The 135,327-nt window shown below is 33.2% G+C and overlaps 32 protein-coding genes across 32 annotated transcripts; 10 read left to right on the forward strand and 22 right to left on the reverse strand.

Annotated features, from left to right (window-relative positions):
* Nucleotides 1–303: 303 nt before the first annotated feature.
* Tsp_11887 (conserved hypothetical protein) lies at nucleotides 304–1,427 on the reverse strand (the record flags this gene model as incomplete). The annotated part of the gene is given in 5 exon segments (XM_003372172.1): nucleotides 304–484; nucleotides 561–684; nucleotides 697–844; nucleotides 1,246–1,289; nucleotides 1,342–1,427. Coding segments are annotated over 5 exon segments (583 nt in total), but the record flags the coding sequence as incomplete, so codon positions are not given.
* A 332-nt stretch (nucleotides 1,428–1,759) lies between these two features.
* Tsp_11888 (conserved hypothetical protein) lies at nucleotides 1,760–4,035 on the reverse strand. Its single transcript, XM_003372173.1, has 6 exons — nucleotides 3,861–4,035; nucleotides 3,469–3,668; nucleotides 2,827–2,913; nucleotides 2,684–2,739; nucleotides 2,356–2,416; nucleotides 1,760–1,840 (listed from the first exon to the last, which is right to left on the reverse strand). The coding sequence occupies exons 1-6, from the start codon at nucleotides 4,033–4,035 to the stop codon at nucleotides 1,760–1,762; spliced, it is 660 nt and encodes a 219-aa protein (XP_003372221.1).
* Nucleotides 4,036–6,925: 2,890 nt separating this feature from the next.
* Tsp_11889 (serine/threonine-protein kinase RIO3) lies at nucleotides 6,926–8,040 on the reverse strand. The gene is made up of 2 exons (XM_003372174.1): nucleotides 7,910–8,040; nucleotides 6,926–7,175 (listed from the first exon to the last, which is right to left on the reverse strand). The coding sequence occupies exons 1-2, from the start codon at nucleotides 8,038–8,040 to the stop codon at nucleotides 6,926–6,928; spliced, it is 381 nt and encodes a 126-aa protein (XP_003372222.1).
* Nucleotides 8,041–11,104: 3,064 nt separating this feature from the next.
* Nucleotides 11,105–14,960, forward strand: Tsp_11890 (anaphase-promoting complex subunit 10). The gene is made up of 4 exons (XM_003372175.1): nucleotides 11,105–11,422; nucleotides 12,764–12,889; nucleotides 13,160–13,451; nucleotides 14,551–14,960. Exons 1-4 carry the CDS (start codon nucleotides 11,105–11,107, stop codon nucleotides 14,958–14,960), a joined length of 1,146 nt encoding a protein of 381 aa, XP_003372223.1.
* Nucleotides 14,961–16,454: 1,494 nt separating this feature from the next.
* Nucleotides 16,455–21,210, forward strand: Tsp_11891 (conserved hypothetical protein). Its single transcript, XM_003372176.1, has 7 exons — nucleotides 16,455–16,939; nucleotides 17,203–17,363; nucleotides 17,449–17,510; nucleotides 17,841–19,166; nucleotides 19,501–19,688; nucleotides 20,129–20,199; nucleotides 20,951–21,210. Exons 1-7 carry the CDS (start codon nucleotides 16,455–16,457, stop codon nucleotides 21,208–21,210), a joined length of 2,553 nt encoding a protein of 850 aa, XP_003372224.1.
* A 5,405-nt stretch (nucleotides 21,211–26,615) lies between these two features.
* Nucleotides 26,616–27,235, reverse strand: Tsp_11892 (optic atrophy 3 protein (OPA3)). Its single transcript, XM_003372177.1, has 3 exons — nucleotides 27,097–27,235; nucleotides 26,880–27,048; nucleotides 26,616–26,790 (listed from the first exon to the last, which is right to left on the reverse strand). The coding sequence occupies exons 1-3, from the start codon at nucleotides 27,233–27,235 to the stop codon at nucleotides 26,616–26,618; spliced, it is 483 nt and encodes a 160-aa protein (XP_003372225.1).
* Nucleotides 27,236–27,742: 507 nt separating this feature from the next.
* Tsp_11893 (putative ribosomal protein S21) lies at nucleotides 27,743–30,252 on the forward strand. Its single transcript, XM_003372178.1, has 10 exons — nucleotides 27,743–27,782; nucleotides 27,849–27,898; nucleotides 28,193–28,199; nucleotides 28,349–28,425; nucleotides 28,476–28,544; nucleotides 28,759–28,900; nucleotides 28,951–29,099; nucleotides 29,171–29,413; nucleotides 29,788–29,936; nucleotides 30,105–30,252. The coding sequence occupies exons 1-10, from the start codon at nucleotides 27,743–27,745 to the stop codon at nucleotides 30,250–30,252; spliced, it is 1,074 nt and encodes a 357-aa protein (XP_003372226.1).
* Nucleotides 30,253–30,335: 83 nt separating this feature from the next.
* Tsp_11894 (conserved hypothetical protein) lies at nucleotides 30,336–31,473 on the reverse strand. Its single transcript, XM_003372179.1, has 2 exons — nucleotides 31,319–31,473; nucleotides 30,336–30,747 (listed from the first exon to the last, which is right to left on the reverse strand). The coding sequence occupies exons 1-2, from the start codon at nucleotides 31,471–31,473 to the stop codon at nucleotides 30,336–30,338; spliced, it is 567 nt and encodes a 188-aa protein (XP_003372227.1).
* Nucleotides 31,474–32,371: 898 nt separating this feature from the next.
* Nucleotides 32,372–34,444, forward strand: Tsp_11895 (serine/threonine-protein kinase RIO3). The gene is made up of 6 exons (XM_003372180.1): nucleotides 32,372–32,642; nucleotides 32,728–33,013; nucleotides 33,371–33,514; nucleotides 33,622–33,789; nucleotides 33,853–34,012; nucleotides 34,079–34,444. The coding sequence occupies exons 1-6, from the start codon at nucleotides 32,372–32,374 to the stop codon at nucleotides 34,442–34,444; spliced, it is 1,395 nt and encodes a 464-aa protein (XP_003372228.1).
* A 1,805-nt stretch (nucleotides 34,445–36,249) lies between these two features.
* Nucleotides 36,250–37,059, reverse strand: Tsp_11896 (conserved hypothetical protein). Its single transcript, XM_003372181.1, has 3 exons — nucleotides 37,045–37,059; nucleotides 36,656–36,883; nucleotides 36,250–36,591 (listed from the first exon to the last, which is right to left on the reverse strand). Exons 1-3 carry the CDS (start codon nucleotides 37,057–37,059, stop codon nucleotides 36,250–36,252), a joined length of 585 nt encoding a protein of 194 aa, XP_003372229.1.
* Nucleotides 37,060–38,731: 1,672 nt separating this feature from the next.
* Nucleotides 38,732–39,706, reverse strand: Tsp_11897 (conserved hypothetical protein). Its single transcript, XM_003372182.1, has 4 exons — nucleotides 39,635–39,706; nucleotides 39,131–39,235; nucleotides 38,967–39,049; nucleotides 38,732–38,837 (listed from the first exon to the last, which is right to left on the reverse strand). Exons 1-4 carry the CDS (start codon nucleotides 39,704–39,706, stop codon nucleotides 38,732–38,734), a joined length of 366 nt encoding a protein of 121 aa, XP_003372230.1.
* Nucleotides 39,707–43,426: 3,720 nt separating this feature from the next.
* On the reverse strand, nucleotides 43,427–54,633 carry Tsp_11898 (serine/threonine-protein kinase RIO3). The gene is made up of 22 exons (XM_003372183.1): nucleotides 54,558–54,633; nucleotides 54,378–54,490; nucleotides 54,052–54,312; nucleotides 52,758–53,076; nucleotides 52,320–52,495; nucleotides 51,296–51,914; nucleotides 51,087–51,234; nucleotides 50,970–51,030; nucleotides 50,617–50,904; nucleotides 49,371–49,566; nucleotides 47,300–47,365; nucleotides 47,132–47,214; nucleotides 46,948–47,073; nucleotides 46,400–46,455; nucleotides 44,936–44,969; nucleotides 44,773–44,856; nucleotides 44,650–44,717; nucleotides 44,354–44,422; nucleotides 44,115–44,217; nucleotides 43,742–43,888; nucleotides 43,611–43,693; nucleotides 43,427–43,538 (listed from the first exon to the last, which is right to left on the reverse strand). Exons 1-22 carry the CDS (start codon nucleotides 54,631–54,633, stop codon nucleotides 43,427–43,429), a joined length of 3,288 nt encoding a protein of 1,095 aa, XP_003372231.1.
* A 1,357-nt stretch (nucleotides 54,634–55,990) lies between these two features.
* Nucleotides 55,991–56,302, forward strand: Tsp_11899 (conserved hypothetical protein). Its single transcript, XM_003372184.1, has one exon. The coding sequence runs from the start codon at nucleotides 55,991–55,993 to the stop codon at nucleotides 56,300–56,302; it is 312 nt and encodes a 103-aa protein (XP_003372232.1).
* Nucleotides 56,303–56,417: 115 nt separating this feature from the next.
* On the forward strand, nucleotides 56,418–56,756 carry Tsp_11900 (hypothetical protein). The gene has a single exon (XM_003372185.1). The coding sequence runs from the start codon at nucleotides 56,418–56,420 to the stop codon at nucleotides 56,754–56,756; it is 339 nt and encodes a 112-aa protein (XP_003372233.1).
* A 641-nt stretch (nucleotides 56,757–57,397) lies between these two features.
* On the reverse strand, nucleotides 57,398–58,124 carry Tsp_11901 (conserved hypothetical protein). The gene is given in 4 exon segments (XM_003372186.1): nucleotides 57,398–57,497; nucleotides 57,557–57,625; nucleotides 57,949–57,999; nucleotides 58,012–58,124. 4 exon segments carry the CDS (start codon nucleotides 58,122–58,124, stop codon nucleotides 57,398–57,400), a joined length of 333 nt encoding a protein of 110 aa, XP_003372234.1.
* A 733-nt stretch (nucleotides 58,125–58,857) lies between these two features.
* Tsp_11902 (serine/threonine-protein kinase RIO3) lies at nucleotides 58,858–61,106 on the reverse strand. The gene is made up of 8 exons (XM_003372187.1): nucleotides 61,075–61,106; nucleotides 60,279–60,403; nucleotides 60,138–60,198; nucleotides 59,928–60,077; nucleotides 59,559–59,691; nucleotides 59,449–59,494; nucleotides 59,194–59,384; nucleotides 58,858–59,109 (listed from the first exon to the last, which is right to left on the reverse strand). Exons 1-8 carry the CDS (start codon nucleotides 61,104–61,106, stop codon nucleotides 58,858–58,860), a joined length of 990 nt encoding a protein of 329 aa, XP_003372235.1.
* Nucleotides 61,107–61,915: 809 nt separating this feature from the next.
* Nucleotides 61,916–63,308, reverse strand: Tsp_11903 (putative LIM domain protein). The gene is made up of 5 exons (XM_003372188.1): nucleotides 63,203–63,308; nucleotides 63,039–63,133; nucleotides 62,787–62,849; nucleotides 62,532–62,714; nucleotides 61,916–62,047 (listed from the first exon to the last, which is right to left on the reverse strand). Exons 1-5 carry the CDS (start codon nucleotides 63,306–63,308, stop codon nucleotides 61,916–61,918), a joined length of 579 nt encoding a protein of 192 aa, XP_003372236.1.
* Nucleotides 63,309–65,893: 2,585 nt separating this feature from the next.
* On the reverse strand, nucleotides 65,894–66,311 carry Tsp_11904 (conserved hypothetical protein). The gene is made up of 2 exons (XM_003372189.1): nucleotides 66,087–66,311; nucleotides 65,894–65,998 (listed from the first exon to the last, which is right to left on the reverse strand). The coding sequence occupies exons 1-2, from the start codon at nucleotides 66,309–66,311 to the stop codon at nucleotides 65,894–65,896; spliced, it is 330 nt and encodes a 109-aa protein (XP_003372237.1).
* Nucleotides 66,312–67,660: 1,349 nt separating this feature from the next.
* Nucleotides 67,661–68,321, reverse strand: Tsp_11905 (conserved hypothetical protein). The gene is made up of 2 exons (XM_003372190.1): nucleotides 68,193–68,321; nucleotides 67,661–67,837 (listed from the first exon to the last, which is right to left on the reverse strand). Exons 1-2 carry the CDS (start codon nucleotides 68,319–68,321, stop codon nucleotides 67,661–67,663), a joined length of 306 nt encoding a protein of 101 aa, XP_003372238.1.
* Nucleotides 68,322–71,742: 3,421 nt separating this feature from the next.
* Tsp_11906 (dual specificity protein phosphatase 8) lies at nucleotides 71,743–73,999 on the forward strand. Its single transcript, XM_003372191.1, has 5 exons — nucleotides 71,743–71,928; nucleotides 72,005–72,138; nucleotides 72,429–72,552; nucleotides 72,725–73,076; nucleotides 73,137–73,999. The coding sequence occupies exons 1-5, from the start codon at nucleotides 71,743–71,745 to the stop codon at nucleotides 73,997–73,999; spliced, it is 1,659 nt and encodes a 552-aa protein (XP_003372239.1).
* Nucleotides 74,000–75,009: 1,010 nt separating this feature from the next.
* Tsp_11907 (serine/threonine-protein kinase RIO3) lies at nucleotides 75,010–82,086 on the reverse strand. The gene is made up of 17 exons (XM_003372192.1): nucleotides 81,857–82,086; nucleotides 81,590–81,758; nucleotides 80,958–81,061; nucleotides 80,674–80,911; nucleotides 80,328–80,430; nucleotides 80,178–80,278; nucleotides 79,822–80,122; nucleotides 78,352–78,525; nucleotides 78,194–78,290; nucleotides 78,015–78,113; nucleotides 77,855–77,958; nucleotides 76,301–76,453; nucleotides 76,070–76,234; nucleotides 75,725–75,984; nucleotides 75,500–75,665; nucleotides 75,293–75,424; nucleotides 75,010–75,215 (listed from the first exon to the last, which is right to left on the reverse strand). The coding sequence occupies exons 1-17, from the start codon at nucleotides 82,084–82,086 to the stop codon at nucleotides 75,010–75,012; spliced, it is 2,802 nt and encodes a 933-aa protein (XP_003372240.1).
* Nucleotides 82,087–86,547: 4,461 nt separating this feature from the next.
* On the reverse strand, nucleotides 86,548–87,144 carry Tsp_11908 (GTP-binding protein Di-Ras2). The gene has a single exon (XM_003372193.1). The coding sequence runs from the start codon at nucleotides 87,142–87,144 to the stop codon at nucleotides 86,548–86,550; it is 597 nt and encodes a 198-aa protein (XP_003372241.1).
* Nucleotides 87,145–96,621: 9,477 nt separating this feature from the next.
* Tsp_11909 (hypothetical protein) lies at nucleotides 96,622–97,521 on the reverse strand. Its single transcript, XM_003372194.1, has 4 exons — nucleotides 97,423–97,521; nucleotides 97,013–97,180; nucleotides 96,762–96,935; nucleotides 96,622–96,681 (listed from the first exon to the last, which is right to left on the reverse strand). Exons 1-4 carry the CDS (start codon nucleotides 97,519–97,521, stop codon nucleotides 96,622–96,624), a joined length of 501 nt encoding a protein of 166 aa, XP_003372242.1.
* A 585-nt stretch (nucleotides 97,522–98,106) lies between these two features.
* Tsp_11910 (putative ferric-chelate reductase 1) lies at nucleotides 98,107–100,495 on the reverse strand. The gene is made up of 6 exons (XM_003372195.1): nucleotides 100,442–100,495; nucleotides 99,829–100,041; nucleotides 98,732–98,824; nucleotides 98,520–98,682; nucleotides 98,248–98,447; nucleotides 98,107–98,190 (listed from the first exon to the last, which is right to left on the reverse strand). The coding sequence occupies exons 1-6, from the start codon at nucleotides 100,493–100,495 to the stop codon at nucleotides 98,107–98,109; spliced, it is 807 nt and encodes a 268-aa protein (XP_003372243.1).
* Nucleotides 100,496–103,202: 2,707 nt separating this feature from the next.
* On the reverse strand, nucleotides 103,203–104,080 carry Tsp_11911 (conserved hypothetical protein). The gene is made up of 3 exons (XM_003372196.1): nucleotides 103,943–104,080; nucleotides 103,664–103,711; nucleotides 103,203–103,328 (listed from the first exon to the last, which is right to left on the reverse strand). The coding sequence occupies exons 1-3, from the start codon at nucleotides 104,078–104,080 to the stop codon at nucleotides 103,203–103,205; spliced, it is 312 nt and encodes a 103-aa protein (XP_003372244.1).
* A 205-nt stretch (nucleotides 104,081–104,285) lies between these two features.
* Tsp_11912 (hypothetical protein) lies at nucleotides 104,286–105,466 on the reverse strand. The gene is made up of 4 exons (XM_003372197.1): nucleotides 105,391–105,466; nucleotides 104,863–104,939; nucleotides 104,522–104,656; nucleotides 104,286–104,378 (listed from the first exon to the last, which is right to left on the reverse strand). The coding sequence occupies exons 1-4, from the start codon at nucleotides 105,464–105,466 to the stop codon at nucleotides 104,286–104,288; spliced, it is 381 nt and encodes a 126-aa protein (XP_003372245.1).
* Nucleotides 105,467–108,571: 3,105 nt separating this feature from the next.
* Tsp_11913 (conserved hypothetical protein) lies at nucleotides 108,572–109,608 on the forward strand. Its single transcript, XM_003372198.1, has 4 exons — nucleotides 108,572–108,672; nucleotides 108,833–108,955; nucleotides 108,988–109,138; nucleotides 109,243–109,608. The coding sequence occupies exons 1-4, from the start codon at nucleotides 108,572–108,574 to the stop codon at nucleotides 109,606–109,608; spliced, it is 741 nt and encodes a 246-aa protein (XP_003372246.1).
* Nucleotides 109,609–110,273: 665 nt separating this feature from the next.
* On the forward strand, nucleotides 110,274–111,121 carry Tsp_11914 (conserved hypothetical protein). The gene is made up of 4 exons (XM_003372199.1): nucleotides 110,274–110,314; nucleotides 110,356–110,434; nucleotides 110,608–110,766; nucleotides 110,789–111,121. Exons 1-4 carry the CDS (start codon nucleotides 110,274–110,276, stop codon nucleotides 111,119–111,121), a joined length of 612 nt encoding a protein of 203 aa, XP_003372247.1.
* A 964-nt stretch (nucleotides 111,122–112,085) lies between these two features.
* Tsp_11915 (serine/threonine-protein kinase RIO3) lies at nucleotides 112,086–119,666 on the forward strand. Its single transcript, XM_003372200.1, has 14 exons — nucleotides 112,086–112,285; nucleotides 115,270–115,403; nucleotides 115,980–116,092; nucleotides 116,156–116,344; nucleotides 116,402–116,588; nucleotides 116,645–116,767; nucleotides 116,831–117,015; nucleotides 117,073–117,356; nucleotides 117,860–118,250; nucleotides 118,311–118,423; nucleotides 118,490–118,658; nucleotides 118,762–118,971; nucleotides 119,040–119,130; nucleotides 119,200–119,666. Exons 1-14 carry the CDS (start codon nucleotides 112,086–112,088, stop codon nucleotides 119,664–119,666), a joined length of 2,856 nt encoding a protein of 951 aa, XP_003372248.1.
* Nucleotides 119,667–121,301: 1,635 nt separating this feature from the next.
* Nucleotides 121,302–124,132, reverse strand: Tsp_11916 (putative neurogenic locus protein delta). The gene is made up of 8 exons (XM_003372201.1): nucleotides 123,881–124,132; nucleotides 123,520–123,589; nucleotides 122,898–123,152; nucleotides 122,657–122,839; nucleotides 122,328–122,431; nucleotides 121,978–122,218; nucleotides 121,636–121,920; nucleotides 121,302–121,339 (listed from the first exon to the last, which is right to left on the reverse strand). Exons 1-8 carry the CDS (start codon nucleotides 124,130–124,132, stop codon nucleotides 121,302–121,304), a joined length of 1,428 nt encoding a protein of 475 aa, XP_003372249.1.
* A 4,421-nt stretch (nucleotides 124,133–128,553) lies between these two features.
* On the reverse strand, nucleotides 128,554–130,415 carry Tsp_11917 (putative protein jagged-1b). The gene is made up of 8 exons (XM_003372202.1): nucleotides 130,398–130,415; nucleotides 130,066–130,312; nucleotides 129,826–130,011; nucleotides 129,660–129,776; nucleotides 129,424–129,596; nucleotides 129,070–129,115; nucleotides 128,927–129,019; nucleotides 128,554–128,873 (listed from the first exon to the last, which is right to left on the reverse strand). The coding sequence occupies exons 1-8, from the start codon at nucleotides 130,413–130,415 to the stop codon at nucleotides 128,554–128,556; spliced, it is 1,200 nt and encodes a 399-aa protein (XP_003372250.1).
* Nucleotides 130,416–131,156: 741 nt separating this feature from the next.
* Tsp_11918 (hypothetical protein) lies at nucleotides 131,157–132,613 on the reverse strand. Its single transcript, XM_003372203.1, has 4 exons — nucleotides 132,378–132,613; nucleotides 132,197–132,221; nucleotides 131,704–132,042; nucleotides 131,157–131,267 (listed from the first exon to the last, which is right to left on the reverse strand). The coding sequence occupies exons 1-4, from the start codon at nucleotides 132,611–132,613 to the stop codon at nucleotides 131,157–131,159; spliced, it is 711 nt and encodes a 236-aa protein (XP_003372251.1).
* Between the last annotated feature and the right edge of the window lie 2,714 nt (nucleotides 132,614–135,327).

Here is a 135,327-nt window from a genome sequence, read left to right on the forward strand (position 1 = left end):
TATTATTATCACTATAAAATTAATGAATAATTAAAACCTTTTATAAAATGAAATGTAAATGAAAAACTGGTAATCTTTTCTACTTTAAAACAGTGTAATGTAAACAAAAACTGAATTTGCCCAATTATTAGATGAATGAACATTATATTTTCTATATCATTTAAGTTCCTAAATGAATAAATTAATGTATAAAATGTTAACAAATTTAAACTATTTAGCATGATTATAAGGGGAAACTCTCGATGGAGATTAATTTCAAATGTTTGATGCCTAAACTGATGAAAGGTGCAACGCCAAATGAACTAGTTAAAGGTGTGACGGCAAATCTGATGTCAATCATTGGCCAAGTGTCAGAGCCAGCGAGACAATAGCACAAACGCATAGCAACGCTTACCGTTCCTCTTGGGGGAGTAACGATCACCACTAGATTGGCACCGAAACAGAGTCTCGGCACTACGTCAATTGCGAATTTGCATAACTGCCTCTAGGACAGATACGTCTTACGAATTCACATAGGTGTTGAAATCCCATTGCACAAGATTTCAAACAACGTCCATTACCACACAAATGGACAGGGTCATCTCTTTAAAACCGGTCTCTGGACAGCACGGGACTAGGAGGCTCCGCAGTGGGAAGTCCCCGTTAACGGGCAGGAGGGCGGGGGGCGGCGCGGGGGCGGTCGGGCTGAAAAAAAACCTTGCTTGAGATCCCATTGCTGGGATCCGAGCAAGGCGGCAGGCCTCTGGTACCGCAACCGGGAGAGGAAGAGGTGAGCTTTGAAAATATGGACTTTGATCATTTGATACGGTTAGGGTCGCGTCGTGCAGTGTAACCCGTCGAACTCCTGCACACCACCCTATCTCACATTCCTCCTATCCTTGCACTGCTATTCTCAAACAATTACTTATTCTAATACTCAAACTATAGCAGTGCTACAAACTCACTATGCTCAAAATTTGTCCTTTGAAATGATCGACAAATTATTCAACCATTTCACTTTCCGCAAATGAACCCTAAACTCAACTCGACAAGGCATGGGACATGAAAACGTTCAAATGCGGAAAAGCCACTCAAATTCATTAAAATAATACTCATGATCTATGTCGAATTACACTAATTAACAAATATCTGAATTAAATGCTCGATAACTTACAGCTCGAGTTTATATAAATTACAGACTCAAGAACTCCTCAGTGAACTTTAACTAATTAGCCTAACTCATCAAATTATACTTACCAAACTTACCCTCGTCTTCTGGATGTCCACTTTCATCTTCTATTCTTCTGTATCTAAATATAGAAGAATTAATTTAATGAAATAATGTTATAATAAATAAAAAACAAAGCCGTTTTTATTGTTCTTTTTCGCCCATCATCGCATTGAAAACGCCATTGTTCATTCGCCGCACACCGTTCGCCTACAATCATTTGAAATGAATTTCTAGAGCAACTAATAGTAGCCTCAGGAAAATTTACATAAAGTTCATTTCTATTGATTAACAAGTATGAAACGTATTTCTCATTTTGTTGAACAAATATTATGCAGGTCACGCATAAGCTCAAAAGCAAACAAATTAAAATGCAAATTCAAATTGAAACTGCACCACGCCTTTGTTTGAAAAGATAAGATTCTTCTATATCTAATAATGCACCTTACTCAGTAGTTAAAGCAGAAATAGATCGAGCAAACATCACTTTCGATGCTTCTGTTAGTCAACAAAGTCAATTTAACTGGTGCACTGCTAATATGAAGTTAATTTTCAAACCGCCCAATTTGCATAAAAGACAGACACCGCGCACGTAGCGTTAAACACCGGCTTACGTAAGTTGGATATGCTACTCTAATATGAATTAGAACATAATGTCAACAAAAAATAAACAATGATTGAACACACTAGTTGCGCTGTATGCCAAGCATAATTAACTATATAAAAATTTTGATTTATCTAAGTCTTCATGGTGAAAAATTTAGAAAAAAATACAAAGTGATAATAAAATTAAACTGAAAACGATTTCTGTATGAAAACGGTATTTTTCTGTCCTGAATAATAGACAAAACTATACGCTTAGTGATATTTGACCTGCTCAATTCAGAATGAAATTGAATGCAATAAGCAAGTGTAAATTGAAAATTTTATCGTCTTCTCCAATTAAATCTAGACGATTACCTAAAATAGCAAATTGAAATATGGATTTGTCCAAAGCCTTCAATGTTCAACTTTATGCAATTGAGAATTCTGCTTTAAAAGTATTTCAAGTTTTACGCATCTTCAAATTGAAAATTGCTTAAATACTTAAATATGCATGCATTCATAGCAAATTATCAGGAAAATAAGTCTGAGTATTAAATTTTCACCTGAATGTAGCATCTTGCTATTGCACCTTGGTTACGCACCGCCACCGTTTGCCGAACAGCACTGTAATAAAATAATAACTATGGATGTGCAACATTTGCTTATTACTTAGTAACCTTCTTATCATTAATTTGGTAATTTAAATAATGTATATTACTGTATTTTCAATTATTAATTATCTTTCCGTGATTTTATTTTTGAAATACACTTTAACTTAGTATTATAATAATTTTTTTACTTTTCCTCATTTTATCTGTTTTATTATTGCTTTATATATTCCTACAATGGAATTACGACATTTATGTTAAATGAGACTTGTATTTATTTCACTGAGAACATTGCAGCTGTGGTGCAGCCAATCCGGCTATCATCAGTTTGATTAATACCTGCAGATATTCATATACTTTTTATTTATTGCTTTGTGATTCATGCCTGAATTCCAGATGTATTTTAATGATGTTTGTGATTTTTACCTTTCGTACTTGTTTGCGCTCAACGAGACGTCCGATGATTTTCTGCCAAGCTTCAGATTCTCGCGTCAGCCCTTCAAAAAGGTCAATCTGATTAACAGATACAATTTTCCAATAGCCTCCACAAATGCACTTCCTTTCCACGAGTTCTCTATTTTTCACCTATTTGTCCAGAACTCTGCCTATTGTGTCATAAGCAAATTTCAAAAAAATTGAAATGCTTGAAATTCCACAATCAGTAGTATTAACTGAAGTTGAGTTAGCCGGAAGAGAGAATGTCCTATCTTGTGAAATCTTGTGCGGTCCAACCACTCTTCACCAGTAGAAAATTAATTATGGAGTGGAATTGAAACTGAAAGTGAATATTTATAGTTTTGTAAAAAGAAATTTAATTCCTTTATTTAATGTAAAATGTACAGGGGCGATTTAATTTATAAAAAGAAGCGAATGTATAATACAAAAGATTTATCATGTACATGTATTATTGTAAATGACAATCTGACGATAAACAAAATAGTGCTGATTTTTTTAAACAAAATTGGAATCTCAATCACGTGATAGAATATCTTTCAAATTAATAATTTTATTTGTATTTCAAATCAACGACACGTTTCAATTCCGTTTGAAACTGAACTTTTCTATTACCAGATCAATATCAGTGGAAAAGTCAGAATGAATGTTCACATTACTGCAAGTCCGTTTAGTCGTTCTTCTATCATGGTAGTCCGGAAATAGCTTTGAAGATATTTCACTGCAGTAAAGCTTCATTCTGAGCTGATTGAGGTGATTGGTTAAATGGTGAAAATCCGTAGGAGTAAGAACACGACCGGTAATAATCGTTGTTGCTGAATTTCAATGCATACCCAAATGAAATGCCAAAAGTGCTGCGTTCGCTAAAAATCACGTATACTAGTTGCGTTTCTAGGAAGTTACAGACTGGCAACTTTCCAACATATTAAGATAGGCGCCAGAAAAACTCTCGGAAGCACTATCTTTTATTAATATATAACTATAACAATGATTTTCGCAAAACCAACCATGTCCATAACCCATTAAATTTTGCAATTTATCAGAAGAAACTCTTCCTCCAAAAATGGACTCTATGGGCATCAATTGATCCGAAACGATAATAAGAGTACAATAAACATGTCCCGGCGGTTCCCGGTTGCGTCTTTCTCGAAATATCCCGGAAAAAGTGGGAAGCATACCCATGTATTAAGAGAGAAAATATTCCATTTTCAGACGCCATTTATTCCACAACGACTGGGTAGTTTGGATTGAAACTCTAAAAAACACTTTATTTTATCAATATAAAACTACAGCAATCAAAAAAAATCCAAAATTTGAAAACAAATTTTTCACTGATTTTTGCAAAAACAACTAAGTCTTATAATCCATGAAATTTTGCAACTTTCGAGAAAAACTTTTTTGTCCAAAAATTAACTCAAGTTATATATATCGTTAGAGAATTTTCTTCTAACAGTGATAAAATTATCTGGACAGCTAATCATTCCGTATTTGTTGAGATATGTGAAAAAAATGAAACCAAAATAGAATTTTAACGGAGTTGAAATAAAATGGAATGAAAAATAAAAGTTCAATCAATGTTCACACGGAATGGTTTTATTAATTTTTCCAACGGGACTATCAATGTTTCCACCTGAAGAAAGGAATTTATTTTAATAAGAATTATTCCTGATTTTCATTTAAGCAGCACTGAATTTTTTAATTGATTACAATTCACAGATAAGAATTAACCAAAAATATCAAATTTGAAAACTATTTTCGTTCAATATGCGAGTTTTTCTCTTCTATAAATGTCAAATGCTTAAACTGGCAACTCTATCAAATTACTCAAAAAATCATCGATTGCGGTTTATTAAAAATTTACATACCTTTAATTGGCACACAATTGCTTTCACTTATCATCAAATAATTTTATAACTCGCCGTACTTTCTGAGAAGAATGGAATAATTTTCGCTCCACTTACTGATGGATTCATCTAAATATTCGAACAAATACCATGAATGAGCCCAATAATTTGACATCAATTGTGAATTTATTTGTTTTCCTAACATTTGTAATGAAGTTTCACCCTGGGCGACTACATATTATACTAATTATGCAAATCGCCATTGCATAATTGTTACTTAGCGAACGTACTATCAAATAGTCACACATGTGGTATCAATCAGATGCGTAATCAATGAGAAGCATAATAATTTGGATCGTATTCCATTAAATGTTTGCTTTTCAACAAACAAAACAGATACAGCACATACGTTTTGATTCGCAGCAATTAATGATTATTGAACAGCAATAATTTCAGAAATTGAATTCAATTCAATTGACCGTAAGAAACGATACATTGCTAGAAATCTCATAGACTCGATATCAGATATATCTAACAGGCTCATGTGCATAAATAGGCAGTCATTGGCTGCCGTTGAAAGAGATTTACTGATGGGCAAATTCCCTGTGTATTACGATAGGCAGTAGAGAACTTTATAGCGCATTTATTCTACAACTATTGGGTAGTTTCTAATGGAACATTGCATGACATTACCGGTAATCATTGTGAATATCTAGAAACTTCGAAAAATGGACTTTTGCCGATTTTTGCACAAAACAATCAAGTCTATATGTAACCCATGAAATTTGCAATTGTCGAGAGGAACATTGGAATCCAAAAATAGACTTTATGGGCAGAAATCGATCGGAAATTATTAGGGTTATACAACAGAGACATCCACGTCGTTATCGTTTGCGCAGTTTTCGAGATGTACGTTTAAAAGTATAAAGCTTCTCTATGTATTAAGATATGAATATTGCAAAAATTTTTAAACAGAGGAGCGGGGCAAAACCATTCAAATCACTTTGATGGTCACAGCAATTGGTATCGTATAACCAGCCTTTAACATGGATCATTTCCAGGCGAGAACGTCATTCACCTTAATACAACGTTTTTCGTCTTTGTATGATACACCCGGCAATGCTTCATTAGATTAGGCTGAATTTTCATATCTGTATCAGCAACAGATTGATATGATTTCTTCTAGATGATAATATGAAGATTGCCTTGAATGTCCCTTACACATTTTCAAACGACAGGGACGTATCGCCAGCATTTTGATTGAAGGCAACGTACACTTCAGAGTAAAGCATGACAACAGAAGCTTGGGTAACATACAAACTGTGTACAATGTAATCCTGAAATTAGGACCATCATGTTTGCAGGATTTTCTACAAATGTAGATGAAGTAACTAAAAAGAAAACATACAACAAAATCATCATTCATCTCATCCCATTCAAAATCAATCATTGCAACTCTAAACGAATAACTAAACGCTGAACAAGCAAATGAAAATTTGCATGAGGCTTCTCTCAAGAAAGCAATAGACAAGTGTTTTGGCGATTAGGCAATGATACAAATTTAGAGTCCCATTATTCCAAAACTAGTATACAGTTCCGCATGGTCCTTTGCATACAATTATCGATAATCAATGCAAATATGTAAGAAGCAAAAAAAAGTGGAAATTTCGAAAATAAAAATTTTTACTGTGTTGTGCTAAAGAAGCAAGTCTATAGCCCATGAAATTTTACAATTTTCAAAACAAACTTTAGACTCCCAAAATGGACTTTATGAGAATCAGTCTATCAGGCACGATCAAGCAAGTACAATAGACTTATACTCGTCGTTCCTTGTTTCATAATGCTTGAGATATTGCTTTCAGGAAAAAATTCTTCCTGATGTATTGAACAAAGCAAACCACCAAATTCAGAGGCCATTTATTGCACAACTATTTTGCAGTTTCCGATGAAGCTAAGCATGACACTTTGTACTCCCAGCATTCTCAACGGAATCCATTAGATAATTGTTTTCCTAGTGCACCTGCCCTGTATCATGTTCTCTGATGACGGCCATGAACACAGCCTGTCTCCGCCGCTTAACAAGATAAGTGATGCAGATTATGGCGACAGTTAATACAGTTCAAGCATTCAAGAGGGTGGTTTGCAACTAAGTGCCCTCAGCTAATCACGTAATGCACCGCCAGAACATCAAGCACTGATTTTTTCAGGTGCCCAATGAATCCATCTTCTCAGTATGCCATTTCCAGATCCCCATCTGTTACGGCGTTTATTAAATTTCTGAGCGGAATCCCTTTTTCTTTGAAGCCTTCTGCCACAACGAGAAATATCGACTGTCCTGTAGTGTCTTTTTCCATATATCTGGCAAATTGTAACTGTTCGCTTAATTTCTCTTCTTTTACATCTCGAAGGTAAGCTAATAATGAAGATTCATTTTCTGACAGAGTTGTTTCATATAGCTTTAATGAAAAATGTGCAGTCCTGAAAAACCATTGGCCAATTTATCAATCGTGCGTTGTCTCGTATGACTGCTTTAAAGGATTTTCTTGATTATAACAGTTAATATCTTGTGCAACACTGTATACAGAACCTCACTAACAGGTGAAAATTAATTCTCTGCCAACAATGTGTAGCTTCACGGATTTGGTAAGCAGCAGAAAGATGTTATGAGAGGCTCTTGTTCCATCGCTTTTTTGCTGAGTCGCAGACGAAAACATGATTGATAAAGTTGACCGTACATAAAATTTCGCTCCACGTGATTGAAAATATGACAAATCGTTTTTTGCTTTGCCATGGTAAACTTTTCTCAAGTGCTATAATAATCTTGAAAGCTTCTCATTACTTGATTGGAAAGCAATTTTACACAAATTAGGCACATTGGTAACAGCGATTTTCTAGGTGAAAGAATAGAGCTGTACTTTATATATTCCAGTTATCATCCTGAAGCGTCCACTCCACGCGATCCATTGTTTTTCAGCGGCCAGTTGTCGCTTTTCACCACTCCGAATCCACTTCGGGAATCCCTTCTCTGAATATTCATATAAATATGTTGTAAAGTTTAATGTATGTCATTCTTTTTTGACTTTTCTGTACCATATGATATTAAACAGATTTGAAATAGTTATTGTCTTCATAACATAGAAAATTCTTTTCGAAATCTTGATGTTTGTTTGCTTTTCAGTTAATTGTGGCATCAATTATGTTTAGCTATCTACCTGTTAGCGGCAGCTGAAGCCTGCTCACATTGCTTAAGTTGTGCAAACAATGCCCAGTAAGAAATCAATTGCTTGAGCCTGCTGTTGCAGCCCACGCTGTTCTGCCAAGATAGAATTTTCAGAAATTGCATTCTGCAAATCGACCTAAATGACAAATAAAAACAAATGAAAATATTAAAATGCTATCACCAATGAAAACAAATGCATGCGTAAATTTCACTGCGTGAAGAGCATAAATATTGTATTAATTTTAATTCAAGTTTCATGGGATGTAAGTTTATGCTTATGCTAACTAATAAATATCTGCAAAATGCTACAATTTCTGATGACCAATTGCACAGAATGCAAGGCTCCGTCTGACCACACATTTTTTGGTAACATTTCTGGTTCGTGCTTACCGTGCCTTCATCATTTATGTCTGTAAAGATGCTGAACGTGAAATGAAATGTTCAAGAAAGCACCTGGCAAAGGTATAAATAATTTGTTAAAGTTAAACTACATTTCTATAAATATGCAGCCACAAATTTTCAGTTAAACAGAAAAAGTTACCAAATGCGTGATGAAATTGTTAAAATTAAATAACGCATCAAATGAATACTGATTAAATTGCAACAAGCGACAACCGACTTCAATGGAGTTTGTCAACAGCTTGTTAACACAAATATAAACAAAAAAATGTTGTAAGACATAACGTTAGTCAAGTGAATAAGCGCATTGCTATGATAAAATGATATTCAGAAAACGCTGATTAGCATATTATTCAAATAACTCTCACCTCAGGAGAATTTCTGAAAATCAGAACACAATAAACCAACATGCGCATTTTGAAGACAAACTTGAATGATATAATGGTTTCATTTACTGCCAAAAATTTCATACTGAAAGCTCCACTGTGTTATAGCATAAACAATATGCGAACAAAACATACAAGATAATGTTTCCTGAAATTCTTTAGAGCATTCCAGTATGGCCTATCTTAACATTTACCGCATTAAAATTTGAAATTATTTTAAATTGTGATAGGCATACTTTCAATAAACACCACCTACAACAGCCCATGGAATTTAAAAGATTTTTAAAATAAATATTTGTTTCCAAAAATGACTCGGATAAATCAGTAACTGTTGGAATAGATGTAGAAAGTTGACCGCATCGTTCATGGTGGCGTCTTTGATGTGATCTTTTCAATAAAAACGCTGTCGAAAAGAATTTTAAAGAGAATAATTGAGAATGCACTAATTAATAGCAGTTTAATAAATATGCATAAAATACAGTTTTATTAATGTTTATAAAGTAATTTTCTATCAATCGACGGTAACGAATATTAGTATCAATTTTGTTAAAAATTCGGCTCAGTTTATTACAACGGAGTGTGAAATAATGCTGAAAATAGTAAATTAATAATTACACTAACAGGAATATTATATTTGATAATACAATGCTGAAAATATTCACTCAACAATATTTAGAAACAATAAAAATGGTTTTCCATAAGCCTGAAAATATTGTGCGAGTCAGTTATTCTTCAGAGCATACGGTTGAAATGAATTATTCAGTGGATGATAATTTTACTTTGAAATACTTATCTTGCATTTCAAATTACATTTGAACTTGGAACAATGTTCAAATCACGATTAACATTACTGTTAATCACAGTTATTTGCTATATTGGCAACAATTAAGAAGTTACTTACTGATAAAAACATTCAATGCCAGTATGTATTGGTATGTCAACCATTATTCTCCATTTTCATAGAGTAATATATTGAAAGTTGCCCAAGCGAATATTGAACTAATATTACATGTGTAATATGTCTTGCCGAATTTTCCAAAGAACGTGAAAGCCACAAACATTTTCAAGAATAAAAACTTGCTTAGAATCACATAATAGGACAGATGTTTATTGCATTTTAAATGTCTCGTCCCAGAGACTGTTGTGGCTGAGCTGTTTGATAGGGAATGCATTTTGCATTTCTTCGCAAGAAACACTTAATTAAGCTAGCGGCTTTTCTAGAAATCAAATCTATAGGTCAACAGAATTGAGATTTTGTTTACTTTTCTTGAAGTTATATTCAATCAGATTGAACGTTATTTACCTGATAAGAAGTTCGTACGGAAAGCATAACATTAAGCATCTAAGGAATATATCTATGAACTACTCTCTGGAAGCTATAAGGAGAAAATATGAAGCAATGGCAAAGATAAGAAAGAGAAAATCACAAATTATAAGGCCCAGCAAGGCAAACAATGGTATGTACCTAAATCAAAACTGGCTCATGCGTCTCCCAGTACTCCCTGAATGCAAATTCTGACAGAACACTTGTCAAAAACTTAATGGCACATTTTTCGAGTAAAAGTGGATGTTATCTTATGCTTTTTTTTATCCTTCAACCAGGGTTATGACGGCACAGCCTCAATGAGTGGCAAATTCGGTGTAGTTCCAGCCTATATACAGCAACACATACCACACGCTCCCTACGTGCATTGCCTGGAGCATACTCTCTATCTGTTCTTTGCCACTTGCGTCAGATTTCACAGCCTAGAAACAGCTTTAGTCTGATTGAAAAAGTATTTCATTTTGCTTGGAAACATCAATTTATTTCTACTTAAAGCCATTAATTTTCGAACTGGAAGCTCTGGAAAAAAAGCAGCTCTGCACGTCACATCGAAAATTGTAGCCAAAACAAGGAATCTGGAAAAAAATAATTTAAAGCCTTCCGTGACATACCAATATTCTGCATATAATATGCACTTACAACTGTTTGACTAACGCAGTCGAGGTGTTCTGTGAGCGCTTTGTTGTCTGAGTTAACTGCGGCAGCAGCTTCTCATTTATTTGCTTTGCTTAGGCGGGCTGATTTTCTAATAGTAATATTAAAGTATCGACGTTCTCATTGGCGTGGACCATTACTATGAATTCATAAATCAGAAAATGAAACCCGGAAAAAGGAGGGAACACATCGCCATCTATTCGACCTTTGGATGAATCATGTGCGGCTTGATGGTGAACGAGAAAAGGGAATCCGCAACACCTGTGAAGACCCTCTACGTCAAAGTGGATGAAGCGTTAGATGAGACGATAAAAAGATTTTGGGTGATGAAACATTTGGAACATCAGACGACATTAGTATCGTGGTAGGTGACCCTTCCTGAGCAGCTCAAAGCTTTGAAGATTCTGTACACTTTGATGGAAACATGTACACCGTCCTTCTCCCGCCGTTGACAGACAGAGCTCAACCGCTGAACAGTTGGCATCAAGCAATGATGAGACTGCGACAGGCTGAGAGAAGCTTGATGAGAAATCCTCACAATCCTCCCAGTAGGAAAGGGTATGAAAGAATATCAAGAAGGAGAATTTTGCAAGAAATGTTTAGCATGGCCAGAAAGGAAAAACCTGGAATCTACCACACCATATGGCTGTCTGTGAAGACAGAATCATCACATAATGCCGAATCATATTTGATGGTTCAGCAAGATACAAGGGAACCTTCCTCAATCAACATCTGGACCCAGGTCGACCCCAACAGAACGACCTTGTCAAAATTCTGATACTCTTCTGGAGATACCGTATAGGTCTCCAGTCTGACATTTCGAAAATGTTCACGTGAATCAGGTTGCATAAACAGGATCAGGACGTTTGTTGATTTATGTGGAGAAACCTTGAATTCCAAGAAACACCTCCTATTTCGTTTTAAATCCAGTATGCTTCAGACTAGCATGCTCCCCATTTCTAACGATGTGCGTGATAAAGCATCATGCCAAGAAACATGGAAATTAATTCTTTGAAGTGGTGAGCGAGATCCACGAGAACATGTATGTCGATGATTTTGTGATGTCGATTGATAAAAAAGAACGAGCTTCAGAAACAGGGATCCAATTGAGAACATTGATGAAACTCGGCAGGATTAATTTGAAAAAAATGGGCGAGTAATCACGATGAAATAGTAGCGAGCTTGCCACGCGATGACGTCATGAAGGAGAATAACAACTCGTTGTTGAAGACATTAGGGATAACGTAGAACATCACAGATGACGAGTTGACTTACCCAATACCGCCGAACCTCAACCTGGAGTCTGCTGATATCACGCGCCAGCTGATAAGCACAACGGCGAAGATATTTCACCCTCTTGGCTATCTGTCTGACATTTCATGTCTGACACATCGAAGATATTTGCCCCCTCCTCCTTAATGAAAATTGTGCAGTTCATTCTCCCTTCTATAAAAGTATAGCGGTATATATTCTGTGCACGCAAAGCAAATTTTTGCTCCATGGTTGCATGAAGCCAACCTTGTTTCCACAGTAAAACATTCCTGAATGATTCACAATAAACTTTTAATGAGAGTACTGACAATGCTATTTGTGACGATGTTGTGTATTCTTGGGGCAGTGGGTGATACGGTACATTGTAAGTCGCTTTCAACGTTTAACCTGCTGCGATGCTGCTTATGAAGTGCCATAAGTGCTGAAACTCCCGTTTCAGAAAGGTACGTTGATGCAAATGGAACTAATATGCGAACTAAGATAACCAGAAAGAAAAGTTGGCAAAACTTTAGCCTGAAGTAGACCAAACTGAATTTCTAACACCTATGCATGACTAAAAATTCTGAGTTTTCACGCCCCCCCTCTCCCCCTGGAACATTCCTCCGTTCCCCTGGTTGAGAACCACTGCTATAAGCAATTGAATCAGGAAGTATGACAATCGTTTGACAGAAAAGCGATCGATCAGACAGAGAAAGAGCTTTCCTCCCAACGAATCCAATGGAAGTTCATTACAGAAAGAGCTCCATGGATGGGTAGATATTGGGAGAGATGAATAAAATCCATCAAAATTTCTCTGATGAAAACTTTGCAGAAAGCCCTGGCTGACGAAGAAGATCTCAGAACAATTTTATGTGAAATTGAAGCAAGATTAAACTTACGCCCGTTGACGCATCTGAGCAGTGAACGAAAGGATCTTGAGATGCTGACACTGTACCATGTTTTGACCAGCACCAAGTTCCTTGATTTACTGGAAGTCAACTAATTAGATTGATTGATTACTGGAGGATGTAGATTGGTTATGAAACCCTCCAATTACCTTTCAACTCTGAAAGTGTGGGAGCTACCATCAACAATTCATTGCACAATGGTGGAAAAGATGGCGGTCAGAGTACATCGTGACTTTGAACACATATCAGACAGGGCACCATAATCGACAACTACTGAGGGCCAGAAACACTGTTTTGAATGCTGAAAACAATGTCTCCAGAAACAAATGGAAAATGGGGGAAAATTGTGCAGTCGTAAATTTGGCCAGGATGGAATCACTAGAAGAGTGAAATTGAAAACCGCTGCGGGCATGATGAAACAGCCCACAATGAATTTGCATCTAATAGAACCATTACGTATCAAAGGATGGGAGTACACCACTCCTATGGGCGGGGAGGATTCAAACAACAAAAGGAAGGATTCTGTAGTTGACGCGTGGAACCTGATGATCAGTACAGTAGAACTGAAAAAGAACGAGAAAAAAAAGAATATTGGTCGATTGATTGGCAGAAGTTGGAAGCATTAACGCATTGAAACGCGTGTGACGGTAGCTTAACTTGTGCATTTGTGACTCTTAGCGGATATCATCTAGTTATTAGTTGCCTTTGTTCGCATTTGTCTGACCCAGAAAAAATTTGTGCCATTACTCAGTTGTGCTGTTATTTGCCGAACTTAACGTGAAACTAGTGTTGACGTGACAGAAGTCACGTAGTCGAAACTGAACTTGACTTTCTGACTAGACAAAGATAGTCAACAAAGAACCTGACCATCAAATCAAGTATAGCAAAAATTATTCGACGCAACTGCTGCAATAGTATATAAAAATGTAACGAGTAATCATAGTTCAAAATAAGATTTGAAATAATACATATGAATTATAATAATTTAAGTAATTTTCAGACTTTCTATGTATATGCGGAAAAATACATGTCACTTAATCCTGATTTTCATCTGCAAGTATACTGTCATTACACGCAACATTTTTATGCTGCAGCCTTCTTTGGTTGTCAACTGATTCAGTTTTTTAGAATTCCATCTGAAACTGACCTTGTTGTCTATTAACTTTGACGCCAACAGATATTCTCAAATATCAGGTAATGTACCAACCAATTTTTATACACTTTGTTATCATTCATAGTATGATTTTTTGAAAACTATCGATTGTAGCATGAATTTTTACTCGATTTTTTATCTATCATTTATTGTAAAAGTATTGCATTTTTCTAAATTTTAGCTGCCATCAAATTAGAATTTGGATATAAAGATGCCTGGAGGACTTTTTCGAGAATTGAATGAACATGTGCCAACTGGGCGGTATAATTATGAATGATTTTATTTGAATGCTATTTTATGTTGTTTTCTAAAACATAGGCGGTCTGGAGTACGGAGAGAAATAACGGTTCCTTGTACTGAAAGCATCCCGGAGCAGCTGCTTCACGGTAGAGAATATTTTGATATCAGTGATGAAGCAGCGTGGGTTGTTTCTTCATATAAGCGTGGTAAATTATTATATATTATTATCTTTTGCATGAACTTGTAAAATATCAATTTTTCTTTTGATTGAAAGAAAAACACAGACTATCCTCATTAATAAAAGTAAAATATTCTTAGGACATAGCGTCCCCGCCCTCCGTGACCCTAGCCTCCACACCTACTGGCAAACAAATGGGCCACTTCCCCATTTGCTGACTCTTTACTTTAATAGACTAACGTTTGTTTCCCACTTGTGCATTTATGTGGATACAGATGTGGACGGCAGTTACACACCGAAGACACTTTCTATAAGACGCGGAACGCAGCTGTGTGATATGGTTGAAAATGTACTCGCCCATTTAGCGAATTTCAAGGGCTGGGCAGTGATTCCGCTATGCGCTCGTGGTAGAAATTTCGTCTCTGCTTTTATACTTCAAATAGCAATTTTGGCAAACCACTTAAATGGACGTGACAGCTGCATTCGGCAAATAAAAATATTTGGACCGAAATTCGAATGGAAATCTGAAGTTGTGAGCATCATGAAATAAATAATTAAGACTAGTGAAAAATTATGATTATATCGAAAACTTGAAACTCAATAAATCTATGAACGTGAATGTGAAACAATAATGTGTTGATATTTCTGAAATGGAATTACTGATCAAAACTGAATAGCTAATAATATAGCATAAGTTAATCACCAATTATTGATCAAACACTGTACAAACTATGAGTGAGCAACCAATCACACAAAGGTAGCAGAGTGGGGAAATTGGGAGCGAGTAAAATGAAAGTGTCCCTTTTGAATTAATAGCTCACAAACAGTCCCAAACCGAAAAAAATTTTCTTTTAATTATGACGCAATATTACTTAGTTTTGTTATCAAATAAGTGACAACAATTTTTATTGTCATCCATGTTTTCAAGCTCTTACGTAGTAACTCAAAAAATACCATTTTCCAGAATAAGCTGTTTCTCATTATTGAGTTCCATTTACCTTCTTTTTGTGCTTATTGAAAAATGAAAAAATATTTTAAAATAAATTCAATAAACAACCGCTATGTGCTCTAACGTATCCGTCTTTCCAGTAGAAAGGATAAATCGTCAGCTGTAGCAAAACATTAATAACAGCAGTTTCAATTACATTTAAAGTTGAAAACTGTGTCTAAAACTTGCAGTTTTTATGAATCAGGTGATTTCCTCTATACAAAAACAATGCAACGCAATATTATGAATATAATCCCAAGCATGTTGAATCTCATCAGTTCATGAATTTTATTTTGAAAATAATTTTGGTTTAATTTGTAATGTTTGAATTTCACTTTATTATAAATAGAGGATTTATAGGTGGAAGAAATAAAGGATATTTCAATAGTAATTCTAAAAAAGTCACAATAGTTTCTAAACAGAAAACATGCATTATAATAATCACATTTCTTTATAGTATTATTTAATTGGATGAGAGCAATTCTACTGTTACAGATTCCAACACAACAAAGAAAACCTGAATATCAAGAATCTACAGTAGAAAGAATGTAGAGTAACGTCGTGTGTATGCGAAGTAATAGTAATAGCGATTTTTGGACGTGTGTGTTTGGTCTGTGTATCCTTTTCGTGTGTGTCGCTCTCTGTATAATTTGTTTCTAGTCAAATAAAGCGTTGGTATTCTCTTTCGAGATAGATTTGTGGGTCTTTGCAATCGAAAGACCTGGTGGAATACCATTCACGTTAGACGTGACTGGAAGCATTAGAGATTATAGGTTGTAAGTCGTTGGGTAAGCGACACGGATTCAAAGCGGGAACCGTACAACCGAACATAGAAAACTATATAGATAGAACTAGATAGAACTCAGCGGTTCAAATTAATCGACCGCGGTTTAATTATGCAGTCAACTTGAACTTGATTATACCTATCGAGTAGGAAGGAATACACCGGCCAAAACATTGGTCCTCTGAGCCGGATAGGAAGGACTGAGACTTCCGGATTCTTATCACGACTTGTGGATCATATTAATTCGTAGTTAACATCGTCATCGTCGAAGAATGTCATCGTCAAGGACAACGACCAAATTAGAAGACTATCAGAATAAGCTTTCTACCATGCGAACTCGTCTTTCTAGCTATATGAAAGAATTAGAGAGAGCACGTGAAGAATTGTCCTCACCTACGTTGGTACGCAACCTCCTAGACCTTCTGATTCCGTATTGGGACAGAGCGTGCCAACTAGTGGAGAAGTACGAGAATACCCTGCCGATCGGAAAACCGGCAGATGATATCATCGAGTGGCACAATTTTGTAATTGAGGTAACCAAGGCACGTAGTATCGCGCAGGATTACCTGAAGAAGGATAAGGTGGACGACGATCGCCGTGATATGAAGCAAAACAGTGGAGCACGTTATCACCTCAATCTACCTAAGTGGGAATTCCCGAAATTTGATGGAGACGTATTACAATTCGAGACATTTTGGGAGCAGTTCGAAGATCAAATACATCGACAGTCAGAACTTCGAGATACAACCAAGTTCACGTATCTTTGATCCTGCTTGACCGGAAATGCGCTAAACGCTATTGATGGTTTAGCAGTCACAGTAGACAATTATTCGGCAGTTATCGAGATTTTAAAGAGTCGCTTCGGCCGTAGAGATTTGATAATTCAAACCCATATCCGGAAATTACTAGATGTGACGCCTTGTAATGATGCGTCGTTGAAAACGTCAAGGAAGTTCTATGATGAAGTCGTCTCACACATTAGAGCCTTAGAAGCGTTGGGAAAGAACCCTTCATCACCAGAGTTGACTGCATCCGAAGTCCTATTAGAGATATTCAAATTGAAGGTACACGTGAGCACAAGGGAGAAATGAGAAACCCTTATCCTTTCCGAAGCTTCGAAAGCATCAAACGTGGAAGCTTTCTTGCGATTTTTACAAGATATAATAAGGGTGGAGGAGTCGGTCAGTATGGATGACCATAAACCATCCTCAAACGTTACCTTCATAAGAAGGAAGAGTCCTCCTCGAAACAGATTACCTTCTGTAGCCGCTCTTCATGCAGAGACTAGATCATTCGAAGGTTTCACGGTGTGTGGAGAACGTCATAGAGTAAGTCAATTCCCTAAGTTTTTAGCAGAGAGTACGCAGGATCGTTGGAAGATAGCGACAAGGGAAAACTTATGTTTCCGTTGCCTCCAAAGGGGACACAAGGGAAATAGATGCCCGGAAACCAAACGATGTGATCACCCTTCCTGTCGGAAGACGCATCACAAACTGCTACACAGTAATAAAGAAACGCACAAAGTCAGAACAGATGAAACACTACCCTTGAAGTCATCAACTGAGAATGAAGAAAGTGTTTCGAGCAACCGAGCACTTTTGGGAAGAACATCGACAGAGAAGGAAAATCTGTTGCAAACAGCACGCGCGATCTTATAGTCCGATGATGGAAATCAATTGTTCGTGACTTGCCTTTTCGATTCCGGCTGCCAAAGATCACTTATTAGGAAAGATTTAGCAGAGTCGTTGCGGTTGAAAGGTACAACGGAACGATTGATGTTGTTAAGGCTGGAAGAATCACACAGTAAGTATGAGAAGTTGCGTTGCGTGAACTTTCGCTTAAAGGGTATCTACGGAGGAGAAGATAGTTATCCCATCGAAGCACTCTGCCTCCCAAGGATAACAACGGTGGACGCGAACCCATCGGCGGCTAACTGGCATCACTTACACGGACTGAACTTAGCTGACATCTTTCCGAGAGAGAGAACGGAAACTGATGTACTAATTGGAATCGATTTTTACAACCGTTTGCTGTTCAGAGAGAGGACAGTAGGTGGAATCGCCTTGCCAGAAGCCGTAAACTCACCGTTCGGGTGGATTGTGTCAGGTAACATCCCATCAAATGACGGAGGTAGAGAATGCATCACTCTTCTGGTGAAGACTGAAAATGAGTATGGAGAAGATGACCTTAGAAGATTTTGGGATTTAGAGATCATCGGTGTGACAGATGACAAAGGAGCCAAAGACCCCTTTGTCTCTCGTCTCATGAAAACTTTTGAAGAGACCCTAGAATATGGCGATGGACGTTATACAGTCAAACTCCCATGGAAACCAGGATTCCTGAATCTATCGAATAACTATACACACGCGTTGCAACGTTTGTTTAAGACAGAAGCCAGTCTTCTAAAGGATACCACCAAGTCAGAAATGTATTCCAAGACGTTAAAGGAATACATGACTGAAGGTATAATAGAAAGAGTTGAGAATAAGCGTGGAATTGAAGGGAAAACCTGGTATTTACCACACCATATGGTGTTGAAAAATGACCAGACTTCGACGAAAGGTCGGAGAGTATTTGACGTTTCAGCCCATTTCGGACGAACATCTTTGAATAGACAGTTAGATACAGGACCATCCTTACAGAGAGACCTGGTTAGAATTTTGTTACGATTTCGAAGACATCGTATTGGAGTGCAGTCGGACGTCTCCCGAATGTTTCTTCAGATAGGATTACACAAAGAAGATCTAGATGTAACTAGATTTTTGTGGAAGGAACCTGGTGATCCGTCGCATCCGCAGACATTTCGTTTCAGGAGACTCTGTTTCAGATTAACGTGTTCTCCTATTTTGGCCTTAGCCGTGATGCAACATCACGCCAGAATGAACAAGAGCAAGTGGCCCAAGGCGGCCGAAGAAGTGCTAAAAAATGTATATATAGATGACCTGTTGTTTTCACTCGACGGTCGAACGGAAACGATGGAATGTGTGAGAGAACTGAAACAGTGCAGGATTTCACTTAACAAAATGGTCAAGTAACGAACCCTCAGTGTTGCGATCGCTCCTAGAAGAAGACGTTGTGTCAGAGAGTAAAGCAAAAATGGCACTAGGGATCGTATGGGACAGCAAGGAAGACATAATCACCTCCCAAGCCATCTGTGTCGCAAGATCCGATCAGGAGATGACAAAGAGGGGAACGTTGAGTGTGGTTATGATGATTTTTGATCGGCTATGATATCTGTCTCCGTTTTTGGTCAAAACCAAACGTATGTTACAAGTACTGTGGCGAAAAGGAATCGATTGGGATACCCCTCTCCCACAGAATATGCTGAAAGACTGGCAAGATTGGATGACTGAAATTCCATCGATATCAGAAATAAGGCTACCAAAGTATTTGTTACCAGTTGGAACTGGTTGGTTGCATCAAAGAGGTAGAGTTGCATGGGGACGGAGATGCATCAGAGAAGGCGTACGGGAGTACGGTCTGTCTGAGAATAACTACCGTATTGGGTGAGATCATTACGAACTTGGTAATGAGTAAGACCTGAATCGCGCCAGTCAAAAGAGTAACCCTACCACGATTAGAGTTGATGGCGGCCTTGATCACAGCCAGACTTCTTTCTTTCGTGAAGACCAGTCCAGAAGTGAAATTTAGTAGGATTGTCTGTTGGACAGACAGCCAAATAGCACTTCGATGGATTGAAGGGGACAAAGGTTCTGTGCTGTTTGTGTTCATTTATCATGTTGTGGTTATCCTTGCTCGTTTGCATCTGTTCCTAGACTTGCACCTTCGTTCAATAACGTTTGTTTGTATCAGTTTGTCCTGCTCTCTGGCACGTTCATAAGCGAACACGGGTCAGATTGCGGTTAGGTGATCATTGTTCATATGACCTACCGATGAATAAAAATTACAGTCCACTAGCTGACAGGCGACAACGGTTTTGTTGCAGGCATTTTGGTCCTCTGAGCCGGATAGTAGGTTCTATCAACCTTAAGGAAGTAGAACAAGACACTGCTGAAAGTGAGCTCATAGTCTCCTCTGAATAAGCTAGATGTCGGTAAGGACCGCTTTGCCAGGTTGCTGGGAGTGCTAAACCCGTTCCTAAAGGAGCGAGCAGCAGTGCTGGTGATCAAGTAGCAACTTCAGTCGACAGAAGAGCACTATCGTTAGATCGAAGCGCTTCGAGAAGAATTTGAAGCAGGTCTGGACGAAGAAGAGCGTAACATCGCAATGGACGTGTGGTCGAAATATTAGCGACGTTTCATAGAAAGCAAAGCAAAGGCACGAGCCTTGATCACTAAAAAGCAACCAGGGGATGAAGTACCTAGTAGCACAAGATCAGTAGAACGGAAAAACCGCCTGTTGATTCGAACTACTGAAGTTTCCTGGTGACGTAATGAAATTCCGGGAGTTCTGGGATCAATTTGAAGTCAGCGTCCAAGATGTTGACGTACCTTCGTGGGTGTTTTACCGGTGCAGCGTTAGATGTGATATACGAGGTTTGTTAGTAGCAAACCAAGGGAATGCGCTTGCACGGCAACGGTCCAAGGAGCGTTTTGATCGTCCTCAGGTGGCAGTATGAGAACATATCCTGAATTTCTTCTACAAGATGGACAGGAGCACTGAACTCTCCGCTATTTGTGATGAATGCCATAGAGGGGTGTACTACTTGTCAGCGCAGGGAAAGGATTCGCGCAACAGCGACCTTTTGGCGGCAGAGATCATGATCACAATCGTCCGTGAGCGACTACTGAATTTAGTTCGCATCCAGTGGGACAAGCTGGCTGTGGAGGATGGCAGCCTGGTAGCGGATCTACCTCTGATGTCACGAGAAAACTGAATGATCTGAGATTGGAGGAGAAGCGGTCGATGAGTGCAGTGGAGAAGCTGAGAAGCCCTAGTCAGGAGAGAGAAACCCAGAAGACTGTAGCTTTTTTCCATTCCGTGGTTGAAGTCGTCTGCGGATTTTGTCAGGAGCACCACACGCTTTCAGAGTGCACGAATTTAAGACAGGCGAGTCGCCAGAAATAGCGGGAGAAAGCTACCCGCTATCTACTTTGCTCTCCTGCCTCAAGCCGGGGCGTTTCTCCTCAGCCTGCAAGCGTAATCGACGAAAGAATAGGTAGGCGTTCATACAGAAAATTTTGTCTTAGTGAGCAATATGCAAATTTAAAGTTTGCTTTCTGCAGTTTATAACATTTGGACGGTAATTTGAATATGAAAGAGGAAGTGGTAAGCATAATGGATGAATACTGGGAAATGTTCACCGTTACTTGTTACGTCCACAATTTGGAAGCCAATAATACAAGGAACAAGAATGTGATGTAATAAGAGGCTAATATATACGTCCCATGAATTGCGCAGAAGTATTGATTATGCGTACTATTCAACAATAAAAGTGTACTTCCAAGGTGTAAGGAGATGAGTGTGATAAAAATAATTGCAATAAACAATACTCAATACAGCAAATATTAAAATCATATAATCGGCTTGACGTTATTATTACTGAAGGTTGAGTAAGTTGTATACATCTGAATATACACTAAAACTAATTATAGGTTGAACGATGTAAGGAACGTACATAAAGTTTTTGCTGTAACACAAAACTAATATTTTGTTTTCAAGTCAGTAAATCAAGAAATATTGAAAATACTTATGCAATAGCATGACCATTACACTTGAACTCAGTGACCCAACTCATGGGAGTAAATGGTCATGAAAATCTCCGTTACACACAATGTAATATAAGTAATAAATACGCAATTCACGGTGCTAGATCTCCTGGAAGTAAAATCAATGCAAATTTGCGTTGGCGTGTATTTTCATGCTACATTATTTTCTGGTCAAATGTTTTGCAAATTATGGCTAATTAATGATACAACACTACATTTTTGAGGTAAATGATCTCAAGCTTAAGAAATAAGAATGATTCAACAAAATATATTCGGACACATTGAAAAGTTATGAAACTCAGCAAAATGTCTGAACTGTGAGAACAACTGAAAACCACCTTTAATAAAAGGTTGAGTGTCATTTGTTTGAGGAAATCTCAACTAACATTGATAGAGAAAATTTGTCTAAACCATAAATCAATCAACAGCCACAACCACCATACATGAAACATTTATCACTTACACTTACCCTTAAAAACATTAAATCATGCATAATGTTCTCATATGCAGTATCCCTCGTACTATCTGTTGAAACAAATGACACGAAAATTGAACATATTTTAGGCTTTGTGCACGTGTTTTTCTAATGTAGTATGGACCACACCCCAAGCATCCAACAACATACTTTTCAACTTTACGATGTTCTGTAGGCCGAACGAATTGCAACAACACTGCATTTTTTCACAATACGTCTTATTGTTTCAAAAGAGATGTCACAAATCTTCAGACCATAAAAATGAAAATTGACAGAGTGCATTCAAAGCAAAACCCCCTGGGGTGTCATCCACCTCAGCAATCCATCAAAGGGTTCATATACTATTCCAATGCAAATTGAAAATATAAATTTACTTCAAACAGTAACGTGAAGAAGTTCTTTATGTAGTTGTCAGTGTAAAATTGTTATCAACACCATAAAGTACTTCTGACGCTCTGCTTTAGATATCTTTTTAATTTTGAGGAAACATTTGATTGATTGCAACATTTCTACTACTAATTCTGAAGCTTTATAATTACAAACTTTAATAATAAACAAGAAATTCACTGAAAAGATAAAAACTAAATGAAATACAATTAAAACTCATTGAATGCTAAACCAAACAGAACTGAATATATATATCAATTGTCATCAGATGACTTTAGCGCCCTTCGTCATTTCAATTTCGATTTCTGTATAAATATGAAACATTAAATTTATAAATATGTCTGCTTTATAATATAGTGGACGTAAAAATATGAAAAATTAAAAAATTGAAATTTATGGTGAAATATAAAACTGCTTCCCAAGAAATTACTTATTAAGGAAAACTTGATATTACGAAGAATTATTGGCTTTCCCAGTAATCCTATATTTAGATACGTTTCTATATTACGGAACTGATATCTATTTTCAACATTCTCAGTAGTTCAAAAAAAATACTACTTACCAACGTATGAGGTTCTCTCAACTTTGCCAACTGTTTCTCATTTGTGCCGTTTCCAAACGTGATAAATGAATTTAAGAAGATGAAAATCAAATGAAACAAAAAATAATTTTTTGTCAAATCATCATTCATTCTTATGAAATCGCAGTATTATTTATTCCTAGCACAATGCTTCCCTGCTATTATTTCAGATGAAACATATAAAGAAAGCAATAAGACGCGAAACCTTAGATTAAAATTTGCATAATGTTTCTTTCAACTGATAATTTTGATTAATGGTAATTCCCAGTATGCATTTCACTAATGTTTGCAAATGCTTGAAGAGCAGCTACCATTAAATTATGTAAATGGTAATTCATTCTATGCTCTATGTTAATATTTACTCAAAATAATTAGATTCCCGTTAATCTGTTTTCAAACTGATACGCCACTCCTGAGAAGGCTGACTTTCGCTAAAAGAAAAAACACTCAAACAATACTTTTTACTTAGCTGACTGCACCACAACTTTCTCAGTATGAAAATACTTTGTCCAATAAAAAGAATTGCATAAATAAATTTATTTATTGATGCAAATATTAATCATACAGACTTGTTATTAACGTCATTGACTATGGTATAACAACTTAATTTTTTATTGAGATATGGAAATAAATTTAAAATCATTTTAAAAAAGAAACTAATCTGAAATATTACTACGCTTTGCCATATAATGTAAAATTAATTAATTAATTAATTTTGTGTTTGAAAACATACACCTAAGGACTGAGAAAATGTAAGGAAGTTAAACATGGGGCTTAACTGCACTTGCTTTGAAACTGCATAATTAATTTCCATCAATGAAAAAGTTACGCTGAAGATTTTCTAAAATTAAAAAAAATTTTCACTTTAGCTCATCACGTCTTAAAAAAAACCTTTGTTTTAAAAAATGCAAAATGTGATCATTTATATCCGTGTAAGGTAATTTAGTGATAATGCACCCATATTCAGAAAAACATTGATAAAAAAACAATCATCCAATCACTGAGCAAACATGTGAAGCTAATAAAATGCCAGAAACCATTCGCCAATTAGCGTTAAAATGCTGTAAAGCCTATCAGTGAACAGCCAGTCAATAAAGGGGGCCAAAATCGAGCTACAAACGGTTAGTGAACCGTTATGCTGGGCAGTTTCCACCAACTGTTTCAGATTTTGTAGCTTCTAGGGCCTTCTTTGTAATTGGAGTATGTTTCTGTGTTGTCATTGTAATCGCGGCTCATAAAGTGCCAAAAACGCAAATTCAAAAGTGTCTGTTGTTCATCAAGCACACTAACATTTGATAGCCGGTTTTAAAGGTTGCTTAAAAGCCGGTTATTGTTTCTGAAACAGGTAAAAGATTTTCAAAAAGCTTTTAAAGTCAGTGCTTTGAAACTTGGCACAGTATTCTTCTACTATGCGCAGGTGTTCTCGTCATGATTTCGCCATATTTCTCGTCAAGAATTATTACAATAACAAGTATGACATTTTTCAACATAGAAATTCAAAAAATTCTTTATTTATCATCTGAAATATTTTATTCACTAACACGTCATCTACTTATTAATGTAAAGCAACTGCTCAATTTACTGGAACTTTGCAAACTTCTCGTTTTAAACTGTAATTTTCAATTCAAATGCTTTATGCATTATTTACAGATGTCGTCCAAAATTTACGTATTCAGACAATTTTCTAATTCTCAAAGTTCATTTTTCAAAGATTTATGGACTCATTTTACTTTTTTCTAAATTATCATTTCTAAACTTAAAATGATATAAAAACAAATAATCTGTTTATTTCTGATTTCTTCATTATTTCTTTACAAAGAACAAATTAGACGAATTAAAAAAAATTCTTATTTAAATATATTAATACTTGATTTTTGTTTATTCATACAGTCAACAGTAAATTTCTTAAAAAACAATTTTATGAAATATGACAATCTTCAATGAATGAAAACAATTTCAAGTTGTTCCTTCAACGAGTGTTCTCCATTAATTCCTTAAAAACGTTTACTTCACATATTCCCATTTTTTCCAAAATTCGAAGCTACATTATAAGTAATGCTTCAGTGCATATTCCTTTTCACAAAAGTTGCATCGCCTACAGCACTTTAGCTTCGTAGATCCAGTCAACGAGCCAGTTAACGTCAAATGCAATTAATAATCAGAAAATGCTAAATTAAAATTTTTCTCAATAATAGCATAACAATTGAAAAGCAAATAAATTATTGCTGATTATTTAAGAAAATGTGCACAACCATTTTTATTAAAATTTTTTTATCAACATTTTACATATACTGCTATCAACAAATTTCACCATAGAAACATTCTAGGTTAACGGCTTTAACATTAAGTGAAATTGTTTGAGAATATTCATAAGCAACTGCTAATAGCATATTAAGAATCACTGCTAATTTGCTATTCGCAATAAAATCTATTAAAATTCGAAATATTTTGGATTGAGATTTAAATGATTAACTATATATTGTAATGCAATGTGAAATAAACAGTGTCCATGTAATACATAAGAAGCACCTCTTGAAATTCACGACTCAATAAAGCATTTTTGTCATACTTCTTGTAACGTTACAGAATTCATGTAAAAACAGCGAATGCATTATCTTAATGAAGGCTTGTTGATGACGGAGACAGAAGCCACTGAAAGCTACAATACTTTCTATTGTCATTAAAATCTGTTTGGATTAAAGCTAAACAAGAAAAACAGACTTAACGTCCGTAAATGAAAAGAAACAAAGTAGATTTCGTTCATTAGAAAAATAAAAAACGCTTTCAGTCACAAATGCATTACATTTGAATAATAATTTTTCAATTAACATAATTAAGCAGAATATAGAATTGAGCAATGTGTATCATTAAAACTTCCAACAGAAGAACTTCCTGTCTTCTAAAACGTTTATGCGTATTTTTATATGATTATTAAATCGCATTAAAAAATAAAAATATAGAGAAGTCATACAATAAGACATTTTTATCATTTCAAATACGCTACATTCCAGTATGAAATTTATCTGGCACGGTGAAACCAAAACTAGACCGTGAACACAGGCAGTTGAAAAACTCCACCCGAAATGTTCATGCTGTTACTCTAAATGTAAAAATATGCATATCAAAAAATAATAATAAAAGAATAATAATCAGAGATCTCAAAGAATAATAATCAAATTCTCAATAAATTACATAACAATGCAACAAAAATTTAGATAATAACCACTTAATTTGAAAATTTTAAATCTTTACATGTAGAACATATTTCTGTACATTATTTTATGCTTACTGAGAATGTGTCACTGCTAAAATTTGTAATTTCTCATGAACCATCACGTTTTTTTGATTTCCAAAGCAAAGATTGTGTAAGGCTTTGCAAAGCTTGCAACTCGACATACTGCTTTTGCGAGTCAGCTCGAAATTCTTTTAAACTAGATTCAATATTCTCCAAACGCTGCTGAAGCTCTTCTTCTTTTATCCGAGCTTTTTCAGTGGATCTAAATGTAACTCACATTTTTCATCAAAATATTTTTAAAAGTGCTACATTCTACTTAAATTCTCAAAAACAATTTTCAAAATTAAAAACCTCATATATTCAAAAGCAACCACAAACACGGCTATTCCATAAACAACCATTTCCCCAAGTATATCAGCACCCAGTTCGACTGCAGCTTCTTCATTTAATTCAGGAATTGTAACGGGCTTACCGAAACCAATCATTATCATTTTCCTAGTGATTTCCACTCTGTGGTATACTTAAAAAATATTAATTTCATAAACTTCATTCGAGCATACAGACTTACGCTGAGCTATGGGAAGGCAAATAAAGCGGCGAAAAGTGTAATTCCGTTTCGCGCCATTCTTTAGTTGATTCGCAATCGGCCTACTCACTTGACGGGCCAGAAGACTCACTAATTTTATGACCGGAAAAGCGTGAACCATGAAGAATTTCCAACGAAAACGACAATTTCTTCTGTGATAAAAACATAAAACGATAAATATTTTTCACTTTTATATTTATAATTAAATTTCACATTTACAATACACTCCTTATTTAACGTCACTACACAAATTTTATGTTATACGGAACTTTACAGTACATTATTAAAATGCAAGTGCCACAATAATAATGTACTTTATTAAAAATTGATATAAAACTGCCATTTATCGTATTAACTTCAAATTTTGCATTAATAATAAAATAAAATTAATTAATTAAACAATAATAAAATAATAATAGATAACTGCATTTTTTAAATTGAAATAGCACGGTCAGTTATTTAATAGTCTTCTCGGCAGAAGATGCAAAATAATTATGAATTATGAAATTTTCTTATTAACATTATTTCAAGGCGTTTGATATTAGCATAGCCTATCTGTAACATTAAAATAAAGCACTGATCATTAGAAATTACTTACCAATTTTCAGTAGCGAAGATTTATGTTATAATGCACATCAATAGTAGTGTTAACGCCAGAAAGCGCAGTCGTATGTTTTACTGATAAATTAACAAAAAAACTGTTTTATAGAAGGATTTTTTCAGAAGATTTTTAGTTGGGTATTGTAGTTTAATGTTGAAGAATTTAAATGTCGAAGTTCAAAGAGTATGAAAAATTCATGTTTGACTAACTGCAAAATTCAAATACTTTACGTGCATGCCGAATTTAAACACGGCACATGGAAACGAGGTCTCACTTTTAATTTATTGTTTTTGAGCATAATAGGAAAATTGCATTTTCTTGTCGCATGTTACTCTTAATATTAATGACTTATATGTAATAAAAATGACACCGGTGCTGTTAACTCAGTTTCTGTTAATAAACCTTTTCAGTAGATTTATTGAGACTAAAAAATCAAATCAGATTGTTTCTAAATAGTATTTTATTTTTTTTTTGAAGAATCAAGGTTAATATAAGACAAACAAACAATATTATCAAAATAAAACCTGTTATTTTGTTTAAAATTACAGTATTCCATTCATCTGCATTTACACGGTTAAGATTTATAATAAAAAATTAATTATAGTATTTAATTTTTTAAATTAATGTCTACAGTCTGCGATGATAATACATCAGTAACTGTCAAGAATGGGACATTTTTACTTGACAAACATGGCCCTGCTGTTGTTCGAGTATTTCTTTTTGTTTAATTACTACTTCTTGTTATTTAATTGTATTTTAGACTATCGTTGCATCCATTGGATTAAGTGGACTGTATTTTTTTTGTCGAAGCATTCGCTTGGTGAGACGTGTATTTTTAGAATATTTTTCACTAATAGTTGGTGCTTTTCCAAAAAAATGAATTGAATTCAAATTTTTAAATAATACGTTTTAAGTAAGTAAATATGCATATTTAAACGAACTTAAATCTGATGAAATGAACAATATGATTTGTTCACTACTTTGTCTTATGTTAATGTTTACTTTTTACTACATTCACAGTAACTCGAAATATGTTATTTCAGTTTTCATTTTTCAAAACAGTGAATGATATTCCAGATGAATTTTTTAAAAAACACATACGATTAAGGGGCATTGTGAGCAATGTGGATTGGAAAGGTCGTCTAGTAGTTAATCATATTCCTATCGTGAAGCTACCGTTCACCGGTATGATACTGACACTCTTTGCGTTTTGTTTATTATAATTTTTTTTCAAGGTAATCAAGATTCAGAACTGTTAATTCATTTGGCTGCTGTGAACTTAGAAGAATCTGGTATTAATTGGCTACGGCATAATTTATCGAATAATTACATTAAATTTGAACTGCTTTGCAAGAATGAAATTGACAATTCTGCAGTTTGTGACGTTAGTGTTAAATATGTAAGTATGTATGACTGATTATTTTTTTACAAAATGAAATTTTACTTTGTTTAAAGAAAACTTTGCCTATGATGATGAAAAATGTAAACAGAGAAATTGTACGAAGAGGACTGGGGCAAGTGATCGATTACACAGATAATGAGCATATAAAAGCTCTTCACATGATTCCACGTTATAATCGATTAGTGCAAAATCTGCTGCTCAGCGAATCTTATGCCGATAAGAGAGGTGTTGGGAAATGGAAGCGTCCGAAATTAGTTGAAGCAGTTTCGGGCTATCCAAGCCAAATTGTGGATTTGGTCAAAAATTCAAACATTTTCATATTTCTTCAAATTTGCTACAATGCTGGCAAAGAAGGAGCCATTCTGTTAAAGAATCTTTCTCGTCATATTAACACACTCGCTCTCCACATATACACAATCACAGGAAAGACTTTAAATTTGATATCTCGCTTTTATCGACTATTTTTCAAGCAATAATCTGTTGCTTAATTAAACAGATGTTTTTTCCTCTTTCCAATTTTATATTTGGGTATATTTTTCATTGTACTAACGAAGGAAAATCGAGAAAATGAACAAACAATTTCTGCTGTATCACATTAATATGTCGAGTCTTCGAATTACTTTGAACAGTGCAAATTTGTTATTTACATAATTCACGCTTTTAGAAGTAGAAGCGGAATTTAGAGCTCATGTATAAATTCCGACAGCCCTTTGGCCATCCATTATTTCGTGGAATTACCAGGGCACATCAACGTTTTATAAACAAAACTGTATTGGTGAAAGATAACAATGTTGAAGAAGCGCTGAAAATTCTTAACAAGTACGTTTCACAAAAAAAAAAAACGTAAAATCCACATTTACAACTGATTCTTCAGTATTCTATTAACTGTATTTATTTTATAAAAATTTGTCAATGTGACATTGAGCTTGATGGGAAAAGTAAATTTTTTAGGAAACTGAGCCAAGAAAAATTACTTGAAATTTACAGAAGAACACGTTATTATGAAAAGCCTTACCAACAGAGAAATCAGTATTCGTATGAAATTTGTAAAGCCATTTATAATGAAGATATGAACCGCAAAATAGCGTTGATTTCAAGAAAAAACCGTCCTGATCGTTGGCCTGGACAATACTGAACTGTAGTCCATGAATTTGAGGTTTATTCTATATAACAAACTAATGATGTTAAAACTACAGTCTTCGAAATTGAACAAATAAACTATAGTCGTTTTAAATCGTGTTCAGCGTACTTTGCCATATCTTGTACAAGTTGTGCCTGATTTGAAGCAATATTACAAACCAATTTTATTGCTGCAATACTGTGCTTCTGAGCAGTAACCAGATGAATTGGAGTAAACAGTCCAAACTTTTTGAACATCTGCTTTCTGCTGAAATCATCGTCACACTGTCGTAAAATAAAATTAACACCCTTTTCTACATCTACAGTACTCGTGGAGTCAAGGTTTACAACACTAATATTAAGTAAAGAACCCATTGATTCTCTTGCCTTTGCCATTGCCATCCAACACTCTTTCATTTTGCGCTCGAGGATGAGCTTCAGGTGGATTTGTTCATTCATACAATCCAAAAGTTTGAAAATTTCTTCGTCAACATCGTTCTCCATAACGCATCTAAGTACATTTGTCATTATGTAATTAGAAAAATATTGAAAAATATATAAAAATTAAGTGTATAAAAATCAGTACGTCCACGTGCATATCTTGTCAATCAGATAAAATGCAACAGCTATCGACTGTACTTTTACTTTGATTGCATACATTAAATTTTACAGAAAATCAAGAAATACATGCTATTTATAAAAGATGCATACAATAACAAGAAACGTTTTATACTTTAAATTATAAACAATAATTTATTAAACGCTTGGAATACATTACAGTACGGATGCAATTTAAAGAATATCAAGAACAATAATTTTTTATTTGTAAAATATTTATATCTGAAAAGAATTTTAAATTAGAAAACAAAGCTGCTATTTATAACATGATATAAACAACCCATTGACCAGGAACATTAACATAAACATGCAGCTTCTTGATAATGAAAACTTTATTTGCAAAAATGCAGTTAACTTACAGTTTCAGCTGAAATATTGTGCAGAGCTGATGAAGATATATGTGCATATATCTGCTATCCACTATCGTTTGTTGCTATAATCAGTATCATTTGTCATTCTGTAACGTATTTCCCGTAGAAACTGGCGGGTACACCTCTGCTTCAGGACTGTCCCCGGTCACTACCAACCGTGTTGACCTTGCGACCTCCTTCGCGCTTCGACGAAAACATTCAGGGTAATAAAGAGAAATAAACACAACATAATCGCTCAAAGTGCTCATTTGAACGTGCTACCGACAATCACCGTGATACATTACACTGCGGTCGACCACCAACCGAACACCACGTACGAACCTTTTCTCCCCACAACCTACCGTAGCTTTTCCGATTGTTACAATTCATTTATCGCATTTACCGTTGTAACGAGCCGCTCCCTCGGGAAGGTTCGTTCAATTCCTCCACCGCGCTATTGGCGCATTCGTCGCTAAACGGCGACGGGCCGGTATTGACCGGCGGGTTTCCCTTTCTTTCCGATTCGCGTTTTCTTGATGACATTATAACAATCAAACAACAGTCAGTAAGTATAGTTTTTATTGGCAACTGCGAGCAAGGACCGCCGACGATGTGTTACCGCAAGCTTCTTCGACCCACACACCGACGACCACGCACACGTACACCTACGCCCTACTATACTTTACCTCTGATTTTCAAGTCCAAATCTGCTTACGGTAGCTTCACCTTTTTTCCGCTTCGTTGTTTGGAGAAATAGAGTTGTTAGCTCGGTCCACGTCCGCTACACCGCTATTTATTATAAAAAAATATCCAACTTTACAATATCATGTCTAAAGTGCTTAGATGAAATAAAGTTTGACATATATAAACAAATAATAAATATTTCGTTTAAAAATTAACCAAAATACTCTCGATTGTTTAGCAGCATCCAAATATAGAACTTGATTTGTACTATTCTACAGTACTTTGAATAGTTGTCAATATTTATTTTGAAAAAGTGAAATTTTCTTGCGCTTCACGTTTTTCTATATTTCTGAGGAAGTATGTGAACGTTTGTTATTTTTAATTTTTAATTATGCACTGCCATAGTGACTAGTATGCAGATTCTGTTGTTTTCTGGTGCTTTTTGATTTGGTTTTTTCGCAGGCGTATCATAACATATCAGTAATGCAGAGAAATCCGTGGGGCATCAGCGAACGCAAAGAGCCGTCATGTTCGTTTGCCGAAATTATGGACGAAGAAGTAGCAAGAAAGCTTCAACTAGAGGAACAGTCATCTTCGGATGTGAAAGCAGCTGACGCCGTTGAAGCCGAGCTTTGCGAAGGAGACGACTGCATTGACGACTATACTATTGCGAAGCTGTTGCAGAAAGATTATGATTTGGAAGTTGAGCATACACTTCGCTTGAAAGAGAAGCAGTACAACAAAGATGATAAAGGTTGGTTTGTGAAAATAGAATTATATTTTCTCATTGTTTTTTTTGTAATTCCAACCAATTGTTTGCTGTTATTTTTAAATATTAGTGGGAATTTCACTTGATTTATTGAAACCATCTCGAGAAAAGTATGATTCGGACGAATCTGTTGAAGAAAGAGATGACGAAGAACTTGAATACGTGAATAATAAATTAGATTGTAAAAACAAACATGATTTTATTAATGATAACAAATTGTTTTTGGATTATTTCATTTTGAAGGTTACACAATTCCTGAATTCGGTTCCAAAGGTGTTGTATTTCAAAATGGACGATGTGTTACTAAACATGACAAAGAGATTTGTGGCCGTAAAAATGTTTCAAAATTCATGCAAGTAAGTTTAATAAGTAATAATTTTTTGGAATGATTATAAATATTGTTGTTGTGGTTCCAGTTTCCAGCGGAATTCAACACTGGCGATGCGGCGAAAATCGACTTGAAATTGTCGAATCGTGTGTTCAATCAGCTGAAAGTGCATAGTATAAATATGGCTAAACGACGACACCGTGTGCACGAAAATAAAGAAAAAGCAACGGCGGTGAATGTTCAATGTTTTAACATTTTTAGCTTGTATCTGTCAGCTGGTTAGAAGCGATTTTGTATAGTGTGTATTGTTTCACGTATAGGCAAATATATACACAGAAATACTGCTGATAATGATAGTATTGTTTCTTATTATTGTCTGTTGCAGTGGGGTTTTGTTTCAGGAATTGGCGGTTGATACTACCACTCGAATGATATTATTTAAGATGATTAATGGAAATTTGCTCGAATCAGTGGATGGTCAAGTTGCTACAGGCAAAGAGTCGGTTGTTTTTCATGCAGTAGGCGGAAGGTATGTGTATAGGTTTTTCGAGATGTTGCACTGATGAATGTTTATATATGTATTATTCAGTTCGTTGTTAAATGTTGTAATAAGTAAATTGCCGTGCAATATTTCAGCGATCTGATACAAGAAAAGCAGTGTTCGAATTTTGCTGTTAAAATTTTTAAGACAGCGTTAAACGAATTTCAAAATCGAATTGATTACGTTCAAGAGGATTTTCGTTTCAAAAACACACGAAAAATACTTAAACTATGGGCAGAGAAGGAATATCGCAATTTGAAGAGGTAAATGTATATATATAATAAGTATGTGAAATTGTTGTTTGATTTTTATCATTCTGAATATAGATTGAAAACCAATGGATTACCTTGTCCAGATCCAGTCACTGTGCAAAGTCACGTTCTTGTGATGTCATTTATTGGAGATGAGAAAGTTTCGGCTCCAAAACTGAAAGATGTTCAATTAGATCTAGCTACCTGGGAAGTATTGTATGACGAACTGAAATCGGTAGTTCCCATCTATCAAGGCAAACCATTCGCGCGCGCATGTGCTTCTCCGCTAATATACTTTTAGATCATGAAATCGATGTTTCGAAATTGTCGTCTGGTCCATGCGGATTTGAGTGAATTCAACATATTATATTGGAATGAAAAGCTGTGGATAATTGACGTTGCCCAGGCGACGGATTTGTCGAATCCGCAGTGTTTTTCATATTTGGCACGTGACTGTCGTAATGTGAACAACGTAGGGCGAACGACGTTGCTTTGTTTGGGATTGTACTTTGTCAGTAGATATTTTATTTGTGTAGTTTTTCGCCGAACGTGGGGTTCAGGTATGCAGTGTGCGAGAGCTGTTCAACGAAGTTACCGATTTGAAGTTCACCAACGACTGCACCTTCAACGCCGAAGTGGAAGATCTTGTCAACAGCAGTCGTCCTAAAGTTTACGGAAAGCGCTGTCCGGCTGATTGTTTGCTCGATAGCCAAAATGACCAGGGCGCGTCGGTCAGTGAACGGGATTTCGCTCCGTGATGATTTTATTCATGTGCGGGCTCAAGCTGTTTGCTGGTCTGCTGGTATTGCGGAAGAAACGTGCAACATATTATTATACAGTATGCACAGTGAAAAATTTTGATTGGAAATCAAGTTTGAAAAATAAAACTGACATTACTGTCGTCCAATTGTTGTTGTTTTTGTTGTTGTTTTTCAAAAATTTTTTAATGAATAAAATGAACTTGATTATTTTTCTGCTTTAATATTTTACCCGCACATTGATTGAAACGCAACCGTAGTAAGTAAGTACTTTGCATAAGACGGTGAAATAGAATGCATTCATTATAATCGAAATGTTAAGTTTTGTGTTCAATTTTTTATGATGATGAAAAGTTGGCTAATGCATTCTAGATTAATATATTAATTGAAAAATTGAAATTTATGCGATGCAATATTTTATTTTATTGTGAGAAGTATTAAAAAAAATTAACAGATGAAAAAGAATGTTGTTCGTTATTCATGAAGTTAGTTATTTTAATTTATGAAGTGCTATTGTTATTGTGCGTGTTGAAGATCGATGACTGGGAGAAGGAGAGAATTTTTTGCTGAATGATGACGATAATTAGTACTGTAATTGAAAGAAAAAACTTGAAGTTCAAAATGAATATTTAAAAAGTCAATTTAGCCATTTGTCATTTGTATTGAAAGAAGAGCTGTGGAAAAAGTCTCATTATTAAGGATTAAAAAGAAAATAAAAAATTAATCAAAAATTGAAAGTTCAACAACGCTTGTCTATCTAGTAGCAATAAAACACATGCGTGCATGCATCATGCATTTGCTAACTTGTTATATCTGTTGCACTTGTTGTTTGCTTACGTTTGTTTTCCTTTTTCCATTTGAAAATTTACATATCTGTGCGACTGTAGCAAATAGAATATGATAACATTTGAATTCGGATGGGGAAATTTGCATTTTGAAAATGGAAATGATTTGCACGCACGTTTGTTTTACATAATGAAAAGCAGTATAAGATTTTTTTTTACAAAGATAACGAGTAAATTAATTGAAAAAATTTATTATTATTATTCATTTTCAAATTAAATTTTTCATTTAATATATTGATTTTATTGGAAAAAAAAACAAAAAGTCGATTTGCAAATAGTCAAGTGAGTATAGTGAATGATTGTTGCCAAGAAGAAACCTTTCAAGCATATTAAAGAAGCTAGTTTAAAGAAACCAGTTTACAAAATTACATCATTATGAAGTTTGAAATCCACTACAACCGCCATTATTATTATAAGCAAAGCAAATAGAATTTGCTGCTGCAATATCATCAGTGGAAAAAATGGTTTTTCAAAAGTGCACCGTTTTTTTACAAATATTGTATTTATTATACGAAAAATATGAAAAAAAAGAAAAACATAGAACATAAACATCACAATTGAAATGGCAATGTAAACTAGCAAAAAATAATAAAAGCAAACAAACAGAAAAACAGATATATAAATAGATAGATGGATATTGGACGTGGTGGTTTTTCTTGTAGCAACAGATGCGGTCGGTATACATGTGTGTACAAACAGCGTAGACGTACGCAGTCGTTTGTAGAGTTAGCAGAAGATATAATAAATATATAATAGATGTGAAAAGTTTCAAATTGAACAATTTTGATTGAACAAGTGGAACTTAAATTGAAATCTTAAATGGGAAAAAAAGGGGGGGGGGCGTGGGATTTATTATCCCTTTTCCCCATTCAACATGGACACAGAATTGAACTAAGCGCAAGACCTGATGCGATGAGAGTGTCGAATAAAAGCACAGCAACTCCAGCTACGCAAAGCCATATGGACAGTCCGAGTTCTTTGTCACTGGTGAGATCTTCAATTTGGCCAATTTCTCGATCGTGTGCGATGCATATAATGCCGGTAAGATCCAACACGAAAGCCAACGCCGTCACGTAGGGCAAAGGTTGGGTCATGCATCGTCGACAACATATCCCGTAGTAGGCAATGCAAGACCAAGCGAACGCCACTGCACAAGTTGCGCACGAAAGAAACATCGCCCCTGCACCGAGTTGTTCAGCAAGAGTCAAATCCTTGAAACAATAATAATGAGAATAAGAACAATTAAACCAAATCCCCATATTACGCATCACTTACATCCCAAATTTTTCTGCAGTGATTGAAATCGACCTCATCGCCCAATTTGGTACAATTTAAAAATAGTCCAACCGCATAACCGATACCGTCATCACTGCTTTCCACCCACATCGGTAGCAGCATTCCGCCCATGGTGAAGCCAACTGCCACCAAAAGGCCGAGCATGTAAACAGTCTGCAACACTGTCACGCACATCTCGCTCTTTCCTCTTCTGGTCACTTCAACAGTCTAGAATAGGAACAAAAACAACAATTCATTCATCAGTCGGTCAGTTTTGGAGGGAAAGGGGGTAAATTGGAAAAGTTGTTGTAGAAATTTGCATAGCTGTACCGCGCCGTCGGCTATGTTTGATTGAATTTGAACAAAAACGAAAAACTGTTGCAGCAAACTGAAATCACGACCATTGCAAAGAAAAAAAAAGCAGAGCAATCTGAAAACAATCGTTTGTTGTGTGCTTGTAGAAAGAGCAGAAAAAAGAAGAAGAAGAAGAAGAAACAAAGAAGAAAAAATCAATCCAGAAATAAAAATTAATCGACGAACGAGTCGACACCAGAAGAGAAAAGCTGCCACCAGCTGATGGAAGCTTTTCATGTTGGCTGTATGTCACATGTGATACGTGAAATGAACGAATCGTGACGACCAACTGGTCCATCGATGCCAGTACACCGGTTTTTATTAATGGCAATTCCATCATTCGAAACTGCAAATCAAGCTCATCGACCGTATCAATCGGTATCTACAGTAAACCGACACGGTAATGTCAATGATTTTGGAATAAAATTCGAACAACCAAAAAAGCTCAATACACTGGACTGGCAGGCAAATCGTCTCCAAGAGCATCGACACTGACGCTGAATAAACGATAATGAAATTGAATTTGAACGAAATAATAATAATGGAATAGTATAAAATAATAATAATAATAATTTGAAAAAAGCAATTTTCCATTAGCTACTGCTGCCGAATTATACGCAATGATCCAAGAAAATGGAAAACATTCAAAATAGGAATACTTGCACAATTCGGAAAAGTGAACTTTGAAAATTATCATCTTCCGCTTGCAACATCCCACGAATACCAACGTGGCGGAAGTGTCAAATGTTTACCGATAAGTTAGAAAAGAAAAGAAAAAAAATAAACGAAAATTCAGGTTAAATTCAGGGTTGATTCATCAAACAACAATGGCCTCGTTTGAGAAATTGGGAAATCAATTTTTCAAACTCAACATCATACTGTGGGAAAAGATGTGAATGAAAATTTTTTACAACTGCACAAAACTTCAACAGTATACAATTTTGACCAGGTTGTTTGAACAAATGAAAAAATACCGTTGAACCGTTTGACCAATCAAAAAAACTATTTATTCCCCGTTTGAGATGAATAAGTTAACGTTACAGTTGACCAAAATGAAAAATTATCTGATGGTGTTCTCCTTAAATCTGTCATTATTCACATTAACTTATTTGTATTAAATCGATGAAATACCAAATAAGATTCCAATTCTGTTAATTCATCAAAATCTACTTACTACTAATCACACAATGGGTCATCATCATTTGACAAAATTGAAACTAAACAAAATGCCGCTAACATTACTGTAGTGGTCCAACAACAACAACAACAACAACAATAATAATAATAATAATCAATACAACAGTTATTGGATCTGTAGTTACGAAGATGAAATTGGACATCGCTTTTATCTCTTTAAAAGGTGCATTTCATTCACTAAAAGAGAGATGCATTGGAGCTATTATATATCTGTTCTAGTTATATGGAAATCTTACAATAAGAAAATTTCACTTTGTTTGACAATCAATAGCACACTTATAGAATTATAAAATGTTGATAGATAATTAGTTTCCATTGCAATTATTAATACCGCAAAGCATTTCGTGCCAAATGTTTAACAGGTTTATTCGGTTCAATTTTACACCAACTGAATGAATGAACCGTATTCATTTTTTGAAAACAACTCTTAAAATTTGTTCATAATGTCGTTGTAAAAGTGAAAAGAACAAATTTCCAAAAATTGCTTCAAATCAAATGAATCAAATAGATAAACAATGACAATAGTTATTGTTGAAAAAGGCTTTTCAAATGGTCAAGTAATGCACAGATGTTTGTCGTAGCAGTCGTTTGTGGAAAGAAGTATTGTCGGTAATCGAAAAGTTTCGAAAGGCTAATAAATTGATTATTTTCTATTTTCAAGAAAAGACTAATGCTAATCAAACTGTTAATCCTCAGAGTATATTCGAAGAAAAAAATTCCAAAGCTTTTCAATGCTTACTTCTTCTAAGCTTCAAATAACTGCCCAATCAGCGGCGTAATGTCGATCGATTTGTTGTAGAAATAGTAATCGTTTTTTTTGCCTCTCCATTCGTGCACAGTATACTGATTTTACAAATTTTTAAGCTGTGCAGCAAAGCTACTTATCGTGATAAGTTAAAACGATTACAGTACGATTATAAATACCTTTTTCTTCACTTTGTTATAGAACATAAAATCACAACTACTATTAATCAATGCGGCAACATTTTCTTTCAATAACACTGATTTTTGCAATGGACAAAATTCATTCTTAAAAAAAATTCTTAAACTGCATAATTAGGCTTTAATTTATAGAAATTTCAATTTATTAAGGCTTTGTTGCAAACTTGTTTATCAAATGGAAATTTGCAAATGCTGTTGTTGAATGCACTATTAATTGTTACAAACTTTATTGCAATTCAAAGTGCAATTAGCAAGTAAAGCAAATGGACAACAGATCACTTCATTTCTGCTTAATTAATTGTAACCTTTCAACAGACTAAATGGAACAATTTGAAATAATTAGCTTTGAATTATTATTATTATTATTATAGAAAATTACATTGTAAATAAACAGAAAGGAAAAATAATTTTTTAACATACCGCTGTAGAAAAGCAATCAATATGATAAGTTGAAATAATGACAGCAATATGTGCAGCATGTCATACGTCAAACGATAAATAATCATGCTTTGAAATTCGGTTTTCGATGATATGACAAGTTGCTTTTGGCACAAACATAAAAAGCATCTGATTATCCGATATGCGTGAATAAGCTAACTTTAACTAACTAACTAACTGGCAAAATGCTCCACTATAAACAAATTACGGCTATTGACAAAAAATTCCCTTCACATTCAACACTTGAGCAATTTGCTCAACATCTTCACATTCTTTTTATCAATTTCTTGCATTTTTCTTTGTTATCAAAGAAGCATAGTTCAATTTTTGAAATTTTAACAAAAAAAAAAGATATTTTCACCTACTTACCTACCTACTGCGTGTGGAGGAGCATGACGATTGGAAAATTTTCAATAAGTTCACCTTTTTCAAATTCGAATGGGTCAACGTTTGAAAAAAAAATTCACCCAGAGATATATTATCCAAAGACTAAACTTAATTCAACAAAATGCAAATATATTCTCGTAGTGAAAAGCCCAGAACAGAATACTACACAGTACAATGGTTTTGCTCATTTTTCAACACAACACTTCCTCTGGAAAGATGCTCAAGATGAGAATCACGAAAAAAAGTAAAAAACACAAACAAATTGTTTTTTGAAAAATTACCTTTTTTGCACACGATATGAAGATGAATTTTAATATATATATGTTTTTTTCTTAAATTAATGAATCACAGTTGAATGAAGAATAAGCGCGTCAAACAAGATAATAAACATAAAGCATCACAACCAAGTCGGAGAGTAAACGACATAAAATTTTAAAGTTTCTTTACAATGATATTTTACAAATACTGGGGGGGGGGGGGCAAACAGAAAATTTACACATCCCACAGAGCACATTTTGCAGCAGCAAGCAAGCTGCAAAGTGAGAGCAAACAAACAAAAGCAAACCTGTCGAATAAATCGATCATGTTGTAAATCGATTTGAGCTTGGAAAGTTGGTCATTTTAATGGATTTCAGAAATTATGAAAGGAAATGCTTTTTTACAAATCATACATTCCATCGCACATTCATGATTGTAACCGGAAAAAAGGACAAGCGTTCAATAAATAATACAGCCCAGCAGTACAACATAAATATTAATGTAATGTTAATAAATAATAATAATAATAATAAATTTATTTTCCTCTCCACAATATGCGCTCTTTTATTGTCATTGAAAAGAAAATTGCCTCAATTATATGCACACGAGTGATGGCAGGCATATCGTGGGCATTTTCAAGTGCACACCAAAACTTGACATCACGTCAAAAGTCGCATATCAAAACTGATTGCATATCAGAAAAAAAACATGATCAACTATCAACTAATACAAACTGAAAATAGTGAAAACTTAATGCTCATACCAAACTTGTCCTTCTAGGTCTAAGCTAATTGTTTATCACATTTTCATTAGATAAAAGTTTTAGCTAGAAAAAAAACATACTTTTCTTAATTCCACGTCATATGCTGCTTTCAAATAACCCAAATCACATTATTTGCAACAAGAATATAATTGAATTGTAATTTGAAAAAAAAGTTGTCAACGGATATAATTTACATGCAGAATAAATAATAAGTGGAAAATTTTCCTAGTTAAAAATCAAAGTGATCGATGTTAAAAGTTTCAAAATTACAATTTCAATTTTTGCATTCATTTTTATTATGAAATGTTGAAATTAATTGAATTGATTTATTGAAACAGTGCTAGTAGTAGCTCTGATGACAATCCATAAAAAATTTCAAGTAAGCACAAAACTTGTTCATGTTCAAAAAAACAAACCAGCAGCTTCAGACGCAAACTGCAGAACTACTTACTGATATGATTGATACCTACTTTTCATTTTTATACTATCAAAAAAAAGTAATTTAATAAATAAAAATATTTATTATTTTATTAACTGCTGTTGCAAAGCAAGCATATGCGTTCATATTTACGCGTTTAAGAGAAATTAATTCTTCATTGATTTGAATCGAAAAACAACTTAAAAACATTCAACTTCATTGCAAACTTGCACAATTTATAGAAAATCAGATGAAAACCACTCACCATTCAAATGAAACATTGATTTCATTCATTAGTAATTTTTATTTTTTTTGCTTGAATTATTACTTATGGATTATTATTAATGCCTTTCTCTCAGATAACTGTTCACTTATTTTTGTCTCAATTCAAGCAAAAAAACTGCTAATGAGCTAAAAAGCGCTTTAGCCACAGAACAGAATAAATAATGCAAAATACAAACACACATGAAAACAGACAATAAATTTTCTTTGTCCATTAAAATTGAAAAACTAAATTTGTTTTTAGGCATTAATTTCATAATTCATCAAAGTTGAAATTTTATAAATTAACTACTAATAATAATTCACTTCTGCCGTCTGCTTTAATCACCTATGCAAAATAAAATAACAGAACAAAAGCAAATGATAGGCCTATTTCTTATCAATTCCCCTTTACTCCCTCGTCGATAAATCAACACGCTTCAAAGACCCCACATTTATGAATAAATCAATTTTCCACCAAATTTCTAAACAAAAAGAAATACAGTCTTCAGCTAATCAATCAGTCAATCTCAATCAATGCCTTTTTTTTCTCATTTATCACCATACGGACAAAGGTTTCAGAGAAGAATATTTTCAAGTAAAATCTCGCAAATTACCACCTTCTTGTACAAAGATTATACATTTCATATCTGCATATTGGAAAAGTCTCAATGCGCAAATTGTTGTGCAAAAGTGACATTCAAAATGATACTTTTCTCAAATCATTTTAAACCAGTAATAATGAAAATTAAAAAAAAGAAGAAAAAGGAATTAGAATCCCTTCGACAACTTTTGCTAACGTCAAATAATATATGTACAGCAAACAAAGATTTGCATAACTTACGAATGGAGTTCAAAGGTGTGACTATATGCGATGTGTGCTACTACTGCAACTGCGGTCTGTTCGAACTATTACGAATAATTTGCCCGCAACCTGACCAAATAAATACTTTGAAACGAAAAGCATCTAAATTTGAAAAAAAAATCCATTAACTATATACACATGTGTATGAGAATTTTCAAAAAATATTTCTACAGCTTGAAAAATACAAAAACTTGAAAAAAGAACATAATATATAGATTAAGACATAAAACAACTTAACTAACAAATGAAAAAAGTAAAAACGGACTGCTCTGAATGAGAATGTATGTGTGCAAAGTGTGGCCTGCCTTTTCGTTTATTACGTGTCGTATGCTTTATCAAGGCGTTTTTACTTTTCATCTAAACAAGAAAATCACATCATTCAGTGCAAAAAAGAGATGTACAGAATGTCGCTTGAAAAACACTGAAAAAATTTGCCTTTTCTTGACGAATCACAGCTGAAAAGTACGAAAAAACACCATTTGCCTCACCAATTGGCATTTTCCATTTCCTTTCATTCGACGTCAACAACAACAACTGACAAAATTTTCATTCTGCATTCACAACATTAGCAGCTTATATATATATATATATATATATATATATATATACATATATTTTCAGTGCAACAGAAAATAAATGTGCGCATTCATTCATCATTTTGCACACACAGACTTGCTGTCACACGTTCGTGAATCGGCTAACAATGGCCAAATTAAGTAGACATAAATTAATTAATTAATTAATTAATTGTGAACTGATAAAAAACTAATAAAAAACCAATAGCTGCTATTTGATCAGAGGCAGATGAGCAGAGAGGTTCAACGTCCTTTCAAAACCAACACCAACTGCATGCAGTCAACAGATTCGCCGTTCCCATGCAGCTCGAACTCAACACGTTCTTACAGCAGGATAAACATGGGTAGAATCGCTTAACCAGGTCATCTTGGATCGGCAAGATGGCAAAATTGCCTGAATGGTATATACCAAACTTCCACAAAGGCTGTAAAATAGTAGAATGAATGTGCGGTCTGTTGTTATCAAAATCATCAACCAGCTAACCAACCAAAACTACCTGATGTGAATTCCTACAAAACTTGGCCATGAAAACGCATAATCGCTGGTGCAAACCATTCCAATGTAAGTTATGAAAATGTTCTAAAACAAACATATTATGCAGGTGAAAAATTACAACAATCCACAAACCTTGATTGTACCGATGCAAGATGTGGCCAATGGTGAATTGAAGTGAGTGCACAAAATTGTCGACATGTTCAGCAAATATCCTCCAACACACGAACAGCAAAACAACAACAAAAATACCCAATCTTTCCAAAATTCAAAGTAAATTATCTAAAAAATATGTTCAAAATGATGCTCATTTAAAATTTTACATTCACTTCTACAAACTTCATTCAAATCATCCACCAGCAAACAATAACAAAGCAGAATCGGCAAGGAACATACGGCGTTGTAGAAGAGCATGTCGTTTTTCGGTAAATTCTAAATGAGAACCGTTTCTGCACAAAACTGATCAACATAAACCCAAATCGTACATCATCATCATCATCATACATACAACATTGTTCATCTTCTCTTTGGCACATATGGTGTTGGCTGCAGTCATGAGATCATTGAACAGAACGTATCCACAGCCGATGATATCAATATAAATATCATTTCTGAAATTGAAAATAAAAAATTCACAATTTCTTCACAGCACTACTTACTAAACAATAGCATACTATTGATGCAAAACGACAATTCAAAAAGCACGTATTATTGATTGCAATAGAAAAAAATGAACATAAATCTTACACAGCAGCAACAATTGCACCAAGAATCATCAAAAAAATGGCCAGCTTAACCGATCTGTTGAAGCGATAGCTGAAAAAGAGGAGAAAAAAATAACCCAATCAGCAACAATTAACAACAGTAAAATAGTAGAGCATTTTAATATTGGAAAATAAGAAATGGATTTGAACCCTAGAAAAATGAATTCGCCAATCATGGTAAATAGCAGAGCAAAACGACGCATCACGACAAACATCGGAAGACTTAAATGGAAAATTAGCATATTAAAAGTGTGAATGAAAAATTAACATCTGATTTACTTCAACGTTTTCGTGCTTCCCAGACCAGACAGCAAATTGAGCAAGTATATCAATGGAAGAGGAAAAAGCTGAATAAATTATCCAAATTAATTAACTAAATAATTAATTAGTACAAAAAATCACCTTCTTCAGTGAACCAAAAGACAAGTGTCCATTTTTACGACGAAATGCATTCCACAGACAAACAATCGACACCGTGCCGGCGAGCTAAAATTCCAACAGCATTAATTATTGCATAGTTCATTGGTTTTTTTTCTTTGTTGAAGCATAAAATTGTTAAACCCACCTGACCAAGCCCGACAAATGTCAACGAAGGAAAGCTAAATTGAAAGCATGTAGAAAAAATGCAGTAAATAATTTTTGAAAAAAAAAATCATTTTCTTTTCCATACCGATAATTTGTCAAGATGAATTTATTTACGAAAACAATCAAGCTAGAAGTGGTACCAAAAAATAATGCAGTCAATAACTGATAAAAACGTTGATCCGGCTGAGATGTCAGGCTGCCAGGCAAAGAAGTCATGTAGCTAATAGAATTCATTAATTTAAAAAAAAATTTAACAAGCAAAAAAATATATAAGTAAAAAATAAATTTGTATGCACACACACACAGACGACACACATCAGTATAGAAGTTTGTGTGGTGTGCGTAAACAATATTGCATATATAAAGCATCGTACAGAAGGACATGAAGATGATGAATGAAAAATATTTTACTGGATAATTTTTTTTGAAACAATTAATCAATTTCTGATATTTTTAAAGAACAATTTTCCTTAATAATCAATCAATCAATCAATAATTCATTCAAGATTTGCGTAGATTTCAAAACAGCAATATGAAATAATAATAACAGAAAAATCAAAATTCTAAATATTCACAAAAATACTACGTCTTAATACACAACACCTTGTAAAAAAAGAAATAAAAAAACTCTATGGTAGCATAATAAAAATGCTATGCTAAAAACAAAAAAGAAAATATTAAAATGATAATCAAGTTCTTCATTACCGTTAAAAGAACTACTGTAAATAATACGAGTGCTCTCTTGGCTTCAATTTGCAAGCTGTTTAAAAGAAGCTCGAGGGTAAATGTTTTTTTTTTCATTCAAGCAGCACTATTATAATCGGTTTTCGTTTAATATTGTGTTGGTGCATACTGAAAAATGTAATATTAAAAAGAAAATCAACAATTAATTTTTTCAAAATCAATTCAAAGCAGCATTGCACAGTCAGAAAAAAAAATCACCAGCTAATATTTCATTTTAAAAAGCATCATTTAAAAAAAATTAAAAATTATTCATACCAATCAATGGAGCATCCTTTCTCTAAAGCCAATCAACAAAATATGCAATGCTGTTTCTTTTCACAGAGCAGCGGGGTAGATAGGAATTAAGGAAAATGCAAAAATAAAGCTGATGAAACAAATCGTGTGTTAATGTGCGATTAAAAAAACTTTCAACATTTTCAAAGTGGATAAACTGCTAAAAATAATGATAATCATTGAAAAAGCAAATAATAAGTTCTGTTTAAAAAACTAATAAATAAATTTAAAAAAAAACAACAAATATATATATATATGTATGTATATATGTGAGGGGAAAATTTGCACAGGTTAAAAAGTTAACAATTTATACCCCAAATCAACGACTGATCTAATTCAAACTGAAATTCATTAAGCGACATCAATAAATGGGTTAAAAACATTCTGTGCTGAGGAATTCTGAAGAAGCTCGTCTCGTCGTACATACTGGTAGTGATCGAAGACCGTGCCATCAACGATATAACAGATGGCAACAGATGATCCCTGAAAAATTACAAATAAACATCGACTGATTAATACGAAATAAACAATCGAAATTTCCCCCTCTTATTTTTTTTTGTTTGCTTGCTTGCTTGTTTTTTTTTAAATTTAAATAAATATTTGATTCTTCAATTCAAAAAACCTCAGTGCAACGAGGATGAAAATCTTGAATTTTCCCTCCTTTCCAACGCCAGTGTTGCCGTTGATCTTTTCTACCAATTTTCTCAAATAAATTAGCAAAAATCCATCATCACCGGCAACCGTGGCTTGATTCTTCGATACACTCAAAAACCAAGCGTCGTATTTGTCTTCAAAATACAAAAAAGTAAAATATAATAAAATAAAATTATGAAATTGAAAATTTACCCTGACGAAACGATTTCTTCTTGCTAAATTCTGCACAACAGCTGGCAAATTTTTCTACAAAAAATTTGCATTTTATGTAAAAAAAATATTATTACAATAATAAAAGTGAATCATTTATTATTTACCAACAAAATCCCAAGCAAAATAAGATTGACGAAATAAACGAGGTGCTCCTCTGTAGCCAAGCAAAAATGCTTCATTCAAACAACTGACAAGACCTTTCTCTCCGCACAGCAGATGCGTTAAAACATTACGCTAGAAATAAAAATACAATTTGAATAAAATCTTAATAAAAAAAAGAAATTCAGTATACTTCAGCGTCTGGTCGATAAAAATATTTTACAATATTATTGACCGCATCACCGAGCTGATGTTGGATCTGCTGAAGACGGCGTTCTGGAAAATTGTTAAAAAAACATTTTCATCAACAACAATAACGACGACGATGAAAGCAACACGTGGCAAATGCAATATTTCTTACTTGGATGATCGTGAGATGGAGTACGTCTTGAACTGGACGATCGACTTCTAGTCGGTGATCTATTACCTTCAAAATGGACCATATAACATAACAAATAGCTTCTCTTAATGATAATTTTTCAACTGAATTCATATTCATTCATCAACTATATGTACAAGCCTATTTAACATTTAGCAGCCCCCGTCATCACAATTATTAGATCCGTAGAGTTATTGGGATAGAATTTGGAGAAGAACAGAAATATATGGATGCTAGACGGATTCTAGAAAAGAAAAAACAGTTATCCGCTGAGAGAACCACTGGAAATCTTCTACCTGGTAGTGAAACCTCAAAAAATGTTCATGTTGAGAAAAAAATGAGCCAGAAGTAATTGGGAAATCGATCCAATCTGGTGGATCACAACCACTTCGGACAAAAACTAACAACGGAAAAGTACCCAAACCGCACAACGTACTTGCCAAAAGTCAAAGTGGACAAAGAATATCGTAAAATAAACGGCATTTGAACCAACAGATATTTTTACCCGAATTAACAGCAGTAAGTGGAAGTGGTTCAGCGCTGAAAAATCGTTCCAAACTATCGTCACCGACACCACGCCCAAACCAACGTCCGCAGGAAAATCTGAAAAACAGAACAAAAAAAATATATATATATATATACAGACGGAATATTTGTTCGAAAATAAAAAGACAATTTACTTATACGAACGACCAGTAATTTGATCTGTAACAATCGCATATTCGAGATACCATTTCACGGTCGACTGGGCCGAAGCAGACACATCATTGCCAATATGCAACGTCGAAAGGACACCGAGATTTTTGTGCTAAATGAATCAATTACACATCATTGCAATTTTGCTGCACATCCGGTACACTTTTTCACCTCAAAAGTAAAGCTGGATGCATTTTTTGGAACAGCTATAACACCAGTTTGGTGCAAACTGCCGGCCAATCGGATCCATATTGACGGTTGTCCGCCTGCAGTGAACGAAAATCGACCAGATACGTAGGCCAAATTTACCTGATACGTAATTTCTGCAAAACAGAAAAAAAATGTCTCTCTCGAAAATTGAAAACAATTCAATTTTTGATTATTTTACAAAAGAGCAAAAAAAAGTTAATTTATTAAAAGCATACAACTATTATTATTATTATTAAAATTCCAAATAGAAAATAGAATTGTGGAAATTTTTTGGTGGTTCATGTTGTTGTTGTTGTTAACTCACTGGTTTGTCGAAATGTATTTGTAAAGCAGTGAAAATCAGCGGCATTCAAGGATAAAATGTGATACAAAAATTGTTCCCGTTCGTCGTCGTGCATCAAAAACGCGTACTGCTTGTACCAAGATCTGAAAAGCATATCGACAATGAAAAAAAATAAATAAATAAATAAACAAGTGGTGGTGGTTGAATAGAAAAAGCATCATCCGATGTTGGAATAATACTTGAGCAGTTCTTTGCTTTCGAGCAAAGTTTTCAAATGTTTGCAAAGCAATTTCCGTTCCAAAGCTAACCGGATGAACGCTCTGGCGTAGCCGATTTCAGTTTTGATGTCGGTCATTTTGAGAACATTGCTCAAATCGTATTCCAAATGGTTCGGCAATGCCCGCATCAATTGTACAGATTCGGGACTCCTGGGTCTGCTGCTGCTGCTGCTACTGCTGCTTCTCTGTGGTTCCACGGACGATGATCGCACATGGTCCGCCGAACCGCCAACGCCGGTAGTCGACGGTCCACTCGACGACCAAGTAGCCAAATCTGGACAAATCAAAGCATTTCACAAGACAACAAATTGAACAACAATGAAAATCCATCAAAAGCATTGCCGTGCTTTTTGCATGCAAAATTACGAAAAGCAACAATTATTTATCGTCCAACATTTTCCACCACTAACACTACAGCGAACAACAACGAAAAAATTTATGCATTTACCAAATTCCCATCAACCACTGATTATTTATTATTTTATTACAAAATAATTTCCATCGTATTTGGTAAAAAGTAAAAAAAGCAAAATAAATATTGCAACTGAAGAAATTGCACAGATTTTGATAAAATCGACCACCTTACCGCCAGCGTTCACGTCCACATCACACTGACAGACAACATTTGGAATATTGTCAACACTGCTTTGTAATTTGAAATAAAAAAAATTAGCCGCACGCAACAAATTGTTCGACCAATGTTTCTGATCGGCGTCCAATTTATTGTGCACGCTTTGCAAATAACCGATTATTGACTGCGGACTAGAAGATCCTGCAAGCAACTGACAACAATATCCAACAACAACAACAACAAACAAACAAACAGTACAATTCACATATGATAATATTATTAAATTTAATTTAATTTAACCTAATTTAATTTATTCATTTCAAGCAAATCAAGCAAACAGGCAAGCAAAGTAGTAGTATAAAAGAGCAGAACAACTGCGCATACTTTCCAATCTTCGTCGCAAAAGGATCAGCGCTACAGCTGCAATGAAACACAAGCTATATATAATGCTGTGAGAAGAAACAAAAAGAAAACAACTTTTTTTTCTTTCTAATTAGCAAGAAATTAAAATCAAAAAAAATAAAAGAATCTACCACACCAGTCGTGTTAAAAAAATCTACCACTCAGCACTAAAAAGTATCATCTCATTTGGTGATTAATGAAATCTGGATGAATCGATTTCCATTTATTCAATCACTAGAAAATTATTTGTTCAAATATAATTTCATTTAAATATGAACAACAAATAATTAATGATCATTATAAAATTGTATTTGTAAAATTTTCAACTCGATTTTTTCCACTACTGATTGTTGAAAAATAATTGATTTTTTGATTTTTCACAACTGTTAATTCAATATTCCATTAAACTATAACTTTTGTGTTTTAAAATTTATCACACGATAATATGATTTGTTTCTTTTTTTTCTTTTGCAAAAATAAAACTTTTCATCTTATTATTATTATTAAAATATACATATTGATTGGATAAAATAAAAAATTGAAAAATATACAACTAACTACCAGTTCAACCAATCAATCAATCAAAGCCGCCTACACTAACTAAAATTGTCGTTTTGCGCATTCAATTTATGCACAAAGTGTTGGTTAAGTACAAAGAAAAAAGAAAATATATAAATAATTAATTGCATAAATTTTCTTACCCGGTGTCAATCGATTACGCATTCCAGAACTATCTTTATCGTTGAATTTGTCCAAATTTTGAAATGCCAACAAATAGGACCACAAAGCTGATTTACCCTGAACAAATAAATATAAATTTTAAAATAATTTTTAAAAAATGTCAAATTTTTTAAGTTACTTTTTTACGTTTACAACCGTGGTGCCATATTCGTTCGATCATATCGCAAAGACTGGTCACTAGTGTGTTCTCTTCGACACCACCGATGCCGGAATTGTCGTGACCAAGTTGTACAGCCTCTTTGCCGAGCTTTTCGAGCAGAAGACGTTTGGTTTTCGTCTTGGCCAACAGGAGCAATTTTTCGACAACTTTTGAATTTTTCTGAGTAAAATCGTCAACTTTCAATTCAACACCAGGATGAATAATAATTTGATAAGCTGGATCTGAAGAATCGGTACGTTGAGAAATCTACAAACAACAGTAAAAATCAATTTCAAAAAATGCCATTATTCTCATTATTAGAGGTCACTTACACCAATATCGTTAGCAATAAAATGCCTGTATCGTTGTTTCCAAGGATTTTTATTCTGTTGTCTGAAATTCAAATAAATTCAAATTCAAATTCGAATTCGAATAAAATTCACCAATACCTAGGTTGAGGTTCGAGCAAATCAGCATTAAGTAGTGGAAATGTACCAGGTTCGGCAAGGGAAAAGCACTGATTTTTCGAATTGGTCAACAAATGCGGTGCCGGTATAACGTAATCGACATTCCGTTCACGATTTTCAATTTCCATATCTGTAAAAACAACGATTATAAAAGCAAATTTGAAAAAAAAAACCAAAAAAGAAAAAACAACCAGCTAGCAGAAGATGGGGATCGAATTCACAGTTCGGAGTTCGAACGATAGTATCGTCATTTTTTCGCCTATAATCGGCCAAACAGTTGTCGAAAAGTTTGACAAATGGATCCGGTTGATCCCATTCGGCCAAGATTTTAGCGTCGATAAAGCTGGTGAACATTTGAGTTTCTAAAAATGCCGCCAAAAATGGCATCCTCGACTGGGGTTGGTCGGATAAAAAGGTCGATTTGTCGAAATTTTGCATCGAATCTCGACTACTGACAAAACTATCCCGGTCGGGACAACAGTTGACGATGAAATGATCATAAGAATACATAGTTGACATGAAACGATTCAAAAATACCGCCCGAATTAAACTGTTCAATTTCATATGGTCGAAATAATACCGACAACTGGGTGACAATTGATACAGACTAGTGGATACGAGTTCTTTTTTCACCAAATCCAACGAAATATCCACGTGCACTTTTCTGGCTATGGCGGTCAATTTGGCCAACGATTCACTTTCGTTCAACACGTTCAACGGTAGAGCAATGTGCTGTTCGGACGCAGGATCGCCCCTACTATCACGCACGTACAAACTGTCGTCGTCGAAACTGCGTGATATACGTTTCAACTGAAACTTACTTTACTTGTATGTAAAGAATACAATTTAAACCAACAATTAATTAATTAATTAATTATTCAATTACCGCCGATGTTGAAGATGATGATAATGTCGATGATGTTGTCGTTGGTATTGTTGCGGTCGATGTTGTGAATGACGACGAAGATTCGGACCGATGATCAGTAGTGTGCTCTGAAATGGACAAATTACGACCAGTGTGTCCATTCCAAATTTCCACACTGAGATGCAATTGTTGAATCAATTCAGCTCGATCCGGCAACATTGGCACACCTTCTGGCAAGACGACATGCTTATTGTCGATATCGACAACGCAAACGTTCAACTAAAATAATAATAATAATAATAAATATTATTATTTGTACAACTTTAAACAAAAAAAGAATTTTTGTCTACTTCGAAAATATTTTCCGGTATTGTCTCTTCGTACCACAAGCCCATGATGAATGGAAGAGGAGCTTCCAAAAAAACAAACTGAGAACAAGGCAAAATTGGTACGTAGACATGCTGCCATCGAAATGGAAAAAGTAATATTTGAAATGTTTCGGCAAAAAGCATCAATAAGTATAATTCTGAAACAAAATTTAAAAAAAATCCATCATCACAAATTCAAAATTATTATATACGAAGTGAAAAATACCTTTAGAGCAAAACAAAACCTGACGTTCCAAAAGTACGCACGTATAAATTTTCACAAACAATTCAACTGTTATTATTGAAAGTGCGTTGCCAATGGGATAGTCGAAAAAAGGCAACTCTTTCGTGCCTTAAAATAGAAAAAAATATATATATACATATTAAATTTTCAAAATTCCAAATATTATCATTTTTTACTTGGGCACTGGAAAACAATATCTCGATCCAAGAGCGTCAACTTCAAACTCAGACCGGGAGGAGGTAGTGGCAATTCATACAAAAGCCAGTACACGTACGACTCGAGTGGTAGTTGGAGTTCAGATTCCTTGGTCAGACTGTAGATGGCAGTTAGCAACGATTCGCAGGCACTTACAACAGGCAATTTTGTTATCAAAGCGATACATTTGCAAACGTAAAGTTTGTCGTGGTTGGAATCGTAAAACGAATAACGCTTTTTCGAGCTCGATTTACCTCGACGAGGAAGTGTATGTGCGCTGTTACCGCCGGCATTTTCTTCCTAAACAACCACAACAAATTCGAAATAAAATAAAAATTAAACACCTTTGCCACATTTGTTTTGCAAATGTTTCACGCAACAACTAATTTTTCATACAATCGTCGAAATAACAAAGTTAACTGTACCACTTAAAAAAATGTACAACTTACAAAACACATCTTTTTTCCATCTCCACTAAATGTAAACTATTCTATACTGTATTCAAGAAAAATCAAATCAAATCAATATGCACTTCACTACCATCACGTTACATGATACAAAAATGCAAAGCAAAAAACTCATAATAAAATATTTTAAATTAAATTCATTAAAAAACCAACCCGTATTCTTCAACAAAAAAAACGGCCATTTTTTCACACTATCAGCATAAAACAAACTACAGCCAATACAGTAACACTGAAGAAAACTAAGATTAAAATTGTCAAAAACAACACTCGACGAATACTTTGAAATTACCTATTCAAAAACTTTATTTTTCACGCAAATACGTAAAATGTGAAAATATTTTATTTTTTTTAAATATATTATAGAAAAATCAGCAAAAACAAATAAATCTACTAAAAGTTCGTCTACGATGCTAGAAGAGATGATTGATTAGTTTCCGAGAAACAAATTCAACACAATACCGATGCGAAAATTAGCGCCAACCAACCCAGCTGTCTCTATTTAAATGAGCATTTGCAAAGCTTAAACGTCTGAAACTCTGTTGCATGGAACAATTTTAAAAGCTTCACATCAAGTATCGACTGAACACCCCTGTGCACTGATCAATAATAAACAGAAGTGATCATCATTGAATTGCATAAAAACATCAATTAATCGAATAAGAAACACACAGATAAATAAATGAACTGCTTATTACAACTGAAAACAGAGAATCCAAAGAATGTTACATGATAAAAGAAAAAAAAAGAATCATCCGCCATTTGTAAAACCCTGACGTAAAACTGATTGCACAATTAGAAAAAAAATTACCATCAATTTGGCACGAGACGGAGTGTCCTCCACGTTGGCTGTTGAATCGGACGCTTTTCCTGCCGTCAGTTCTCTAAGGTAGGTGTTGTGCAATGCTTGCATCTTTTGCATCACTTTCTCGTCCTTCACTTTCTCGTAAAATGTTAACGCACATCCGTCCAACCGTGACCCGTCCATGCGAATGCAAACAAACGTGTGAAAGCTCGGCTTGTTCGTCAAATTTTTCTGCGTGCAAAACCGAAGACCCCGAGGTAAACATAACTTAAAAACATTAATGACAACAACAGCGACAAGCAAATCCAAAAAATACATGTTCATTTATTTACCGACAGTATTTCTTGGGCAAATGGCCGATCCGGGCGATGCTTCGGATAGTGTGCAAGTACAGCTGGAAGGTAAGACCGATCTAAAGGAGGTTTGCTCGAAATGGAACAATCATCTGAAAATGCAAAATAAACAAAATGATCATCACCAAGCAAAAATTTAAAAAAGACAGTGAAACCCACTCAGTCGTTCTTCTACAAGCTCTTGGTCGACATTCAGGCCACAGATTGAAAAATAGTCGACAAAATTGGCGTCCATTTTCCACTGGTTACATGCCGCGGCAAAATTCCCACGTACGTTAGATTGGAAAGCAACGCGAACAAATTCATCAGCCCAGAAACGGGCCGACACACCACCGCAACGTGCTAGGCAAGAAAAGCAAACTCACAGGAAAATTTCAACAAGCTAAATTCCAAAACATGACGTCAACGTTTCCGGAAGGCGACGATGCATCGTTGAAATAGCAATGCCTGATCAACGATTAAAACAGGATTCAATCGACTAAATTGCGCAGTTTCAAACATGAATCATATCTAAATGAAATATCGTCAAACGCACACTCAATAATCACTAACCATGTTTACGAGAATTACATTCCGACAAATACCAATAATTATCTACTGTAGACAATTAAGTACAAAATCAAAACTTGTAATATGAATTCGATAAACTGTAAATGTATATCCCATACAGCATACGAAAAATATTACAAGACAAGGTAAACGTAATGTGCATGCAAAGTCAAACATACAGCAGAAGTTGATCATTTGAAAAAATTTAAACAAAAAACAATCAATATGAAATTATTTATTCAATAAATTTAATAGTTTCAGGTAGAAACATTAATTTGGCATTTTTATTTCATTTCATGAAATAAATGAAAAAAATAAAACAACTACGCTATAGCTTATATTAGTAAAAACGCCAAACGTGATTCGAATACAGTATTTTATTTTTAAAATTGAACTTGCAAATCAACCATTACAGTATAGTAGTTGTTTATTGTCGTAGTAGCTTTAGTATCCCGTGCGTGGACGTTCGGATGGGATCCTATGTTATGTAGACGTGTGTTGCCGATTGTCTCTGCACTGTAGGTCATTCGTTTATTGGTGTTATCGAATGAAATAATTTATCGATACCAATTGATCGATGTGCAGAACCCAGTTCCATTCGCTGATCTACAGAGAATGTGATTTCTGTTCTTCGTGAAACGAGAGAACCGATATGAGTCAAAGAACTTGGTCAACGACGATCAACTGATCATTCATTACAGCAGCGAAATAGAAGATTTTGAAAGAAATTTCGTGCCACGGGCCGGCAACCACGACTGACTTATAGAACGAAGGTGGAAAATTCGAAGACGAAACCCATCACTGCAACGATTCAATAAGAAAGTTGGATATTCTCTGGTTCTCTAGAGATATTTCTAAATAGGAATGGGGCGCTTCCTAACAACTGAAGAATGCAAATGCCAAATACAGCCGTCGCATAGAACAGAAAAAGCCATTCAAAGTCGTGATGCGCACCTGAACCGCAGACTCGTCGAGGTCGTACCAATTCAGCATGTATCTGAATTTCTGAGACGATCTGATACGAGCTGGAAAACATCCTAACGATGTTTATCTGGGTGTTGTGCTACATCGGCAGAGAACTTTATGCGGAACGACATATCTGTTATTCTACTGGCTCACCGCTGGTTATGCGCTATACAGAGATCTATCAAACAGATTGCCAAAATTACCAATCCCATACTAGAAGTCTCCGTACATCCAATATACATTACATTTGCGCCTGTCAGCAAGGCCCTACGGAACTAGGAGTAGGAGAATGGCACGTCAAATCAAGCAGCGTCAGAATGGAAGAGTTTTCAGGCGCTAACGTCCATTTGAAGAAAATCGTTAAAATGTTGAAATACAAAGAACCGTAGCGATTCACTCACTACGTTGAGGGCATGGTGAAGAAGTAAGGATCTATGGAGGAAAATATGGTTTCAAAACCATTGCAGAAAACTCTTGTGCATCGAATGAACATGACACGATTGAATGAAGAGTTACCGATTAGTGGAAACAAATTTCACTGCCACACAGAACACATATTTGTTCTCTAAGCAGATCTGTTGTGGACAGCTTACTAGTTTGGAGGACAGTTCACCACGCAACGACGCGATAGAGACGTGTGTTGGCGATTGGATGTATCTCTTCATACGTGAATACGCTGAAGTGAAGATTTCTCTTCCTAGTTCAATGAAAGAGAAAACCTATCAATCTCAGAACCAAAGGGTCAGTCAACTTGCTGCCAAACAACGACGTGTTTGCGATTTACCTGAGCATCGAATTGGAAGGATCTCTGGCAATATATTTGCTGTGTTGCAAATGCTTTAATGATGTGTTGTTTCTGTGATTATCTGTGTTGATTGTCTGTTGTTTCTTCTAAGATTTGTTAAAATCAGTTGTCGATTAATAAACTGTTTACTACTGGATTATAAATTGTTTTGAATTTATTGGATAATGTAAAAAGACGCTTACCAATCCGTTCTCATAATTTGAAAATTTCCCTTGCAAAACGATGAAACTACTGTGAGCGATAGAAGTTCTTGCTGAGACCCAGTACTGTGAATAACTAATCAAAAGTGAAGGTGACTTCAATCGCTGGAAAGTTTTGATTTAGACAATTAGCAACTGCTAATGTGTTTTCATTTTTCACTTTTATATTTATTTTTGAAGCAAAGCAATAGCATAAGTTTGTTGTTGATAATTTTCATTACTTTACATCTTGACTTAGGCGTCGTGGTAGCTTCCAGTTTTGCTGCTAGTTCGATTTCTCGTAGTGAGTCTATTGCATGGCCTGTATTCTGTGCCTTACGAGATATAACAACAGTCACAACTCCACTATGACAGTTTTACTCAATCTAGACCACTTTATTCAAGCAGACGGTGGCTAGAACGCAATTCCTTTGTTTCGCAACAAGTGGAATACAGCTCATACAGAAGAAACAAAATTCTTTTCAAATGGTTCAGTGTACTCAATATACAGCAGACGGGTTGCCATTCCAATGAGCAGCAGAGTCTGTCAGTTGTTCGTGTTTCTCCACCAAACTAATGGTCGACTGGATGTCTGATCTTCTCTGTTTATTTTACAAATTTAATCAATAAAATAACTATCTCTGTAATTTACAATATACCTGGTTGCATGTCCCATACTGTTGTTGTTACGGATGAACGAAATGATTTTGTTTATAGCGTTCGATAATCTGCAAATGTGCTAAACGTATATCAAATTAAGCAAAGCCATTCAGCGAGTGTAGTTTAAAAATTTAGTATATAACTTTGTTGCATTTTATAATCTGTTTCTGTTTTTCTTGCATCTACGCTTATAAATTAATATAAGCATTATGTTTAAAAATTAAACTTAATTTTAATTGTTACTGTACTTTTCTACAGTATGAAATGTTTGAGGACGAAGCGAACTTTGTTGTTTTAGTATATTTACTTGTTTTTTCGCTTTGTAATTAACAATTTGTTAATTTTAATGTTATATTTTTGAAATTATTCGCATTTCAGCTTTTTATGGAACCTGTAACTTTTGTTGAAGAAGAATTGTTCGATCGGAATGATGAAGACGGACCTGTAGAATTACCGATAATTCGAAAAAGTCGCCGTTCTCAGAAAGTTGATATCAACAACGTACCATTGATTAAGAGAAGGGATCCTCGGTTTGATCCGAACTGTGGCGTTTACAACCGTGCCCATTTTAAGCAACAGTACGGTTTCGTGGATGAATTAAGAGAACGTGATTTGAAAATGCTTGGAAAATTGTTGAAAAGATGCCAAAGTTCAGAAGAAAAGTTGCGCCTCAGTCGTGAATACAATCGATTGAAAAGTCAGATATGTTCGGAGAAAGATTTGGAAGAAAGACGAAAATTAATCTCTCTAGAGCGAAAGAAAGTACTGGATGCCTTGAATAAAGGAAAAAGGCCTTATTTTTTGAAGAAGTCAGTACTTAAATTGAAAATTGCAAATGAAAAGCAGAAAAAGCTTGCCGCAGAGGGAAAACTGGCAGCTTATGAACAGCGCAAAGAACGAAAATTAGCAAAGAAGCCACGTCCTTTCATTGTATGAAAACAGCAAATTCGTTGGTAATTTTCTTGAATTGTTGAACTGAAAAACACTACTTTCGTGCATTGTTTCGTGTCAGATTACAATTTTTCAAAATTAAATCACTCGTGGCAATATAAAGAAGTTGAATATTTTAACTACAGAATATATATATATATATATATACGTGGGTGTGTGAGTGTATCTATATACATGTGTCTGGGGTGCATGCTTGTGTTTGTAAGGGGGTAAATGGAGAATACTGAAAATAACTTAAAATAGTCGTAAATGATAAGCATATAAATAATAAATGTCAGATTTATCATTTCCGTGATGTCAGGTCATCATAGTTTCCGTGAGCTCGGGAAGGCAATGAAAAAATGAACTTTTATGCATTCTTTTCTTGGGAAGCTTTGTTTTTCACCGCATTTTCAATGTGATTCAACGTTGTAAGTGTGGCATTCAAAGCTGCATTCAACGGCTTCAGCCCTGGGTAGCCGAGAATGGATAGGCCAGCCAAGCTTAAATATGTGTGCATTAAATCGGCATGCGCTTCTCCTGTTTTTCCAAATCCTCCATCATCGTCCTGCGTTGAAAGTGTAAAATCACATGCACGTTTACAATCGATAAAATTTTTCGCCTGAAGAATCTAAATTAAAAAATAAATACATAAATAATTTAACGTTGAAAAATTCAGAATGAAAAAAAAATCATTGAAATGTACCTCAACCACTGCACCAACCCAAAATGAATAGCATGAATCATCATCTTTGTGTGGACGACCATGAAAGCCCACATTTTGTCGATGAATAATCCAATGCGTCAGCTTTTGAAGACTTTTGTTTTCAATAGTATTTTCATCGAAGAGTTTATCAAGCAAGTAAAGACTAGCAACGGCACAAAATGTTGAACCGCCTGAAAATTACTTTTGTGAAGCAATAAATTACCAGTTTTCAAATTCTTATTTTTTCCAACATACCATGAGATTCACACCCAACAACACTTCCAAATGCCCCATCGTAATTCTGAAAAATAAATAATGGATAGAAAAAAAATATTTCAATAAGCATTCAGCTTTAATAATTTTACCCGACATTGTTTTATATAGGAAGTCGCTTTCGAAACATCTATATAACTGAAATCATTCAGCAACTTGCATATAGCGACGCCACAAAATAAGAATCGCATATCTTGTTCATCCCCTATTTTATCGGAACGAAAACTGAAATATAAAAATCGAGTCATATTTTGTAAAACATAATAAATTTAATTTAAATACGGCATAATCTTAATCGATTATTTGAATTTTTAACTATGTTATCTATTCTCTTTCTTGTAATATTCGTCCTCTGTTGTCACAATAATATATAATAATTTTAAATGTATTGCTTTCAGTTTCACTTCCAATTTGACAACAATTGAAAAGATCGAATAATTAATGCAAATTTTCCATCTCACCATCCACTTTCCATTTGACATCCTTTCACAAATTTTTTGATCAAGTTGAAATCCAAACGTTCAAAATTGTCGCCCAAAATGCCCAAACACAAAATCGCAAAATATGTCATCACCAAATGGCCTGTATTGAGTTCAGGGAGATCTTCGTTGCTATAAATTCAAAAAGTGAATAGAAAAGCGACAGAAAAAAATCGGATAACATATTCTTACCCTGACGGATCTCTCATATTGACATGCGCAGGCAAAAATCCGCAATCGTCACTACTGGCAGCTAAAATTTATTTCATTTATGGAGAAAGACAATTTTATAATTTAAAATGAACAAATGAACTAAAATGAATGAAATCTTACCTTGTTTAACTGGAACTTGAAGTGAATATATCCAATCAATAATTTTCCTCTTTTCATCTGCAGAAATGCTATCCATAGCATCCAATATGTCCAGACCAGATAGAACAAAGTACAATAACGTCAAACTACAATAAAAAGAAATGTAATTTTTTTTCATATGCAAAAAATAGACTTGCCGATTAGAATACTGATCCAAGTAGATGTCCGGTAATTCGTGCAGATGAGACAATAAATACTGAACATGATCGGCCCTGTTCATCCTAGAAAAGTGACTACACTCGCTTGTTATGCCACATGTTGGTTATGTTAAGTAAAATAGAAAATAAAACTATTTTATAAAACAATCTGATCGGTGACTTTTCAATTAAATCATAAATGGCACATTTAAATTTCACTCATTTAGAAAACTGAAAATTAATCAAATCATCAAGATTGCACTACGTATATATGCAAAAAACAAAAGCACACGCAATTCACAATAACAGATAAACAAAACATGTTTTACAGTAAAAAAATGAAATAATATTAAAAGAACAGAATAGTTTAGCAAAAATTAACGAATCAATAAGAAAATCAAAATCAAACCAATTTTAAGTCAATGTTGAACAAAGTTGAAAAAAAGATGAATCATCATATAAAACATGCATTAATTCGTTATTCAGTGACGGATGAGAAATATCGTATAAAAGAAATGTAATTTACTGATTTAAAAAATTCTTATTAATTTAAACAACCGACTAACATTTTAAAATAATTTCACGTTCGATAATTTATGATTCAAGCGTAACCGTATTACTGTAATATAAAACAATCAAGTTTTAAAAACATATCTGGAAAGTAATGGAATTTTATATAGAATAAGAAATTCTTACTAAAAGAATCGAAATTTCTATACAGATATTTTAAATAAATGTTTATTCTTTCAAATTTATACGTAAATAAGTTAAATAATTTTGGTATCATTTAAAAAAATATGTAAACTTATTTATAGATATATTGCGATTTGAATAATAACTTTTAATTTAACGGAAAAGAATACATGCATGCAGTTCATTGCTATTGTAAATATCGAAGAAGTTCACAGTAAGAATAATGTTGAACAGAAATCAACCAGTACAAGAATGCCAGTCTAGATTGTACTTTTAAATATGACAATTTTGTATATATTCTTTACTAATGCATCAATGAATTCGATCGTTCACGTTTCCTAATGCGCACATTAGACGCGAACGTTGCAGAGCAATTAAGTGAAGCAGTATTGGAGGGGGAAAAAAAAGGAAAATTGGAACGTAAAATTGTGACAGTGACAAAATTGGGAATCAAAAATCGCACAATGATGCTTGTGTCAACAACAGATGTGGCCTTCATGAAAACAGAACAAACGAAACAGTGAAGCAACATGTTTGTTCGAGCAGTGAGTTGTTGAAAGTGAACAGTTTCAAGTGAAAGCTTATTATTGAAATGCACTTTAAAAAAATTGTTTTTTTTTGGCACAAAAAATAAATTTACATTATAACGACAACACTGGCAATGATAAACAAAATATCATTAATTAACCATGTAGACGTGAAGGAAGAAAAAAAACTATTAAATTCAGTGAAAAGTAGAATGGTATGTGTCGGTTCAATTCCTATTAATTACAAATCAGTAATAGGATTTGCCGTTCCACCAGTTTGAGTCCAATAAAAGTGACATCTGCGACAAAGTAGATGACCGTCCAATGGATAGCAACGCCGGTCTGGTTCGTCGGTCAACTGTTCACCACAGCCCTAAAAATCACCAACACATTCATCTCTGTTCAAATTTATCCAATAAACTGCAGTTTGAAACATGTTAGAAAAAACATCAATAAAAAAACATTACTAACTTCAAAATCAGCATTACAGTATGCCGTGTTTGAACATGTTTCACAGGCATGTAGTAATAATTTAAAAAAAAAGTGTCAAAAATAATTGAAAAAAAAACATTGCCCTCCAAACAGCGTTTTACGTATTTGCACACAGTGTGAAATGTCGCTGATTGACTGGGCATCAGTTAAAAGTACGATAATTGAACTTGATTATTGCGATAATATAAAAGTTGGTACAAGGATGTGTAAATCCTGCCTCACCTCGCAAACATAACAATCAACATGGTAATCTTGCTCTAAAGCAACCACGCGTACAGTCTCCTTGGCATTCTAAAATAAATAAAATAATAAATAAATTTGACAAAATGAAATGAAATGAAATGAAATGACAGAAAAAAACATACACCATCAGGGATGATAGGATGACCACATTTGGCGCATTTCGGTGCAAAGAGCATGTGATAATCTTCAACACAATAAAACCGGCCTTCGTTATCTATCGTGAAAGGTACACCATCCAAGCATGTTTGACAATGCTCGCATCGGAAACAGAGTGGATGAAATGATTTTCCGGCTGCTTGTAAAATCTGCAAATTTACGAGTATGCTCGTCGTTTGATTTTTTAAAAGAGCACTGTTTATTTATTTCGAAAAATTTACCATTTCCAAAATAAGCTGTCCGCAGGAGTGACATTTTTCAGCCATCTGTTGAAAGCCGGAGTGCTGTAATAGAATTAATTAATTATTCATTTGCCAAAGTGGCATTCACCATTTACAAAATAGTCTTCTTCGCAATAGATACGTCCACGGGTTTGGTAGAATTTTTTTTCCTTCAACAGGCGACCTAACAATGTGCAACAATTTTAATAATGAATAAATAAGTGGAACAATAATCATGCAATTACCGCAAACACAACAACAGAAACATTCCGAATGATAAAGGAAACCCAACGCGTGCGTTAAATCCATCGATCGAGCTACTGGCTCGTTGCATTGTTTGCAAGTGCCTGAAAAAAGGTAGGTATATTTTAAAAATATGCAACATTTCAAAAGACGCTGGTTGTCGGTGTTTATACCGTAAACGATGTCGTTTTGTTTCAATTCTTTTTCAACTTCTTGTTCCAGTTGAAGATACTTCAACCGTTGATTGTTCAATGCATCCAAGCCGCATAGCGGAGACATCTTCCCAATACCAAGTTCGTTGGAAATTTCTACAGTAAAATTAAAAAAACAAAATTTTATTTTTTTTCTGTTTAAATTAATGTGAATGAATAAAATTTACTGCCGGTAGAAGTTTTGTTCCATGTCGGCGTTTCTTGTCGAGAAGCAGTAAGTGGACCGTATGCTAGAAAAAGAAATTGAAAAGCGAATGAAAAACCAACTCCACTATTCCCGCAGGTTAAGCAAGAGTAGAGAGAAAAAAAATGATCGACGACGTACAGGTCGACTGAACGTGATCTCGAACGCCTTCGGTTGAATATTTGCAAAGTGTTGGAGAAACGGCAACGGACTTTTTGAAACGGCCATTTTCAGACGGCGAACGGCTCTGGTCGACGGAACTGAAAATGCGGCTCACTTCCTTGTCGGCCATCAGCGTCTGGTGTCCATCGTAGGTGGTATTGTGGCTGGATTTCACCGGAAGTGAACCGTGGTGGTTCGATACGGAAACTGGCGACGCACTGGACGCTGTCGGCGAGCCACTGCTACTCAAGCTGGGCGATTTCGAAGATACAGTACGCGATGATGAACTGCTGTACGGATTCACCGGTCGAGAAAGTTTGCAGACCATTTCGCGCAAATTCGCCGACTCCTCTTTGGTTATAATACGCTGTCTGCGGTTCACATCGGCGGCCAAGCTGAGCATGCCGGTTGGACCGCCGCCGGTGGCCAGCTTTTTCGAAGCTTCAATCCGACCGTGACCAGCGTACGGATGCGAGTCGGACAGTTGAAATTTTCGCAACGTGGCCACGAAATCCGAACCGCCGGCCGCGTCTTTGGACAAGTCTGTACTGATGTCGCCGGTGTCGGTGAGCTTTTTCACGGGCGGCGGTCGTCGGAAGCTTTCGATGTCGTCGAGAAATTTTCTCGCCTCCAAATCCGTGCCCAACAGTTCGTCCATTGTGGTCAGTGTCCTTTTTCACAGCTTGCTCACAGTTGGTGACAACTGGAAACAATGACAAAAGTTTACAACGAAAACCCAAGCAGGAAAAGAAGGAGAATTTTGAAAAAAAACAGTTTGAGAGAGAGAGAGACAGAAAAAGCGACGTGTCGTTCCAGTTGACGCACGTCCTGTATGATGAAATCGACAAGAGCGCGATACTGGGCGAAGCAAACAACAAAAGCTGAGTCACGCTAACGATAGAAACGTGTCATTTTTCTTATATTTATTATTTTTCTCCAAGCTCAACAGTGCCAGCGAGCAAAGTGCTGACAACACTGACCAATGAAGCAGGTCACCAGTCGGGACAAATATTTGCCAACACATTCTTCGAATTCCATCTTACCATAAAAGATAATCAAGTTCCCTTAAACAGTTGTATTATAGAAACTGAACTGTATTATAGCTGCAGTCGCGTTGAATAAACCCGAGTAAAATTGAATTTACCCGTAGATGATAAATTTCATTTTTCACGATAATTCGTTTCAGAGACAGTTGATAACGCTTTTTCAACTGTTCAAAATATACTTTTTGGCTATTATTTGGAAATATTGGATAGTTTTAGATTTGTTGCAATGCTGATTCGCGTATTTTTGTCATTCTTTCATATCACCTATCTTAACGTAATTTCTAAAGTATTCATTCTGATAAATTTCTCTTTAATAAAATGAAATGTTTCGAAAAAATTCATACTAACAACGAAACGAAACAAAAATACAGAAATTAGAAGGAAATGCACTTCAAACCGGTTGAATTCTTTTCTACGCGTATTGCTTGTACTTTGAAAAAAAAAGGATTTTTCATTTTAAATAAAATTTTTGCGTAAAACAAACGTTTTTTTAAAGATAGAACAGTTTTTTGCTTATTATAGAAACTTGATAACAAATATTCAGTAATGTTGAAAAATAAAGTATATATATATGTATATAGAACGTTTTAAAAATGATAAATTTTCACTATTTATTGTTTTCCAAAAGACAAAAACAATTGTTTCGACAAAATAAAAACATTTTTGAGTATCTAATCTCCATTTCTTATTTTTCCATCCTGCATTCTTTCATACGGTAAATAAATTTTTGTTAACAATTCGATTCAGTTAACATTTATTACAACGCTCGGATGTTGTAGATTGTACGAACTGTGAATGTGGAACAAATTAGGATACTTGAAAATTGTTCAAATTGAAATTTAACGGTACAAGTTGAAAATTGAACTATCCACCAAACAAAGGATGAAATTATTTGACAAAACGTTACAATTAAGCAATAATAGTGGGAAAACAGCGTAATTTACAAACTAGTAAAAGGCAGGCCATAAAATGAGCGATAAAAATTGAAAAAGTGTGTAAAATATTAGTTGTTTTTCAGTGTTTCGAATAAAATTTTGCTCACCAATGCATTCAATTGTCAACAATAACGTTCGAAGAACAGACAATTTTGTATATTAATAGTCCCAATAGGAGACGAATTTTTCAACTGTCTAATAATCTAGAAAAACTATAAAAGAGGAAATGAAAAATCTAGATTCAATAACTAATTGAAATGTCCAATTTAAACTGCGCTGCGTAAATGATCGTAATACAACACTGATTCACCGCGGTGAGTGCTTTTTACAGGCATATCAGCAACGAGCCCGCCGGCTGCTTATTGGCAATGCGCGTCATTTTCCCACTTCCTGTTGGATATTCTTCAATTTTACGAACACAATCAACACTCTAAATGGTGAATAAAATATGAGATGATGAAAATTTGAGAAAAGAAAAAGAATATTGTGCTGCTATGTTGTATAAATGAATGAAAAACTGCAAGCTGCTGCAATCGAACTTTGCCCGGATATTCTGGCAAATACTGGCCAACGTTCTCTAAAGCTGAATCATCATCGTCGTCTTGATCATTAATCCAACTGGCGGGAAGTGTTTTTATTGTTAAATTAATTAAAATATTTCTATCGTTTATGAGTGAATCATTAGCATTGGAAAAACCTGTTGACAGTGTGACTATTATATTGAACGGTTTTTGATTTGTCATCGACGAATTTTTCGACCTCGAGATGACGCAAGGCTAGCCGAAAAATAATACGACATTTTCAGCCCATATCAGTTGAACGTGCGAAAAAAATTGATATGATAATTCAAGAAAGTACTATTTTAAAAACGTTCGATTCCGGTATGTAAATTATTTTATGTATATTTTTTTCTGAAAAAACAGAAATTACAATTTTTACGTGAATTTAATCGAAGTTGAATTGTCGGGAATGAATCATTGTTTGTATGTGTGTTTCAAAATGACACTAAAACAAATAAATAAACAAGGAAAGATTTATTGAATAAAACTTCCGTTAGAGATTTGATCAATTTTAACGAAAAAGAAAAAAGAATTTACCTTCGATGCGGATAAGGATCTTTTTTTTTTGATTGCATCAGGAAATTTTGACGTATAAAATATTGCATTTTGTAAAAATTTTCCTTTTCGCTCTGTTGATCACTTGGTGCAAATTGATGAAGAAATTATTCAAATTTACCCAAGTTGATTTTTGATACATCAGAATTGTAGTTAAATTTGTATTTTTAATTTTGAAAAAAAAATAAGCAAAACAAATGAAAAATGTAATAAAATATTGTATGCAACAGTTGTGAATTTTCAAATACATCATGCATGGAAGTTTCCAGTTGAATAATAATTTGACACATTGATGGAGATGAAATGTTGCAATTGAATTGAATTGAATCGATTCAATTTTTATCACATTCCACGAGTTTATTCATGTTTCTTCACATCAGCATGGAAATGAATGACGTCGTCAACGTGACGAATCGTCGATTATTAATAATTTTATGCAAATTATAAAATATTATTTTTTATTGATTCGATTTAGCACAAATTTGCACTTTTGAATGAATATTTTTGTTTTTACCGGTGTACATTTGATTTTTGAATTGTTCGACTCGTTTGATCAGTTAAACGATGAGTGAAGGAAATGTTTCGATAAATTGTGAACAAAAATCAATTTGCCTTATTTTCTTCACCTTGAAAATTTCGCCATCACAATCGACATTTTCAAAGCAAATAAATAAATAAATTGCACAGACGAATTTATTTATTCGATTTTAATGTGGAAAATTATTTTCAAATTTCTATTGCATAATTAATATTTTTCAATTTCAATGAAGTTTATAAAAATTGTTCAGTTTGGTCGTGAGAAAGAGAGAGAGAATGTGTGTGAATGTTTATTATTACATTTTCAATTCCTTGATTATAAACAAGATTAAATAGAATAAATTTGCATATTTATCGAATCATGATCGTTTTTGAATGGTCGAATTGGAGAAGGAAAAAAAAATGACAATAGCGAATGAATGGTAGAAAGTGAAAAATTATCATAATCTATCGCCGCCGTTAGCTGATGCTTCTTCAGCTTTCCGATTGGACGACGGACGTTGAGCTGGTTGCTTAACAAGCGGTGGCAGGTCGATCGATTTGGTGAATCGCTTTTCATCAACAGCAGTCGGCCATGTTACCATAGAATCGACCGACCATTGTCGAATAAACAACCACTAAGGTGTTGTTGTTTGTGGTCGAAGGGGAAATTTTTGTTCTCTTGGAACAAATATCCATCCCACTATTTATTCCACATTTTCATTCAGATTTTCCCCTAACTCTCCCGTTCTACTCCATTACAAGCAGTTAGCATTAATTTCGTCATTCGGTGACTCACCGGCAATCTTGGCCGGCTTCTGGAAAATTTTCAACTGACCAATTGGCATTTTATTTTCCCATTGAACATTTGCTGCGGTCGAACGTCGGTCAAGGGTGCAGTGTTTAAAATTTGTCCACCAAATCAAGCAAATAAGCGGCTTTTACGTCCGCTTCTTCTATTATTCTTCATTATCAATTTGGTTGAATAAAAACGATGCTTCCAATCCAACGAACAACAACAGCAACACCTGACCGTATGACGTTGGATTTAGATTTCGAAGAACCACCGAAAAAACGTTTAGATCGACCCTGTAAGTGACATTTTTCTCTTTTCCTCCTCATACTTTGTATATTTATTGAAATTTATCAAATTGTTTTTGTGAATGAATTGATTTCGAATGTGAAAAATTGATTTCTCTCTCTCCCTCGTCTTGGTGGTGCTTTAACAAAGTGTTCCGTTTTGAGAAAGCTTCCACAAAGCGCATTGTTATATATCGTTTTGGAATGAAATCCAATCATTGACAAAATGCACCACTTGAAAAGCATCCGGCTTTTTCCGTTTCGGGGTTTTTCTGTCCATGCAAATTGATCGAAATCCTATTCTCGTTCGAAATTGGGATGATTGTATTTTTTTTTCCGCACCATTCCTACTGTAGAAAATGTTGTACACGTGTCAAGTGGGATTTTTTTTCCTCGTTCAAAGAGAAAAAACAAAACACAACTAGTTTTCAAACCGAGGCAGAAATAAAAAAAAACGCTCGAACCAAGAAGCGCCGCGTTCGATTTCGAATCCGATTATTAATTTGAAGTTGGTGAAAAAAAAATTTTTTTTTTAAATCTCGACCAAAAATGAATCAAATAGGCGACCGTTTGGTTGTTATTTATTTATTTTTGTTCAATTTGCTGTGCAAATCTCGAACGGGCGGTGGAAGAATGCAAATTTTTCAATCTGACACGCGGCGTATTTATCGGATCAAACGCGAACTGAGAGAGAGTGGAGCGATTCGATTTGGCCGGTCGTTTGTGAAATCTATTTTATCATTGTTCTTCGTTCAATGGAAACTTTTCAAAATTTACCCATTCAACAACCACCGCTTATAGACTACTTGTTTATTTATTTATTTATTTATTTGTGCATTTTTTTAGTATATTAAATTTCACTCAACTTTTGTAAATAAAAAAGAAAATCACGTAAAATAATTCTGCTATATTCAAAATAAAACTTTTCACGTATACTGTAAATAACTGGTTTTTTAAACAATACACATTTGGTGTATAGTGGAATTTGTTAAGATTAAAGAATTGTTGTTGTTGTTGATGATGTTTTGTTGAAGTTGATTGTTTCAAATGGTTAAAAAAATTTGCATGCAATCTTTGATCTTTTCGCTCGCAGACAAACAACATCTATTTTTGACGATTGCAAATTCGGTCGATTAATATACTATATCATTTAATCCAGTTGGTTACGTGTTCGTTAGAATTAGTGCAGGCAGTTTGTTTGTTTGTTTGTTTTTATTCGACTTCATCAGTTGGATTTGTGTCAAATTCGATTCTTGATCTTATAATATTTGTGTTTAATAATAATGCGACCATTTGAAATAATTAAATAATGGTGCTAATTGTGGTAAATTTTCAATTTGTCCATACAAATTTTCACAGCATCACTTAATTGGTAAAATGTTTGATTAATGGATGAGTGGGGTTTGATTTTTGTCAACTCATCACGTTCGATTATTATTTACTCAAATCTCCTCCATTTGGTCCACTATGCAAGCGGGCGATCGCATAAAATTTGATAACGGTCGGTATTGTGATCCAGATGCGTTGAACGATATGATCGTTGATAGTCGGCCATTGGAAATGAAAATTCTATATTGACATCTGGTTGGGATCAAAATAGCAATACTTGCGAGGATATAGCACGTGAAATATATAAATAGATGGCTATCCATCTTAAACGAAGATGACGATCTTGGCTTGATAATCATCAACAAAAACAATCAACTGAACAATTGAATGCACAACAATAAGAATCGTATAAGATAAAGTGAAAAAAAAAATTTTCTTTTCTTCACTCCTATATTATTCATAGCACGAATATGATGAGGAAATTAAAATTTAAAATGACGTGTAATTTATGTATAAACAAGAAAAAAAAAACAAATGGTAATAATTTAATGATGCTTATTCATGGACAGAAAGTGGCAAATAATCATTTCAGACGACGAGTGTTCTTTGAAAACGAATGCAAATATTTTATTGGATTATTTGGTCGACGCTGTGCGTTTGTATTGTTTCAAAATTGATTTCGATTTCACAATGGATGAACAACAATAATTTCGTTCGTTCGAGGTTGAATTGTTTTAACAATTTTACAATAATACAATTGATTTATTTTTTTTTCAAATAAATATAATTTATGAAAAATAATAAGAAATATTTATGAATTTTTATTTAATAAAAAAAAAATATGATTGCAGTTGGTGGTCGTTTAATGAAATGCCAGTGTATGTTGTTTGTTCGACGGATGGTCGTCGTTTTTACAAATTGTTTTTCTTTTCACGTTTCCTTTTTCATGTTCGGTCACAGTCGGTGAGGTGAAAATTCGAATCTACAGTATCCAAATGACAATTGCCACGTCGAAAATTTATCGACCATTTTCTTTTTTTCGACTGTTCAAAATTTTTCGACAACTTTCCCTCCTAACGCATGGGTAGTTTTTCAATATTCGCAGGATTAATTTTTTTGTTTTATTTAAATTTGTTCTCATCGAATTAATTGTACAAATGATTGATGCGGTTGGAAAGTAAAAGTTAAAGGTGGTCGACGATTTGTATTAATTTTAAATTGAATTAATTTTTTCTTTTTTTCTTTTTTTTGATATAAAATGTAGATATTTGTGAAATGGGACGACATTTGGTCGTCTATTTCGGCGAGCCTCATTCGGCTTATTCAATGTTTGGCTTGATTTTCCAATCAGACAGTTGTGTCAACAATGCACTGGATGATGGATGATGAGTCATCGTATTTTTCTTTCTTTCTTTTTTTTTTGCTTGAAAACCCATCTTCCTCTCTCTCTCTCTTTTCTCGCTCACTCAATTTGCAATCGATTTCCATTTGTACAATATTTTTCTCTGTTTGTTTTGGTTTTTTTTCCGATCACAGAAATTGTCCTTGAATTTGTAATGCAAAGCTGAAAAATGAGTCATTCGTCATTTTTATTTTATTTTTTTCATCAGATGAGATTTTTTGTTCAAATAAGCATTTTAGCTTTTTTTTTTAATTTGTAGAAAATTTTAATAATATATTTTACAAGCATGTGTAGAGAAAAAGAGATACGCTCTCACAAATGGGACGACGCGACGACTGGGTCGTGCTGTAAGTGAAAACCAGTTGCTTGTTAGGCGAAGCGAAATTTTTGTCCACCGTTTCGTCTGAATCACGCTGCACAGCACAGTCGCACAGCACACACGAGCACACAGGGGCGTTGTTTTTTGTTTTTAGAATTATTATTCATGCATTTTTATTTCTATTGTAAATTATGAAAAATTATTATTATTATTATTATTCATATTCGTCGGTTGTCGTCTAGCCAAAAAAAAAAGAAATGTAAGAATCTATTGATTTCCAATTGTGTATGACGAATGACTAATGACGATCGATTAGTAGTATTTTTGCATAATGATTTTTCGTTGAAGGCGGTCTGATAAAATCCGTTGGTCCAGACCATATTATCCGAACATTCGAACACAACGATGACAGCATGACCGGTGGACAAGAGCAAAATTGCAAATCCAACGCCCAAGACGTCGTCGGACCATCGTGGACAACTCTTTCGAGCTTTTCACAGCCCTGCTTGTCGCAAGCTTCGAACAGCGGACCGACCAAAATATTGCCCTTTTTGTATTTGGGTAGTCAGAAGGACGCGATGGATGAACAACTGCTCAAAGTGAGTAAAATTTAAATTTGCCACTTTTTTTTAAAAAAAACAACAACAAACTTATCCCATTTCATCTTTGGTGCAGAAATACGGTATTAATTACGTTTTGAATATCAGCGTTGCAAGTCCCAAACCTGAATTTCTCCAAGAAGAGAACTTTCTCCGCATTCCGGTCAACGATTCTTACAACGACAAACTGCTTCCATACTTTGACCAGACGTTTCGTTTTGTCGGTAAGTGCAACAACAACAACAACGACAACTTGTGCTTTTCGTCGTTTTGCAAATGCAAATTTTCTTTCCAAAACAAACAGACCTCTTTCTTCAACAATTATTCTCTCTTTTTTTTCCCTCTTCTGGATCATTTTCGATTACATCTATTTCTGTCTGTTTGTCTGGATTAGTGCCAAATTTACCACCGACTATTTGCATCCCATTTGCCCACTTTACTCATATTAAAATTCATTATTTCGTGTATTGTGTTTTTTTTATTTATTTTCGTTATTCCAGACAAAGTTCGAGAAACGAACGCGAACGTCTTGGTCCACTGTTTGGCCGGCATATCGCGCAGTCCGACTTTGGCTATCGCGTGCGTGATGCGCTATTTGCACATGACATCCGAAGAAGCTTACAAGTAAGTATGAATTGGTTTTTGATTTCAAATTTATTGGGACCTAGTTATTCGATTATTCTGCAATTCGATTCGAAAATTGTTTCTACAAACCAGCAGCAACAACAACAACCACGTCGAATCGACGATGATTTGATGCCGTTTTGATTTCTATTTATTCAATTTTATTTATCAGCGTGTTCGATTTTCGCCGATCAATCAACCGTTCACAATCATCTGTTGCAGATATGTGAAGGATAAGCGTCCGTCCATATCGCCCAATTTCAATTTTCTCGGCCAGTTGTTGGAATTCGAACGTCGGCTGAAAAATATTCATCCCAACCCAACAGACTTGCCGTGCAACAAAGATCACTCGCTCCAGGCCCAGATCGACGAGAAAATTGCCGACTTGCCCAACCGTACGGACAGTCGGTCCAAAACGCCACCGAAGCAGACAACTGGCATTCCACTGTGCTCGGACACCGCGTTCCGCACTGTCAAGCGACCGGTGTCGTTTTTGACCGGCAAACTGACCGCCGGCGGCAGTGGTAAGTACTACTGGCTTGCACAGTTGGTACAGGCTTGGTTCAATTTTGCAATTTTTCAAGATTCACCCACAACGCCAGCCAACAGCCCGACGACGGTCGCCGCTCCACAACTCAGTCGGGCCAATTTGGCACTGGGAAGCCTGGGCGCGCGCAGAAAGCCTCAACCAACCGAACTGCCTTCACCGAGCACGGAATTGTCCAAGTTGAGCTTCGGCTCGCCGGCGAAAGGGGTCCGTCATCAGTCGCAGAACAGCGTCGCCAACCCGTCCTTTTTCTCCAAAGCACGTCTCCACTTCGGTCGTGGTGAATTGCCGTCGTTCGCCTCGACGAGGCAGTCGTGCGACACGCCCGTGCGCAGATGCTTCCGGTCGAAACAGTCGTCGCAGGCGAACAAGGCGGATCTTTTGTGCGCCGAAAATCCCATGTTCCCCGACGACGACGACCGCTGTTCGCCTCACTCGCAGCAGTACGGTAGCAGTGGAGTACCTGCTTTTCAAAACACGGATACTGTAGTGGTGGAGAAACGGACTTCGGCGTCGAACGCGGCCGCCGAGACGTGGCTTTTCGGCACTTTTAGCACCCGAATGCGACAGTTGATGCGCAAACGGGCCTCTTGGCCGCGCACGGTCTCGTCGACCGTTCGTTCACCGCAGACGCAGAGCAAATCGACCGCTGTGCTGTTCGGTAAAGCGTCGAACATTTCCACTGGCGGTGGAGTATCCGTTCAGTTGGCATGCTGTTCGGCGGACCTGCAACAGCCCGACCACGTGCTTCTCAGACATTCTTGTCACAGCGATACGTCGCTGTCGCTTGCACTGGACCACCGTTCGACCACATCTTCGGACTGTAGTAGTAGACTGTTTGCGGATTCGAAACGAGACAGCCGTGGCTCGTCGTCGAGCTTAGAAATTGCTGTTATCTAGAGAACTAGATGCAACTCCAACCAATTAATTAATCGAGCAATCAGTGATCGATTCCGGACGGCACTGTTTTATTTTCACTTTCTCTTTTCTTTTCTGTTCTTTCACATACATATATATATATATATATATATATACTCTCTCGAAATGCACACACAACATGCACACACACACATAGTTGAATTTCACGAATGCAGAAAACAACCCAGACTTTATTTAAGAAGAAGCCTTTCTCAGGGTTTTTGTTTGCATTATAACGAATCAATCTATCTCGTTTGCTGCTTTTTCATTTCAATTTCCAAACTGTATGATGGACTAAAAATCACTGCTGAACTGAGAGCTTTATGAATAAAATAAAAAACAAAATTACTACAACAAAAGCATAATATGACAATTAATTTAAGAAAAAGAAAAAAAAATTAGGAGCAGCATCTGTTTTTATTTAGATCGTCCGATCGACTAACTAACTGATTGTTCGTTTGTTAGTTAGTTGAACAAAGAATAAAAATTTCAAAATTTATTTCAATCAATCGATAAATTCCATCAAGAAATGATCAAGTGGCAGCTGTTTGCCTGAAAGCATCATAATTAAAATAGCAACGTCGATTTGCTTCAAGAAAAGTTTTTTTCAAAAGAAAAAAAGTATCAAACAATTTTAACAAACAAAATCTACTCCAACAGCAGCAGATGAAGCATAAAAATTTTTGACGGAATCGTGATTTAAATTTAAAAAAATAATAAAACAACAATCTCCTAGATGGGCAGATAAAAAATGGATTAAAATAATGGAACAGAACAAGGAGATAGATAGATAGATAGATAGCAACAGTAACAATATTTAACCTATTTATAGGCAAAAGTGACAATAAAAATAATGAGTCTTAATAATAAATAAATACAAATATATACATATATTGTTAAAAAGATGAATAAAAAATATTATTCGCTAAGGCATTGGCATAGATGTTCGACTGAGTAGAGTAAGTAAAACAATAAAAAAAAACAAAGTGAGTTCAACTTTCGCTAGGTGCGTATGAAGGTTGTACAGATACAAAATAGTCGTCAAAAAAATGATACAAATATTCAAATGTTGGACGGTTTTCTGGCGTAGCATCCCACGTTTGCAGCATCACTTCGTACATTGCTTCGGCGCAATCACGCGGTCGTGGCATTCGATAGCCTCGTTCGACTTGTTCAATAACTTCGCGATTTTGCATCCCTGCGAGATGTAAAAAAAAATTGGAAATCCAACAAACAAACAAACAAACAAACAAATATATAATATGCACAATTTACCAGGATAAGGTGTTTGACCTTTGGTGATCAATTCGTACAAAAGTATCCCGTAAGACCAAACGTCCGATTTGATGGTAAATGTGCCATACAAAGCAGCCTCAGGTGCTGTCCACTTGATGGGAAATTTTGCACCTTGAAAAATAGAACAATGACAACAAATCGCAGATTTGAAAATATAATTAATAAATAAATAAATAAATCCAATACCAGTTCGAGCATTGTACTCGTCATCTTGAATTACCCGAGCTAAACCGAAATCGGCAACTTTTACAGTAGGAACATCGGCAATTTTGTCGCCAACGAGTATATTACGAGCAGCCAGATCTCGATGCACCATTCTGTGCTCTTCCAAATAAGCCATTCCATTGGCAATCTGAAACAAACAAATAATATGCAAATAAAATACAATTCAACAATCTTAAATCTTCTTACTTGAGCACACATATCGACAATGGCGTTCAAATGCAAATGCTTGCCATCGCCAGCGCGTAAGTAATCCAACAAACTTCCGTTGATCATGTATTCTGTTATAATGCACACAGGCTCTTCTTTGGTGCAAACAGCATAAAGCTTCACCAAATTCGGGTGATCGCACTGTTTCATAATGGAAGCTTCTTCGAGAAATGCTTGACAAGACATGGAACCTTGCTTGAGCGTCTTAATCGCTACATCCACCACTCCTCGCCATTTACCTGCAGAATAGAAATTGAATTCATTTTCATACAATAAATCTCGTGAAATTTTATTCCAAAAAATAAAAATAAAAAAAATACATACCATACCAAACCTCGCCAAAATTTCCCTGACCCAATTTATGGCCAAACTGTAATTGACTTCTTGGAATTTCCCAGTTTTTCTGAGTTTCATGACTCAAATCTGGTCTTGTCGGTTTTCTTTTCGGACAAGGCTGTGTCAAATTGCAACACAAACCGTCCGCAGTTTCTGAAATAAAGAATACAATACAATTACAGAATATACCAAATAAAATTGCCTAATATGACTAATTACCGGTATAAAATTTGACAAGATCTTTCAATGTATTAAATTTTTGGCGTGTCGTAATGTAAAAACCGCCATTTTCCAAACGTTTGATTTTGTAATGTTTAACCGTATCGGTTCCAGACGCAACATTGACATCGCGTACTGTAAGTGCAAATTCGCCTGCATGAAAAAAAAATTGTTGAAATAAATTTCAGCATTCGAATAAAAAAAAATACAACAATAGAAACTTATTTAATTTGCAAATCAATTCTGAACATCACAAATCCATAATAGAATTCAACAATACAAGTTGTAATAAATTTTAACAAACCAGTAAAAATGAAAAACTATTTCAAACGTGTACAAATATAATAAACTGAATTGCAAATGGAAAAATTCCAATCTGATATGTTCAACAGTTGATCAGTTTTATTGGAGGAGACAAAATATTTAAATAATGTCACCTAACATAATAATTTTCCGCTTCGGTAAACAAAAAATGCAAATAACGTTTGCAAATTATAAAACATTCAACATCGTTTTGTTGAAAATTGCTTTTAAAAATGAAAAATCCTCCGATACAAATATAATAAATATAACACGTGTGATAAAAACGTAGGCAGGCTAAAACGCGATCTTCACGCAGCTTCAGTTTGTGAATCAAATGTTTTAAATATTTTCCCATTTATACTGCCAGTAAAAAAAAAATATCGCCCACAGAACAACTGCTTTCGCATATTAAAGCATTCTGAATTTAATTATTTTTTTTCTTTTTGATAAAAAGCTGACTCTTCAAAAATCTGGTAAACGCTTGTTCACAGGCACATGTTCACATTCTACAGTAAGCAATTTCTTTGTTTCAACGAACAGCCGTATATTGTCCCATTTTTCGGGTGAACTGAAGCGCAAAAAACCGGCATTCGGCTGACCTAAGTAACCCACCTATTTCTGATCATAAAATAAAATAAAATATACGACAAAATTAAAAACTTATCAAAAAAAATCTCCAAACTGTTTATTTAATTTCAAGGTGCAATTGATGAATAGAGATGGAATTTTCCACTTCTTCTTCAAGTCGGATGGTTTGTTTCTTTTCATGCGCATATCAAATCGAACAAATTTTTCCAAAATATATAAACATATGAATTTTGCATGAAAATATTTATTTATTTACGACATCGACCGAAACACATCAACCACCCTCATGAGTTATAATCAAATCAAAAAAGCGGCCACATTTGGGTCGATCGATGTCTAAACTGAATAAGCTGAGCAACATGTCAATCGATTTCCTCCTACTCCAAGGAAAAACTACTCGAACTAAGCATTGTTTCCTATTTTACGAAATCACAAACTGATTCTGCTATTCCATTGCAAATGGTACTTAGTTTTTTTTTTTGACTAGAAAACTATTTGAAAGCTATTCACATCTTCCTCGAGATATAGCTGAAACATTCGAGAAAAGAAAAAAATATCTCAACTTTCTAAAAACCAATTCTTTAACTTCAAATATTAAAAAATAATGCTTCCTTTAACTGATGACTTGTTAAATAGACCAACAAAAAAAAGAATCCGACAAACCTTTGTCAGCATGTCTTTCACGAATTAGGAATGTACCGCGTGGAAGCCCTGCATTCATAACTAGCTTCTCTGCAATTTGTCTGGGTATAGAACCAGCAAACCATCTACAAGTATGAAAAGAATACGATGAATTAATTTTTCTTCTGAGCAAAATATTTACTCTTCGCTTTCAGGGCCGCCTTGTAATGCAACAAATGTTCTTGGCACATAGCCAGCTTTTTCCGTCGACAAATGTTTCACATACCACCAATCATAATTGCTGCAACATTTCGAGCATTGAAAATATACTTATTCAAAAAAAATCGAACTCAAACATTATTAATCATTTTCTACAAATACCTGTTGTCTAAAAGCATCATTATTTCGCCTTTTTTAAAGCTCAAATCGCCGTCTGCCATGGACTCGTAATTATGCAAGGCGACCAAAAAAACAGGACCTGAAAAGAATAATGTGGGTGTGGCATGGGAAAGTCGACGCTGCATAATTTCACCATTTACCATTTGCAACGGATCGCTTGTTCCGTTTGGACTGCTGCTGAACGGCCGTATTTACAGCTTGCTGGTTAGCCCGAACGGAAACCGGCGTACCATGACCAACCGAAAAAGAACCATTGCTGCACGGATAACGACCAGATGACTCTGCTTGAGCCAAAGGAACCGCGGCACCGGTCGCTGTCGAAGGTTTATTTGGAAAATATTGCTGATTATTAATCCGCTGATGTCTGGACGACATCGACGCTGATGATTCGCAGCAATTTCCCATCCTCGATGAGAAAAATGAAGCAGAACAGTTCCAAAGAATTAGGACAACCAAAAAACAGTTAAAAAATTACAAATATATTCCATAACCGTTAAGGCTGCATATTGGATTATTTTGCTGGAAAATATACTAATATGTCCAATACAGGAAACTAATTCGATAAGCAATGCTTGCAATTCAGCATTTATGTTCTTAAAATATGCTAGACCATTATACAGTAATTCATATTTGGATGATCAAGTTTATATTACTCAAAATTGTTATCTGTAATTCATAAGAAGCAGCATTTAATTTATTTGAAATAAATTATTTCATTTTAATTTTAATTACAATTAATAAAACTTTCGAATTATTTTTAAATTTTTAAAAATATCTCAGCTCCTAATGAATTTATTCTTGAATGAATTTAGAGATGGAGTTTAGTAGTTAGATAACGAGCTTTCCAAAACAGTTCTTTTGCGGCTTACTTAATATTATCTTGACAAATTAAAATTTTGCGCAGTTTTATTTTCTATTTATGATTTTCGAATTATGTACTTGCAAAAATTTTAATATTGCCTTTGAATTCTCAAGATTAAGCAAAGTTTTACGACTGAGCTTGATAATTTATTTGACGCAAACAACACAGATTCTACATGTAGCAAATGGTAAGAAAAGACAATATAATTGAGGGAGAAATATCGTAATAGTTAACGACCATTAAGGATTAATATTACCTACAGTACAATTTTACACAGAGCATTTTGCATTGCTTTGACAAGTTTTCGTTAAACTTTGTTTAGTTTGTTTAGATTGTCATTGTCAAGTTTCTGAAATCAACAGTTGTGCTATGCCGCGTTCCGAAATTTCAAAATATTGTTGCTGAATGAATGCATGTCACAGTCATGTTATCTATCATTTGGCATATTTATGATGCTTCTTTAAATTCTTATAATTATTTGGTGTTGCTTTTTAGCATATTTATTGTTTTCAATTTAATACACTTTAAGTACCCAAATTCTCAAAATATCATTCGTTTAAACTTAACCGGAGGTAGATTTAAATGCGGGACTCAATGTGAAATCGTAGGAAAGGAAAAAATACGTCTCATAATAGCTTATTCACTATTACAGTTAAATTTTTATTTTATTCATTATTCAATTTCACAGATATGAAAAGTCAAATGATAGATAATAAATCTTACGTTGGAAAATCAGTAACAAAATTACTTTTGCAGAAGTTCTTCTTTTCATTGATCTTTAAATTACAATTGTTCGCTGTGACGAGAAATACCGTGAAGAAATTTCTAAAATTACTCGTAAATTGCTTCATGAAGCTCTTAAACCAATTATATACCTGTTTTATAGAATTTCCCGGTGCTTTAAAAATATAATATATGATGTATGATGGTATGAAAATCATGGATGATAATGACATCAGTAAGCCAAGCGTCGATGCCCAATCAGGATAAAGTCTACCATCAGGATAAGTTACAGGACTGTAGAAAATCACGACGTTGATGAACAAAGCCTGAAAATGTTGTTTTTAAATGTCAACGTCTGTTAATCATTAAAACAAAATTCACCAATATCCACATTGGTGTCACATATTGCCAAGTTACTATCCAGAACTTTGAAATTTCAAAACCGAGCATTTCTTTGAAAATAGCTTTAAGTTTCTTTTTGCCTTTAAACAAAAACATTATCAGTTTTAGAATTTTCAAAAGTATTTTTACCAAATCCCCAAGATATAGAAGTCATTTCGAAAAACGCGACAAAAAGCAAAGGAATTCCGCTCACTGCGCAGCTGTCGATTAAAGTTAGCCAATATTGTCCACTCTAAAATGAAATATGTTAACTTTGTGGTATTGAACAAAAAGAACTGTAACCTGTGAAACTAGAGGTATTCCGAGTATAAATTTTGTCAGACATAAAAAGAGGAGAATGATTTTCCTTTTTTTAAAAAATAATAGAGGAAATTGGTCGCTCAACCCTTCCATCACACCATTAACGACGCAAATCTTCAAGGAGAAAAAGTTTCATATATGGCAACAGTTTTATCTTTTATACCTCTAAAATTACCTGTGAATCTATGCCTAAAATGGCAATCATTAAAAAGAACAAAACACTCCAGAGTTGTGGTATGGGAAGGCGACTGACTGCTTCAGGATAAACTTGGAATATGAGCCCAACACCAGATTGAACAACATCATTTAGTGGTACTTGAAGAGTCATTGACAGGTGTCCCAAAATTGAAAATACCGCAATCCCGGCAGTCATGCTGGTTCCAGCATTTATTAAGCACATGATGATAGAATCTCTAAAAGTATTAATGTTGTATTGCAATACAGGGGATGAATAACAACCTGTAAACATTGTGATTAAAGTTATTGTGACTTCCAATAGCAACAAGACTTCCAAAGCCAATACCAGACGAGTAGAATACTTGAGTTCCGGCGTCACGCCACACCTAACCATAAATTGTTATTGTATTAATAAATTACACTAAAAAATAGAAAATTAAACATTACTGTAATATCTGTTAATTTTGTTATATTTGGTGTTAGAAAAGCTTTCAAGCCCATTGATGCACCAGATAATGTGACTCCACGAATAAGTAATACAATCAGCAAGATATAAGGAGCGATGGCACAGAAATAAATCACCTAAATTATAAATAATGAAATATTTGATTAAAAAAAGAAAAGAGACCCTGAATTATTTTTAAAAAGATGGTGTTAAGAAGTGATATAAATAATAGAAAAGCAAACTTATTTAACTATGTTAAATCATATTACAGAACAGTTGTTACAGTTTTTAATTATAATTTATTTATTTTTACAATAATATTTTATTCACAATGCATTTATTACATTATTATATATTTTAAGTACTAGTCTTAATAATTCATTGCAATTATAAATAATCTGCTTCAAAGTATCAATTATACATATTCTAAATTGTTGCAAATTTTTATTCTAAATTTTTTTTAGCTAACATATGCTTGAAATATTTCTGACATGCTGAACTTTACTTTCCGTGCTTCAGTAATTCCTTTCCAAAGAACAAAATAAGTCATTATCCATATTCCTGTTAGTATCAAAAGCAATTCCCACTGAATTATGCCAAAACTATCAATGCCATCACTGGTTTGAAGAACTCGATTGCTAAAACACAACTGCTTACAAAAAAGTAAAGAACAATATAATTATTTATAATTAAAATGAACATAAATGTAAAGATTCTATCACTTAGCTCGACTTACAACCAAAACTGTACAACAGGCGTTTCACGATATCCAGCATTTGTAGCATTGTTAATGATAGATGATTCATTACTAAATTCAGCCATGTGACAGTGCTCATTGTTCCAATAATGATCACATCCTAACCAAGGCAGTGAAAAATTCATTGATGAGAACATGTAAAAAATTGCCCAGCCGGCAATGACACAATAGTAAATATTGCAAATGCACGACAGATAAATGCTTGCCATTCCAACCCCTTTAAAGAATTGTTAAGTAGTATTCTTATGATGTTATAAAAAATTTTTTTTAATATTATACCTTTAAAAATTGGACATAGCTTCCAAATGCCAATTGATCCCTGTTGCAAATACTGCCCTAAACTTACTTCTGCCATAAATATAGGCAGTGCCAGACAAATCCAGGACGCAAAATATGGAATTAAAAATGCTCCTAAACATTATTTCATTGTAAAAATGATAGTTTTATAATTTATAAAGATTATAAAGATATATATAATTTTATAAAGTTAAAAGAGAATGATTTTCAACTTGCCACCGCCGTGCTTAAAACACAAATAAGGAAAGCGCCACACATTTCCAAGACCAATTGCATATGCTATAAGTGTCATAAGGAAGTCGATGTTTTCTTTCCATTGTCTATCTTTAGCAGAGTTGGATGGAACTTCCGCTTTCATCTCAACTGGCGTATTTAATTCGGCAAGCTGCAAATTTTCCATGGGATCCGGTTCTAGGGTAGTTTCATTTTCTTTCGCAATCTTCATTCTTCAAACAATCAAATAATTTAAAAGTAAAAGTAACACTAATATAAATAATTTAATAATAAATATCTTGAAAATTCATTTGTGTTTTTTAAAGCAATTTACAGACTTCAAACAGTAAAGAAGGTTGGCAAAATAACGACTGATTGCCATTTCCTCTACAATGTGTCATATTTGAATGTCATGAAGATGAGTGTAGTATATGATTCATTCTAAACTGACGTTCACCTAATTAATTCTATTGTTACAGTAATTGTTACAACTTATAACTAATAAGGTTGAATATTTTGCATGATTTTTAAATATATGCTAAATATTACAAACATTTAGTAAAAATTATATATACAAGTGTATATATAACATACACATATTTATGTGATTGTATATTTATTTATTTATATCTGCATATCTGTAGGGTTATTTAACTGGTAGAAGATGGAAATTTTTTCCGCATTTTTCTTCAAAATGTTATCATGAGAAAATGATTTTAATTTTATATACAGGAAATTTGCTTTGAAATAAAGCAACATGAAATATTCCGTATATTCACTGTACAGATTATGTGTTTTATTTATAAAACATAGCACAACACTGATGTAAAATTTTTTTATCAAAGTATATTTTAAAACACAATTTACTGGGATTTCATGAGTGCAAGTTTCGGATTCAGAACAGTAATAATATAAAGCAAGCATCATCTTTCACTGGTTGATTTTGAAAATTTACGACACATTGAAGACAATGTAGTGGAAATTCGGTCGTTATATTTCAAAATCAAAACCAATCGCAGATATTTCTTGCTTTTTGATATTTCCGTTCTGAATGTAGCATATTTTTATAAACTGTCAGTAATATGTATATTATTTGCAACAATTTCATAAGAATTTAATATTTTATAAAGGGTTTAGAATTTATTTTTAAAAGAAAATTGCATTTTTGCAAACTAAATGGAAATACTTACCTTGTAACAAATTGTGGCAAAATCTACTGCTTGAACTTGCGAAAATAAACAATGCATTAACAGAGAGTGTCTTAATCAAATCATGTGATCACTGTTGTTGCAAATAAAACATGCAATAGATTAGTTTTTATAAGATTACAGATAAAGCATGCGTAAAATTAAAGAATTTTAATATTTTTTTCAAATAAAATAAAACAAAATTACTGTAAGATTTTTTATAGATCAAAAAATTTAGGTATGAAATGAAAGTCTGTTGAACGATTCAGCGAACAATATTTTAATGTAGCATTTCATTGATAATTAAAATTAAAAATAGCTTAACTAGTTTTCAAATTCAAAAAAGAGAAAAAGCATGTGAATTTGATTATGTAATCCTTGTGATGCTGTGTCTGGTGCAACTTGGAAAAAGGCAAAATGGAATGCACTAGCCGTGTAACCAGATTTTATCTATTTTAATTACAGTTAGAGCAGAGAATTATATATTAATCAAATTATATTTCTGACAACTTAAATAACATAAATAGCACAGCAATCAAAAATAATTATTAAAAATATGCTGATGAACAGTTTATGAATAACTCAAAGGGTTTAAAAGTAAATTATAGTAAATTTATTCTGCACATAAAATGATGCAAACGAAGAAGCATTTGCGCATCAAGTGCATACTTTGTCCTTGTCAAATGCAAAGTTCAAAGTTCTGAATAGAGAAAATAAGTAAATTATTCTGCTTGTCAATACAATAAGCTGTTTACCATATGATTCATATGATAGCTATGATATTAAATGCTGCTTTAACTGTTAAAACATGCAAGTTGAGTTTTTTATGCAATTTACATTGCAAACTGATTCAGATCCCAGTCTTGAAATGTGAAAATACCAGATTTAAAAAGCAATTTCTTTATTAAAAATTTTTATTACTGTAGTTGTAAACAGTGTTCATATTTTGAATATAATACACGTTTACATCAAAGCAAGAATACATGGAGTCTGAACAAACATGGAATTCAATTTCGGGTATTCACATATGCAGTAAACGAAATGGAAAAACAAGAGGCTGCTCGTACGTTGTTTGTCTTTGAAATACAGATCCAATAGGCAGTGGAAATACTGGCAATCGTATTCTTTGTTGTGAATTTTTAAAAATTGGATAAGCATTTCGCTTAAAAATGCTGTCTATTCTTGCTTTGATGTTAGCTGAAATGCAATTAAACAAACAATCGGCATAATTGTTCGAAAAAGTGGAATAAAATTTGAAATCTGCATCAAACCTTCTCCATTTTTTACAATTTGAAAAGAAACAACATGCGTGAAAAGTAAAAAAATCAGAAATAAATGAATAGTTGAAATGTGCATGACCGCTGACAATGCTTGCAAAGTCTATGAATGGTGACTGTATTTTTCTCCTTATCAACATTTATTTCATTTGGCCAATTATAACTTTAGTCAATGGAGACGACGGATATCATCTCGACCTAGAAGTGGGCACTTCTGAATTTGACAACAATGCTAGCATTTCGATTATTGCATCTTTTCAATATTAATATCATTTTGGCCGCTTCAGCAAAAAGTAGCATACAAAATTATGTTAGCTTTTTCATTTTGATAAACAAAAAAGTTCAAAGTAAAAAATATTTTTCATTTACAAACAGACTACTTTTACTGCACGCGATGCTTCTGCAATTTGCAAATAATTTTCATTCATTAATTTACAAAAGCTGTCAATTATTATTTAGCATTGCATATAAAATAAGTTGCAATGTTTGTGTCTGATTTTAGCTGGAAAAGCAGACAGCAAAAAAATGCATGTACTAATAATTAGATGTTTCCGTTTTGCACAATTCAATTGACTCTCTTTTGACAATACTCATTTATCCTTCGTTGATTTTCTGTATTGCTTATAAAGTAGCAACGTATCGATCAAAAAATCATTATTACTTCAACAAATTGTAAATATGCAAATGAAATAATGCTTTGTATACGCAAGTTGATGTATTTTGAAGCTGAAAATAAACGTAAAATAACCAAAAGCATAATATCGCAGTGCAAATATTATATTACGCAGCTTACTCTATTCTGCAAAAGTCGAGTGCCTGGGGGCAACATTGTTAAACTAGATATTAAGCAATCCAGTTCTTGTTTGTCTGCTTGCTCAACGTATCTTTTCAATTAATGTGAATTATAAAAATTTTCGTTTAGAAAATGGCAAATTTTTAGGAATAAATATGACAGTTCTAGCATTGCCTGTGGAAACAATCAGCTCCATTTTTCAAGATAACATAAAAAGAAAGTGTAGTAAATTAATAGCAGCACCACTTTTCACTAAAATACCTTAATCGCATTCATTTAAAACAAGATACAGTAAGATTTTATGGTAGTGAAAGAAAAAGAAAAAAAAATCAAGAAACCTATACTTGTAAAAATACATACGCACGCATTTATTTATTTATTTGTTTCAAAAAGCTGCATCAGTTTTTTTTTTTGAAAAAATGTAACATTTATTTAAACACTGTAAATTTAATTTGTTATTTTATTTTAATTTCAAAGTAAAATTCATTTGCATTGCAAATATGGAAATTCACTGTTGGCAGCATCATCTGCACTTTAATAGAAAGATGAATTTTAATCAAACGTTGTAAAATGAAAAAATATTTATTTATACAAATGATCTGTTCAAATATTTCTATTTTACATTTTTAATACTGAACAAACCACGTCGGATCGAAGGACAGATAATATTAATATAAGAATAGAATAAAAAAAGAAAACAAAACAAAAGCACATTATTTGTGCTGTGCATGAAGAAGGTTGTTGTACGTATGCAAGCTGTATAAGCAATAGAGATATTGTTTTGTTTCTCTTTTGATCATGCAAATGGCAGAATGAACCTGTATGGATAGTCTAAAATAAGATTCACATTTTTAATATTTGAATATAGAGTAGAGAAGTTTTATCAATAATTACTTTCAATTATTAACTAAGTCGACAACAGCAACGTTTTGCTGTTGGTTGTGATACTGCGTTGACATCCATAGTTAGTGAAAGACGACGTTGTTTTTCCATTGTAAGCAACTCTTGAAACAGTTCTTTGATATTATAATTGTTTTTTGCAGACGTTTCAATGTAACCACATTTCCAAGTTGCGGCAAGACGTACACCTGATTCTGTAGGTACTTCTCGATGATGACTTTCATCCACTTTATTACCAACAACCATCACTGGAAGTTCAGCAATATCTTCTGGTCGTACATCTTTGATCATGTCATAAATTTGAGTCAGCTCTTGAAATGACTGTTGGCTTGTAATTGCATAAACCAAAATGAAAGCATTGCCTTTGGAAATGGACAGCCGCTGCATTGCTGGAAATTGGTGACTTCCTGTGCTATCAGTGATATGCAATGTGCAGACATTGTTCTTATTGCAACTAATAACTTGTCTGTAAGTATCTTCTATTGTGGGAATGTAGCTGTCACAAAAGGTGCCATTTACGAAGCGTAAAATGATCGAACTTTTGCCGACACCACCGGCACCAAACACAGCTACTCTATAGTCATTGCTTTGTTCTGGCATATCATTCACCAAAATACTGAGTCAGCTATTGAATGATTAAGCGAATATTTTCAAATATATTATGCTTGTCTATAAAATAAAAAATAAAAAATTTTAATTCATACGTGTTAAAATGCTATGATTGGCTTTTTTTGTTGCGCAGAATTTAGTTCAGTTCAGTTCAGTAGACAGACAAGTAATGAATATTATGAACGTCAGCTTTGAGCAAATTGATCGAAAATGCATGAACATTGGTTAATCTAAACGGAAACTATTTTCAAGAACTTTCAGGCAATTTCTGTCAAGTGGCTAAGGTTGAAGTAGGACTCGAAAAAGGCAGCAATATAGAAAAAACTGTAATGAATGTGGATAAATGTAGAGTTTCAGCAGTCGCTTTTTGAATTCGAACACAATCAAATTCAAGAGCAGCGCGATTTAAGATGACTGAAGTGAAATGCTAATCAACCGAGGAGAGACTTAAGCAGTCGACACGGATCAATCCCGCCCGGGCAATGCAGTGGTGAAAAGTGAAAAGCTTGCAATTGCAAAATCATTCACTTTCTCTGCTGGAACAAATTTTGGTAACGCTCAAAGCCCATCACAAACCGACCTAACACTACTTGCCATTAATTCGCATAAATTACTTCTTCCTCATAATACAGATGCTGTTTTTCAAATCTAGCTAAAATAAAAATATCTGAAAGTAATTTTGAAAGCTTTTACAATAACAAACAGTAATTTTATATATTTGTTGAGAGTTTGATATGAACTTTGTAGAAAAATCATTTTACAATGCCTAAATACATTATTATAACAAGATTTTAAAATAAAATGTGTCATAGTGATTTGATAAAGCTTCTTCTAACATATGGATGTATTAAAGCATGGAATGCTTAACTGTTGAAATGAAAAATCTTTGGTCTGTTGCTATCCTGGCATTTCAGATATTTTGTAATAGATGATTTTTATGTTTGAAAAAGTCTAAAAGTAAAAATAAAATATATATTAACCCTAAACTTTGAATCAACTTGTTCACTTTTCCTACTATGAAACATAAGAAAATTAACATACTGAGATTCATTGAAAATCTTAAAAATATGCATCATATAATGCACGTTCACTTTATATCTATATCAGAAATTTGAGAACATTTTAAAAAGAATAAAGTTGAAAAATAATTTTTTTTTCTTACTTTTTACAGATTATACATTAAAATTTTACGGGAATAAAATATTCACTTGACTTACCGCAAACAGCTATATTTGCAAAACAATGAAGTTGGAAGAATATTGTCAAAAGTATCTAATATATGTATATATAATGCGAAAACTATCCATTTTATTTATATACTGATGTTTGGACTTCTCTATCAATGATACGCGATTAAAGCATTTTGAAGTCAATTGCATCACCGACGTTTAATTTGAAAGCTTTTAACGTTTTTCAATAATAAAAAAACAAGAATAATAGCAGCAGTAAAGCGCACGTTCGTGAGTTTAATTTTTTAGATGACATCCAACTATTGAGTCATTTGTCACTGTAATTACTTTATTAGTAAATAACTTTTTAATTTTTTCCTTTTACTTCAATCGTGAAAGTCAAGAAAAAAGAATAAAATTGCAGCTAATAATATGAATGATTGAAATATCTATTTCTGCTTTTAAATATATTAGAATTGTAATAATTTTGAAAAATAAGAAACAAATTTAAAAATAATTTTTTCAATTTCACTTCATAAAAATTTTCAGACATTTCAGACTCCCAAATAAAATTTTTTAACATTTAATGTTACAATCGAAAATGTTTATAGTAAGCAGGAAAATGAGCAACAACAATCAAAAAGAGTCGAAACAGTTGCTTGGAATATAGAGTGAAGCATTTCAGTAAATTTATTTAAATTTTACAAAGAATTAACTATTAATATTAATTATGCTAATATTATGTGGGATTGGCAATTTGCCTATCGGGCAATCTATATTAAATGAGAACAACAACAGTTGTCGTGTCTGAATTTGACACCTGCTAGCGAAGTGCAAGCAGAGGGGATAAATTCAATGTAAAAATAAAATTTGATTTTCGATGCAAAGTTAAATTCATTTTCAGAAGCTTAATTATTTCAGGCACCAACTCATCGAAGGCTAAATTTAAGTAAATTAAAAGCTCATGAACATTTTGTACATGTAAATTAATGCCAAATTAATACACTCATCATTCGACCTAGCTGCGTAAAAACTAACGCAATATATATATATGTACATTTTTGTTGACACTGTCTATTTGAACTTACAACAAAATTATTGTTGAAAATAATTAGCATTTTCAATGATTACTAAATGAACTTTAAAATTTTCAAAAGTCGAACAGTGGAAAACCAAAAGTATAATATTATAAAGTGCCATTGAGTATAATATAAAATATGAAAAAATGCATCTTTGCGTTTTACGTATTTTCAATATTATTCATAAGTATGACAATGCAAAATTCTGTTGGGCTTCATTTCTGGCTGCAAATTTTATCACTCTGACATGCTGTCACACAATGATTGACTAAATAGCTTATTTTTTTTCCTATCGTGACGCAAGTTTTATAATTACAATGTCATTTTGCATTGTTAATTTTTAATGAAAAGCGTTAATGAAGAAAGAGTATTCTTTTCGAATAAATTCACTAATATGCAAATAATAATAGATAACAGTGAAAGGGTCACATAGAAATTTGCCCATTTCGAGAATAAGTGCGGAACCTGAGCATCGGACCATGCAGATGAGGGTATGATTCATTGCATTTGGTAAGTGTTTTTCTCATTTCTTTTTATTTGTGCATGTAGCATTGGAATGCCGCAAAAAAATAAATTAACATAATTTCAATTATTGACCATAATTATGATATTGCAATATTGAAAGTAAAATGAGGATAATAAGAATAATAGTAATAAGTAGTAAGTAGATGAGAAACCAAAATTCTTATTTCAACATGCAATGATATATTAAATTAATTTAAATATCTATTTGAAATATTTATGATTCGAAAAGTTTTAAATTGAATATTTATTCCCACTTCTATTGAATTAGAGGTCACGAGATGATCAAAGTTCAGTAATAAATCAATTTTAGCAAAGAAAGTCGACATTTCCATACAATAGGACTGTTTCAAATGAATATAAATTTTCAAAAAATTCAAAGCAGACCAACGCGATCCAGAAATGCATTCATAAAATTTGAATTATATATTACTATAGCAATTTTGCCAGTAGTTGATTATGAATGGCTTTTTAATTTCGCTCGAAAGTCATTTGAAAAACAATATGTCAAGTTCATTTTAATAATTTTGAAGATTGCAAAAAGCTTTTTTTTTGCTTTCAGTTAATTCAATTTTTATTTTCACAATACACACAGACGCGGAGAAGCAGAATTGAAATTCAATATTTGTGGACTTTCAAAGAAAATTGAAATCAGATCGCTTCATCTTATCAAATTAAATTGCAAAAAAATATCTATTATGGCTTCGAAATGATTCATATGATGGCTTAATTTTCTTTTTTTCAAAATATCATTGAGAAAACATAGAAAATTAAAGAAATAATTTAAAATAAAATTACTTCTCTAAATCTACTTTTGATATGGTTATTCATGTGTTCAAAAAATAAGACCATGACACAAGTGCTTCATCAATTAATAATAATTGTCTGCTTAATTTACAATTTGATTTTGTTATGAATGTTGACATCATTCTATTATCACTTTACAACTGAGTAGTGGGTGATTAACAAAAGCTACTTGACAAATTTTAAACAACAGCACAGAGTATTTTACTTTAATGATTTTTTATTAAACAAAAAAGCAAACATTTTTTAACATTACTAACTTAACAAAAAATATATATTTGTTGCTAAGTATTAAAATTTTATGATATTTGAACTGTGAAAAACACTGATATGGTGATTTTTATTTTTCTTGTTCATTTGCGCAGAAAAATATTCCAGTACAGTCGGACGTTTTAATAGCCAGTGAGTAAGACATTAAGAATCCATGTGATAATGCAACTTTTAATAATCTGCTTTTTCTTCGATAGCAATGATGCATATGGAAAATGTTGTAATTTATTGTTTGTAAAAGTTCAATATTTATCCCTACTCTCTAATTCACTTTTGTGGCTTTACTTATGCTTTATTATATTTGAGACAATTTGTAATAATAAGTAATTAACAGTTAATTATGAATTGAATTTGTAACTTACAATAACATTCCAAATAAATATTTGTTGATGAGAATTATTTGAAAAATAAATATAATAATTGTTCAATGGTAGTAAAATAAGTAATGAATACTGAACTTGAAAATCAAAATTCATTTCACCAATATGAATAATACATTAAAAACATAAAATTATAATGAATTATTAAGTAAAAATAAAGTAAAGAAATTTTTTTATTTATGCTGCAGTATTTCTTTTTTGATATTGAATTAAAATATTGACTTTTGAATTCAATCAATAAAATAAAAGCGAATATGCATACAGAAAGAATTGAACGGTCATAACAAATATTGTTTATTATGCAATTTTATATTTAAATTCATAAGCATGTAATATTTTATATTCATTTTTTATAGTACATTAATAATTGCAAATTAAACGGTAAGCTAAATTATATGATAAACATTACAATATACCTTACTTCTAATCTGCATTAAAATGAATATTTACATTTGTATAAGCTTTTAGTTTTAATGTGCCATTTTAACATAATCAATATGTTCAATGGGAAAGTTTGCAAAATTTGAAACAGCATGAACATTACATTACGTTAGTATTGATGTAACCACTAGAACACATGGACATGTTTTGAAATAGAATTGTAACGTGAAAAATGAATCATACAATTTCAATTGAATTTTCATTGATATAGATAAAAAATGTCTTTTGCAATATAGTAAATACAATTAAGCAATTAGTTTTCAGTGCGTTACCATGTAAATTGATAAATCTTAAGATTTCACCTATCAACATGTGATTTCAAATTGAATTGAATATCAACAATTGAAATAACATATTGTATCATATCATATCACATGCAGACATTTATGCAGACAAATTATTATTACTATTGGCATGTTTATTCCATGTTTCATTTTTCTATCTATCATGCTAATTGAATATTTCGATTTTTATCAATACATACTGCATCAATATATTTTATAAATTTTTATAATTGATATTTTGAACAATCATGTCACGCTAGGAAAAAAGTTAAATACTGAAATGTTTAATATTAAAAATCAATGTGTTTAATCATATTAAAAAAAGTTACTTCCTTATTATTTATTTCTATTTAGAAAAATTATTTTATCAATTAAAACAGCTTTATGCTTTCTAAACAACAATGCAATGACTTTATTTAATTTAAACTGATATGAAAATCGATTATAAAGCATTTTAAAATGTCCTACTAACTGGACTTCTAACGCTGATTATCATAAAATTTCAAAAGGTGAGAAATAAATATATATTAAACGACTTTTAATCATTTTTTGGGACTTTACAAAATAAAAAATGTTTCATCAATCGGCACTTTTATGTAAAATAAAAAGTCAATTTCGATTTGAGAGAAATGTCAACAACGTTAATGGAAAGTATGTAAACGGGAAGAAGAAAGTTAGCTTCTAACTCAGCTAATCATTTATTTACAAGCCAATCAGTTTTAATGGAATAATGTAATTTTAAGTAAAAAATTATTTACAATTCATTTTTATAATGTGCTGCTACTTTACACTCAATAATTTTTGACAACTTAAAGTAAAATTCTCAGGCTTAATGTAATAAAATGAAATATAATATATAATATATAATATATAATATAATATATATAATATAATATAATATAATATATCTATAATATAATATAATATAATATAATATAATATAATATAATATAATATAATATAATATAATATAATATAATATAATGAAATCAAGTAGTAAACAAGAGGATTACTTATGTAATTAAATATTACATTAGAGTATCTAGAATAGCTTTACCATTTCAATAATGAATGCTCATGTCATATTTAATTAGATATAATTCAAAAATTGACAAAACGAAGTAAACAAATTTAAATGTATGGATTTACTATAAATATTTTGCCATGTTAAAAAGGTCACTTTTTTAATTTAAAAATTTTGGTTAAAGCATCGTTGTTTTAAAACTATGGCCATATCAAAATATTTGAGTCACATTTTCATCAGTAATGTAAAATGAAATAAGAAAGTAAAAATTTAATCTAGCTTGATAAATTCAAATTCAACATTTTAACTTCCTTTTAATTAATAATTTATGCCTTTTGTAATTAAAATTTGAATTTAATTCATCAAAGTTTAATTGAATAGAATAATATGAATTGACGTGCATCATTTATATTAGCAAATTCAGTAAAACCATGCTGTGCTACTTAACTTTAAAACCATTGAGGAATAACAAATGTTGTGCACGTAATTGTACCTCAAATTAATTGTTGCATTTTACGAAACTTTTTGTTTTAAACTGCTTCATCATTCATTCATTCAATTATAAACTTATAAAATAATGTAAAAACTTTCATGATTGCTCGTTCATAAAAATTTTTAACAAAAATGTATGTATATATACATCTATATGAATTGTAATGCACCTACTTTGTGGAATTTTTTAATTTAGTAGAGAATTTCAAAAATTGACTTTTACTAAGAAGCTTTGTCTATAGATACATAGAAGCTTGTGTAGAAAAAAAGCACTTCTATTTGTGCTGATAAAGCTACGCATGTGCAGCACCGCAAGCAATTAACTAACATTAATTGGCATAACAAGGACAATAAATCCATAATTTACTTGTGTAATGATAAATTAAAACGTAAACAAATCTACATTAAAGCTGTGAATAATTTTTGACATTCATTTTTCGAGAAAAGTTTATCAAATTGTTCAGCACTTTTATTATATTAAAACATTTCTTTTCATGCAAGCATGGAATTTTTATTCTTTTCTATTGCTTGCTTTTTAATTTGCAAAATCACAAATCTGATTAATCATAATCAAATTCGATTTACATGAACATTTATTTAATTTTTCTACAAGTATGTTACAGAAAGGTTAATAAGAGAAAAAAATGTGCTTTTTAAACGTATCTGTGAAACAAAGAAATGTCAAAGGGTAAAATTAGGAGTATTTATCAAAATTTATAAAATATACCATGACAAAATATTTAGAATGATTCATGTTCAACTAAAGAGACCTATCTTTGATTTCCCATTTGAACGACACTATTACAATCAATCTTACCTTGGTATGATAAGTGAAAACAACTGGCATAATGTCTGTCTGTCATGAGATTAACGACACTTGGCAATGTATAAAATACTAAGTGGTACTTAAAGATAAAACTTTTTGTGAAGTGTGAGAACTCGTTGGCGTAGGCAGAAGCAGCATTTCCGCTATCGAATAAGCTAAACTTGAGAAACGACCTTCGAAAGCTGAACAACCGACGTTTTTAATCGATAACTTTCTCGAAAATGAAACGTGAATGTTGCTGAACTCCCAATTGTTTCGTCAAATCAATTCAAGCTGCTTTATTGGGGAGGGTCAATATTTGTTATATAACGCACCTTACTTTATATCTTAATTGAATGAATAGTCGACAAAAAATGCTTCTTAAAAAAATTAAACTATCACAAAAAAAGCATATTGACATTTTATGTAAATTTTGCAAAATTAAATTAGTAGTATATTTGCTTGTTAACACTATTTTGCTTTGTAAAATGTATTCTCTGTTAAAACATTATAAGACACAAGAAAAGCTTATGATGCAAAACAGTTTTCAAATGTATTAACGATAAAATTGAAAAGCTCTACTCATTACAAAAGCTTGAAATTTGCAACACTTTTGTGATTTAATTTTAGAAATAAGGTGTGCACTTGAAATGTAAATTGCATTGAATCCAAAGATCTTACTTAAATTTATATGAGCTAAGGAAACTTTTCAAACGTTGTCATTAAAATTAAACCATGTAGCAATATGAACAACAAATTACTGTTCGTTTCTTTTTCTCCTTTGCTTTTTAATAATTTAACTGAAATGCTTTATTCCATCAATTTTGTACAGTTGCCTTTTTGATTTGCTTTTAATTTTGAATGTTCTTTAACTTTAAATCACTTCTCCATTCCTAAAGTTCCAGCTAGCATGTAGCACTTTGAACACTTTATGCTTGAAAATAAGCCTAAAATTGCAAAAGCGCCAGTGTAGTCAGAGCAGTTACATAGATTAGGCTGTGATTAAATTTCTATAAAATAAAATATGCACAACAATATTTTATGAAAAATATGCTTCGTAAAATATTCTCGCTGATTTATTTACAAATTTTAAAATGATAGCAATTGTTAAATGGTTTTAAGTTTTATTATAATGTTAAATGACGCAGAAAGAAAAGTATTTCGTTTGCTTCTGAAATGAATTTAAATAAAATTTTGCAGTTGAAAACTGTATATTTTAAGGAGAATTATGAATTGTTGAGTACGTAAGCATGAAGATGGTATACATATGTCCATGTTCAAAATGCATTCGTGCATACTTAAAAATAAAAAGAAGCACCTTTATATACAAATTAAAATAAAAGTTTAAAAAATATTAGACGTTATATGTAGTAATTAAGTTTTTTCATTTAATTTAAATTAATAAGTTTAAAACTTTTTATGAGTTTGCAATTTATAAGTGCTGCAATTCTTTTAGATAAGAAAGTGAAATAGCTTCAAAAATTAAAGTGCATTGATTAAGTAGAAGCCATTCTCTTATTTATTAAAAGGTAAGAGTGATTTATAATAAAGCGAAGAAAAGCTTGTATATTGTGCGTCCAAAAATTTAAGATTATTACAGTAATTTAGAAATAAAAATGTTACGTTTGTTAGCAATGAATAGACACAGTTGGCAAGTATTTATTAATTTTTTATTCACTTATGGCATTTAATTGCATGAACATGCGCATTTGACTACGAAAAATACATTTGCAATTAGCAACTAAAGATAACTTTATTATTCATTATTAAATTTGTTGCATTTTATAAATAAATTATGTTTGCTTTATATTTCTAAAATTTGCATGATACAAAATGTAAAAAATGTTCTTTTCTGTGTTTTAAAATAAATTTGCGCAATTCAAATTCACACTAATTATTTAGCACATTGATAGATGAGAAATGTATAAGAAATCAAATAAAAAAATTTACAAAAACCAACTGCTTTACATATGTGCCAAAAAAATTTTAAGCATTATTTTTATTTTATTAGATTGCACATTAACTGGTTAAAAATATTTCAATCAATTAAGAATTTTCAATTACATCAATCAGAAAGAATTATAAAACATTAAGCGATACTGCTAAAAGGCAACAATAATGTAATATAGTTTATTGCACAATAAATAAAATGACAATTGCAATGCACATTCACATAGTTTTTTTAACATGAGTTCATTTCAATGCAAAATAGCTTTATCATCTAATGTGGCTTCATTACTATATTCTGCTTTGATTGTCTTTTAAAAATTCAAATTTATGAAAGACTGCGCGGGCATTTTGTACTTATTATACTTTTAATAATATGATTTTTGCATACGCTTGCCTTATTTGCAAATTCACTGTTTGCTGAACGATCATTCAAAACTGCTATGAATTTTAATTTCCACTTCATTGTTTTTGCAAACTGTGAATGCCGAACAGAATGAATGCCCAAAATATGCCTCTGGCGCTTCTTCAACGACGAGCATTGAAGAAATGGTGCGTTCACTTCCTGCAAACTGAACTACAAATGCTGCGAGCTCATTCAAAACGGTAAGTTATAGAATTACATTTTATTTATCTATTTACCGAGGATATACAAATTACGCTGACTATAGTTACGATATTATGATGCTTTTTTAAATGACTACATGCATCACTTATTGCGTTGGGCCAAAGAATACAAGGCCTTTTAGGCGTTGTGCGACAGTGGTAACTGTTACACACAAGAATCAGTAATTGAACAAGGCATTCTTGCTTTAATGTATCTTCTTAATTCTTAATTCTGTATTCTTCTTTAATGTATAATCTGTGAAAAGTGAAAAGTAATCATACTGTATGATGAAACTCAGGTAGAATTATATCCTCTCACAACTAGTACTGATAGCGGCTATTTAAATATATTGGAGCGTCTCAGCATAACTGAAGGCGACAATTAATATGGCTCGAGCTCACGTTAAATGTTTCATTAGTTTTGTTGAAGAAATGTTGGAAATGACAAGTTTTGATGATATGAAGGGCATAGAATGAATAGAAAATGCAATCATATTTAGAATTTTACAAGTAGTTTCAGGATATGTCATGGTTCTGTTACGCATTTGAAAAAATTATCATAAAATTTCAATATTTGTTTCGTAATGAGCTCAAAGCTGATTTTGCTAAAGCCTTATGTAAAGATTAGCCAAAACATTTATATGAATGACATTATAACTGCTGAGTTATAATTTCTGCTCATCTAACGCAATACTAGCAGTTGTGTATTGTTAGAGAAGTTTCCGGGGAAAAGGTGTATTGGGTTTTGTAATCAATGCACTTAACTGCCCTGTACATATTTACACTCTTAATCATTTTTACTATCTTCAAATTTATTTGCTAGATGTTTTATATGCCTCATAAATCGGATTTGAAAAGTGACAACAGGTCTGATTTGCTCTGCGGGAAGAGTGAGCCTCAGCGCAAATATAAGAACGCTTGAAAGTTATGACTCAGATAAAATATGTCTTCTAAAATTTGCCTAATTAAATTTACATAAGCTAAAAGATAAAGTAAGAAAAAAGTAAGCTTAAATAGAAGTACTCAAAATAATATAATGAATTTTTATTAGATAAATTACGTGATGATTATTTTTTTAATATATTTCTGTCACTGACGCTTTTATACAGTTTGTTTTACAAGTTAGAATCTTATGCTGCTATAATATAGACCAAACCAGAAACAAAAATCAGGGCAATGAGAATGAATCCAATGACTGTTGCGAGTTGAACTCTCTAAATATATTAAGTATAGACAGTACTGTTTATAAGAAATGCAGTGATTTTACGTACTTGCAGATAGTTATATTTTGCATTTGTATTGTATAGTTTTAATTGATTCTTGAGGATGGATAATGTTTCCAATGTGATTGCAGTTATAACTATGATCACCCAAAAGATGATTATGAGTGATCTCGGGACAATTCCATAGTCTTCATTCACACCTAGCTTGTAGCTGAAAGGGGGATAGGTAACGCACCAAATTGATGCTGCTGAAAACATTACTTTTGCAGAATTTAGACTGAGAAAATAAAATATGCTATTCAAAACATGTCAGACGTTACCTGCACAGATAAAAGAACCATATCCTAAAATAGCATGGGCGCAGTTGAACAAGATTCTTAATTTATGCTTTGGAGTGCAGCGGTAAATTCCCATGATCGGTTGCAAAAATGCGCCTATAGATGCTGTCATCCCAAGAATAGCGTGTGTTCCTTTTGGAAAATTCTAAAACAAATGTTTCAGCATTTTGTGAATAGGGGGTACCTCCGCAAACTTTTCCAGTCCATTTTCCATTTTCGGCTATAAAAACACATATGAAAGAAACTGCGATCAGGAGACTACCAGTTGTATTTAATGTCATGTGCATCTAAAATAAGGCACAATGTTATCATTTATGTATTTCTTCAGATATTTCATTGCATTACTCAGTTGTAACCAAAATTAAAAACAAAAAAAGTTATAAATATTTTAACTTCGTGTATTATTAAATTTATGCAAATACGAATATATGTTTATTAAATATATTTTAAACATTGTAGATTAACTTATACCAGAAACCATATTTTTTTTCCATAAATTAGCTGTGCTGGTAAAAGGTATTTCAAGTATCGCGCAAACAAGATTCCAGAAGGAAGAAAAATCCACCAGCCAATAACCATAAGGCATCCTAAATAGCGAATGTTATTTTAAATATCAATCATAAATTTCATAACCATGTGCTTTAATAATATTGCGCTTGAGGGGATTTGAAGGCTTTCTTGGTATTATTCCAGAATGCATGTTTGTAAATGGTTTATGCGTTGTTGCAATAATAATTTTTTCTGGTGAAATGTATGGATACATGTCTGAATCAGGTGATGTGGAATGAATTTGAAAATTTCCACCTGAAGCATGTTACTTTAAAAATTATCTTTCCATTGCTGCTTATCATATGTTTAATACTTTGTTCGTCAATTAAACCATTAACAAGAAATATGTAGTGAGGAATGTACAGAGATTTCATATGCAATTCTGGATTTTCGTTCCATATTTTTTGTAAAAATCGGCATGTCATTGTGCCATTGATGATTTCAGTTTCTAGATTTTGTAACATTTTTTTAACCTAAATTTTCTCTTAAGATTTAAAGATAAACATTTGTTTATGTTTTTACAGTTATAACATCTTCAATTTTCTTAAAAGTTTTTGTTGTTGTATAGCCAAGTCCAATTTCAGGATCCATGTTTCTAGATGTTTGACAGTATATGACGCTGTCATTTCCCTAATCATATATGATATATATTATGCAAGAAATGCACTATATTACATATGCATATACTTTAAGTATTATTTTCAGCGTATTTAATTTGTAACTTGACAATAAAAATTGTTACCATTTCTTGATCGTCAGAAAACCCAATGGCAATGTATCTATTTGGCAGATTTTCCTTCAGAAAACTGCTAATTTCATATTCAATTACTTCACCAGTGAAGTTGTACGTGAGAGCCAGCAGACATTTTGGCGGTTTACAGCCATCTGGGTGAAATATACAGCCTTTTTTAATGCCACACTCATCCAAAGCTTTCTGTTGGAATTCATAGCTTACCTGTAAATAGCTGTTATGAGCACAAATTTGCATATCAATGTAATAATTTAAACGAATGTTTATTTACTGCACAGTTTTAATCTTATTCTAACTTTATATTCTTTGCAGATTTTTATGCCATTCACTATATCTAATTTTTACGTATTATTGAACATGTGTAAACTTCATACCGCACTATGAAACGTGAATATTGTAATAATAATTTGTAATATAGTGGAGATATTTAAAAACATATATTTATGTGCGTAATGTATTTCTGTTATAACTAACTGTTATAACTATGACAGCTACGGCATGTAATAGATATGACATATATGAAACTTTGTTTAATTGATGCTATTTATCCTTTTATTTTATGTTGATAATCAATAACTGAAGTTATTAATGTTAAAACACTTACAACATTTGATCCAAATGAGATTACAGCAATAAAAACATGAAGAAGTAAAAACATATCTACAGTACGCAGTAAGATGTCAAACTTTAAAAGATTTAGGATGCACAACAGTATAATAAAGTATATTTAAAGTTGTTCTGAATTTAATTCGTACTGCACTGGTTCATAATTTAAAAAGCGCTCCTGATATTGGAAAAAAGAAAGAGTTTAAATAATTCAATTCAGGTCAGATTTTGTCTAGATCATCAAACCTGCTTATGATTAACTGATGCCTAGATTGAACGTTACTACTAGTTTTTTGCTTTACTGGCACTATTGCAGTTTAAATTTTTAGAAAAAATAGAAAAAAGGCCATTATTTTTTACTTTGCATTTTTAATAAAGAAAAATGTTGATCAGCTTGATTTGTTCAAAAAAGTTTTGTCCACTGAGCAACGAATGAATTCTGCTTGATTCTTTTACTGATGCTGAACGCAAAACGGTTCTGTTATTTTAATCATTTGCAGCACAAATGCCCACAAACTAGTCACATAATGAACAACCAGCATTCCATGGAAATGCTAATTAGTAGAAATATAAAAAAATTTATTACATTAGTCAGCAATACTGATGGAAGCATCCAAATAATAAAAACTTGTTTTAAAAAATAGCAACCATTAACTTATTTTAAATGATTTCTGAAGAACTAAATTAATTCTGAATCAATGCATCCAGTTGCTTCCAAATAAAATGTTTTTTAAACGTATATTTATTAAGTATATGCAGTAGATGAGAATGTTGCCTTATGCATGTGAATTTTATTTTTAAAATTTTCAAAACGCATGCAAACATGTTTCAAAACCATTCATAATAATTTGTTTCAATTTTTGCTTGCTAAAAACTGTATAATTTTTTAAAATTAAATTTTGCCCAGAAAAATAGAATAATGTTGCAAGTAGGTAGCATTATGTGCAACATATTATTTGAACGGTTTGTTATTATATTAATTAAACACAAAAATATACATTAAATATGCATTTTTATCTTTTTGTATTTATTCTTTATTTATCGTTTATGACGTTGCAACTGTTTATGACATGTTACTGAGCGTTACTCAACAATTTGCATAAAGTGCTATTCATGAAGCATTTTTGCATATAGTACAATACATTTCTGTAGAAGCCATATTATCATTACCTTTTGTTGTATCTGATTTATTGCTGTGCGTTGTTCATATTGAATTTCAATCAAGCTGACGTGATTTTATGGCTACTTTATCAATTGACGTAAAAGCTCTTTCACATTATTGGAAAGCTATGAAATAAAAGTATTGTTATGGAAAGTATATGATTAAGAACACTTTAGTGTGTTTACGAAACTTTTCATTGCAAATATTAAGCTGAACATCGTAAAAGATAAACGCTTAATTGTGTGGGACACAAGTGTTACAAACATATTATTAACTTTGATTAATATTGTTTGCTTTGTTATTTCTTAAAATAATCTGTTTACAGAATTGAAAATGCGGCATTTAATGCTTTTTTAATGTTAATTATGCTTATTTTTAAAGCAGGTTTAAATAGCATTTTGAAAAAATAAAGAAATTTTTGTAGCAACTGTTTATGCAGCAAGCATATATATCTAAGAATATAGAACGTTTATTGAAATAATATAATAATTTACATAAGTATTCTTAACAGTATAATTGACTATGCTAAACATGTTGCGCTTATCACCTGACTTCAATGTCAATGTTTCAAATTTTTAAGCAAAACATTGATTCTTTGCATGCAGTATTTTATTATTTATATCGCGCCGTACATTTATGTCTGAAAGGAGCAGAAGACACCATAACTTTCAGATTTATCAAAAGTGATCGAGCATGTTTTGTAATTTTAATAATACCAGTGAAAATTTTGGATTTGAATTTTGATTTTCATTTTTAAAAATAATGTGATGGTTGCAGTTGTACTCACAAACAATAATACGTTACACGCACTGCTTATAATTAAGATTTTTGAAAAATTTAAAAACCTTTTTGCATTCATTTATTTCAGAGTAGCGTATGTTTCCTTTTTATTTTTTGTATTATGAAAGTTCTCAGATAGAATTTGTATTTTATTCAAATGCAGTATATTCTGCAGCTACACGGTCTTTCCATTGAAAGTACAGTCGGCCCTCAACATTCGTAGAATTCAAAACCACCAAAAAGATGAATCCTATTTTTAAACCCTAGTGTGCATGTATGCAGTGGATCTGCAGATTCAGTGCAAGGTTGTTTTCGCTTGTGAGGTTCCACACCATAACAGCAGTGGTAACGACTTAGCCAAACTGAGAGGCTAAATAATCGCTACTGATGCTACGATGAAAAATAAAAGCGTTAGGGTGAACGGAAAGGAGACGTTGCGAACGGGAGATTAGCTTACGGCAGCACCGGTTCCTCGATTCCAGACACTTGCTCCAGACTTAACAACCGGTCCAGGCATGTCTGGAAGGGCAGAATTTCCGCTTTCATGCTAGCATAGTCCAACACAAAATTTCAGTAAACACGTAGTGCAAGAAGTAAATACTATAGTCACAATGTTTTTTAAAAAAAGATGCACCGGACAGTCCATTCACTTCTGTTAAGCTTGCATGCAAGAACACACTGATGATTTTAACTATTATACACTCAATCAAACGAATAAAAAATAAATACGGGATAACTGTTTAAAATAAAAATCAGTCAACGGTTCGCAATATTATTCCTTTGCAGCTTTTAGACAATTGCGTAGGATTAAAAAGCATCAGCGGGTTGTATGAATAGAAGCGGCAAGTATTCGTGGAAATTCGACATTCGCCGGAACGCACATATCGGTAATGTTGAATACCGACTGTATTTTGACATTCATTTTGCAAATTTCTGTTCTGTTCTGCAGCATGTTTAAACAACTTTAACAAGATGATTTTAAACACGCGCAAGATATCAATTTCAAACGTTAATGTGTCTTATTGAGAAGTTTAATTTGCAGAAATTAAATACTCTAATATAAATTCAACTTTTTTATGTGAATAAAAATTATATACTGCGATCACTAAAATTATGTATTCTTGATGTATTAATTGTTTAAAATTCTTTAATGATTGCAAAAGCATTACTGATAAGCCAAAAAACTTGTTATTCAAATTAAAAAAATATAGATGCTGAAACAGCAGAGATAAATAGACAACTCAGACATGCCTTACAAAGTAGTATCATTGGATCAACCAGTAAATTAGCAGTTTCTGCAGATAGAGCTGCCCAGTTTGCTCGAGTCTACAGACAGACTGTTTGCAAACTAATTTTTTTTGAAATACACATGTTGCACATTGTACAAATGTGGATATCATTTTTACTAAATGCATGACCCTTGTGAGCAATATCAAATCAGGGTGGATGCATTTCAAAGCAGAGGTACATAAAAAAATAAAAATTCAGTAGAATGGTTCTTTTTTTAGTTTTGAAAGCTTTTGATTTGAAGAAGCAGGTCACACAGGTGCAAGTCACTTGATCGCTGTGCCCAGTGAGCGCAGACCTCTTGCACTGATTAGAACTGCCGCCATACGGGGTCGGTGCCAACAATCGACCCACGGCCATTTCGCAGCTGCCGAGCTGGCCAGGACAATAGCCAACCATTCGGTCCATTTCCAAATAGATAGGCTTTGTCACTTTTCTAATTAACACGTGTAACTAAATGTTTGCTTTGTTAAGGGCTATTCTGACGAGTTAAGCGCACCGATTAGCTCACCGGGGGTCAGAAGGGTCTGGTGGCGAGATATTTTGACCCGACCTCAGCTACTTTTACTTCTACGTCCAGGCATCCCGCAGCTGCACTACTGTACTGATATTTTTATTTGATAGACATATCGTGACTGATAAAAGCATAAAATGTGCATAGCACTGGAAATGCTGGCCTTCGAGTAACGCTTCGCAAAATGGCACGCTACACAACAAATTCAATAAATTCAATTAGCACAAGTAAACGCCAGCGATTGACATGGAGTTTGATTACCGTTTTAGTCATGTGAAGTGTAGCAAGACTGGTGTTGATTTATTGAGAGTCGAAAAGCTTCCTCTATTTGTAACCAATAAGCTCCTCCCCAACTCATTAAGAACATTTTCATGCCTGTCGGATACAACCATATTGATCCGCCCTCTTAGCAAAAAGAAAAAGATGGTAAGAGCCGTTGCGCAACGACCCCAAAATTGACTCAGCCGTAGCTGTTACTTGTTTAAAAAGGCAACAGTTCATCTGAAGATATGCATCTTTCTTGAAACAACTTGAAACCATCTAGATAAAGTATTTTTGTTTGTTTCATCTGTTAAATTCATTAGGTCGCAAACTAATTCATCAAAATTTATTTCATCTAATTTAATACTTGCATTTTTAAAAGGATTAATTCCCCATTGAGCATCTCATTTGTAACCTGATACTGACATCCTATTTTGCGTTGTTTCAAAGTGCTATAAATACTAATTTCGCCACCGCTATTAAATTTGTTGTCTGAATTTATTTATTTAATGTAAAAATGCAAATTTATTTGTACTGCGAGTATATATTGTATATTGAAATAAATAAAACCAAGTAAAATACATTTGAAGGCATATGAAAACAGGCAAATGATATTGTATCGAACATTTCAATTTCCTATTAAATTTCACTATTGTAGTTTGATTATGTTTGAAAAAATAGAAAAGTTCGATGATACCCAGTTTTACAGCTTTGCAATTTTTTGTTCAGCTGTATATAGATTGTAAAATTTTCCATTCTGATTTTCATCTTGTTCCTTCATCATATGCTTGAATTGCTTTTTCAACTTGAACACAAATTTAAATAAGCGTGCAATTGGAGAGAAAAATTAAGGCATCGACGAACAATAGCAAGTGATTTTAGAAATGAAGCTTGACTACCTCTGAATGAAGCTGATCTAACAGATGAACCGCATATAACTAACTAGCTTGTCTGAAAAAACAATGGATTGATGGACAAAAAGTTCTTTTCAAAAAATAGACGACACCAAGGATTGCCATCTGACAGCAGGTTTGACAGAAAAAATAAATTTCCCTCGTGTGTTCTTTGTAGGCAATTATTTTTTCTTTTTTGCTCGCGCTTTGAAGAGCACTGTGATCGGCTGGTATGCGGTATTTGAAAACAAAAGCTTTCATTTTGCAGTTTATTATGTAAAATAAGTTAATAAATAAAAGCAGACAAACTTTCAATTCGATCACATCAAGTAAAAATTATCAGATATCGTATTATAATATGCAGAGCATATTTAATTTCTGCGGAATGTTGCATAATTGTATAAGCTGAGTTTTTCTGAAGTGCATTTGATAAACCGTCTGTATTCAAATCATGTACTATATTTAATTTGCTTTTATTCACACCCTTTGAATGGTTTTTTTTGCACCAACACATTATTCATTCAGTCAAAAATATATACAATGCAATTTAGATTTTACTTATATTTGTAATTATGAAATATTGTTCAACTGATGTGATTATTCTTATATTTATTTTTATTTCTATTGCTTCTTTGGATAGCTTATTAATTTTTAAAACTGATTTGACATAAAAAACTGTGATGCAAAATGAAAAAAATTAAAAATTATATTTTTTGCGTTGAGAAAAGCTTTTTCTGATCATTCACGAAAGATGATAACTTTTTCAAAAATAATATACGATAACCTTGATGATGATGATGACGGTGATCGATCATTGCATGAAGAAATAATAAGAGAAAAGAGAAGTAATGTTGCATAAAATGAACGATTGGCACCGCTGGTACTTTCTCTGTTTGAACTGTTCGACGAAAGGGGGAAAAGTTGGAGAAATTTGATATCTTTCACTTATTCAAACAATTTGCCATGTTCACACGAACAGTTACCATGAAAAACGGGTCGAACAAACAGAACTATTACTTCAGCTTTTTCAACTAACAAAAAAAAAAGAAAAAGTAAAAAGCAAATGCATACACACCCTTGAATTTCAGCTGCAACTTTTTTCCATTCATTTTCTTCACTAAGCAACAAACAAATTTCATTCTAACAATTGCAAATGACAAGAGAAAAAGCATTATCAACTATTTTGAATTGTTCAATTTATTCAAATGACATTTTTCATGTTGGTGAAAAATTTCTTTTTTCTTTTAATACTAAACTTTGAAATTTCAGTATATCATTGAAATATTTGAGATGTGAAATTTGTATCATTTAGACAAAAATATTTGGGAGGTTTTTCTTTTTAATTCATAAATTATTAATTATTATCATTATTATTCATTTGAAAAGCAATATGAATGGAATTGAAATTTTCATCTTGCTTCTGCTAACTGAAATGACTGGATAAAACCGGTGAGAAAGTTTGCCAACTGAATTCTCCTAGCCGGATGGTTTGTTTGTCAGGCGGGCATGGATTACAACCCTCTTTGGGCACTTGATCGATATAAAGAAATGCCGCTCAGTTTGGAACTTGAAACGGAACACTAATTAAGCCATGTAAATGCACGCACGCGATTTTCACCGACCATCATTTATTTTGGATAATAATAAGCGAGATCAATCGATAGCAAGGAGAAAATGAATGAGAGGTGAAGCTTGTTGAAGTGCAAAATGTGCACATGGGAACAGAGTTTAATTGCTCGTTACAAGAAACAGATAAGTATACCATCAATCTCTTTATCCAGTTTCATTTGACTAAAACTGCTTCATTCATCTCTTCCAGCACATTTCATATCGCCATTGTTTGTTTGTTCATAAATAATCAGTCTGGTAAATTTTTGTCAAAAATTACATCACCATCATATCGACCCCTTTTACTTTTGACAAACGAATAATTTATTCGCTAAATATTTATTTAAGCTGATTCAGCTAATTTTAACATAGCTGAGCAAATAAAATGCTTCATAGCTAATTTCATTTACTTTACAACTAACTTAATATTCTACTTTTTTTAAATTCTACATTCAAAGTTTTTCCAATAGTTTTTATGTGTTTGTTTCATTTTACAAATGTCAGCTAATTCAGTTAAGACTTAGCATATATATATATATGTATGTATGGCATGTGTTTATCATGTGTTATAGTTTCATTTTCTATTTTGCTCTTTTCACTAATGTAGCCTGCAAATTTTTCCCTGCCAAGGGGAGAGGGAGAGCATTTGGTCTACTTTTCCTGCCTCGGATGGTTTCATTACTATGATCTCGCATTTGCGCACAAGTTGAATGAAAGCGCTCGTTGACATTGCTTACGGCTATAAGTACCTTCATCAACACACACACACACACACGCGAAGCAGAGCAAAGTGCAAAAATTAAAAAAAAAGTAAGAAAATCAGACAACTGCTTGCACGTGATTTTCGCTGACAATTCAAACAGACACACGACGTCCACGTTGATATGTTGCTGTAACAAGCAACATTGTGCATTGTTAGCTTGCATTTTTTTTGAATTTTCCATCTGCTAACTGATAACAGTTGTCAGTTGAAATGTAAATTCATTGAAATATGAAACAAGAATAGTTCACCGTTCTTATTTCTTTTTTTCGAACACTGAAAATAATAATGAAATTTCAACCAGTTCAAATTTGAATTTTCTATGTAAACAAGGGTAAAATTCGCCATCTCAATTCAGTCTGTTGAACGGCTAAACGGAACTGCAAAATATGCATTTATCAATTATTTAAAGAAATTGCAAATTTTATTTGCTGGTGCATTTTTGAAAAGAATTTTCAAATTTTGATTTAATTCATTATTATTGATTTTATTATTGTACTGAGAATATATAAGAACAATAAAAATGCTTGCACTTAATTAAATAAATGTGTATACATGCTTGAAAAGTAATCAAGCTGTGTAATATATATTTTTTGTATTATTTTATTAAATTTGTTTCAAAAGATTTACCTGTAACATTAAGTATGTAGAATTTTTAACATAACACAATGCTTTTCAATTTATTTTATCGAGAAAAAAATCAGTAAACAAAATTACAAAAAAGCTTCACTGTTAGCTGAAGCGTTTCAAATAGCATGCGCGTATTATTTTGGTAAAACCGTGTTGTTTATTTTAATGATGGAAAATGCGAGCTCAGAAACTAGCTTTTCGAAGAAGCAGACATTCAAGCATGAAAATATTCTATGGATCCTGCTTATCACCATTTCTATTTCCTTCACCACTGTCATTTTGCTTATTGTCTATGTGTGCAAGATTTTCTCCAGAGGCAATTAGCTGAGCGAAAGTGAACCAGCCGTACAAAATAACACCGGCAAACAAGCATAAAGCATATGTGGAAATATGTATATTTGTATTTTTGTTATTGTTAATTTTTTTTTGTTTATTTTTTAAATTAATAATACAGCAGTGCAAATTTGTGTTGACGTATAGTTTGTTATTAGTAGCAAAAGTGAGCGTGAGAAAGAGACAGCTCATCGAACGTTGACGATGATTCATGTCCTAGCGCAACGCTCACTGGCTGATCATTGCTTTAAGCGCTTTGGTCGTTTGCAAGCATTGGTCAAACGGTTTTTAGTCAGTTTGTTGGCAAAAGAAATAGAATGTGCGCGATGAAGCGCATTCACTTCACTTTAGCCAGTTTCTACGGTTGGTTGTGTCTTTTGGGAGCTAACTGCTTTGACGACGTTGTCAAGTTTGCTTGTGAAAGGCGTGCTAATGAGAACCTTTTCGATCTAACATCGCCTGCACGAGTTCGGCTTTAATCAAATCACCGTCATTTGAAGTCGATTCTTCCGGTACCATCAACATTGTCATTCGTTGCTCCACTGAAATGTTAGCTTGCTCAGCGATCTAGATTGCCATTTCGGAAGTTGGTTGCAATTCTGGCGCCTGGTGTCGACCTTGTCCGAACGCCCCGGGAGGCCAATGGTCAGCCGGTGCTTTTCATCTGAGCGCCGTTGCAGACAGCGCTTGTCAGACTCATCAGACTCAGGTCAGAGGCGGTCCGTGTGATTGGTCAACGGTTGAGCCTCCACCTTCGCCTTCTGTTGTTGGTCCAGTTCGACCAAAGCTAGCCGGTCATCAGCTTGGCAAGCTAATTTGCGTCGGGGTCGGAGATCACAATCGTCGGCCCGCGTTGTTCTACTTCTCGAAACTTATACTGCCCCATGATGATGATGATGATCATATTCGGCGCCAGAAGCCGCTTTTTTTTTCATAGCGCGCCTTGTTTACATTCTTTTACTTGTAGCTTTCAACATCAAAATTTGCCTTGCTGTATATCTTATATTTTATATATATATTTTTTTTTCTTCTTTTTGCAGAAGAACATTTGACGAAGCAAAGTACTCGCTTCATTTTGTCATCAAATTTCAACCTATTCGATCGTTATCAATATGCGGATTTGCATATTTTTCTTTGCATTCGGTAAGTGTTAATTGACAGTAATTTTATTTCCGTTTTAAACATTTTCTGAACAGTATAATTTTGCATCAGTAGCCGTTGCGATGTGCATGCATGCATTCTTTCTTTCTGCTTTTCTTCCACTGCACACGTCATCGGGATGTTTGTGCAAACAAAACATTCTCTGTCTGCTTTCTCTCTCTCTGCTGTCTCTAAATTTGAGCTTAACACTTTTCAACGTGCATCCAAAACTCGTCCATTGTCAACGAATGGAAAAATTCACGTTGTCAAACTGTTGAATTGAAATGAAATTTGTTCTTTTCTTCAATACTAGCTTCGTTCAGTGTACTTTTTGACAATAGCTGGAGGCTAAGGAAATTTTCAAGCAAAAGCAACAAACAAGCTGGCTTATTTTTCCATTGTCAATCTGAGAAAAGGATCGTTGTTGAATTTGAGATGAAGAAATTGTTTTCTTCAAAACTGATGATTAATCATTTGTCTACAGACGAGAATGACAATGTCAAGTGATTGATCATTTATTATTTTAAAATAAGAAATTTGTCAGAAACTTGAGTGAAAATCCTCTTCTAAGAAAATGTATTCAGAAAAGTTCAATGAAAAGATTAAAAATTAGGTTGATTGGGGTTTTTCTTTTTTTCAATCTCCATTCAGCTTCTTGAATTATGACGATAAATTTGATGATCTGAAATAACAGTTCATTCATTCATTCATTCATTCATTTATTTTTCTTTCTTTCTTTTTTTTTGGCCATTCTCCCGGGAGTGGGCAAATTGTTGATGTCGAATGATTGAATGAGTCAGAAGCTCATCCACAGCCTGTTACAGGCCATCGGTCATTTGACGGTTTGAAAACAGACAGGACGGCGTCAATTATCAATCTGATGGAGATGAACCATGACTATGTTGACAAAAGTTGGACAGGTGGGAATGGGTTGAGCCGGTCAAGGGCCTGTCCTGTGTTTGTTCGTAACATATCAGACTAAACGGCGGCTTGATATTGACTCGAACTCTGCACTGTGGAAGTGGACAGCAGCAACTGTACGTACTGTGGTGCAGCTGTATTTATCAGGCCAATCTTGGTGGTCTTGTTTGAAGAACGAACGCCTGGGCAGACAGGACGTCGCGTTCGGACGTCGTTTGAGCTTCGATGTTGATCAACAAGCAAACTATTGTCCGTTAAGCCAATGTCCATTCACCGAAAATCCTACTCGATGGTCCGCGTGGAGCCCGGTCGATCGATGTTTGGACACGGGTCCGCTTTTCTTCTCAACAAGCGCGCCAATCAACCCATCTTATAGACGACCACGTTGACAATCACTCTTCATTAAATGGACGCCAAAAAGATATAAATTTTTGAATAATCACTCCCCGCCTTGTAATTGCTGATAGCAGCTGGCAGCATGGCGGGGTTCTTTGATTCAGTTTTCGTCTGAACGTTGAACGTCGTCAGGGAAAACGTTCCCCAAAACACTTCGCCTTTGTTTATCCGTTTATGTTTCATTTTTATAATACCATCAAGTCCAATAGGCCCAATCTAACCAAGTGTTTAAGCGAGCATAAACAAATTATTACATATCAATGTTTTTGCTTTAAATTGATTGAGAAGAAAAACACACAGCTAGCTGATATAGACTAAAAAAAGTCAAGTTGTATATTATTTTAATGTGAGGGTTATTTTTCAGTTTTTATGATAATTTACGTTTCTACATAATTGGCTAGTTTGAAATTTCTGTCAATATTTGCAAATGTCATAGGCAAGCAGTTTCAGTTCGGATTTATTTATGGAAGCTTACAGTTTTGGAAGAAATTCGAAATAAGATAAACACTTTTTGATGTTAGCAATTTTAAAAATACTTTTATAGTTTTATTAATTGAATCATGCAATTGGTTGCTGTTAAAGAGTTTGGAGTTTAATTTAGGAATCTTCTGTTCTGGATTAGAAAAGCAGGAATGAATTAATCGACCGTCTGGAACATTAATTCAGCTTGCACAATCAAATACAATAGTTATTGAATACGATGCGATAAAAACAGTGCATTTTTCTCTGAAATGAACATTGAAAAGTTGCAATTGAAATAATAGATGAAGTGAAATGATAACAGTGATCGATTTTGATTGCAAAATGTGTTTGTTAGTTGTTTTCGATTTTATTTTGTGTTACGAAAAAAATAGCAGTAAAAAAAGGTGAAATAAAATTTCACTTCGCTGTGAAAAAATTATCTGCAGTAAAGATTATTTTTCGATGATGAAAGTTTTCATTTCAGGCCTGGTGGCAATGGTACAGACGACGAAACAGCTAACGCAGTACGCCTGCGAAGGGGACATGCTGACGTTGTCTTGTCCCCCGATGCAGCTTATTCGAATTGTCCGCGCGAACTACGGACGTTTTTCGTTGAACGTTTGCAATGAAGATGGTCACGACTGGCCGAACACCCAGTGCATGGACCCGAACTCGACCGGTGTCCTTGCTGATCGGTAAGTCAGCTAATCTTCAGCATCCCGCGATTATGGAGTGGGGGCGTGTGAATTCGTTTTGTCGCCATACTTGTCGACGGTGACGGATTAGCATCACTTTTGGCAAATTCCAACTGTCTCTCAAGTTGGTTCCCTGCGGTGCTCGTTCGCGCTTGCCAAATTCAGCGTCTTCGTTGCGCGGTGTGCATCTGCTGCTAATTTGATCGGACAATAGCTTGACCAAATGTCATTGCAACTGTTCGGTCTTTTCAGTAGGCGGAGTAACCTGACCACAGTGTCACCGGTAGTAAACTGGTGCTTATTGGGGGTTGAAAAATTTTTGTCCACTTATTCAGCGAACAGATCATAAATTAGCGATTGCATATCCAAGGCCGATTATGGTGGACCTGGAGGCGCCGGTAAGTAACTGAAGCTTTCTTGTGCGCCGTTGACCGAAATTAGCACCGCTAATGCGCTTGTAAAGCTTGATTAAGCGACCGCCAATTGCTTGGCCAAGTTGGCGTCCCGTTGTCGACTGGCTGTGGCGCGTGCTAACACGTTTTGTCGCCCTTTCCGGGTCTGCGGTTCCATTTGCCTTTTCAGGGCACAAATCGATCGACCCGGGCGTTAACTAATTGTTCCGTAAACCGGCTGGCGATGAAATCAATTTTCCCAAATTAAGCTACCTTCCAACTAGCGCGAGTTGCTTTGTAATTAGATTCCACGTGCTATGTTTTCCAATGTGAGATCTGATTAGGCGCTTTTGTTTATGAAGAACGTCTACTTTTTGCCTCTGTTCGGTCGGTATCTCAGTTCAAGAACACTTCTTCTATTGGAATTAATGTACATTTGTCATTGCGACGATTTTTAATTTGTTGACCATGAAGCGGCACCCCTGCCGTGTTGAAGACAATTTTCTGTTTCCGAAACTAATCGTTCTGTCATACCATCAGCTTGAATGACCAGATGCCAAATAAAATTGTTTTTAATTTACAACAATCGATCCAAGCCAAGGTGACCATTGGTTCCGCTATGACTGGCGGCCTTTTCATCCATGAATTTTAAATGGACGCGCATTAATGAACGTCGCGACCCAACGTATACAGGGTCAAAAATATACGCTAACTGAGGAAGGTCAAGTTGTTTTTCTATTGTATTCTTCGTTCAAGAAACTTGGCAATAAATCTGGATCCCATGTGCTTCACAAACGCTATTGAACAGTAACGACCTCGTAAAAATCGGCGAAAATCTCTCACCTTTGCTTTTGTTATAAGATCAAATTCGGTCGGCCAATTCAATTCCATTTTTATTCTTTGTTTCTTGGTCAATTTGAATTGAATCCAAATGTTAGCGGTAACTAAGATGACAAAAGAAAAACAATTACCCACTTCAAGAGGAATATTTTGTCATTGAAATTTTATCTACTTTAAAATAAATTTCATGCTGTCGATGGCATTTGGAAACAATAAAATAAAATGGTGGAGCAGTGCCCCTGAAGACTTTGGATGGGAGATAATATTGCTGCCATTTGTCGAATAATATTATTTTGGAAACTTTCTGGAATGAAAATAAATCAAAGCAAAAAGTAAAACTTGCAGATGCAATTCGATGGATGTGAACGCTTTGTTGTCAATCAAATTCAGTCTCTTTTAGATATATGCGTTGTATAAAATGCACGAAAATGGCATACGATTTTGATATTGAAAATAAAATTGGGAATGACCATGACAATGAACACAACTTTTGTGCATTGATCAACGTTTATTGCACAATGAAATGGATCAAAAAAAGAGTCCATTCAGTCGATTATTCTGATCATTCCTATTCATTCATCTCTGGCCAATACTTCAATCTTAACTGTGCAAATGTTTACTGCATGCTAACTTTGCACCGCCGTTTTGGCAACAATGACTGTTAACTTTTCTGAATGAACACTGGAGTTCCTCCAGTAAATACGATGCGCTTGAAAATTTATAGGGATATATATATATATTCGATATTTGCCTTTAGGAAAATTTTCAAAAATGAGTTAGTTAATGTTAACTTTTATGAAAAACTTTTCATTTGCAGACGTGTGAAAAGGGGGTTTTGTTTGCAGTTTTATGAAAGTGATATATATAACTAACTGTAAGGGTTGTAATCAATGCTGAAGCGGAAACTGTTCTGATTTCTCTAAAGCAGTTGCAGTTGTAAATTGAAATAATATTAAATTATTATGCAAAGAGTGATTTCAGGTCGAATTTTATTTCATTAACAGTGCTGCTGGTGCGCTAGTGGAAAAAGTATACTGGAAAAAATTCTTCCCTCAACTCTCTCTCTGCTCCTTTTTGTGTGCTTGCCAGCTTTTCATTTCTTGTTTTGCACTTTGCTTTCAATCAGCTAGCTCTTCTTATTGTTTGTGTTGGTTGTCTTGATTTTGATTCTGGTTTTCACGAGTGTCATTTTTGTGTAATTTTGAGGATTGCATGTTACTGACTGTTTGTCAAAGTGCATCGCTTTCATTTCGCATTTTCTCAGTTGAAAATGCACATGCTAGAGGGTCACCTTAGAAAGCATTTAGGGAAGTCATCATTTCCTGCAGCGATGCTTGAAGTGATTTCTGTTTTTGTTTACATTACTTTTGCCAATTCAAATTGTGAAGCAAAGCTTGAATAGAATCACCGTTACTATCTATAACTGCAAGTATCATTCAACAGCAAGCTTGACTGAATTTACTTGAATTGTTTCTTTTCGAAACGCTTTCAATTTTATATGAGTTGTTATTTTTTAATAGATAGAAAGTAAATGAGCCATACTTTATGCAACTGGATCATTATTCGTGACAACTGTAAAATAGAATAGCATTGTGACAAATGTAGCTGTTTAACACGCAAGAGCAATTTTGAGACAAGTGAAAAGCACTGTCTGTCTTGTGCAACTGAGAAATTAGATTTACCTTTGTTTGCCTCCTGTAGTTCATTTGGTCATGTAAAAATTCTATCCAGCTAATTGATTGGTATTTTTAGTTGCAATGAAAAAAGAAACTGCTCTGTATCGGCAAATGGCCGTATCTTCAAGGACAGGTGCCCTGACACCAGCAAATATTTGGAAGTAATATATGAATGCTCGCCTGAGGCAGATTCTGAGATGACACATGAAGGTAATATTTATTGCAATAATACTTATTTGCTCGCAAAATTGCATCATTCATCCGATCACGCGAGCAGTTAATTAATTAATTAATTAATTGATAACTTTCATGTTTATTACACTTTTAAATTTTAAATGATACATCTGGTAAATTTCAAATAATATTTTAATAACAATTTAACAAATGAAGTATGAATTTATTTATTTAATAATTTTTTGAAGAAAAGATAAATTTTATCATTTATTATTTTAACTGTTTTTATTAATTCAAACGTTTTTGTAGCAGAACTTCTGAAAACAACAGAAATCATCGATGAACAAAAAAAATTCAAGCCGCTGCTGCCTACAGCAATTCCAAAACCATGGCCAGATTTTGTAGACGATAATACTATTCTGACGGAAGCAGACCAATCGATAAATTTGGAGCGCCGATTTTGCACCACTTTTAGAGATCGTGGTATTGAATGGCCGAAAACTCTGGCAGGCAATTTTGTGCGCGTGCCATGTCCAAGCAACATGGAAGGTAGTTGTGTTTCTGTTGCACTGGGAAAATCAGGGGGAAATAAATAAGTTGCTCATTTTGCAGAATATGCTGAAATGCGGTGTGATCTTAACGGCTTTTGGGTATTTAGCAAAGCTGATTTGAGTAAATGTACTTCATCTTGGACAAAGCCAATCAAGCTGGCACTCACTGATTTAGTATGTTCTTTTGGTCTATTCATATTGTGATTTTTTATTTTAATTAATCTCCTATGCATATAGACCAGAGCTAATGAATCTTTTATGGAAGTACAACGGGCCTTAAGACGAGGCACTCGGCATCACGATTTGTTTGGAGGTGATTTAATTGAAGTTGGAACGTTTCTTACCGGTATGGTGGAAGGTGCATCGAAGCTGTATAGAAAAAATCCACTGCATCAGCAACGCCGCATTTATACGGACTTAGTTAAAGTATGAATGTTTTCATATGCTTATTGCAATTTTTTTTATTTAGTTTTTCTCTTTTAGACTGTTGTTGACACTGTCAGTAACGTTTTACAAAATGGGCAAACAGCTGCTTGGAATGATTTAAATGAACGAAAGTGCAAGCAAGTCAGCAATAAACTGATCGAAGGTGTAGAAAAAAGCGCCATGTTGCTTGCTACTACAATGAGTCCCAGATCAGGCATCGAAGCAATCTCTTCACCCCATATTAGTAATAATTGGTCTTGGTTTTGCCTTTTAATCCTGTATTTATATTTTCAATTTTAGTGATCGAAATTAGCATTGTGTCTGTGCAAAATTACATTCAATTTCCATCGCGAAGTTTATACGATCCCAAGACAGACAGTGTTCAATTGCCTCGCTCAGCACTCCAGGGACGCGCTGATGATGGTTGGAGAGCAGTGTTTTTTCTATTAAGGTGGATTTCATGATTCATTCACTGATCTATTTCAGATTGGTCCAAAGTTATATTTGTAACTTACGATGCTATTGGTAAACGCATGAAACCTGATGCCAGACTTGATCGACCAGAAATTCAGCGTGTCGTAGCTTCTAAAGTTGTTTCAACTGTGGTAAACATGGATACAGCAATTCGTGGCCTTCGAGAGCCTGTTATTATAACTTTTTGGGTTCCAAATGTATGTCTGCCGAAATCAAATCGAAATCGAATTATTGTTGATACCCCTGTTTTTTAGCAAGAAAACATGTCCAATCCTTCCTGTGTTTTTTGGGATAAAAGTGTTATTATGAACGGTGTCATTGGTGAATGGTCAACGCAAGGTTGCAGTTTGTTGCATCACAACAAGTCGCACATTGTTTGTCGTTGCAATCATTTGACATCTTTTGCGGTCTTAATGGATGTTCACGGAGTGGACGTTCCTGCTGAAGATTTGGCCACATTGAGTATTATCACGTACATTGGCTGTGCCGTATCGGTTATTTGCTTATTTGCAACGCTGATTTCGTTTTTCATGTTCAGGTAAGCACTTCTTATAGTTGTTCGTTATAGCAACATTTTTACAGTTTGATAAATGGCTTTCAAATTAATTTTTCTGAAATGAGCAGTACTGGGAGGAAAACATTAGCATAAATTGATTTATTCGACTTCTCTATTTAACGCTAAAAGATAACGATTTTTATTTCACGGATTTATTATCACACTTTAACAACGATACTTTTTATCCACGTAATAACTAGTATTTATTTGCATTTTTTGTATACCAGTTATTTTTTTGTTGATAATGGATAGATAGTGCTTAGCTGATGTCTGATCTCGATGCCTGATTATGATATCAGCCTAACGATTATGTCCATTTTTTAAACATGATTTGTTTTAAAATATTTTCATAATTTATGTGCGTATTCTAAAAAATATTAACAGACGCCAAATGAAAGTTTAATGAGGCTGCATTTTTACAAAAGCAAAAATGCAAAAGAAACATTGCATATATTAAAAGTTTGCTCTTTTTCACTTTATTACAGATCATTACAATGCGAACGAATTACCATTCACAAAAATCTTTGCCTTTGCCTTTTGATAGCAGAGGTAGTGTTCTTGTTTGGCATTCGCCAAACAAGTAATCCTTTGACTTGTGGAATAATCGCCGTCGTGCTGCATTTCTTTTTCTTGGCTGCATTTGCATGGATGCTACTCGAAGGTTTCCAACTGTACTCTTTGCTAGTGGATGTTTTTCAGCCTGAAAGAAATCGTGGAAAATTTTACTATGCATTTGCATATGGACTGCCACTGGTTATAGTAGCGGTCTCACTGGGGGTTGACTATAGCAAATACGGAACTGAAGAATACTGTTGGCTTAGCACTGAAGAATATTTCATTCTGAGCTTTGTTGGCCCTGTTGCTTTTGTTCTCTGTGTATGTCCATTGCATAAATAAATGTGTATTGTATAATTTTCAAAAAAGTGCTTATTTTAGATGAATTTTGTTTTTCTTTTGGTCTCCATACTGATTGTCTTTCGACATTCGCCTTATTCAAAATCACAATCTCCTCGTCACGGTCAGACAATGGCAGTCAATACGCGATTCAAGTAAAGTGTTAAAAGTTTATACTTGAAACTTGGAATGTTTATTTTATCTATCAGTTGCATTTTAAGGATGTGGTTGAAAGGATCTGTTATGCTTGTCATCTTGCTTGGACTCACTTGGTCACTGGGATTCTTATTTGTCAATCATTCGACATTGTTCATTGCATACGCATTTACAGTGCTGAACTCACTCCAGGGTGTTTTCATCTTTGTTTTCCAAGTTTTGATGCATAAAAAAGTAAATTGTTTTATCATTTTACCCACTGCTAACACTGGCATTAGACGTTAGGCATCCACAAATCATGAAATTAATTATACTGTGCTATAATTGTATTATTTAGGTACGCAAAGAATGGAATAACTGGGCACGAAAACATTTTCTTTCCAAAAGATGGTCTGCCACGCGTCGTGATTATGGTTACAATCCGGTGGGATCGGTCAATACTTCCAAAATGATAAAGGCTTACGTTGATATTTATCCCCGTTCAACTGGTTTTCTAACTACTGCACCAAATATGTATAGTCAGAATACCAGTCGCAGTCCGGTGCTGGTAAAATATTCATTCCTGTTGCTTCTCTTATCTGTGCTACTTTTTATTCAATGTTGATTTGATTTCAGTACAGTTCACGACATCTGACATCGGAGAGTCACTTGGAATATGCGTCAGCTATAGCTCCGGATTTAATCGTACCTGCCGAAAGTAGTTCAGGTGATTATCGTATTTTTTGATGAAGATGGTAAATTTATTATCAGTACATCAATTTATTTTTTTTTTCAGGAAAATGCCACTATGCAGTCTACACTCCTAAGTACGCAATGGGAACAACTTATCTGCCCAGTCATTCCAGGTTGACTACACAAGAACCATCGCACAAACCTCCTCCTCGATTTCCACCTCCGATACCTCCCGTTGAGTATTGTTCCAATTCAATATGCACCGACAACACTTATCTGTGCACATTTGGAATTCCACGACGAAGAGAAGAGTTGGACTCTGGCTACGGTGAAAGCGACGCCACAGTATCCAAGCAGATCAGCTCAAAATCGCAGACGGGTGAGGGAGATCGCCCAGTAAGTCCGGTTGATTCACCTTGCATGGCCTGTTCATCGAAAAGTGCGTCAGAATGGAGTTATGAAATTCCTATCAGCTCCCCTCAACGAACATCATTTCCCGGTTGTCAGTGCAGTGGAATGGCTACGCCTTACCAAACGACCGCAATTAGTGCGATATTGAAAAAGCCGTAACTGGCGTTTCTTTTACGTCCACTTAACTTTTTTCTATTCTTTTGGAAATGTATTAACACTTTTTGGCCTTATTTTTTTCCAGCTTTAACATTTTCTGAAGGGTCTATTTTTCCTAAATGTTAAAGCTCTTTTTTTTAATTAAAACTGACAATCATATCATTATATCTTTTTGCAACAGTGAATATTTTTATATAGTTCTTATGTAATAAAATTTGTTCATTCATATTTGAAGATTTCAAATTGCGGTACGTATTCGAAACATTTGTACCAATGAAATAAAAAATACTGTAACTGATCAAAACAGAATAATTTGAACCAATGAAAAGTTTGATGAGAGAACCAATATTATGGCGCCACAAGTATGCAATGAGAACCTAGGCCATTATCATCCAATGGGAAAACGACTTCTAACAACCAATTGGAAAATGGAAGCAAAAATTCCCCCCGTTTGGACCATCCCATATCAATTGATGATCGCTGAATGCTTGAATTCAAAAGATTAATAATAAAAGTCGACATTGCGTTTACTTGTTTGACTTTATTCGGCTTTTGATAAACAAACAACCAGAACGCTCTAAAATAAATAACACGGCAAATTGCTTCCACTGACTGAATGAATATGCAAATTTCCGGTTTGACTTGCTGCTAACAAAGAGTTAATAAAGAAGATTTACTTTAGCACCGAGGTTATTTATATTTCATCACTTTATTCACTCTGTACAGCCAACCAAGGTAATGGCAATTTTTCGAGAAAATTGCAATAATTAAAGCTATTTCATTGTAACTTTGGCACGAATGTTTTTTACCTTTAGCGGGTAAAAACCTTTAACATTGTAAAGCATGTTTGTTTTTATTTGAAATTCATTTCAGTTATTATTTCTTTTGAAATGTGTAATGGTTTATGAGTGAAGTTTAAATAAATTGTTCACCTGATCCAGTCAGTAGTGAATGAATATCACAGAACTGTAAAATTATAATTTTCGAAGTTGATTCAGCTGTATAACTTCACTTGATTAAAACTAATCCTCGTCAAATTAAAGAATCATATGATCTGATGTTTTATTTTTATGTTTTACTTATACTTTATGCAGATTTTCTCGTATTACATAATTATATCTTTAGGTGATTGATTTACGTAAAACGAAATGTGTTAATCAAACTACTATTAACATGCATGGCGGCTATGTCGACATCATACCAGTATTCAGCGACTTTGCTTGTTTTCAGGTAAGCCATATTTTATTCCAATTTTTGTTGCATGGGTTCCACTGTTTTTTAAATAACCAATCGCGATATGTGTTATTTCGTAAATCCAATGTTCCATGTTATCGTAAGTAATTTATAAATTTAAATATAAAATATATTTGTTGCTTATATAATAATAAATAGAATATAAATTGAATGTGATTGAATGGAACGAATAAAGCGAAATTTCATTCTGAAGGTTAAATGGAAATTTTTACAAGTGCAATAATACATGTCCTCGTATTTACTTTTTTTTATTACAATTAACGTGTGTGATTTGACTAACGGTACGTGAGTAGTGAAAGGCAAGTTAAAAGGCAATGCAATTATCGAATTTATTCATGCAGTATCAATTCTATCAAACATCAGCGCAAAAAGCATTTCTTTACTTTACTTTTTATCAGCTTCACGTTCAGAGCTGTTAACAACTAAAGTGATTCAGTATAAAAAGCAAAACAATGGATCTATGAATGAACCCATTTTTATTGCTAATATATTCAAAAGTAATTCTATCACCAGTGACACGCTATTAGTACAAATGTATATGTGGTGAAAACCATCATTTAATTTTTAACACAAATAAATGATCATCGTATACTACTACTACTACTATGTCAAGTAAAATTTTCAAATGAATTTTAACATTCGTTTTCTGATACTTTAGAATAACCGAATGTATTGCTGAAATTGCGAAGCAAATTTGAGTTTTTGTCATTTTTCTTACTTCCATTTCCACGAATAACTTTGGTGAAAATGTTATTTTGAACTGGACATTCTTTTTGAAACTGATTTTCAAAGCATACTCTTGCATTTCCCATTTCCACTCTGTCAGACATTGCTAAGTCATCACCTCCAAAATCGGACTGTATAAATTGTCGTTGCGTTTCTTCCATTCGCTTTGCGTCAAAAATGCGTCTCAGTTTGTTGTAAATGATAAGTGCCAGAAATACAGAAATGATTATCACCAAGCTAACAATAGATATCTGCTGTATGACTGACATTTGAAAATCTAAATGATAAATTTGCTAATTTATAATTAATTATTTATCCATAAATAATTAATTACTATTTTTCTTTGTTGCATCAACGTAAGCTTCATGAAATACTTCATTGTAATATGTCTTCTCTAAATCTTTTTCCATATGACTGTTTTTGATTTCCATATTTTCGAATGTAATCGGGATATTTACGTTTAGCGTTATGTCAGAAGCAGTCATATTTTCAGTAGCCACGAACGCTGTATTTGCTTCTTCATTTGCGTATGCTTTTTCAATGGAAATATTCCTTGATTCCAGTTTTTTCTTAAACTGCATTAAATTCTGTTTAAAAAAGTAATTCATTAAAGCACTGAATTATTTCTACACAAATTGTGTTATCTACTACCTCTTTAGAAAAGCAGTAAATATTTTCATTTACGCATTTGCAAATTTCACCGATTTCATTTTCCCATTCTTCATTGTTTGAAATTTGTTTGTTCTTATGATAGCAAGAGGTAACTTTGCTTCCATTTGAATGTAAATCTTAAAAAAATCCCTTTTAATGTCCGTTGTTAAGATACGCATATAAACTTTTATTACGGATCTCACAATTTTTCCCTGCATAGCCATTTTCACAAACGCAAAGATAGCTATGTTTCCTCCCTTTGCAATAGTAGAATTATGGATCATGGATTAGCTATGTCGCAGATATTGTTAACTAAATTATCGATTTTGTTTACTTATAAAGAAAACTGTGACCTAACGTACCTATATTACACAATGGTCCAGTCCATCCAAAATTGCACAAACACTGGCCAGATGTTTTACAAAAGCCATTTTTGCAACCAATTCGAGGTATACAAGTTTTGTTTTCATTTTCAGTAGTTAGTGAACAGGAGTTGCACGTTTCTGGTTCATTGCAACACTCAGTACAGTTCTCCAGACATTTTGCTAGAATAATTTTTTTTAAATTATTTTGCACAGTGCATTTTGCATCGTAAAACTGTACGTATTAGGCAGCCATCTCCTTCCCATCCTTTAGGACAAAGCAAATTGGCTTTGGAACAAATAGAAGCTACATTTGGATGACAAACAGTAGCGCAATCAATTCCTTTATACTTTGGACCACATTGAACTCTGATATGGAGTTGAAAAGTTTTCATCACATTTCTAATTGCTACATGTACAGTTTTTTTATTCCATATTTTGCTTTCTGGAGACAAAGTAAATAGCAAAACGTTCTGATAAATGAATCCTTTATCAGCTAAAACGAAAGATATTAATATGGATTTTAATTTTTGTTTGACTGTATACTTGAACTACTTTCTCCAATAAAGTACTTGAAATGAATAGCCAAGGTGCCCTATAAATTTCAGTGTTTTCACATCAATTTAAAATTTTAATTTCTATTTTAACCGGTTATTCATTTATTTCCTCGCATAAAGTAAAATGATAAAAAAATTCAAAACTATGTTTTGTAGTTTTGTTTAAAAATACCTAGTTGAATCAAGTGTAGGAAACATGGAAAACGATTCAACCGAAAATAATAATGCTTTCTAATTCAGTAACTCCAGTGTAATCATTCAATAAATAATGGAAAATTAACCTTAACTAGAAAAAAAAATATAAACCTTGTTTTTTTAAACAACTGAATGATGTGAAATTGCTTGCTTTATTAGCCGTGTATGAAAAGCTTACTGTCTAAAAGTAATCTGTAATTGCGTAATTGTGCATTATTGATTAGATATTATGCACATTCGATAGTTTAATTAATTATTTCCAGATAAGACATACTTTTGCATACTATTTGTCAAAAAAAGAGCAAAGTACTTTACACTAAACTTGCTTAAATTATTTTCAAAAGCATATGAAACTTTGATGCTTTTTCAGTAATGTTTACATAGTACAAAGTTGACCAATATTATGCTTCTTGCGCTTAACTATTACAAGTTGCAACTGTTATTAGTTTAAAATGAAACAAATTATTGTTACCGGCCACTTTGTCAGAAATGGAATTTGCACAAAGCGTCGAGCAAACTGAGCATTGCTTATTAACTTTTGTGCGTCTGTCATTATCAGTACGTTGCTAAACCAAAATTTTCCAAACGTGCACTGAAAAGGTTCCTTGGATAATCGTCCCGGTAACAGAGGGTTGTAATCCAAACATGCCCAGATAGTCAGTGGACATGATTTATTTTCTTGCAGCGAAGTATTTGAATTCGAAATGCTTTTGCAATACTCCATATCAACAATGCTTTGGTTTTCAGTATCATTGCTTCCTTCCACGTATAATTCTACAAACCCAGTAGAGTGTATGCTATTCTAAAGAAAAAAGCAGTTAATAAAAAATTACAAGAAATTATGGCCAAATAATTTATATTACCGGACAAAATATGCAGAAAATAATTACAAAAGGCAACATTGGTATTGATGAGGATTTGCAATGATTTGCAATTTGTCGAAGTTGTGCGACGATGATCACCGCTTTCTAAAGTGCAAAAGGCAGGCTGCAATGAAGTTGATGGTGAAAGTCACTTTATAAAGAGCGATAAGAAAACAAGAGCGTTGCGTCACAAGAGAAACCTGCTGACCCAAACACAGAGTTATTTTTGTAGTTGTTATCAATTTCCAATCTATTCAGCAAATGGCGTAGCAGAAAAATTATTTTTGCACGTTTAAAATCAAAATTTATGAAGCTTTACAAGTAGCGCACTAAACTCCCACTCAACTCATTTATTAAGTTAGCAAACTTCTTTCAAGAAAAATCTTCTTCAGTTTTTTTTTGTTTATTTCATTTCAATTCAATAAAATAAGAATACTTCTAATCCATTATTACTGGTCTATTATAAGCGTATTATAGTGCAACGTAAAATCAGTATCAGCTTTTTAACAGAACACTCAAAATTGTATAATCATCAATTTCTCATTTTATTTACAAAAAGTTACATTTAGTTAAATGCATTTAGCATTCGTTTAGTTTTTTGAAGATTATCTTCGGTAAATTTGCTGCCATGTAAAATTTATGATTTGTGCTGAATTATAATGTTCTGATTATTAAGCTCTAACGTCATGCTACCTTTCTTGCTATAGTCACAATATCAAGTATGTAAACAAAGCTGCCTTAGTTACCTATTTAAATTTACTTAACGGTAGGAAGCACTACGCTGTTTTTCTTTTTACTTATTTCTTTAAATAAAACATTCCAGAATCAGTTACAATAATAATAATAATAATAATAATAATAATAATAATAATAATAATAATAATAATAATAATAATATGAATCAGTATAGCATATTTATAATTACAGACAAATGGGCATTTAAAGTGAAAAGCAGTGACGCTTATTTAAATTTCCTTTTAGTTTTGCTGGGAAAATTTTAAATATTACATATATTTATTAAATCCACTGTATTTATAATATTATATTACATATATGAACTGCTTTCTATTTGATGTTTATGTTCTCTGCAATAATCTCTGCATTTACATGGATGCTTGTCACAAAAATGACCATTGTGCTGAAGTTTGATAATGCCGACATTTCGGATTGTCAAATGAACTGCAATCAGCCGACCTTGATAAGATTATAAGAAAGAAAAAGTGCTGCGCTAATTTCATAATGCAGGTTCATGAAAATATTACTGAATGATTAATATTTTTTGAAAATTTATGATTTTAAGAACTGTCAAGTGCACTTCATCTGATAAAATTTTTATTTATGATTAATTTCAGATTTTACAGTTGTGACCTCCTTGTATTTTATATACTTGTTTTTATTTTTTTAATACGTATCTACATACATATCTATATATAATTTTAGTTTATTTTATTCTTCTATGCTTGCTCTGCTAAAGCAAGAACGGAAAAAAATTATTTTATACAAAAAGATCTTGCTGCTGTTTTATATTATTTTAAATGATGCTTTAAAAAATGTTCTCCAAATATTATAAATTTTATTCATTTAATGATTATTTGTTGGTTGGTATTTAAAAAATTGTGCGTCGTAAATTAAAATCAAAAAGCATAATGCACCTAACATTACTGCAGTTTTATGAATTAAAGTTGATTTTTAAATTCCAAAAGGTCTTTCAAAAATCATTTGTACATCATTTAATACTGGCACTAATAGTATCTAAACATAAATGTAACATTCTGACTTTATTTATTTAACAGTGCTAGTGCTATATAAGTGACATATCTGAATGCAGAGCATTTTATACAATGAACTCAGCATTTATTATGCCTTTGCAAATTTTTTTATTTAACAATAAAATACAATTTATAAGACAATCTTTCAAATATAGCTTATTCAACAGCAGCAATCAAATAAGTAAAATAAGATAAGCAAAAAAGAAACATCATAATCTAGTAATAAAAATAAATTTTATTTGACATGCATGTAGCAAACTTAAAGCAGTCAAATATTTGGAAATCAGAGCATATGTAAAAATGTGAAACAGCTGCTACTTTTCTTGTCGAACTAAAACTTTAATAAAAAGGTTCTAGTTTTGCGTTTCTATGCTCAATTCAAATAAATTATTAGTTAGTGTTAAGTACGCTGCGCCTCTTCATATTAAAAAACTCAGCAATGAGGAATTTTCAAATGATAAGCATAGTTTTTGTCATTTGCTACAAAATCTTGTGCTGTTATCAAGCATTTGCCAAATTTTAGCAAATTAATACAGAATTATTGTACTGACATTAACATATGCATATTAAATATCACATTCGTATTTTTTCACAAGCGATTATTTTACAAAGCTCTTACAAATGCCTTATTTCTTAAAAATAATGTAAATTGTGAGGAAAATCTTTTTAGTATTCATAATTTTTTAATCAGAGTCAAATGTAATGCATAATAAAAATCGTTGCTTGAAAAATTCAAATTTGTTGAATTCTTACATTGGAAATGTTAGTTAAATTTTTACAAAATAAGATGCTGCTAAACTCTGCTATTTACTTCATTTTCATTTTTAAATGGTAGTGAATAAATGTTGAGTAGACAAAATTTATGCTATTTTAAAATGATGAACGATGATTATTAATCGCTGGCTAATCGAACAGATTTTAAATCATAGCTTTTTATTCTTATGTAGTGAATGCATTTTTGATAATTTGATAATGCTACGCTTTCACTGTTGTGAGGCGCCCATTTATGTGATTTAATGTTAAATTATTCTGTTTTTCATAAAAATACCAATTGTTATACATGAATTCAAGAAAGCTGTCATCATACATAGGGGTGAAAATAAGAAAATAATTAAACTACTGTTCAAAATATCTTCGACAGATGATTTTACAGTGTAAATATGAAGTTTGATGATTTAATATTTAATAAATTACATTTATTAAATTGAATTGAATTAAAAATGAAAATTTTGACAAAGTCAAATGACATATAATATAAAGTAATAAGTTATATATAATTCGTCGAATCATAGCATTGTGTGTAAATGAATATATGAATAGAAAATTTATGCTTTATTTAGCACAAAACTGCTTGAAATACTCAAGTTAAGCTATTTATTGGTAAGATTGATCGAAAAAATTATTTCATTTTATTAATTTTCTTTTACTTTTCGGAATGTGATTGATATTTTAGCATTTTTGGTAAAAAAATTATGAATCAAAAACGTATTTTATAACATACAGTTATTCATAAAAAACAAGATTGTTACCACAGTTTATAGTATTGAAATTTATTGTAATATTTAATCATCAAGCATGCAATTAAGAAAACTTAGAAATATTTAAATGGAATATTTGTTGATCACGTTGATATGATGGATTTCATACTGCTTACAATAAAACTTTTGAAAAGTGGCTAAATGTTTACAACTGGTTTGGAATTTTAAAAATAATTTTTATTTTCGATTTTATCTTATTAACTGAACCGACACATTTCAAGCGTAACAGATGGATTACTTTTCATCAATCAACTGCAGTAATCAGCAAGGCACGGAATCACATAAGTTATTACCACTATTATTTTACCATTTTGAAGTAACCTTGACATTTCAAAATTGGATTGGATAATTTTTACGCTATATTGTTTTGTTGCGTTAAATGTTAGTTTCAATATTTACTAATAAAGATACTACTATTGCACGGCTAAACAAAAACATTCATTACTTCTGTTCAATTCTATTCTTCAGTAAAACAGCTTTGAATTAAAATATGCCGAATACATTTTTTAATGAATCTATAACAAGGTAGAAGCTTATTAAAAATTCATTATGTATAATTCTGCAAGTTATGTTGTTTTGACATTTGTAGATACTCTATCTACGTAAAATATTATTACATTTTATAATTGAAACAACATTCAAGACAGACAATATTGCTTGCCTTTGAAATTGATATAATTTTTGACAAAAAGAGTGAAATGTATAGAACGATTAAATAAATAAATAAATAAATAAATATATATATATATATATATAGCCAAAACACTGTAGATATATATAATGTAAATAACCAACCAGTAGTAAGTATATATATATAATAAATGTTTTACATATATAATATTTTGGAAACTTGAATATATGCAAATAACACACCCACCAACACACCCACACACACACACACATATATGTATATATTTCAACTACTTCCAAAAATAATTTCTTAAAAGTCTTTTTAAATTCAGTTGCATTTCAACGTTACTGCTTTACAACGCTACTATAAGAAGGTGGTAAATCATTTTCACTCATGCTTTCATAAAGGCTCAGTTTCATAAATCCAGTATTGGTCTGAGGTTCAGATGTTTGTGGTAAAAGATTATCATCATTTTCAGCTGAGTAAAAACCCTGATTTTCCATCTGTATACTGACATGGTCTTCTGCTGCAGAATACATTACTGCTGAAAAAACCTCGTCATGCCACACTGCCTGCGTATGCTTTAGCTTTATATAAATACTAGAAGCGCAGATAATTGTCAAGAACAGACAATAGAAAATTACAGGCACATAATATCCAGCCCCTAAAAGAAAAAATTACACATGGGATATTGCAGTATCCAGCAAATAAACGTACCAAATTTAATTGAATCAGCGTTTTCTTCTGAATGTGCAATTTTTGTACTATTTTCAACTGATCCATTTACTCCTGTTGTAATTGGTGGTTCAACTAAATTTTAATCTGTTAAATGGAAATTTTGAATTTTACTGTTCTCTTACTTTTCTTCTCTTCTTCCCCTGCTAATACATTCTGTATCCCGTGCAACTGCTAAATCAGATTTAAATTATTAGACAAAAATAGGTTTATTAGACAATGGAATTTAATGGAAATTTAGTAAAAAAGTGACTGAAAAATATTATAACAATATCTTAGGGATTGAGTAAATTTAAAGAACAAAGTTTTAATAGAAAATTATAATATGCATTTAAAAAATATAAACAAATCAAAATCGATTGATTTGTTGACTTACGGTAATTCACAGATTAAATAATGCTCACCTTAATTTTCTTTAAATAAATTTCTACAATACTTAACTGCGTTAATATTATACATATTGCATGAACAAAAATAACATCTAATTCATATGTCAGCAATTCGGTTATTTGAAATAGCATTACTTTCTTGGAAAAGCATGCGACATCGCCCATTTCACATAGACAAATTTCATCATCCGCATTAAGCCAGTTGCTGTTTGAATACAATGTTCCGTTGTGAAAGCAAGGATATACGACACCCCCTTTGATCTCTTAAAAATATTTTACATTATGCTAATCGTATGATAATAATATATAATTGTGCTTTTCATTACTAGTTTCACAGCGTTCTCCTGTGTAACCGATGAGGCATATGCATTTATAACTGTCATCTTCATTTACACATACGCCACCATTGAAGCACGCATTGTCCGTGTTGCATATCACATCCACTAAAACAGCCTCATAAAAGTGATGTACAAGAAGAAGAATTCTATTTACGTATATCACAGAACGGTCCAGTCCAGCCTGGATGACATATGCATTGTCCAGGAAGTCTGCAATATCCATTTATACAATCAGGATGCGGAACGCAATGAGAACAATCTTCTGCATTGGAATCCAATGAACAATCTAAGCATATGTCAGGTTCAATGCAACCTGCAGTGCAACTGCTTGCACAAATAGCTGAAAAATATAAATTTCAAAGCATTTTAACATTGCCGCTAAATTCATAATTACGTGTGTTGCAGTGTTTTCCTGTCCAACCCATAGTGCATGGCAATTCTTTTGACTGGCAAGACAAAGATGAAGTTGCATTACAAAGCATGCTGCAGTCATCACCATAGTAGTGTTCACTACAACGTGTTTGAATTCGAAAGGTAAAAATTTTTGCTGCACTTATAAATTTTGCGCCTATCAGTTTCATCATTCCTTTTTTGGGGCCTTGCCATAAATTAACAGGAATAGCACTTTTATAGATGTAATTCTTTTTATCTGTAAATATGAAAGTAAATATCAATATATATATATATATATATATAATTCTCAGTAGTCAGTCTAGTAATTCTTACCTGAATTTGCATATCCATAAAAAATATGGAAATGAATTGTCAACATAGGCTGAAATTTAAATTGTCAAATTAAGAAAAATGCCGTACAATATAATATAATATAATATAATATAAAATGAATAATTTTTATTGAAATTTTTAAAATACAAAATTTAATGTTTATCAGAATAGCTAATAATGTCATTACAAAAACAATATTTTTCTCCTTTCTCTGAAATACAGTCTGTCCTCTTCATTCGCGACACGTGTGTTTCGGCCGCGAATGTCGAATTTTTGCTCCTAATCATACACTCCGCTCCCCCCTCCCCCCGATGCGCTTTATAATCCTACGCAATTGTCTGAAAGCTGCAAAGGAATAATATTGCGAACCGTTGACTGATTTTTATTTTAAACAGTTATCCCGTATTTATTTTTTTATTCGTTTGATTGAGTGTATAATAGTCGAAAATCATCAATGTGTTCTTGCATGCAAGCTTAACAGAGAAGTGAATAGACTGTCCGGTGCATCTTTTTTTAAAAAACATTCTAACTATAGTATTTAATTCCTGCATTACGTGTTTACTCAAATTCTGCCTTATTCACACGCTGTGTTGGACTATGCTAGCATGAAAGCAAAAATACTGCGCTTCCAGACATGCCTGGACTAGTTGAACCGTCTGTGGAGCAAGCGTCAATTGTGGGACCGCTGCTGACGTAAGCTAACCTCCCGTTCGCAGCGCGCTTCCTTTTCGTTCACCGTAATGTTCTTATCTCTTTCATCTAAGCATTAGTAGCGGTTATTTCGCTTCGGGGTTTGGTTAAGTCGTTATCACTACTGTTATGGTGTGGAACCTCAAGCAGAGACAACGTTGCACTGAATCTGCAGATCCACTGCAAACATGCACACTATGGTCTAAAAATAGGATTCATCTTTTTGGCGATTTTGAATTCCGTGAATATTGAGGGTCGACTGTATAATTCAAAAGCCTACTTTACTTTAATTACTGTATAATTACCAAAAGAAAAAATTATTCACAAGTTAGATAATTGTCAAATCAATTTACTCAGTTATACAATTATTATTCTGATTTCTCTATATAATAAATAATTTATTTACAAATTATCAAACTATTAATTCCGTCTTTAAAGCAAAATTTAAATTGTGATAAAAACTGAAAGCATTAAGCATTTAAAATCAGACTAATTATAATTATGAAGGTATTCAAGTTAGAATTTTTTTAAATAAAATTAATTTTAATAAATTATGGATGACAGAATTAGTTTCAACTGGCATGCAACATGTTAATTAAAAAATTTATAAATATACTGATAATCGTACCGGTAATTTTGTGGAAAATTCACTCTTGATGGCATTTTCTGATGAAAGACGATGAATCACAACACCGTCAGTTTTAATCAGTGAGATTTTAATGGGAATAACAATCTCTCCAAAAGAGCAACGATAAGGTTCTTTCAGCAACTTTTTCGGACTGAATGGATTGTAAGCCAAGCACAACGACACGGACAACATGCATTCATTTTCCGATGGTAGAGTTGAGTTGTAGTTTGAGATGTTGCTACAAATTGCGAAGTCTTCTGCCAACATTTCAGGATCTGGTATTGCTGCCGTGAAAAACTCCAATTTCCAATCTCCATTAACAGTTATCTTAAAAAGAAAATTTTTTCATCATTTAGGAAAATTTTATCAAAAAAATTTAATGCTACTGCTGCAAATGCTGCCAAAAGAAAAGTCAGCCAAAAAATTCGACGAAACATTTTCTGCAGTTTTCAAAGTAAAATTCGTAATGTCAATTAAAAACGATGGTCAATCTTGAATAGCTTAATCTAAAAAAATAAAACTAAAATCAGTAATTCTGAGATGCAAATTATTTTTTTATTCACTGGAAAGTTTTTTCTTTAAATAGAAAAAAATCGTATCGCTCAAAATCAATATCAACAAAAGAAAGAAAGAAGTTGGTATAATTTAAGGCAGCGTAAAACATGCTCGCACTGTATCTTTGCAAAGCACGCTTCAAGAATAAGCGGCACACTGAAACGAAAAGCTGCAGTGCGAGTAAAATTGTCAGAAGAGAATGAATCATTCTTTCAACCAATTGGCTAGTGCCAGTGTTACACGTGTCAAATGATTGGTCCGCAGTCTGAGGGTAGTGCAAAAGTGCTAAAGGTTCACCAGAATAAACGTCGTGCATGCATGCATGAGAGAATTTTGCATTCATTCTTTATTTATTTCTTAAATTCGAGCACAATTATTGCAATAAATCAAAACCAAAGCGTTGCAGTTTTTAAATGCAACAACTTTACCAAATTTCACCGAAGCGAAACTAAGCATGAAGCTTGCATTTCAACATGAAGCTGATCAAATTTTTATAAACAAAAATTGAAAATTTTCACGTAGTTCATGCTGACAATTAGGCTGAATTGAATTTTAGTTTCTTTAATTATTATTTGTATGTTCAGCTATTGGAAAACAATATCTCTCAGAAGTAACACTTTTTCATCAAGTGGAATAATACTTTATCACACATTAATTTTACTTTAAACTGAAAAAAAAATCAATATTTTGTTTCTTTAACAATAAAAAGGTATACTTCTTTTTATTTTTGCTTTTAAATTAAAAATGCAAAATTGAACCAACTAATTTTTACTGAATCAGTCTTTGAATACTAAACAGCCGAGGTTGGTGTTTTTGCAAGGGGAAAATTTTAGATAAACGATGATCACCGGGATAAAATTTTTTAAAAAAAAGTAAAAATGTGTGTTCACAACATGAGAACGTGCGAAGATTTATTTAACTGATAAAGCTGATTCTTATCGTTTAACATTAGCATTTTGCTTTGAAAACAATAGGCGTGCCTTGAGCTCGCGAGCGGTAGCGAACGACAACGGGCCAGCGATATTTATTTTGCCGACTGCTTTCACAATCATTGTCACACTTGGTTGAATTTATCGTTAGCCATTTCATTTACCGGATAAATTTTATACATTCTGTTTACACGATGAAAGTTGTATTTTTCTTATTTGTACAATATTTTAGCAAATTTAGCATCTCACTAAACGGAACCAATGTTTCAAAGTCTAGATTATTGTTATTTTACTTTTTTTTTAATATGAAAACGTTTTTCAATTATTTATTAAAAAAATAAAATAATAACTACAGTAATGTAGGTTGTTTACTTAAATCAACCAGGGATAGAAGATTCTGATATTTAGCGTTTATCAAAACAGCGGCGATTTATTATTTCTAAAATACTAAGAAAGAGATACTGAAAAATCAGTCAGATTATATAGCTGAATTAGCTGAATGACGCGGTCGATTATTGGTAAAATAGCATTAAAATTTGTATAATAAAAAAACAAAAATAATGAGAGGTGAGAATAGGCATTAAAATTTTTGTATACAAAAAAGGCGTATAAAATAACAAAAAGGCGAAAAGGTTACCGATTTCCACTAGTGGCAGGATTGTAATAAAAATAATTTTTTAACTGTAAAAAATCACCACTGTTGAAAAAATTTAAATAAATTCTTCTCGAAATGAATAAAACGAACGCAATAGCTTTGTTGCAACTGAAGAGAGACAACTGCGGACAGCAGCCGCTCACAGAGACGACAAGAACAGGAATGCTTTGAGCCGCAGCGAATAAAACATCTCCTTTGGTCCAATGCTAGTTCAGCACGTAGCAAAAGCCCATCTTTTCAAACGGCCAATCTGCTATGTTTTCATTTTTATAGATTAAAATTTCATTTTATTATTTATCTTATTTTGATTTTAATAGAATTTTTTTGCTTTTTTAATTAATTTTACTGCTACATTTTGAACTTTTCAATCTGTAATATTTTCTATGAGAATACACAATTTTTTTTATTATATTATTTCTTCAATGATCAAAATAGGCTCAAATATAATTATTTATAATAGAATTACAAAATAACTTTTTTGTTATATATACAGAAGATATAAGTGTAAAGTTCTCTGATTTTCTATTTTGCAACGATAAAGCTGCTGGAGTTGACCTGAATTTGTATCCATTGCTTTTTGCTCAACTAGCAAGTGTTGCTAGTGTTGTCAAAAAGTTCATCTGCATAAAATCACTCGACTGACATGTCAACTATTCTAAAAGCGGAAAAACTTGGTTATCATGTATTGCAGAACGCTTTTTAAATAAAATCGTATCTAGCTTCAGTTCAGCTGCATCAGTTCTTCGTATCTAGATGCTAATCTTTTTTCACGAATTGTCAAATGGAATTGTAAACAATGAAAAATTTGTAACACAAATAATGCTTCCATTATGAAATTGTTGAAGAATATATTATATTTGTTTTATTTTTGTTAAATTTTTTTTAATTTTTACAAAATTCAACTTTGCATACAGACAGACAACATTAGTCAATTATTTGTCACGTTTGTTAACAAAATTCAAATGCATCAAGCGCTGTTCATTTTTATTTCAGTATAAATTTTATTTAATAAAAATTATAATTTCTGTTCAACTTTCATCACACTGTTTTACAATAATACAAATGTAGAAATAGTACAAATTTAAATATTTAAATAAAGCAAATTGATAAGCTTAAATAGAGCAAATTTAGTTTCTGAATTGATGCTTTATTTCAGTCTGGCACAGATAGTAAGTATATAACACTGCGCGCTTTTTATTAATTTAACGTTGCACGAAATATGCCGCAAGAAATGCCTTTCAAAACGCCATCTTCTAAATTAATGGCTTTATTAATTATGGGCTTGGACTTTTTCAAAAGCTAAAAAGTGAAACATTCTTGCTTTGTTGCTGTTGTACTTTTGGTAAGAACTATTTTTTAATTAAGGTTTTGTTCTTAACTGCTGTTCAGTTTAGTCACAATTTATAATCGTCGCCACGTTCGTTACGCTTGCACAGTGTATTTGTTGTCAAGTTGAAAGTAATTCGTAAATTA

The sequence above is a fragment of the Trichinella spiralis genome, assembly GCF_000181795.1.
Source record: "Trichinella spiralis strain ISS 195 chromosome Unknown Scfld9, whole genome shotgun sequence".
Classification (NCBI taxonomy): domain Eukaryota; kingdom Metazoa; phylum Nematoda; class Enoplea; order Trichinellida; family Trichinellidae; genus Trichinella; species Trichinella spiralis.

Coding starts and splice junctions, on each gene's coding strand:
- Tsp_11890 (XM_003372175.1), top strand. CDS start 11,105: ATGTACACCGTCCTTCTCCCGCCGTTGACAGACAGAGCTCAACCGCTG. Junction 12,890..13,159: donor AGATGCTGACACTGTACCAT/GTTTTGACCAGC, acceptor CAATGTCTCCAG/AAACAAATGGAAAATGGGGG. Junction 13,452..14,550: donor TGGTCGATTGATTGGCAGAA/GTTGGAAGCATT, acceptor AAATATTCTTAG/GACATAGCGTCCCCGCCCTC.
- Tsp_11898 (XM_003372183.1), bottom strand. CDS start 54,633: ATGGACGCCAATTTTGTCGACTATTTTTCAATCTGTGGCCTGAATGTC. Junction 53,077..54,051: donor CGTCTCGTGCCAAATTGATG/GTAATTTTTTTT, acceptor GTGGTTGTTTAG/GAAGAAAATGCCGGCGGTAA. Junction 51,235..51,295: donor TCCCCATCTTCTGCTAGCTG/GTTGTTTTTTCT, acceptor TTGTTTTTACAG/ATATGGAAATTGAAAATCGT.
- Tsp_11893 (XM_003372178.1), top strand. CDS start 27,743: ATGCACATCAATAGTAGTGTTAACGCCAGAAAGCGCAGTC. Junction 28,426..28,475: donor ATGGCCCTGCTGTTGTTCGA/GTATTTCTTTTT, acceptor ATTGTATTTTAG/ACTATCGTTGCATCCATTGG. Junction 28,901..28,950: donor CGTGAAGCTACCGTTCACCG/GTATGATACTGA, acceptor TTTTTTTTCAAG/GTAATCAAGATTCAGAACTG.
- Tsp_11902 (XM_003372187.1), bottom strand. CDS start 61,106: ATGTTTTTAAAACTTGATTGTTTTATATTACA. Junction 60,199..60,278: donor TCAAGTTCCAGTTAAACAAG/GTAAGATTTCAT, acceptor AATAAATTTTAG/CTGCCAGTAGTGACGATTGC. Junction 60,078..60,137: donor AATATGAGAGATCCGTCAGG/GTAAGAATATGT, acceptor TTGAATTTATAG/CAACGAAGATCTCCCTGAAC.
- Tsp_11906 (XM_003372191.1), top strand. CDS start 71,743: ATGACCGGTGGACAAGAGCAAAATTGCAAATCCAACGCCCAAGACGTC. Junction 71,929..72,004: donor TGGATGAACAACTGCTCAAA/GTGAGTAAAATT, acceptor TCTTTGGTGCAG/AAATACGGTATTAATTACGT. Junction 72,139..72,428: donor CTTCCATACTTTGACCAGAC/GTTTCGTTTTGT, acceptor TCGTTATTCCAG/ACAAAGTTCGAGAAACGAAC.
- Tsp_11916 (XM_003372201.1), bottom strand. CDS start 124,132: ATGGAGTATTGCAAAAGCATTTCGAATTCAAATACTTCGCTGCAAGAA. Junction 121,921..121,977: donor TGATGCAACAAAGAAAAATA/GTAATTAATTAT, acceptor TTTATCATTTAG/ATTTTCAAATGTCAGTCATA. Junction 121,340..121,635: donor AGTTATTCGTGGAAATGGAA/GTAAGAAAAATG, acceptor GAATCACTTTAG/TTGTTAACAGCTCTGAACGT.
- Tsp_11907 (XM_003372192.1), bottom strand. CDS start 82,086: ATGGCAAGCATTTATCTGTCGTGCATTTGCAATATTTACTATTGTGTC. Junction 78,114..78,193: donor ATGATGCTTTTAGACAACAG/GTATTTGTAGAA, acceptor GAAATGTTGCAG/CAATTATGATTGGTGGTATG. Junction 75,666..75,724: donor TTGTCGATATGTGTGCTCAA/GTAAGAAGATTT, acceptor TGTTTGTTTCAG/ATTGCCAATGGAATGGCTTA.
- Tsp_11911 (XM_003372196.1), bottom strand. CDS start 104,080: ATGGACCGAATGGTTGGCTATTGTCCTGGCCAGCTCGGCAGCTGCGAA. Junction 103,712..103,942: donor TCACTGGGCACAGCGATCAA/GTGACTTGCACC, acceptor GTCTGTCTGTAG/ACTCGAGCAAACTGGGCAGC. Junction 103,329..103,663: donor CAGAAACTGCTAATTTACTG/GTTGATCCAATG, acceptor AACATGCTGCAG/AACAGAACAGAAATTTGCAA.
- Tsp_11912 (XM_003372197.1), bottom strand. CDS start 105,466: ATGGCAATCCTTGGTGTCGTCTATTTTTTGAAAAGAACTTTTTGTCCA. Junction 104,657..104,862: donor AAATAGGATGTCAGTATCAG/GTTACAAATGAG, acceptor AACAAGTAACAG/CTACGGCTGAGTCAATTTTG. Junction 104,379..104,521: donor AGTTGGGGAGGAGCTTATTG/GTTACAAATAGA, acceptor TTTGTTGTGTAG/CGTGCCATTTTGCGAAGCGT.
- Tsp_11905 (XM_003372190.1), bottom strand. CDS start 68,321: ATGAGGAGGAAAAGAGAAAAATGTCACTTACAGGGTCGATCTAAACGT. Junction 67,838..68,192: donor TTCGTTGGATTGGAAGCATC/GTTTTTATTCAA, acceptor ACAACACCTTAG/TGGTTGTTTATTCGACAATG.
- Tsp_11897 (XM_003372182.1), bottom strand. CDS start 39,706: ATGTTTGTGCCAAAAGCAACTTGTCATATCATCGAAAACCGAATTTCA. Junction 39,236..39,634: donor ATGATTATTTATCGTTTGAC/GTATGACATGCT, acceptor ATTTTTTTTAAG/AATGAATTTTGTCCATTGCA. Junction 38,838..38,966: donor ATTACGCCGCTGATTGGGCA/GTTATTTGAAGC, acceptor TCAATTTATTAG/CCTTTCGAAACTTTTCGATT.
- Tsp_11908 (XM_003372193.1), bottom strand. CDS start 87,144: ATGCCAGAACAAAGCAATGACTATAGAGTAGCTGTGTTTGGTGCCGGT.
- Tsp_11900 (XM_003372185.1), top strand. CDS start 56,418: ATGAAGAGTTACCGATTAGTGGAAACAAATTTCACTGCCACACAGAAC.
- Tsp_11891 (XM_003372176.1), top strand. CDS start 16,455: ATGTCATCGTCAAGGACAACGACCAAATTAGAAGACTATCAGAATAAG. Junction 17,511..17,840: donor TGTGTGGAGAACGTCATAGA/GTAAGTCAATTC, acceptor GCGATCTTATAG/TCCGATGATGGAAATCAATT. Junction 20,200..20,950: donor AGAACAAGACACTGCTGAAA/GTGAGCTCATAG, acceptor GTTCGCATCCAG/TGGGACAAGCTGGCTGTGGA.
- Tsp_11913 (XM_003372198.1), top strand. CDS start 108,572: ATGGATCCTGCTTATCACCATTTCTATTTCCTTCACCACTGTCATTTT. Junction 108,673..108,832: donor AGGCAATTAGCTGAGCGAAA/GTGAACCAGCCG, acceptor TGTTATTAGTAG/CAAAAGTGAGCGTGAGAAAG. Junction 109,139..109,242: donor ATCTAACATCGCCTGCACGA/GTTCGGCTTTAA, acceptor TCAGCGATCTAG/ATTGCCATTTCGGAAGTTGG.
- Tsp_11888 (XM_003372173.1), bottom strand. CDS start 4,035: ATGGGTATGCTTCCCACTTTTTCCGGGATATTTCGAGAAAGACGCAAC. Junction 3,669..3,860: donor TTTAATGGGTTATGGACATG/GTTGGTTTTGCG, acceptor ATTGAAATTCAG/CAACAACGATTATTACCGGT. Junction 1,841..2,355: donor TAGCAAGATGCTACATTCAG/GTGAAAATTTAA, acceptor AATTCATATTAG/AGTAGCATATCCAACTTACG.
- Tsp_11909 (XM_003372194.1), bottom strand. CDS start 97,521: ATGCGTAACAGAACCATGACATATCCTGAAACTACTTGTAAAATTCTA. Junction 97,181..97,422: donor CCTTCATATCATCAAAACTT/GTCATTTCCAAC, acceptor GATACATTAAAG/CAAGAATGCCTTGTTCAATT. Junction 96,682..96,761: donor AATTTGCAAATAAGGCAAGC/GTATGCAAAAAT, acceptor AATTTTTAAAAG/ACAATCAAAGCAGAATATAG.
- Tsp_11901 (XM_003372186.1), bottom strand. CDS start 58,124: ATGGGCACGGTTGTAAACGCCACAGTTCGGATCAAACCGAGGATCCCT. Junction 57,626..57,948: donor TTCTTCAACAAAAGTTACAG/GTTCCATAAAAA, acceptor GCACATTTGCAG/ATTATCGAACGCTATAAACA. Junction 57,498..57,556: donor AGTATGGGACATGCAACCAG/GTATATTGTAAA, acceptor AAATAAACAGAG/AAGATCAGACATCCAGTCGA.
- Tsp_11892 (XM_003372177.1), bottom strand. CDS start 27,235: ATGGTTCACGCTTTTCCGGTCATAAAATTAGTGAGTCTTCTGGCCCGT. Junction 27,049..27,096: donor TTGCCTTCCCATAGCTCAGC/GTAAGTCTGTAT, acceptor ATATTTTTTAAG/TATACCACAGAGTGGAAATC. Junction 26,791..26,879: donor GTTGCTTTTGAATATATGAG/GTTTTTAATTTT, acceptor AGTTACATTTAG/ATCCACTGAAAAAGCTCGGA.
- Tsp_11895 (XM_003372180.1), top strand. CDS start 32,372: ATGCAGAGAAATCCGTGGGGCATCAGCGAACGCAAAGAGCCGTCATGT. Junction 33,790..33,852: donor GAATATCGCAATTTGAAGAG/GTAAATGTATAT, acceptor TTCTGAATATAG/ATTGAAAACCAATGGATTAC. Junction 34,013..34,078: donor TGTATGACGAACTGAAATCG/GTAGTTCCCATC, acceptor ATATACTTTTAG/ATCATGAAATCGATGTTTCG.
- Tsp_11914 (XM_003372199.1), top strand. CDS start 110,274: ATGATTAATCATTTGTCTACAGACGAGAATGACAATGTCAA. Junction 110,315..110,355: donor GACGAGAATGACAATGTCAA/GTGATTGATCAT, acceptor GAAATTTGTCAG/AAACTTGAGTGAAAATCCTC. Junction 110,435..110,607: donor TAAAAATTAGGTTGATTGGG/GTTTTTCTTTTT, acceptor TGATTGAATGAG/TCAGAAGCTCATCCACAGCC.
- Tsp_11889 (XM_003372174.1), bottom strand. CDS start 8,040: ATGCAATTTCTGAAAATTCTATCTTGGCAGAACAGCGTGGGCTGCAAC. Junction 7,176..7,909: donor GCTTCAGCTGCCGCTAACAG/GTAGATAGCTAA, acceptor ATGGTTTTTCAG/GACTGCACATTTTTCATTAA.
- Tsp_11904 (XM_003372189.1), bottom strand. CDS start 66,311: ATGACAAATCAAAAACCGTTCAATATAATAGTCACACTGTCAACAGGT. Junction 65,999..66,086: donor TTCGATTGCAGCAGCTTGCA/GTTTTTCATTCA, acceptor TTCACCATTTAG/AGTGTTGATTGTGTTCGTAA.
- Tsp_11899 (XM_003372184.1), top strand. CDS start 55,991: ATGTTTATCTGGGTGTTGTGCTACATCGGCAGAGAACTTTATGCGGAA.
- Tsp_11903 (XM_003372188.1), bottom strand. CDS start 63,308: ATGTCTCCGCTATGCGGCTTGGATGCATTGAACAATCAACGGTTGAAG. Junction 63,134..63,202: donor ACAAAACGACATCGTTTACG/GTATAAACACCG, acceptor ACCTTTTTTCAG/GCACTTGCAAACAATGCAAC. Junction 62,715..62,786: donor GACAGCTTATTTTGGAAATG/GTAAATTTTTCG, acceptor GTAAATTTGCAG/ATTTTACAAGCAGCCGGAAA.
- Tsp_11910 (XM_003372195.1), bottom strand. CDS start 100,495: ATGTTTTTACTTCTTCATGTTTTTATTGCTGTAATCTCATTTGGATCA. Junction 100,042..100,441: donor TCTCATTTGGATCAAATGTT/GTAAGTGTTTTA, acceptor AGCTATTTACAG/GTAAGCTATGAATTCCAACA. Junction 98,683..98,731: donor ATGGAAAATGGACTGGAAAA/GTTTGCGGAGGT, acceptor CATTTGTTTTAG/AATTTTCCAAAAGGAACACA.
- Tsp_11915 (XM_003372200.1), top strand. CDS start 112,086: ATGGTACAGACGACGAAACAGCTAACGCAGTACGCCTGCGAAGGGGAC. Junction 116,093..116,155: donor AGCTGGCACTCACTGATTTA/GTATGTTCTTTT, acceptor CTATGCATATAG/ACCAGAGCTAATGAATCTTT. Junction 117,016..117,072: donor TAACTTTTTGGGTTCCAAAT/GTATGTCTGCCG, acceptor CCTGTTTTTTAG/CAAGAAAACATGTCCAATCC.
- Tsp_11917 (XM_003372202.1), bottom strand. Junction 130,012..130,065: donor AGGAAAACACTGCAACACAC/GTAATTATGAAT, acceptor TATATTTTTCAG/CTATTTGTGCAAGCAGTTGC. Junction 129,116..129,423: donor TGCTGACATATGAATTAGAT/GTTATTTTTGTT, acceptor CTGATTTAGCAG/TTGCACGGGATACAGAATGT.
- Tsp_11894 (XM_003372179.1), bottom strand. CDS start 31,473: ATGAGCACTTTGAGCGATTATGTTGTGTTTATTTCTCTTTATTACCCT. Junction 30,748..31,318: donor CCAGTTTCTACGGGAAATAC/GTTACAGAATGA, acceptor AAATGTACTTAG/ATGCGTTATGGAGAACGATG.
- Tsp_11896 (XM_003372181.1), bottom strand. Junction 36,592..36,655: donor ACTGCAGAAAAATTTGGGAT/GTAAGTGATGCG, acceptor TATTGTTTCAAG/GATTTGACTCTTGCTGAACA.
- Tsp_11918 (XM_003372203.1), bottom strand. CDS start 132,613: ATGAATGCAAAATTCTCTCATGCATGCATGCACGACGTTTATTCTGGT. Junction 132,043..132,196: donor GCTATTCAAGATTGACCATC/GTTTTTAATTGA, acceptor TTTCTTTTTAAG/ATAACTGTTAATGGAGATTG. Junction 131,268..131,703: donor AATTACCGGTACGATTATCA/GTATATTTATAA, acceptor GCATGTTTGCAG/TGGATCTGCAGATTCAGTGC.